This window comes from Salvia hispanica, chromosome 2 (genome assembly GCF_023119035.1).
Source record: "Salvia hispanica cultivar TCC Black 2014 chromosome 2, UniMelb_Shisp_WGS_1.0, whole genome shotgun sequence".
NCBI lineage: Eukaryota > Viridiplantae > Streptophyta > Magnoliopsida > Lamiales > Lamiaceae > Salvia > Salvia hispanica.
This window is the reverse complement of record NC_062966.1, coordinates 19,332,021-19,469,492: the sequence shown is the minus strand read 5'-3', so window position 1 is coordinate 19,469,492 and position 137,472 is coordinate 19,332,021. Positions and strand designations below refer to the sequence as shown.

The following is a 137,472-nucleotide window of genomic DNA, read 5'->3' as shown; positions in this document are numbered from 1 at the left end:
GACGGGCTAAGTATTAATTAAGATAATGGTAAATTATTTGTAGTTATATATATTCTGCAAGATGATGTTTGATCATGTCTTATTTTTTTAGGTTACTCTAGCAAGATGAATATATAGTACTAGTGTAAAAGAAGTTGTCCAAACAAAAAAAAAAGTTGTACAAAATATGCAATAAAAAATTATGCGAATGAAAAAGAAAATGCTTGATTTGAATTGTTGGAGACATTAAAATTGAAAATGGATTAGTTGGGTGTTGGGCGTGTACTAGAGATTAATGGCAGTGGGCCACTGGCGACTACGACTTGCCATGAATAAAGAATGAGCAAAAAATTCAAAAATAAACAGTCAAATTGAATCCAATCATATCAAATCTAAATTTTCGGTTTAATTTATACTAGCTATTTTTCAAGATATTTAGGTTCCATACGGCCGGACATATAAAAAGTAGAATTAAATTAAAAATTGAATTTATTTTAAATATTACTCCTATATAATTAATTTAATTTTGACTTTTAAAATGAAAAAAAAATCTATATTGGACTCATTTCTTAATTTTATTGCATTGTTCTATGTTTAAAGATACATAGAATATTTCAAGATTTCTATCATTACATAATTTCTCTGTTGGTTAAGGCGTTAAGCTGATATCGCTAATTAATACCCTAGTAGGGGTAATTACACCATACATTCAAAAAGTTTCACCTATATTTTAAATTAGTACAAAATATTTTAAGTTCACATATATCAGATTGGTATAGATACGGGAAAATTATTTATTCAACCAAGCAAGTAATCGAATTTACTATTTAAACAGTAAAATAATTATTTGTTGCTTCTAAATAATTAAATTGGTCATGACTATAAACCTAACAATAAAATAGTAGATAATTAACGCAATGACACTGGATGAATTGACTTAAGGATGTATTTTACTGTTATGGCTGATTTATCCATAGCAGTCAAATTTAAATAAAATAAATAACAAAGAAGGAAATTAGGAAAATTAGAAGAAGAAGAAGAATGAATGAACAACTAATTTAGAATAGCACAATATGGAAGCACATGGCTGCGATCATTTTTCATTAAGGCAATTTAGTTTTCGTCAACAACTATAAGTAAAAACATCAAATAATACTACTCCGTATCTATTAATGGATGTTTTCATATTGCAGGGTATAATAATGGTTTAAAATAAGAAGAGTAACGGTGTTAAGTTTTTTAAATGGAATGTATAAATTGAAACACTAATTAAACTTTTTGTATAATGTATGTAAACTTAAAATATTTTGTGCTAATTTAAAACATAGGTGAAACTTTTTGTATGCATAGTGTAATTATCCCACCCTAGTAACTGACACTCCTTGTTATTCCTAACATTTCATAGACGCTCATTATCAACATGAGTTTTAAGAAATGTAAAGAAAAGTTGGTTGAAAAAGTTAGTGGAATGTGAAACTCATTTTTTATATTGGTTTTATAATAAAATGTGAGTGAATTGAGTTAGTGGAATGTGTGACCTACTTACTATTTATGGTAAAAATGAAGTGTGACTCTTAATTGGGGACGGACCGAAATGGAAAATTGTGACTCTTAATGGGGGACGGATGGAGTATGTTCTTTCCGTTTGCATCCAGCGTCGTTCCGAACATTGAAAAATAGCCAAGTCCGCTCTAAACCAAACTCAACTGAAAACTGCCGACTTGCAGAAATGAAAGGTCCACCTTCACTATTATTTGAACGAGAGATGATTGGTTGAATGACAATTTTATGATATACAATGAAAAGTCCACCTTTCACTATTGTTTCTAATAAAAAAATATTGAAACATTTTCAAAATTTGAAAACCTGTGGAAATTAAATTATAATAAACTTTTATTTTATTTCTCCTCCTCCATTTCGGAATAGTCATGGATCCGCTATTGAAATCACATGTGCTTTTTCAACTTATGCTTCCAACTTTTATATATATATATATATATGCAGTGCCATTGATCAGAGCTGTCGGAGAAATAGATGAAATTTTCATAGAAAACTATTCAACGCATTAAATGATGTGCAACTACAAGGAAATTGTCCTACAAGTTATGCTCATTATTTCTACAAGTTGACCATATAAAGACATTGAACATTTCCTCATTGCTTCTCAATATATAGGAGTAAGAAAATTAATTTTTAATATTTTCATTTTTTGGATTTATTGTGCAATTTCAATTTTTCGAGCTCAATTTCTTTATAGTTTGGATTTTAATATTTTTGGATTTCAGGTTTGGTTTTTCGGATAATTAAGTTTGACTCAGTTTTCATTTTCACAAAATTTTGAATTTTAGTTTTGCTAAATTTTGGCAAAAAATCCAAACCGAAACAGAATGCTCACCCCTAAATATGTATATCCACGACCACCCACATCTCTCTTCCAATCATCCTCTATTTCACACACACACATCAGTGATCATGTCAGTCCAGAGCCCGCCAAGCTTGTGGAGAGTTCTCTCCGACACCACACGCATAATCAGCTCCAACTCCCTTCATTTCGCCGCCCTTTCTCTCCTCTTCATCTTCCCCGTCTCTCTTTTCAACATCATTCACGCTTTGACTCTGCCACCATCTCCATCTCCATCTCCATCTCCATCTCCATCTCTATCGCCATCTCCCTTCAATTCCCATCACCTCCTCTTCCTCTCTACCGTCGCTTCCAACTCCCAAATCCTACACCAACTCCTCCTTGGCATAGTTCCCCTCATGTTTAACATCTTCTCCATCTCCTCCGTCACCCACAGCACCTTCCATGCCTTCCACAGAAACCCCATCAAAATCTCATCATCCCTCAAATCCATCCTCTCCACCTTCCTCCCTCTCCTCGCCACCAAGCTCGCCTACTTTGTAATCATCGTCGCCATTTCCATCGCCTTCGGATTTTGCATCGGTGTCGTTTACTTTGGCATGAACACACTTCTAGGGCTGGAGATGGGCCCCACCACCAAACCTTTCATCATATTCATGGCCGTGGCAATGATCCTCTTCGTCGTGCTGTACGTCTACTTGTGGGTGGAGTGGTGCTTGATGGATGCGGTCGTCGTCGTGGAATCCAAATACGGCTTCGCGGCGTTGAAGCGGAGCTCCACTCTCGTGAAGGGGATGAGGCGCGTGGCGTTCGTGATCATCGCGCTGCCAGCAGTTATGCAGGGGATTATATCGTGGCGGTTCTCGGCTTTGGGCGGCGTGGCTCTGCAAATGGTTGATTATGCTGTCTTGTCTACGGCGCTGACGCTCTTCGGCTTGGCTGCAAACACGGTGTTGTTGATCCATTGCCAAGCGGTTAATGGAGAATTGGAGAAACTGGAACGCTTTCCAAGTGATGAGAAGAAGTTAAGCTTAAGCCAGATTTATGTTCAGTTGCCTCGTGCTGTTGTTGACCACGTCTAGGGAGGGAGTATCAGTATCACTAATAATTATCCTACTGTATCATCTTTGTTTAATTTGTTGTTGAATGGAGTACTAGTATTTGTAAGCAGAGTTATGCATGTAAGACCTTACATAAATTGGAAATGAGTAGTAGTAGTTGGTCAAAGAAAGAGACGATCAATTGCTAATTAATTAATAATTTTAAATTTGGACTAATTATTAATCATAGAATATCAATTGGTTAAAATAATGCTAAGTTAATTATATTTTAAATTTAAATAATTAGTACTCCCTCTGTTTCAGATAATTTGGGACACTTTGACCCGGCACGAGTTTTAAGAAATCTAATGGAAAGTGAGTTGAAAAAGTTGGTGGGATGTGGGTCCTACTTTTAAAGTATTAGTTTTATAATAAAATGTGAGTAGGAATGAGTTAGTGAAATATGAGGTCCCACTACAAAAAATGGTAAAAGTAAAATGAGACAAATTATATGGGACTGCCCAAAATAGAATATTGGGTCGAATTATTTGGGACGGAGGGAGTAGATAACTTAAAATGTATTAATGTCAATTTTTATGTATGGATAAGTTGATAGTTGATTATATTTTAAATTTAAATAATTACTCCTTTAAGAACTGTGGAGGGCCGGAATGAATCTATTGATATTATACTTATATAAAAAATACAAAAAAACTGAATTAATCTTATTAAATCTTAGTATTTACTTTATATTTAATATAAATTCTAATTAAAAAATCAAAATAATAGTACAAAACTAATTAAAACAGGGGAAAAACGCATGCCCGGAAACGGGATCGAGGCCCCCCCGCCGACCGCCGAAAAGTTGTAGGGCCGACCCCCCGGCCCCCGGCGGTCGGGGGCCTGTGGCGGCCCCCGGAAATTTGGCCCCGGGAGAAGATCCGCCGGGGGCCGGGCCGGGAAGACATGTGGGGTCCGCCACCGGGGGCCGGTGATCTCGGGACCCCCCGCGGGGGCCGGGCCAAGGTGCCCCCGGCCCCCCCGGGAAAGGGGAATCCGCCAGCCCTAGATTTTGCCCCAAAGATTTCCCAAAATTTTTGAAGATCTTTTTTTTATGTTTTGGGGAATAATCCCCCCCTAAAAAAGGGGGCCCAAGCCCCTAAAAAGGATTTTTTTTCACACAAAAGAACACATTCATAGAGATAAAAAGGTAGAGCTTCAATTGTGCAAGGAGTTGAAAAAGGATTTTAAGAACATCAAAACGACAAGGTTAACCTACGGGTTTTATTTGCTTTAGTTTTATGTTCGAATTTTTTTCCCCTTCAATCTATGTTTTTAGTTTATTAAAATACGTGTAACTAAACTCTGGGATTCAAAAGGGGGGTGTTAGTAGCAACTTTGGTTATACAATTGGTTTTATTTAATATGTTTTTTTTTTACTTTGTTTCTTCCCAAAAGTTAACCCTGATGTTTCCCAAATTGGGGTTGACACAATTATGTATGATTAAATACAATTTGCTTCATAAGCGGGGCGGGAAGTTCTTGAGTTAGCCCCCCTTAAAGAAAACAAACATAGGTTACTTCCTTTAAAACGCGGAATGAGAGTGAGGGACTTTTCAAGGGTCTTAGGAGTTTTTGGAGTTACGTGGGGGGGTTTTGAAAACCCTAATGTTAGAATCAACGGATCGCAGAGCATAAGCTAGGTGATTTCCGTCCTTTCAAAGAAATTCTTTTTTAAATTTATTGTAGTTTGGAATTTGTAAAACCCAAAAAACAAAAGCACTGGAACCCCTTATTTTAAACTTTTCTCCCCGTGATTTGCTTGGGTTAGTTTTTTCCGTTTTTAATATTTTTTTGTTTTCAAAAAGTTAAAAAAAATTCTTGTTTTCCAGATAGAAATTTAAATTTTAAGAAAGAAGATAGACACTTTGTGTACATTTTCCCCGTGTTAAATCCCCCGTACTAACCCTTTTTGCTATACTATACCTACTGTAAAACGGTTTTATAGTGCAAATAAAAAGGCATCAAGTTTTTGGCGCCTTTGGGGGAAGACAAAAATTTTGGAGTGATATCTTAAACGGGATAATTTTATTTGGGGGTTTTTTTTTTGTTTTAATTTTTTTTTTTTTTTTAGTTTAATTTTTTTTTGTTTTCGAGTCTTGGGTTTTGTAACGGGCCGGGGGAAATTACATCTTAAAACCGCTTGATTTAGAACTTGAAAGAACTCGTAGAATAATAAGAAGTAAAAAAGGATCAAAACAATGGGGGGCCGAATAGATATTGAAAAGGGCTGCGGGAGATGGGAAGTTCCGATGGATGAGAGAGATCCAAAAGAAGGCCAAAGCCATGGAAAAAAAAAAGTGAAACATTCCCCTTGATGAACATGTTCAATCAGGGGAAATGACCCTTTTTCCCAAACCCCCTCGTATTGATGTAAAAATTTTTATTTAAATGCCCCACCCAAAGGGGTCGAGCAAACCCCTTTTTGCAAAGTAAGGGGAAGATGAAACCCCCATTCCCCAAATTCGTAAAATCGCAAACACTCGAAATTAAATGGTGTCGGGGACGATGCCAAAAAGGGGGAAGAATTTTTTTCCATTCTCTTGATTGTTTCCCCAAAAGAGGGGTTTGAGGTATGCCCCCCGAAAAGGTCCCCAAACATGGAAGGACTTTAAGCCCCCTTTCCCCTCGACAAATCTACCCCGGGGGCACTTTTTTTAACCCTCAAAGTGAGATCTTTATTTCCCACAAAGGGCCCCATGACGAGCCCCTCTATGAGGCATTTGCTCGTTTAAAAAGCTCTTCTTCGAAAGTGCCCAAAACAGGGTTTTTTTCCATAGACCATGGGGAGAATCCTCTATAATGGTTTTAAACGAAAAAAAGGGTGTTGCTTGTTTGGGGGGGGCAAATGGAGGATTTCGGAAAAGACGGAAGGATGCCATGGCTTTGATCGAGGAGTTCGCCACCAAGGTGGGGGGTGGTCAAAGGGGAAAGGCATGCCACGAGAAGATTTCCCACCCAAAAGACCCCGAAAAAAGTTCTTTTGCTAAAGATTTTAAGAATTTTGGAGTCGGTTTGGGATCAAAGGACATCTCGAAAAGGAAGATCCACCGGGCCTTCCAAAAGGGCGGTCAAGGCACCCAAAACCGCCATATAAATGGGGAAAAGAAATCAATTACTTGGAAAAGGGGGGGCGGTCCCGAAACTACAATAACAATTATCCCCCTTTCGGTAATTTCAATAATTATAAGGGGAAACCGTCCTTCCTAAATCTTTCTTTTTCAACAATAATTACTTCAACCCCCGGGGATTTAATGTTAGCAAAGGAAAAGTGGTTAAATAAGGGAAAAAGGAAGGCAAATATGAACAAGGGGAAACACGAAGATCTTGGAAGAATTACGCAAGATGGAAGATTAATGACACCCAAGATCGAGTGGTGAAGCAAGGGGTAAACAACCTCGGAAGGAATGAAACACAATCTCCGGAACCAATATTACCAATTAAATTTTTAGAAAATTTAAGAAGTTGATGGGAAAGAAAGGCAAACAGGAAAAAAAGGGGTGGTATTAACAAGAAGTTGGGGAAAGAGAAAAAGGGGCCCCCTTTTCCCGGCCCCGGGGGCCCCCTTTGGCCCGGCTACCCTAGAAGGCAGGAAATCAACCCCCCCGGGGGGCCTTGGGGGTGCCGGGGACCATGAACCATGGCGGCCCCCTTGAAAAGGAACCCTCCACTAAGCGGGGGCTTTTCGGCACAACGGAAACCGGACCCGGCCCAAAAGGGAAATTAACTTGGGAAAAAAGGAATTCCCAAACAATTCCCAACATGTTTTTTTCAAAGTCCAACTTTTAAAATTCCACTTGAATGGGGCGGGGGATCCCGATGGGCTACTAAGGGGGGCGGGGAATGAGAAAAAAAAAGACTAAAGCCGAACCCTTTAAACTACCGCAAACTTAAAGGAGATCATCCAAAAAGGGAAAAGGGGGGAAAACAAAGAGATCCCCCGGCCGGGCCCTCATTAGGTGCCCAATTGGGGAAGGGAAAAATTGATAAGGCCCCGGGGATTTGGGAGCAAGATCCATCATCCGTTGAAGTACTATGAAAAGCTTTAACATCGGGCCACTCAAGACCTCGGATGTGACCATAAGGTTGGCCGATCCGGCCATCAAAAAGGGGGGTATGGGTTGAGGGTGTCTTGGGAAGGTAAACCCCATTTCATCTTTCCCCCCCCACCATTATTCTTGATATGAAAAGAAAAGTACCTCTAATCTTAGGGGAGATTTTCTAACCCCATGCAAAGCTCTTATTGATGTAGGTAGAGGAGAAATCCAAAAAAGTGACCATGGAGGAAAGTCGACCCCCAAAATCAAAAAAAATGCTTAAGTAAAGAAGAGGCGAAACAAGCTAAGATGGAGCAGATTTCGGGAGGTCATGGTGACCGATTTGTCTAAACCTTTTGATCCATTTGGAGGGGGAAGATCCAATTTCTATTTTCATTGTTAACACTTTACCTCAAGCTCCAAAAAAAGGGGGAGCCCAATCCCCTTTAAACCATCTTGCCCCGGGAAAAACCCGAGAAAGAAAGAAGGAAAAACTCCACCTCAAGAGACCTAAATCCCCGTGATCAAAACCTCGAATGGAAAATTCAAATGGGGAAGAAAGTTCTCAACAAGTTGGTTCCATTCCGGTGGGGGGCCAAAAATTTTAAAAGGCATCCCAAAGGAATCCCACGATGGGGGGTAACTTTATGGGGCTTCAAAAAAGTCAAGCCAAAGACGAAAATAAGCGCTTGGTTTGGGGGGCAACCCAAAAATTTTTTTTTTTTAATTTTAAGTATTTTTTTGGGTTTTTGGTTTTTAATTTTTTGCTTTTAAAAAAATTTTGGAGTTCGGCCCTGGGCAATTTCCGCAAGGGTTTTGGGGGGCCCCCCCACCCCCGGGGGAAAACATCTTTTTCCCGGGGGCGACCCCCCGAAACTGGGCGGGCCCCCACCCCGGGGTAATTTTCCCAAGCGATTTTTTAAAATTCTTCGAATTTTCGCCCGCTCAACCTCTACGCGAAATTTTTCGGGGGCCCTTTTTTTTTTTCGGTTAAAATACCCCAAATCCCTTTCCGATTTACAAACTTATTTTTCACTTTGTTGTAAATAAGTTTGGGGGGGTGAAGTGGTGGACCGGGGTTTAGGGGTTTTTTTTTTGTTGTTAGTTGTTTTTGCTTTTTAAATTTTCCCAAAAAACCCCTAGGGGATTTTTTTTTTGTTCTAAAAATGTTTTCTTGAATCCATGTCATGAACATAAATGAAGAACTTAGAAACACGCCCTGTTGGGACACATTAGACCCAGTTGCCAATGATATTATATTCCATCTATGTTTAAGTGTGGCTTAACATTTTTTTTATGATGGGGGTGAAAAGGTGCATAAATTTGTGAATTTTTTGTTGCCGAAACGTCTTTCCTTTTGAGATTTGAGCCTTAAATTCTTTTTTTTGTGATTTAATTTTTGGCCCTGTATATGTTTCTGAATTCCCTTTCCCACCGCCGTTTACATAGTGTTTAAGTTGATTTAGGGGGAGTTAAATGTCTTTTTTTAGCTACTTTTATATCCAAAAATTTTGAACCCCCTTTAATTTTTTTCCTTTGGGGCCAATTTTTAGCCTTTAAACCTTTTTTTTGGAAGCCAAAATAAAAAGGGGGACAATTCCTTTGGGGTTTGTATAGTTTTTGTTATCTTCTTTTGTAAAGGAATTGGGGAGATAAAGGGGGAAAGTATAAAAGTAAAGGGGTTTTAAAATTAAGAAAGTACAAGTTGTGAAATTGAGAAAAATTCCAAATATGTGCTTGATCTTAGAAAAAAAAAAAAGGATGTGTAAAAAAAAAAAAAAAAGTGTGAAAGGTTGTGAAAAGAAAATAAAATCAAAGGGGTTGCAAGTAAATTAAGGAGAAAAAAAAAGGAGGTTTCCTTGTTTTAAAAAATTTTAGAAAACTTAACTCCCCTTTGGGGTATTTTTATTTGGAAAACACTTTTAAAAAATATTCCCCCACCCCAAAAAAGGCCCACGTTACAACCAAAAAAAGACCTTCCCGGACTTTTGATGCTTAATCACATTGAGTAGAGGAGGGATTAGACTTTGAGCAAGCCTATGGTAAACTTGCATGATGCATGATTTGAGTGATTTACACTTTACCTTTATACACTTTGAGAGTGAGAGAAAGAACACTTCCCATCTTTGGAAGTTTGCCACATGTGAGTGTTTGAATTCAAGGTGTTCCACGAGTTTGTAATGAAAGTGCACTATTAAGCCTTGCTTGATTGCTCCAAGATTTACCAAATTTTGAAGATCTTTTCCTTCTATGATGAGGAATAATCTTCCCCTATAAATAGGACCTCAAGCTTCATCAAAGGGAGTTTTTTTCACACAACAAGAACACATTCATAGAGATCAAAAGCTAGAGTACTTCAATTGTGCAAGGAGTTGAAGAAGGATTTCAAGAACATCAAGAACGACAAGGATTCAACCTACGGGTTTTATTTGCTTTAGTTTTATGTTCAAATTGTTTTCCCTTCAATCTATGTTTTTAGTTTATTCAGTCATGTGTAACTAAACTCATAGGATTCTAGGGATGTGTTAGTAGCAACTTTGGTTATACAATTCCGTTTTCTATTTAATATCCGTTTTGTTTTTAATTTGTTTCTTCCCTAAGTTAATCATGATGCTTCATAATTGAGTGACACAATTATGTATGATTCAATACAACTTGCTTCATAACTGTGACAGAGTTCTAGCGAGTTAGATCCACTTAGTAGACACTACAGTTAGCTTCCTTTAAAACGGCACTTGTTAATTGAGAGTGAGGACTTTTCAAGGGTCTTAGGAGCTTTTTGGAGTTACGTGTTAGGATTGACAACCCTAATGTTAGTAATCAACGTTTGTATCGCATGAGCATAAGCTAGGTGACTCGTCCTTTCAAAGTATTAACTGTGCTAGGGTATTGTAGTTTGGAATTTGTATAACCATAAAAGCGAAAGCACATCCCTGGAATTCCCCTTATCTCTATACTTTTCTCTCCGTGATTTGCTTGCATTTAGTTGTTTACTGTTTTTAATATTTACTGTTTTCAAAAAGTTACAAAAAATTCTTGTTTCTCCAGATAGTAATTGAGTTCTAGTAGAAGATAGACACTTTGTGTACATCTTCCCCGTGTTCGATACCCGGTACTAACCTTTTGCTATACTATACCTACTCTGTATACTTGCAGGTATTTATAGTGCAAATAAAAAGTGCATCAAGTTTTTGAGTCTTTGTGACCTAATTGCGTATGAGAATTTAGATTGAGTTGAATAGTCAACATGTTGAAATTATGACGTGGCTATTGAATAGTCAAAGATGTGGAAAATATGACGTGACCGTTGAAAGGTCAATGCGTTGAGAAAAAGAAGAGGAAGTGAAGAAATGATTGATTTGATTGATGAATACTTGATGCGGAGAAATATAATTTGGGTGAATTATTTTCCTAAGGGATGAGTGAGGGATAAATAGGAGTATTATTGAAATATGTGGAATTTTCGAACCACCACTTTGATTTTGCCCATGAGATTTTCGAAAATCTCATATATTGGAGAAGAGGGAATTATTTATTTTATTTGATCCCTTATTTATTCTACTCCATGAATAAATATAAATATGCTAGAATATCCTACCATATCTTGCCAAATCTAAGAAGATATTGCATATCCTAATTAAATTAGGATTTGAAATTCAAATCCCTTGGAAGAGTTGAAAAAGTCACGCCACTTTTGGCTATTATTGGGGAGTATTTTATTTTATTCTTGCTCCGTGATATATTATTCTACTCCGTGAAATATTTGAATTTAAATTATATGCTAATTAAAAGCCTATAATTTTCGAAATCCCCATGTTTCTCAACCAAGTTAACGCCAATCTCCTCAAATCTCTCCATATCTTCTCAAATCTCTAATTTATTTAATTAGAGATATTATTATTTGACACTCTATAAATATGAGAAAGGGATCAAACCCTAGCACACCAAGAACCGGCGCCCCACTCCCCCATAAGTTTCGAAATTCTCTCCCCCACTCTCTCCATATTTTCTTCAACTTTTCTACAAGATTTCTTCATCAATTGAGAAGAATTCAAGTGAAATTCAAGAGATTATTGAAGAATCAAGACTAATTCCTTGTTTCTACCGTTCGTTCTTTTGGAAAAGGTACTTTAATTATTGATCTCCTCTTCTTCTACCGATTAATCGGTATTCTTGAGTCCACATGCATTTAGATTGAGTGAAGGAGAATTAAATTGATGAATTTTGGGATGCATGGATGTGTGTGTGTATATGACCGTGTGTGTGTGTGCGCACGCCTCGGCGTGCGTGCACAAGTGTGGTGTTCGTGTGCGTGTGTTGTGTGTGTGGAACACTCATGCGTGACACGATTTAATGGTGAATTTGGAGTTGTTCATTGAATAAGAATGACATGCTAATCATACTTTGATTTTGATTGATGATTTTGAAAGTAATCGATGGGAAAAAGGGAAATATGGGAAACATGCATATTTTGAAATCAATGATTGAAACTGATTTGTGATACGCCTAATTTAAAGGTGATACTTCGCGCTCTCAGCGTGATAAACAAGGAGAAGAGAATACTTTCGAGATAAGCCGACGAGGTGGGCTTTCTTTTAAAATAAGGACATTGTCCTAAACTGATATTGATGAGAATGAGATATGTGTTATCATGCCTTGATTTGTTTTGTCGTGCCTATCCCTCGTGGCTATGCCACTATTGATTTAATCGAATTCGGATCCTCGTAGAGCCGCAAACTCTACTTGGGTTAGTGTACACCAATGTTAGACCGAGTGCTGGCGTACGGGTCGGCCGGTCTAGTGACCTGGATTGCGGCCGCATTCCTTGTCATGTAGAATGAGGATATGGTAAACATCGATGAGAAAAATGGTTGCGCGACCGTGATATTTGAGAAAGAATATATTTTGGTGCCTCGGGTCTTTCTAAAGTTAAAACCCCGATGGACACTTGAAAATGGCATGATAATCACTAATGATGATAAAACTGTTTTCGGCATGAGTCCACTGAGTATGTTTATAGTACTCAGCCCTGCATGTGTTTTCCCTATGTGCAGGTTGAGCGGTGGCGAGCGGGCGGCGGTGTTGAGTAGGAAATAATAAGATGATCTGTTGGAACTCTAAGTGTCGTTGTGTCTCCATACATAGCTTCACTTCTTTCTTGGTCGCTTCCGCTATTTTATGAAAAATTGTTATCTTTTGGTTGGGATAAATACTTTTATTTCGTGGGAATATTTTGGATATGAAACAGTTGGAATTATTTTGGAAACTCTGATGAGCATTTATTGCGATAACCTTTTGTTGGATTTCTTTGCTAAGACATTATTCTTCTCCTATTTAATTGTTCATTAAATGCTTTGGTTATATCCCTTTTTAAATGGAACCCTAGCCTGTGATCTTTGATGCATTTAAGTCTGCCTAGTTAACGCTCGCCGCATTTATTATACCCTAGATGGGCGGGTCGTTACATAATCATAATCCAAAACTTAGATCGAATCTACATCCTTAGATTTTGAGATAAGTAGACCAGATTAAATCTTTTTAAGAAATTATTTGATTTTATAGTGAGTAGAAAAAGTTAGTGATGTGAGAGTCTGCTTTTAAATATTGATTCATAATAAAATATGAGTGAGATAAGTTAGTGGAATTTGAGTTTGCTTTTTTAAATGCAAGACTCACTTATTAATCGTATAATTAAGTGCGTTGAAATGGCCATACCGTAAAGACTTGGTCATTTCCTCATTGCCCATGATCAATATATATCCAAACCCAACCTGCACCCTCCTCCACTCATCTCTTTTTCTCTTTATCATCCCCTGCCATGGCAATTCTCTCCGACACCTCCAACATAATCAGCTCCATCTTCCTCCATTTCGCCACCCTATATCTCATCTTCGTCTTGGACAAATCCCAACTCCTCTATGGCATAGCTCTCCTCATATTCAACATCTCCTTCGTTTCCTCCGTCACCAACACCATCTTCTGTGGCTTCCACACAAAGCCCTTCAAACTACATCTATCCACCAAGCTCGCCTACTCCATAATCTTCGTGGCAATTCTCTCCGCCTTGGCAATTTGCTCGGCTCTCGTTTTCTACCTCATGATACTACCAGGGCTGGAGATCGAGGCCGCCGCCACCACGTGTTTCGCGGCCCTCCTTGTCATGACGTTGATCCTTTTCGCCGCGCTGTTCGCCTACTTGTGTGTGGAGTGGTGCTTCATGGATGAAGAATACGACCTCGAGTTGGTGACGGAGATGAGGAGCGTGGCGTTCGTGATGATCACGATGCTGGCGATTGTGCAGGGGATTTTATCGGCGTTGAATTCGGTTTTGGCCGGCAGAGGCAGGACAAGTGACGACGCGGTTTCGCAATTGGTTGGTTACGATGCCTTGTTTGCGGTGCTGTCGCTCGTTTGCTTTGTTCATTGCAAAGCGTTTAATGGGGAATTGGAGGATTTGGAATGGGACTACTTTCCCAGTGACGAGAACAAGTTACTTAAGGCGGATCAAGTCGTCAACAAAGTCTAGGAGTTGGTTGACTACAAGTTTGTTGACTTGTCTAATATAATGCAGAAATGAGAGCCCGCGCACGTTCTTTTATTCTACTACTCCCTATCTTGTTGGGTTTGATATTCAGATTTATTGTTGAATATAGTAATTTGTATGCAAAATTATGTATGTTAGACATTACATAAATTGATATACTGAAAAGGAAAGGACAATATATCATATGTGTATATCTCAATTTAAAGTTTTTTCATCTTCTATTCGTTTCATTTTTAATTTGTTATTTATATTAAATTCACGTGGTAACAAAAATACATTTGGAATTTAGAAAAAGAAATTACTTTAACAGTAAATACATTTGGAATTTTGAAAAAGAAATTAAACCCAAGTTAACGAACTTCTTAATAAATAAAGGGCAATAAAGGACTCCGTAGTACTCCACATATCTAATCACTTATACTCCATTTCAGTTGAAATTCCCATTGAAAAAATTGTGACACCATAAACACTTGTGATTTCCTCCTTACATATATCCAAACCCACCCTGCACTCTCCTCCATTCATCTCTCTCTCTCTCATCATGTCAAGCCTGAGGGGAGTTCTCTCCGAAACCTCGTACATAATCAGCTCTAGCCTCCTCCATTTCGCCACCCTATATCTCATCTTCGTCTTCCACAAATCCCAACTCCTCTACGGCTTAGCTCTTCTCACATTCAACATCTCCTTCGTCTCCTCCGTCACCACCACCATCTTCCGTGGCTTCCACAGAAACCCCATCAAACTGTATCCATCCCTCAAATCCTTACTAAGCTCCTTCTTCCTCCCTGTCCTCCTCCGCAAGCTCGCCTACTCTACAATCCTCGTGGCCATCCTCTCCGCCTTGGGAATTTGCGCGGGTCTCGCTTTCTATGTGACGATACTGCTGGGGGTGGAGATCGAGGCCACCTCCAGCACATGTTTCACGGCCCTCGTTTTCACCACGATGATCCTGTTCGCCGTGCTGTTCGCCTACTTGTGTGTGGAGTGGTGCTTGGTGGATTATGAAGAAGAAGAAAGTGTGGTGAGGGGGATGAGGAGCGTGGCGTTGGTGGTGATCACGATGTTGGGGATTATGCAGGGGATTTTGTCGGCGTTGTTCTCGGTTTTGGCAGGCAGAGGCAGGACGAGTGAGGCCGTGGTTCCGCAATTGCTTGGTTACGCTGCCTTGTTTGCGGTGCTGTCCCTCTTTTGCTTTGTCCATTGCAAGGCGTTTAATGGGGATTTGGAGGATTTGGAATGGGAATACTATCCCGGTGATGAGAAGAAGCTGAGGCTGATACAGTTGCCTCGTGAATCGTGATAATAATGTTGTAGACAAGGTGTAGTAGTGGCATTCATAATCGTACTATCAACTTCTGCACAAATTAGAGCCGCACGTACTTTTTTTTTTCGTTTCCTCTTTTTGGGTTTGATATTTCCATTCACCGTGAATAGTAGTAAGTACTATATCTATATGTAACCAAATGTACGTATGTAAGGCAATAAATAAATTTTTAAGTCAACTAATCTTTCACTTTCGCACATAAATAGTATCTGATCTTTATTTTATATCGTTTTTGCTATTTATAAATTACATTTTTTGTACCTAATGCAATTTTCATCACAAAATGCCCTCTGAACAATTTCATATTTCTATTTATGTCATTGAGGTTATTTTGGCCATACAAAACTAAGTGCTAAAAGTGATATTATAATTTCTTCTCTCATTCTTCTCATTCTTTACACTATTATTATTAATCAATATTAATATTATTATTGTCATGCTATATATTAATAATTAATTTATCTTTTATCATCATTCAAATATATTTAATAATAATATAATAAATTATGAATCACACAATATTATATAATAATAATAATAATTATTATTATTATTATTATTATTATTATTTTATATTAAATTAATAACTAATCAATCTAGTCTTAATAAAAAATTAAAATTGTGAATTGTATTCATAATGATATTAAGAGTTGAATATATAGTTAGGTGTTTCAATCCTAAAATGAGTATAAAATAATTCAATATAAAATATTTAATTAATTTAAGTATTTTAAATAATTTATTTAATTCGTTGTTTTGTTCTTGATTTACATTATGAATTCAATTAGATGTATGTAAGAAACACTAAAAGAAAGAAGAAAAAGAAGAGAAAAGAGAAAAGAGGAAACATAAACTAAGGAGAAAAAGAAAGAAGAAAGGAAGATAAAATACTAAAAAGAAAGAAAAAAATGAGAAAAAAAAAGAAGGAGAAACTAAAGAAGAAAAAAAGAAATAAGAAATGAAGAAAAAAATATTCACATGTTTGATATAGTACTATTTAATGGAAATTTCCAAAAATATCCTCCATAACAAAAAAATCACAAGTTTAGTACCAAGGGTTATTTTTGTCACTGGGTACCAAAAACGATATAAAATAAAGATCAGGTACCATTTGCGTGCGAAAGTGAAAGATCAGCTACCATTTGGGTTTTTAATTAAGGAATAAAAAAACAAGAATTAAAACTTAAATTTGGAAAAAATCGGATTTAAATCCGTTGACCGTTAGTTTTTAGGGCATCCACAATGGGGCGGACGATGCGCGGAGGATACCCATCGTCCGTCGCATCGTCCGCCACTGTGGACGACGCGGACGATGGGTAACGGACGATGCGACGCGTTTTCGTTTTATTTTTTAATTTTATTAAATTTTCAAAACCTATATATTCCTTTTCACTTCATTTTTCACTCGCTTCACTCTCATATTCACACTTCACACTACATTTTCTACATTTCAAGCAAAATGGATTCCGGAGATTATCCGAATAGTCCGATGTTCGGTGGTGCACGATGGCCGGGTACAGAACCCGACGAATACCGTCCATTCGACACCAACGCCGAGTACGATCCCGACTTCAGCACCGACTCGTACGGGCTGTCCGACATGGAGCCTTCTCCCCACCGCCCCTCCGCCGCCGCCGCGTCTGGGTCCGCCACCAAGAAGAAGCGGACCAAGGCACGAGCCCAGAAATTGCCTACAACGGAGGTGTGTGAAGAGTTCGCCCCGGGAAGGACGAACTACTCCGACCCCGAATCCATTGTCTTGACGAGATGTGGGATTGATGTTTCCGAAGATCCGGTGTACGCCAACAACCAGAAGGTGACTGCGTATTGGGAGCGCATCGCCGAGAAATACAACGCGGCCAAGCCGGCGTACGCGTACAAGCGCCACAGGGAGCAGCTCCGCAAGCACTGGGATCAAATAAAGAAGCAGGTAAATTTGTTCGCGGGGGAGTACGGGAAGTGCAAGAGGGAACAGGGCAGTGGCGAGAGTCTCGCGGATGTGCGGGACAAAGCGATGCAGTCGTACATTTCATTGTACGGCGATTTCAAGCACTACCAGTCCTGGGCGCTGTTGAGGGACAAGCAGAAGTTCGTTAGTGGTGTGATTCCCCAATCGACGGCGGCAAGGAGGAGGGTGTCGAAGCGCACCCTCGCTGATTATACAAGTAGCGATAGCGGCACGTCTCCAATGGACCTCAACAGTCCGGTGTTCGAGGATGAGAGTTCCGGCACACCGATGTCCTCCCGGCGTCCCCCTGGCGTCAAGGCTGCCAAGGGCAAGGGCAAGGCCACATTCTCCTCCGTCGCGCCGCCTGAGCAAGCCCCGTCGCCGACCCCGAGTTCGACGCCGTCCGCGACTTCGACCGCGGCCCATGCGTACGCGGATTTGGTGGCCTCCTCCGACTACAGGACGTTGTTGGACGCGCACACCGCCCTCATGCAGGCGACCAACCCGGCTCAAATCGAAGGCTTCCAGCGGATGATCGATGGCCTCAGCCGCAAGTTGGGACTACTCTAGACTAGCCTCCTTTTTTTGTATATAGTGCTTTTTTTTATTTCTTAATTTGTAACTTTTTTTTAATTAAGTAAATTTAGTATTTTCCTTTAATTTTATTATTTTTATATGTTTGTTTTTATTTACATTTGCAAACCTAAAAATATAGATACAAAATAGAAGTAAAATGCTTAGGGCGTCGCTTAGGGCGGTCTATAGTCCGCCCCACTGCAGGTGGAATAGGAGGGGGATAAAATGCTGACGTGGCGGTGCATAGGGCGTCGCTTAGAGCGTCCCATTGTGGATGCCCTTAACACAGATGTTAACAGAAGATCAAAATGATCAAATTTCGATACGTTTAGCACCACAAAATTTAAAAGATAATAGTTATGACCAAAAACATAAAATGGTCATTAAATGTTAATTGTTTTAAATATTTTTTTAAACGAATGGAGTATAAAGAATGGTATCCAATGCTACACTAAATTATGGTAAAAGTACAGTACATACTTTCTAATTTTTGAATTCAAAGTAATTTAAACGAATAGAGAAGAAAGACTTGCACCATTCTGCTGACCAAGTATGCGTAGACACCAGGAATTTTTCGATCATTGATTTTCTCCCCTTTCCATTTTCAACAAGCTAAGTATTTAATGGATACCCACGTTGATTTCTTCGCATTATTGTCTCTCTCCAAATATCTCTGATTTCTGACCTGATTGGGGCGATCGCAGCTCCGCCCTCTGCGATCATGTCGCCCGACCGCCCAAACCTATGGCGAATACTCTCCGACACCTCCTCCCTAATCAACGCCCACTCCCTCCATTTCACGGCGCTCTTAATCCTCTTCCTCTTCCCCTCATCCTTCGCCACCGTCGTCTATTTCCTACTCTCCCTCCCCAATAACCCACTCCAAACCCTCCAACCCATCTTCTCCGCCGCGGACTACCAAATTCCGGCCGTCGGAGCGTCTCACCTCCTCGTCTCCCTCATCTCCCTCATCTTCACCATCTGCGCCACCGCTTCCATCTCCAGCAGCACTTTCAACGCCTTCTACGGCCAACCTGTGGAGCTCGCCACCGCCCTAAAATCCGCCCTCGTCAAGTTCCTCCCGCTCCTCGCTACCACTCTCGTCGTCCAGATCGTAATCGGAGTGATCGTCTTCGTCTTCATAGGGTTTCTGGCCATCACCAGCAACGGGATCGCCGATTCGTACAATCAATACTATCTGGCGATTTGCATCGCGGTGGCGCTGCTGTTTGTGGCGCTGCTGATCTACTTGCAGATCGAGTGGAGCCTGTCGAACGCGGTGGTGGTGCTGGAGTCGGATTGGGGATTCGCGGCGCTGAAGCGGAGCTCGTACCTGGTGAAAGGGGCGTGGGGGGTCATGTTCTCGTTCATGCTCTTCTTCATGATTTTGGCGGGTGTTTTTGTGATTTGCTTTTTCAAATATGTGATGATTGAGTATGGGAGCGGCGGCGATGGCTGGAATTGTTGGTTGGTTTGGAAGATTGCTGCTTTTGCTGCTTTTTCCTCTGTATTGTCGCTCTATAGCGTGGCTGCTCTCACCGTTTTCTTCATCTACTGCAAAGCTTCCCGCCATGAGTTGCACTTTGAGATTGATGCCCCAAATGGAAAGCTTGGTGATGACTATGCTCCCTTGCCTTACGATGTTATTGTGTGAAATAATTGAAGTAAGAATCTACAGATATTGCTGGTTTTGTATGTGTAATTCTAGTATATCCTGATAATGTTTTGTCTAAATTTGAAGTGAGAATCTACAATTCTTGCTTGTTTTGTATGTTATATGTACGTTACTTGGAATAAAAGTTTGTTTTGCTCTGATTGATGAGAGAGAGAGGAGAGAAAGAGATGGTCACTGCTTAAAAAGGAGGATATAGAACAAATTTTGTCTTTCCACTATCACTAACAAATCAACTGACTTGTAACCGAAACTTAGACAATGAACAAATTTATGCCACAGACATAAATTTACATGGCAAAGTCAGTGATTCTGCTGCAAGCTTTCATCAATGGTGGGGGCAGAGCTCTCAAACTGCAATTATTCCTTTTTTTAGCTCCCTCCAAAAAAACAAAAAAAATCACCAGGCAAACATTAGTCTCTGCCTCTTCAAAGTTGCATCAGAATTTCCAACTGCGTTTTTTAAGACCTCGGCCAACAATTGAAAGAATCTCATGAATCACCCTTCTATCCTCAAAGATTCCTATGACTAGAGAAGGTCGCCGATGTCGGTGCAATGAATCTTGATGAGCTACTTCTCTCTGCTTCAGACCCAAACAGCATGTTGTTCCAGTTGTTAGGCCTATGCAGAAACCTCGTAGGCACTCTGTCGCTATCTTCACCGCCGGATGCATCATATCCATCGCTAGTCGATCTTGACAACGGGATGTCCTTCTGAGCGGCCAGGGCAGTGGAAGACAGCCCGGCTAGCCTCCTCCCCTCTTCAGCTCCGGATGAGGAGACCCGGAAAGGATGAATGTCGGGGGAATCTAGGCTACTGCTCTCAGGCGAGGAAGCCACGTTCACAGCTGGCATTCCCCGGAAATCACTCCGGGCTTCGAGCTGCAGAGGAGCCAAACTGGTTGATGTGGGATGATGATGATGATCTCTAATATTTTGGGCATCGAAACTTTGAAGCTTCGATAGAGATTGAAGAGGCACGTCTGTGGGTAGGCGGATGCGCCTGCTCCCTCGTTTCCTACCATTGTCAGGCCTAAGAGCCGTGTTCCGACCACTACTGCCGAAACTGCTGTCTGTTTCATGAGCATAGCTGTTGGACTCATGCCTCACCACAGGCCTTAAGATCTTGGACTTCTTCCTTGCCTCTGCAGCAGCCTTCGAAACATCCTCTGCATTTAAACGAGCTAGAGTCCATGGGCTGATCTTTACTGCTGCAGGGTTCTTTTTCTTGCTTTGTTCTTCCACCATTGTTCTCTTCCCGAGTGAGCTCACAGACCCGTTGTCAGGAGGTACAACATCGTACTGCATACACAACAACAGCAGAGCCCCAAGTTAATCTCTGACCAGAAATCAAAGCAACTACACATAAACACACAAGCATAGAATCTTGACAAAGTTCTTTACCTGATCCTCAACAAACAGACGTGGTGGGGTGCACCATGCCGCCCGATGGAAAGTGTTGAAGGAGCTGGCACTACTTAATCCTGTAATGGAGCTAACGGGTGACATTTGAGGGCTTTGTTGACCGCCACCTAATTGATCTTGCTCCCTTAGAGCTATAATGTAATCATAGGTGCTGATTCCCTGTCATGTCACCATTGAAATTTTGTCAGTTGAAAGCGTGTCTCTTCTCTGACAGTCAAAATTTCGTTGAAAAAAAGTGTAGACAAACACCAACCTTCTTGATCAAAAGGATGTGAAAGAAGAATAGCTGAGAAAGAGGCAGAGTTGCTATCATGGCCAATATAGTGCACACTGCCTATAACAAAAAATTTAGAGTATTATCATCGTGAAGTAAATTGTTCGATACATTCAGTAATTTCTTGAGTAGAGGGATTACTCACCACAACAATTACAAAGGGGACTATGGAAAAACTGCTTCCTAGCTTAGAGCTGATGTCGGTAGCAAATTCTTTCCTCTTGAGAAAACACAGGATGAGTACAAGGATTCCAGTTGACCATTGAATAATAAGCTGCAATATCAAGTCCAAGGTGCAGTAACCATTAATAAATCAGTCATTGTTCATCTTAATAGTACTCCTAAATGGTAGTAGTAATATACTCCGTATATTCATGTGAGAACATGATGTATATTTTAACGCGGAAAACAGAAAATGGAAGCCTGGGAGTATACCAAGAGAAGTGCCGACACCATAAGAGTAAAAAACTTCCTGTAGTTCCTTTTGCCTATGCAATTGTTTAGCCACTACAAAATTCAGGAAGGAAAGGCTCAGAAGGTCATTTTTCACAATATTGGCAAATGATCTCCAAATTCAAATCTCTGATTTTACCCGGCAATGATGATCAAAGCGATCAACACACTTGTCACAAACCCTACAATGCTTGCTGTACTTGAAAACCTGCAAGAGGGAAAGTATGTTTATCAATTCATTCATGATCTAGAGTTGTGACATAACAAAGGTTTAGCAAATGCTACGACAAATAGCTAAATATTAGGATTGCAGCAAGCCACACCTCAACTTCACACAAACTACAGTAGAACATCCCATCTTCACTCTGATGATCAGAGGACTCTTCGTGCGAGGTGCAAAAGTAGGCACAAGGCAGTAAAGCCAACAAGCCCACACTGCAAATGCTCCTATGAGGTGACGAATCGTTCTTTTCAGCTTCAGTGTTCCTATCAGCTGCTGATTCAACATCATTTCTTCCTTTTTCATTAGCTTCCCCTTCAACAGCTGCAGCATTGCCATCTACGGCAGAGGAAGTTGACTCTCCACCATGCTTACACGCGTTCTGTTTGTTATGCTCCTTGTTATCGAGGACCTTAAGATATTTTTTCGACTTGAAGACGCCGGCATCAGCAGGATCAGCACCAGCGCACCAAATGTATAGACCAAACGCGCATGCTAGCTGAGAAACGAACAAGATTAGGGACGTCCAAAATTAAAAAAAGGATCGGTAACTACTAGGAGGCAGTAACCAGCTAGAGATGATGTGTGGTCGAAATCATTCTACACTTGCTGCATTTTGAGGGTAAACCAATACTCCCTAATAAATGTCAGCAGCCACCTCCGAAAACAATGTATGAAGCTCTAATTCGATTATCAAAACAAGCAGACGAAATACAATCTGTAAAGCAAGTTTTTCGAGACAGAAACTTGTGGCTCTATTTACATACGACACGAGAAAGCTAGAAGACAGCCACCTTAATGTTCCTTGTCAACATATGAGAAGTGAATAGTCTTTTCTACAACCATCCAAGACAGCTAATTGAAGTTATAAATTACAAAAATTAGTGAATGAAAAGCAACCAAAGGGGGGAAGAATGCTGGTAAAATGTTAATTAAGGGAATAAAGCAGAGATCAATGTGATAGCAACAAGCATCTAAACCACAGATCTCGGCTCTTTGTTAGCCTACTGAAAGAGGGAACAAGAATTGCGAAAAATAGAAACAAAAAGCTTAGATTAGGGATGCAATTGGGCTTACAAGAGGAGTGTAAATCCCCATCGCAATGTATTGAAACAATTGTCTCCCAACAAAAGGGGCAAAGAACACATAGAAAGCAAACCCCAATGCCAGAAATACAGCAACAGCAACCACCTGAAATCACACACATCTCGATTCAAACAGCCGTGAAAAGCTAATGAAACAGAAAAAGGAAAGAAAAAATGAACGAAGAAGAAGATTTCATCAAATGCAAAGAAATAGATACCTGGAGTGGGTGGTAAGGAAGCTGCCAGCCGTGCTTTCTCATTGTGGTGATTGGAGTTGGAAATCGAGAAAAAAAAATCTAGGAAATTTCTGGGCTGAGTTAAAAATTGAAATGAAGTTCGTTTCAGTTGCTAAAACATCCCTCTAAAAGCCAGTTTCATTTTACCCCATTTCCATGGCAGAATTGAGATCAATGGCTCACTAAAAAAAGCAACCAAACAAAACTTGCATGCTCATTTCCAATGGAGAAGCAACCCAAAAAAAAAGAAGGTAGAAGCATCAATAAAAGCTCACAAAAAGGAGAGATAAAGCCAGAAATGAAAGTGGAGGGATGGAGATGCCGATCAATGGGCTAAGCCCCTTTTCCTTGCTCACTCATTACAACCCACCATCACACCAAGCTCACACAATGATGGTGAAGAGAGAGAAAGATAACCAAAGCCGTATGGAGATGAAATGGGGGTTTTTTCCTTTGAGCCAAGCAAAGATCCGTCCAGCAATGGAGAGAGAGAGAGAGAGAAAGGGAGAGGTCAGAGGCGATGCTGGACTGGCATTTTGCTTTGTAAGCCTATAATTACCTTGGCCAACCTAACTTTCACTTTTTCCCCTTGTTTCTTGCATTGCCTTTTTCCATAGCCCTCTCTGTTTTCGCTTCTTCTCTCTCTGTTTTTACTGCGTAATAACCATGTACTGTGGATAAATCCTAGCTTAAATAATTAATACAGATTGAAATAAAATCCAAATATTCTGAAAAAACGACCTTACATAAATATGTGGAAGCAAGTTTTGGAATTTACAATGCTATCAATTATCCATGCAGCCATTTCAATTTTCCTTTATCTTTTATTGGCCTATGCTTCATTGGCATAGAATTGGAATCATTCTATCATTAAATTTCTTTCACTTTTTTTTTTTGGTTAAATATTGAATTGAATGCATAATTGGGATTGTTGCTTGGGCGGTTGGGCCAAAACGCAAAATATACGCTTATTTATTTTATTTTAATGTAACGCATAAGTCCGAGATTATTAATGATCAATTATATGAACATTGGTAAAATTTAAAATTTAATTTTCAACACTAGAGAAATTATTCCTGATTCCCGACAATTTTTTCTTCTCTAAAATCTAGTAATTTATGTTACTCAAATTGTGATAATAGAAAATGGAGTGGTTAGTGCCTAAAAATGGCTATAAGTAGGTGAGGGATAAGAATAAGATTAAGGAATATTTTCCAAGTCAAGATAATTGGCAAGCATTCTATTTTAATTGGGTCTTTTCAACTTATTTATTTACCGTAATTGAGTAGAGTAATCTTGAAGGAAAAATGAGTGTTAGTTCTCAAATTTTCCTTTTTCTTCTTTTCTATCCTTTTTTGTGGCATCCCATTATTCATTTCTTATTGTATTCTATATTTTCTCTAGCATTGTTATCACTGTTTTCAACTGATATTTGACTTCTTCACGAGATAGGGATCAGTCTCCTAAAAAGAATGAGATCAATTTTAAACAAATAAATATTGATAATATTATTTACTTTATTTGTTCAATCAACATATTGACAAAATTTTGTCAGAAAAAAAAAAACAATATATTATGATTTGTTTTAAAAAATGCAATATATTCCAATAAAATTTTGTTTTTCCAGGTAAGGGGAAATCTGCAATTATGCATCAATAGAAACTCCTATAAGAGTATATTATTGGTCGTCACTATTTATTTTCTACCATTACGTTTCCTAGCTAGATTTGCAATTTCATTATATAGACAAGGAAAGTTACTTGAGAGTGTGGCTTGGATGTATAATATCAATCTTATTACTACATAAAACACTCGCATAATATAAGTGTTACAATGAAAACTAAATAAAATAGTATATGTATATTTAAGATTTGATAATTGCAAGTGAGGATACCAATGAGGTTTTATTGAGCCAAGATGCATTCTTTGGCACCTTCTTGTCAGATTATATCGTGCTTGATGAGTTGGACAAATAAACAATAATCTCCACCGAATTAAGTCAAAATACTATAGTGTATTTTATTTTTAAACATGCATGCCAACACCCTTTACATAACTTAGATATTAATTTACGGGGTTAAGAGGTTGCATTTATCAATGTGTTGTGTAATGTGTTTTGAATAATTGGTTCATAGGGTACTATTTTGCAGAAATTTATACGTAATTAAATACTTACCTTTTAATAAGTAAGTAGATAAGATGTGCACAATATATAGAATAAGCCAAGTAAGACTATTTAATTTGGCACATTTGTGTTAATTACTTTGTGAAAATACGAGCCAATTAAGGCCGTTTAGTGTCGGATATTTGACCAAAGCATGTCAATTTTTTTTAAACTTGTAATCTTTTGTCGATTTATACAGTACATTTTATTGAAATTTGAAGAAGCCGAAAAATTCTGCTAGTTTTGATATTCGTTTGAGATTCTAGTTTGAATAGTATAGTCCAAATATTGGGACAAATTACCTAACAAAAGCGCAGGCTCGAGAATGACATATATAACCTTTCATAATTTATTTGCTCCCCCTGCGGGTTAGGGCATTTTAGTCGAATTGAATTGCTTATTTATTGCGATATACTCCCTCCGTCCGTGAATAGAATTCCGTTTTGTCATTTTAGTTCGTCCACGACTAGGAGTCTCGGTTCACTTTTACCATAAATGTCAATAGGGTCTCACATTTCACTAACTTATTCCAGTCACATTTCATTTAAAACTAATATATACAAGTTGGACTTTATTCCACTAACTTTTTTTCCATTAACTTTTCTTAACATTTTTCAAAACTCGTGCTGCTAATATATGGGACTCAAAATGGCAGACGGAGGGAGCACTCCTGAAAAATAAAATGGAATTGTACTTGTATAGAGACTGAGCAACCATTGATTCATTAATCGTTCATTATGGTGTGTGAGATCGCATGTACAATGGTTAACATTCAACATCTAAAGATTCACTATATTAATGAGGTTTTTTTACAATAAGGGCATAGATTCGAGTAATTTCAATTCCATAACTCCAATAATTGTTAGAATGGATTGCATTTTTGGAACCCATTCTAAAAATTATTCACATTTTTGTTGCAGTTGGGACAATTGTTGCAATGACAAGCAGTAAGCTTGGTGAAGATAATGGGGATCTGAAATTTGGATAGTCTCACATAAATTTAGTCTTGAGTAATCAACATTTCCAGATTAAATTAAATTAATTTTTAACGAATTGATACATTTGACATTGGGAGCCCAAATAACACGTCACAATTTCTCCAACAAAATTTCTCTTTGTACAAAATAACTCACATTAAGCTTACAAGAATTTAACATATGTCAAAAAAATTGTAGTACTAGTACTTTTATTTTCGTCAATTGCACGCATCAATGTTGTCTCATACACGCTAATGATGCATTAACATGATAGAAAGTGTATTTTATATAAATTCAAAATCGCTAATTATGCATTAACATGATAGAAAGTGTATTTTATATAAATTCAAAATCGCTAATTATGCATTAACATGATAGAAAGTGTATTTTATATAAATTCAAAATTTAACAAAATCCAGAATGCCATTTATTAAATTATCTGAAGAAAACAACAATAATTTTATGAAATTGAGGTAGCCTCACATTGATTTCGCCCCTTTCCATTGGTATATCTTTAATTTCAAAACAAATAATACTTGTTTTATTTAATACTTTATAAGTACTAAACAAATATATCGCCATAATATTCATTGCTATTTTACAACTATGATATAGCCAAATTGGCAAGTTATGCCATAAGTCTTTAATATACAGACAATCAATCAAAAAATATACTACTTCTTTCATCCCATTTTAAGTGACATATTTTCATTTTTTTATGTCTCATTCTAAATAACACATTTCTAAACATGAAAACATCACACTATTTACTTCTTTTATCTCTATTATTTTATTTTTTTATTTTATTCATAAAATAATACTATATAAAAGATAATATTACTAAATTAGAAATGATCTACTTAAATTAGGATGGAGGTACATACTTCTTTTAGAAGGGAAGAAAAGAATTTTATTAGACTACAATGGACAGTGGGGAGTCCGTGACCGCTTTAGTAGGCCTTAGAATTTAGATATCCTATTTAATTTACATTTTTCATATTTAGAAAATTGCAAAATTAATTCGTTTCTCTTTTTTATTTTCCAGCTATGATTTGTCTTTGGTTTTAGTGGCACGTGCATGCATTCCCGTGAACCAGCTCAGCTTTACACTAATCATAGTCAAACCTTTTTGGTCTATTTTATAATCTTCCTTCTTATTCTTGTGATTTATTTTTTCATTTTTTTTGGCGCTCTATTTTTCCTTCCCTTTTTATTATCCCATTACATTTGGCGTGTTTTAACATCAATCTCATCCCATACAACATGGAAACATTTAATAATAATAATAATAATAATAATAATGATAATAATAATAATAATGATAATAATCATAGTTGAGGCACTCAAAATCTCAGTATTTTCATTTGCAGTCACAAAGGCTAAAAAGCAACCCGTTTCATTAATAAAACGGCTTCAGATAAATTACTACTACGAAAAAAGAGGTTTTGGTCATTATAAAAACAAATTGACGAATAAACACATAATTAAAATACTTAGAAAAACGTTTGTAACTATAAATTCGAATGCACGACGCATTATTTTCGACACCCAACTACCCAACTATATTAGTGCATAATATAATTGAATGAGTAGTTTTTATTAGTTTCGTTTTGTGGTCTAGTCCCTCGTCGTTTTGTATTTAATTTTTACGTTCTCGATATGCTTCAATTTAATTCGTAAAACAATGACAATTCCATTGTCAAATGATATAATAGTAAGTACATAATTAATTTTCATCTCATACAAATCATCGTTATTAATGTGACAATACATACAACAAACAATAGATAACAGTTGAAGTGAATAATCCGAATGCATAAGGTGTCGGCATTGGCATAAATTAGAAATGGAGTAGTAAAAAGAGATTTAATAGCAATATAGCATAGTGGGTTGGCTTTCCATCTTTTGGGACTAGTAATAAAAATGGGATGGTCCCCAACTCATTAATGCTCAATTTTATTGTGAAAGTAAAATGGCATGTTGCTCAAATCATTTAGTAATTTACCCAAAAGAATATAGTCCAAATTTTAGCCTCGTCAAGACAATTCTTTATCCGTGTACGAATAAATGTCTCATTTTTATTCATGACCAGACGAATATTTTAATAAATATAAAAAAATATATTATTAAAATATTAGTAGAACGTGAATTTTATTTTAATATACTAGTCTTATAATAAAATAGAAACTAGTCTTATAATAAAATAGAAACTGAATACGATAATGAGAAGTAGAGTCCATTTATAAAAGATAATAAATATATGAGACATTTTATGGAATTTATTCCTATATTAGTATACCCCCATTTGTCCGATAATATGAGGCCTCTTTTATCATTTCAGTCCATTAGTTGATAGGAGTTTCATTTTACTTTTTTATAATTAAATATTAATAATAAATATATAATATTTCACTAACTCATTCAATTACTCCTACGTAACTATTCTACAACTTGTTTAATCCCCAGTTCTTTACATTATTTAAACTCCTTGCAAAATAAAGGAATGAAGTATGCAACAATATGTGTCCTTTCCTAGTCAAAACATCTTTAACAGCATCACAATGTTTTGCATTACATGATTTAATGCTTCCTACCTGACCAACTGTACTATTCACCAACTTTCCTGACTTGGTATTAATTTGGGTCTTTATCAAGAAGTTGAACTATATATCACATTGCATGATTGCAGTTATATTCGCTTTTACCAATTTTAAAACGAACCATGATTTCATTTCATGTCATTTGATCTCAATATACATATTTTAAGCATGCTATATAGAGTTAAATCTAAGGATTACTAGACACTAGTTTGTTACTTAGTATATTGGACTAGTGGTAAAGTAGTTAATGGTAGATGTTAAAGATCTGGGCTTTGAGTCTATAAAACTTTAATATTTTGTTTATTAAAAAGGGTAATACATATAAGTAAAAATATTAAGATTTCTTGATTTGAGGTGATTAGCAACTAATCAGAAGTCTGACGAGATTATGTGGACCACTAATTAAGGGTTACATACTAAGAAAATCAGCATTAATTTTGCATTATAGTGAAAGGGGGTGAATCATTATGGTTGCTGCATCTACCTACATAATCATTGCATATGCAAGACATTTTTTCTCTTTTTATTATTCTATGCACTTATGATATTTTACTTTCTATTTTGAAATAATTGTCGCATTCTCTACATGAATCATTGAATGACTAACATCTCTCTTTATGTGGAAAAATTCATAATCGACGTGAATGTAAATGTGGATCTGCTCATCTTGGTGGTTTATATATGTCCGAATCACTTAACCTTTTTTTTTCTTAGATTATTGCCCTAAGTTTGAATAAGTTCTAAATTTATTCCCAACTCTTGATATTTCATGATTTTGAAATACAAGATGATATTTCCAGCACTGGACATTCCACGTGACCGATGACTGACCGAGATGGGGTAGGGATATCGATCAACTCCGCCATCTGTCTCTCGATGACCAAAAAACTTCATTAAATTTGACATTTAGAGTTGTCGTCAACTCATGATGCGGCATTTTTCCCCCAACCTTTATGTCCTTCGTCCGTCATAAATTGCCAGTGCACAGTCGTTGTATCGTTTTTACCTTCCGACTAGCCACGACTTTTTTTTTTTTGTGTCCGATCACACAGATTCCTTTTTTGTCTTTCATAGAATTGAACTTCTAATTCAATAATAGATGGAGCTTCAGTTTGTAAGTTAGATGGGCTCAAATAATAGTTATAAATGGGCTACTACTTATAGGAACAGCCCATTGGTCTAGTGCAGATTAGAGAACCCTTTTTTGGTTGGTAGCCCATTTAAAAAGTAAAGTACTACCAATAATGCAAAATGGGTTATTCACCAACTCCACAAACAAAATACATTATGGTTGATGGGAAAAGAACAAGGTACATGGATTTGTTCTGAATTTAGGGAAAACCCAAAAGTAGGTGTGAGTATTATTTATACACTATTGATTAGGATACTTACTGAAAAAAGAATATTTTTTGGTAAATATTGTTTTTGTCCATTTAAATTTTCAGTTATTGGTATCTGCTTTCTGCCACTATGATGATAAAGACAAATAAACAAACCTTAAACTAAGGCGCACTTGCAAACAAAATACAAAAAAATAAATCATATCTCAGGACTTTCCAAAATAAGAATGTGGTTTTATGGTGTTGTTATTTGCATCAGTTTTCGACTAAATTCAATGGATAATTTATTGATTTTATCATTCTGGTACTGACAGCAATAATTACTACTAAAAATAATTTGATATACTATTTAATTTAACTGATAAAAAAATTAAGTATCAATCCGTTTGTATCGTGGTTCTCCTCACACCAAAATTCTAACTTCTGTTATCAATAATGAAGCAAGAATAGAGAAATAACGAAGATGGAAAACTAATTTAAATTTGATATATTTGTTTGGAATTGGATTGACATATAAGTGTATATATAGTAGAAGCAGTAGTCTTTGAAGATGATTATTAAATTTGAATTTTTAGGTTTATATGCTTATTCCCTGTGACTTAATGTTTGTTTTAATGTTTAGTTCTTACCTAATTATTATTTTATTTCTCCTCGATATATAGGAACCAAATTTTAAATCAGCTGCACTAGTTAGGTAGAAATGGGAAAGCTATTTTGTTCTTTCTTTGCGGCGAAATACTTGAAAAGGTTCAAGAAAAATTAAGCAATAAATAGAAAAAAAATAGTAGTATAAAATGAAGACTTAATCAAGAATCAATTATCTCATCGGTATGCCAAATCTTTAGGTAATATAGATAAGTCGCATAGAAGAGGTATTATTTACTAATAAGACAAAACATTTTAATGTTGAATTTTAAGTTATGCAGTAAAACAATACAGTACATTTGGTGCTTGTTCATAATTCAATTCATAAAAATATGAATATTAGAGTATTCTTAGATGGAATAAATTATAAAATGAAAACCAATATATCGAGTATAATCGAGTTTTATTCTTTTTTTTTCTCTATAATACACTCTTCCCTTTATTTATATTTTATTTTAGGATTTTAATTATGTATTTTGTGTTTATTTTAATAATGTACGTAATTTTTTAAATTATGCACTTTTTTGTTTATTTCAATTCTTTTTTTTAATTTTAATTATATAATATTAGTATTTTTTGTCATTTGTAAATCAATTTAATTGGAATAATCCATATAGAGATAAAAAATAATAAAAGTAAAAAATGAGAAACGAGAATAAAATACTTTTTCAAATCAATTTGTAGTAGCACTACACCACGTCTACGTGCAGCAGCAGCAACATATGTTGTACTACTACGATCATTTGTAAACTAATATTTCATGTGAATAAAATACTTTTTCAAAAAATTAAAAACATACACATTACTTAATTCAATTAAAAAAACTTTGAAAATACAAGATCCAAAAATGTCGCAATCTCATGTTAAATAGTTAAGCAGAGAGGCACGACATGTCGAGATGGCACCTCAGTTAATGCAGTATTAAATTGAGTTCATTATTGTCCTGCGATACCATTAATTGCTCTATTATTTAATACTACTACGTTTATAAAGTATATAGATTTTTTCTTTTCTTTTAATCTATCAACAACTAATTCATTATTTTGTTATGAGTTTCCCTTGGCATCGCTGTCTCATAGTATTTTACTTAGTACGAGTATTAGACAAGAAAAAAGTTCCATAATTAATGAACTAATTAAAAATTTAATAAAATTTGCATAATGTCACCTTATTTAATGTATGGCAATCGTCTACGACAACTTTCACTCTCAATTTAGTTTTTTCAATAATAAGAAGAATATATAACCACATACCCCACCTAAGATAAAAATTTAGAACTTTTACTTGAAAAATAGTCCGTAAAGTAAATTATTGTTAGAAAAAAACAATTCTTAATTATTAATGTTATGTAAGATTGGTGTAGAAATGGCGGCAACACCGCAAAAGGTGGAAACTCTATGAAGTAGTTAAACCATCAACCTTTATGAAAAAGAATCTCTTTTGCATTCAATAAAAAAATTAAATAAACATTTATTATGCTTATTTATTAATATGGTTACTGAAAGAGATTAATCAAGAGTTAAAAGTTTAATTATCTGGGAAGATATTAAACCGAGATGAATTTGTGTCCAATTGGATATACCAGTGACAGTTATCTGAAAAAAATTAAATTTTTATCTGGACTAGTTATAAAAAATAATAAAGCACATTTATTTGCTATAATATGGCCGTTGACATGCTTAGATTAATCACATGGATCCAAAATTTCATCACAAAATTTGATATGACAAGAAATAGTTACATTACACAGCGTGTACAGTTATAAGTCACAATATTTTATTTTGTATAATCCAATAAATTGACGTTGTTACTGCGATTAATCCTTTTGGTACCACTTAATTAAAAGGTAAAAGGTAACAGCATCTTAAAAACTTAGTTACATCATTAATGATCATTGATATTTTAAAGCTAATCCAGATTCATATATTAAATAAAATCGGGAATATGTAGTGGTGGATTTTAGTGTTTTAGGTGGCTAGTTTTGAGCCATTTTTTTGTGCGTGTGCGTGTGATTTCTGGTGAAGGTTTGTTTATTTAGACTAAATTAATGAATATTTTAACATTGTTAGTTCTGTACACCACTCTAATCATTTGAAGTCATTATCATGACTTGGAAAATATTGTAGTTTGTTAGGGAGTTCTTGAAAAAAAATTGACAACCACCCTTTTGATTTAGTTTATAAATACACTTTTTATTGAGTTGGGATTTCTCCTACAACAATATTTCTGTTAATTAAGGTGGGAAGTGACCAAAATATTCACAAAAAAGTTGAAATTTTTACTTTTTGGAGAAAAATGGTTTATTTTTTAGTTCCACGTTTCATGTGATTTGGTGAGTAGCTGTTTTTCCATTGGTTTCTGGTCAAAATTAGGCTGTGAGCCTCTTAAATGACCTTATATATTTATGATACAAGACTTAGTTTTTTTTCCCAATCAGAATTCAAGATTCTATTTTTAGCTCTGAATTTTCGCTTTTGATCAAGACTGAAGACTGGTTAGTCCTTCTTCAAGGTTAGCACAGTTCAATATCAAGTTTTTATTTTTTCAGAGTTGCTTCATCGTATTGATCACGCTATGTGTAATTTCTGTTCCATTAGTAATCGATTACATGAATTCTTATGTTGAATTTTAGCTTTATTGTTTGATGCTTGAAAAGGGTCTGGCCTCTGATGATCAAATTGGCTTATATATTGATGATTTGATAAAAAATTTCTTGATTTCTTGCTGAAATTATGAACAAGATGAGTGTTTGATTTTATCTCCTTATGTTGATTAACAAATGCTCACAACTTTCTTGGTCAAGATCATTAAGTTATCAATCACTAAATATCTTGTTCAATAATTTTTCCGTAGCATGTTTGCTGCATTTGCTCAATTTTGTATGAGGAAGCTCTAGCTGTGCCTATGGGTAGCTGCGTCTCTAAGCCTAACAGAAAGCTGAAATCAAAGGCGAAACACATCTATAGGTCATGTAAAATCCGCAGAAAGACAGCACGTTCGAGTGTCATAGCGCCTATAGACCAGCCCCCTGACGAGGGTGTGTGTGCCGATGAATTCTGTTTCCATGAATACGTTATGGTCGACGTTCCAAATGGTGGGACAGCAGTCTGCAGAAGGTATGAGGTGCAGAGCCCTGAATTCCAGTTTCCTGAGGTGGAACTGAGCCACAATCAAGCCGTTACAGACAGTATGTTCCATTACTCATCTTTCCATTTATAGCAGGTTTTTGAGTTGTCAAGGTTGTATGAATTTGAGCAATGTAGATTGATCACTTCCTTTGTTATCCAGCAGGAATATCGCGAGATGAAGTATGGTTTGATACTCTAAGCATCCTTGATTCGGATGCAGATGAAGATTTTGTCAGTGTAGTTGGAGGTAAATTTCATGATCCATGGTAGTTCTATTCAATCAACAAGTGATTCACTTAGTTCGCTCGTTGCTTCGTTTCAGACAGTTTCTCATCCTCAGACAGTCACATTGGGGGCAACATCAATGGCTGTAATGAACAAAATATCGACTCTTACAACTTGACAAACGCTGTTTGTGATGGTGATGCATTAGCCACAAGTAAACTAGGCTTACACCATTCAGAAGAAACGAAGTGGGGTTCTTGCTCGGCTCAGTTTGTTCCATCAATTGACGCGGCTGACATAAAACAGACCCCATCTCACCAAGGAGGACCGATAACTAGAACAAGAAAGAAATCAGCAGTCACCGTGGTTGCTGTAAGAAGGAAATCTGATGATGGAGATGCTCCATCTGGTTTCTGTGCGTATAAAAATTTCGATCTTAGCCTTAACTAATCATATCAACTATACTCGAGCAGATGCTAACAATACGAGTATCTCCCACAGGTTCATCAGAAAAATATTTATACAACCCAAGAGGAGGGTTCCTCATACCTAAGTCAGTGGGAGATAAGCCATCCCGAGGCAGTTGGTGTAACGTCTCGCCTTCTGCTTTCAAACTACGGGGCGAAAATTATTTCAGGCATGCTTCCTGGTTACTACATGCATCATCACCTCTACTTATTTGTTCTGTTTTTTACATGGTAATCTTTCTGATGCAGAGATAAAAAGAAGTATCCTGCTGCTGACTATAGCCCTTATATACCTATTGGTGTTGATTTATTTGCCTGCCCTCGGAAAATACATCATATAGCCGAGCACATTGAACTCCCTAATGCTAAATCACACCATGAATTTCCTTCACTACTAATTGTAAACATACAGGTATTACATTTGTGTTTAAGTAGCTAAAAAAGAAGTACTATGTTATTTGATCTTGACTGCAGAATTCAAGAATCTTGGATGTTTTATCATTGCAGCTTCCTACTTATCCTGCCTCAATGTTTCTTGGAGATACTGACGGGGAAGGGATGAGCCTTGTCGTTTATTTCAAAGTGTCCGAGAATTTTTCCTCTGAGACTCCTCCAAAATTTCTCAACACATTAAAGGTGCTCAAACCTTTCCACCTATCTATATAGAGATTTTATACCTATTTCCAATTTTGTGTAGCTAATTTCACCATGTTCTTGATGATCTTCTTGCAGAGCTTCGTTGTGAATGAGATGGAAACCGTGAAGAGTTTTGCAAAGGAAACCATTGTTCCTTACAGAGAGAGGCTAAAGATCATGGTCAATCCTGTGAATCCTGAGGCCCTTGGCTTGAGCTCTGCTGAGAGGAAGCTTCTGCAAGCGTATAAGGACAAGCCTGTGCTTTCGCGTCCGCAACATGCTTTCTACAAGGTGTGTTCCTTTTCATCAAGGGGTGATTTTTGAAGTGTGATTGCTTAAACAGTTGCTATGTGTTTGTAGGGGCCGAATTACCTTGAAGTCGACCTAGATGTGCACCGTTTCAGCTATCTATCCAGGAAAGGACTTCAGGCGTTTCGTGACAGGTTGGAACACGGGGTTCTTGATCTGGGACTGGCAATTCAGGTTGTCTTTTTTTTACTACATTTCCATTTTTAGATTGTTATAGCTAGTGATGTTTTGACACCTTTTAGTGACTTTTGTTATGAACTGATGCAGGCTCAGACACCCGATGAGCTTCCTGAGAGAGTTCTCTGCTGCGTTCGACTCAACAGAGTCGATTTTGTGAGCGTTGGACAGATACCTACTCTTGTAACTCAAGACGACGAACAGTGAGCTATAGGAGGAGATTCGGCTTCCATGAAACGAAGATTTGAGCCTCAAGAATGCGTTGGAAACTGATGCCTTTTGATGGGGTTGAATCTGATGGAGAGAAAAAAATAGGAAAATTGAATCTGAATTGTGTAGTGAGGTGCTGAAGCAGCAGATATAATTGTGTATCCCATATAAGAATGATACTCACAATTAACAAATAACAAATCTTGTTTATTTTCCCTCTTCCAAATGCATGTTTTCACAAAGAATATACAAACAACTCAATTTCTGTAACTAACTTCAAACCATTTGTGTGTATCCTAGTCTCTATCTTTGTATATGTTTTGTGTCAAATCAAACTTAATCAAACAACAAAATGGATCATCATCATCTTCTTCTTCATCTTCTTCTCTTACCTGCTATGTTTCCAGTCATTTTGAGAAAAAGATATGTTGTCCTGTTCTTCCTTCATACGAGGAATCCCGTTAGCTTGCTGCTCGTTACGCCCGTATCTCTCAGCAAGCGGTCTCAACTGTGAAGCAGCAGCATTAGCACTGCTGTGGCTGCTAGCCTTAGCAGCAGGAACTTCGTGGTTGTGCTTCCCCTCGTAGGTTGTTATCACAGCTTTGGCATCGCTCGCTGCTCTCTCCACATGCTTCCTCACATTGCAACCTTGGCTCGTGCACTTGTAGTAGCTTCTGCAAATTCAAACATGAGAGAGGGAGAAAGAGATTGAGAATGCAAGAAAATGATGCTTTTACCTTGGATAAGGATTCCCTTTAACAACTTTCTGCCCATATTTTCGCCACCTATAGCCATCATCCAAGAGATCAATCTCACTTGTTGTCTGAACAATGATCCTAGGCTCTGTAACCGTACGATGAGACGACGAGGTTTCCTCAACACGTCTACAAAAAAGATTCAAACAGAGAGACCACAGAGATATAAGAAGCATTAGTTCCAAAAATACTCGTTGAGGCACAATCTCTAGCTATACCTTTTCTTAGATTCGTGTTCATCCTCGTCTCTCCCATTCACTCGCTCTGCCTCACCATCTCCGCCCACTTCCTCGCTGTCACTTGACTCCGACACACGTTCAGGAGCAGAGTCCTGCTCTGTCTTGGACTCCATCTCCGAGCTATCTCTAGCACGCTTAACAGGGCGGGCGTGGTTGTGCTGCCCTTTGTAGATGATCTCGGTGATCTGACCATCGAAAGAGCGCTCCACTTTCTTCTTGACCGGGCATTCTGCGCGCGTGCATTTGTAGTAGCTTCGGGGATACTCACTGCCCTTCACCTGCTTCTGCCCATACTTTCGCCAGTTGTAGCCGTCATCAGCAGGCTTGTCAACAACCATGTTACTAGGTTGGGATTTCGTATCAGCGCGTGGAATCTCGGATGATTCTTGCACGCGAGGAGGAGGGGCGTCTCGTTGCAGAGTGAAGGACGACGAGGATGGGAAATCGTTGGGAAAGTGATGAGCCTGTGCAGCCATCTGAGCTAGGAAATGTTGGTGAGGAAGTCCTAGCACACCCTATTTCAATCAAGAAACTCAACTCTCAATGATCTTAGAAATGGGATTCACAGAGCAAGATTGAAACTTGGACAAAAAATAGTTTATAAGATGGCTATCCTAAAAAAAGTTGTAATCTTGATGGAGTGTTTATGTCACATGTACAAATTAGGACAAGGATTCAATAACATGCCACTTAATTATCTCAGCATTATGCACAAATAAGGAAACATTTGGTAATTTCCATTCTATGATGTATCTAGAAATGAAGATCAAATTTGAACTACTACTAAAATTGCATGTCCCAAACCAATATCAATGATCCATATATTTAAGCTCAAATGAAACCTCTATCCTTATTAATCAATAATTAAAACATTTAAACATCCATCAAGAATTTACTATGAGGATTCAACGATGCACACCGAACTCATATTAATACGATACTGCCCTCACGGTTTTGTTCTTGGGACATTTTCCAAAAGGCCTCGTACTAATGTAAAACTCATACATATATTGCTTGCAACTTTATTTATTTCCCGACGTACCTGAGAAGATGGGAAAAACTGCGGCGAATCGAGTAAGCTAGCAGGGCTCAAACCGGGCGGAACCGTGAACATTGCCAGCGGCTGAGACACCGCCAGCCCCGCCGGCCTATTCTGCTGAAACATAAACTCGCCGGCCGGCTGTCCGACGGTGGGCATGGCGCCGCCGAGAAGCTGAGAAAATGAGCGGCAGTAGGCGTCTGGTTCATTCTCAGGGAAGAAGGTGGAGAGGAGAGTCATCGGGCCCGGGCTGGCGGACGGCCCGCCAGTGAAGAAGCTCCCTGATGAGCTTGCCGGCGGCAGAGTAATCGCGGGCCTCGACGGTGGCGGCGGAGATTCGTTTTCGGCCATTGACTTTTAGTTTGTCTGACTTGGGAGGGAGGTTTTTTGGTTGTTTAAGTCTTTGGTGAAAATGAAAATAAAACAAAACAAAGCATAAAATGATGATATGAATAGAGAAGTTGAAACTCTGAGCTCCCAAATTACATGTCAAAAGTCGTCGCTGTCGCTCAGTAATTACTTGAGATTTCGATTCTATGACTCTAACTTCTTTTTCTTGGCTTAATAAATTAACCAATTCTATAATTTTGACTCATTTTTTATTGTGAATCGTGGCGTAATATCCTTCTTAATTAGAACTCGTGACCACTTTATAGTCTCGTATCCGAGATGATTCGAACTTTGATATCAATACTTGTATGACCTAATTCGTGGCACGCATTTAGGCCGGATGTGTGCATTGTATTCAAATGCGATGATATATCTGATTTCTGCGTATGACATGTCGATATGGTGAAAACAGATGGATATACTGAATTCTTGTTATATTCAATGATAAAATATGTAAACTCAAGCTACGACTCAATCAATAAGATATTTATCATCAAATCAATAGATTAGAAAGTTCAAGTAGGAGTGTATAAATCTCTAAAAATTGATGTCATAATCCACATTTTAAATTTGCTTTAAATGCTCAAATTTTGATACTTATAATTATACACATAAAATATGAAAGTTGTAACTTGTGTTTGGTGGGAGTTATTGTCTATCATTGTTGGCCTCAAAACATAGGACACTAATGCAATATGGTCGTTGTTTTGTGCAAGATAGGCACGTAGAATGTGATTAGAATAGCGAGACTTTCCAAAAAATTAAGAGTTATCGTAGAAGTATTGAATCGGAATTCATATCTCCATCATATAGTCGATAAGAGAGAGAGCCTTGTTAAATAGCGCTTAGAATTTTATCTATGTTTTAGATAATAATATTAAAATTAGTAAAAATAGCAAAGAAGGGAAAGGACCTCGACCAGCTCTGCCTAATCCTAATGAAACTCTAAGGGCATGCTTGGTATGATAGAATGGAATGAGGGCGGAATGGAATGGAGGTTGGAATGGAATGAAGATAGGAATGAAATGTCAATTTCCTTGAATTTCCTTTGCATTTTCATCCATGCACTCATTCATTCCATCACATCAAGCAAATGGATAGAATGGAAGTAGGAATCACATTCCATTCCATCATTCCATTCCATCATACCAAGAAGCCCCTGATCATCCTAAGAAACAATTCAAATTAAACAGAGAATAACACTTCATCAATCATCATTTTTTTATGAAAAGAAGGAATAATGATAGAATTCTTGATCGAATCTTTTGGCAAGAGGCAAAAGACAATGGAGAGAGAGATGACTTGTTTGGAATTTAATATATGGTTGAGAGAGATATATTTTATGACTTGTTTGGATTTTAATATATGATGTTGCATTGTTGGTCCCAACTAAAATTAGTCAGTCCCACGTTATCAGTTCTGACCTATAACTAGGCCACTACTACTATCTAATGTGAAACACACACACACACACTTTATGGTAAATTTATTATTCTTGTAATTATTTATTACACAAAACCTCTATAAATCTGTACTCAATAAATTTAGACTTTATTAAGAATAATAAATTGTTTGGGGCCTCACTTGGGCCAATGTAAAACATTGATATTGCTGTTAAGTATTAACAATATAAGATAAGGATGTTTAAATAGACAATTATATTAATTAATAGTACCGTCGATATCATAAGCTAATAATCTATTACAAACAAAAAATATAATAAAAAAGGTTTTCTTTTCTCAATGTCTTCTCTTCTCCGAAATTATCTCTCTAATTTTTAATCTCACATCTACGACCTAGTTTTATTCACAAGTCTATTAATAAAGCTCCAGGTCTCTAACCATTATTAGCTTATAATATGAGTTCTTTTGCAATTAATTGGTGGTTTGGTTTGACAATAACTTACACACTGACATTAGCAGATTTCTGCATTCAATCAATCAATTGCAAATAAATATGTCAATAGTATACATGCTCCTTTTCAACTCTTTGTGCTCTAATTTAAATTAAAAAAAATCTTTCAAAAATTTCATAACTTACAATTTATCAATATCCGTTTGTTGCTTATGAAAAGTTAATATTTTTTATTAACGCAATTACCATTTTATAGTGTTAAGTAACACTCAATTTGTTATCCTCTAAATAATCTAATTTGTTAGTACTAAAATCGAACGAATAAAATGTTTGGTTGTATCCATATCGTTATATTGGTGGGGTCGACTTAAATTTTGGCCTGCATTTAATTAAATTAACGTGATGGAAGCAGGCCTTAATTAAGCCGTACCTAAGTAGGTGCTACAATACAAACACGCAATTATTTTCAAAATATATCACACCAGATAATGAAAAAAATAATTACTAGTAGTATAATGTACAAAAAAAAAGTACTATCATTTTTGTATTATGAGTATTTGTTAAATGACAATTGTAAATCGTGGAGTAGTATAAAACTTTTACATTTCACTTTCTTACACCTATAACAGTTTGTTTATGATTTTTTAAAGTGGTGTATTGGAATTTGAAATCCAGTACCAAATCATGATTTCCAAATTATTAATATACTGTTAACATATTACTTATACACTAACTTATACTCATATGAAAAATTAATACTTTAATCAGCTATGTGTTAATAAATAATACTAAGTCAGCTTTTAATATTAGTTCTATATAGTTTTAACTGAATATAGCAAGTTGAATTGGTACTACTGTATTTGATTACGTGTAAGGCACGGGGTTTTATAGCTACGAAAAAGAGTAACACGATCCTACCTAACTCATGCTTAGAGCATCTCTAATGCTAAATAGGTCAGCAATAGGCTAGCCATTCTTTCTCCCTGCCACATCAGCAGTATTAAAAATACACCTGTCACATCAGATTTAGGCCAGCATAGGCCAACCGCAAAAAAATAATTCAAAAAATACTACATTTACGGAATTAAAATTACGATTAAATTACGGAATTAAATTTACGACACATATACGGGAAAATTAATTCATTTTATTCAAAAAAAGTACAAAGATTTAAAAAAAAATACATGATTTTTTTTTTAAAAAAAGGGCTTCCACACAAGATCATAGCTTAAAAATGTGTTTGCAGAGAAAAAATTGTTAAAATTGAACTAAAAAATATAAGAAAAACTTTTATTCCTTTTAAGCCAAATAATGAAGTGGATTTAAATTTTAGAGGAAAAGTTTCGAATGTTACTAGAATAATTATTGTGAGCAATACACGGTCTCTTTCAAAAATATTAAGATTAATTTTAGGCCCAAATACTGAGATGATTCCCATTATGGAATTCAAGCAACTCAAATGGGCCGCTTTCAAGTTTATACAGTATGATTTAATTTCTAATGCAGAGTCGATTTAGAGAGATTATTCTATTAAAATACCCAAATATATAAAATAAGAAAATACAGAGATAATTGTTTCTTAAATCATGAATTTTGATCAAAATTTAACCAATCTTATAAGATTTAAAAATATAATATTAAATGATAGTAATATTTATATTTTTTCTCAATTATCAGTGTACAGAACGGCTTGTTATATTAAAATAAGAAAAGAAATAAAAAGAAAAAAAAATCTCATTTTGAATACCAAAAGTCATCGTTTTTGTATACGGATTAGACAGTTGTGAAATATTGAACTTTATAATTTTATAGTACTATTCTGAATTGTGAATTTAATAAAATTTTGTGATTTTGATTATTGTTTAAACATTAAATGGAAGATACTACTGTACTATGAGGAACTGTCTCTTGTTCTTCCTTTATTGGGTTGTTCATATTTTTGTCTTATTCTATAGTCTCACTCTTTCTTCTATTTTCAGGTCACTACTAAGGGCTAAGAGCACAAGCAAAAGGTACTATGAATTACTTGGTCAATTTTGGACCACTAATATTTTTCATACTGTGGTGAATAATTGATATAGTAGGCATACCAGTAGCATTGAATAGGATGAGAATACTGGATTGATTGTCTTCCCTTAATTTCTTTCTTTTTTAAGGCCATCCGCAACGCTGTCTCTAATCCGTCTCTTAACCGTCTTATTTTTTCATTATTTATGGGCCCCACTGTACTTTTCAGCTCATCTCTTAACTAAGAGACAACATCCGCATCCCTCCATCTCTTAACCATCTCTTAACTATTCATTCAATTTCATTTTTTATTTTTAATTCCAACAAATTCAATTAATAAAAACACACTTCATTATAAATAAAATAAAATTACAATTTAAATACATAAAAAAATAAAAAAGACATAATTAAAAAACTAGAAATTACAAATTGCACACTTAAACTCAAATAAAAAAAATGGAGGCAAAGAAGCAGAATAAGGAGTTCTCTAGTGACGATCATCTAATTCGCATGGCCAAATTTTGCCCAAATGTGCTCTATTATATCCTCCTGGAGTTGGGCGTGGGCGGTAGAATCACGTGTCCTTACCCGAATAGACAATCGCTTGCAAAGATCTGGACAGCATCTTCGCTCGAGCGCGGACTACTTTCATGGCTGGTGCCTTCCCGGGTTTCGTGGTCGGAACTTAATTTCTCTGCCTCGCATCCTTCGTCGGGCCGACAATCATGTTGTGCAAGATTATGCACGTATACGGCATGATGTCGGCACCATATTCTCCATAAACCACCTGTCGAGTCGGGGCTTTGATAATGCCACCCATCGAGCTTCTTGAGAACCCCGAGCGTCGTGTGGCTAGGACGGCCAACAACGCCGAACCCTTCTCTCGAAGAACTCTTCCCGTGCCGCCAATGTACTCGCGATATGCAAAAATAGCGGGCGTGACATACGAAAACGGCGACGGAAGTAGATATCTCCCCACACCGGGTTCGGACTGAAGTAATCACGTTCCAACCTTGCGGCGGCTTCCTCCCGGTTACGGTGGATGTATGTCCGAGCGTCGCCTAGGAGGCGCGGCGGCTTCCTCCTCCCTACGTCGATCTTCTTCTAGCGATTCTTCCATTATTCAACGCATTTGCTCAAATGGATCCATAATTGATTAAATTTGGGAGAAGAAAAAAATAAAGGAATGATTTTATAGAAGTGATTGGAGAGGAAAGAAAGAGAGATGAGAGAATAGATGTGTGTTTGTGTGTAAAATGGAGAATGGAGAAGAGTATATATAGAATATAAAAAAAAAAAATTTAAAAATATGATCGTTCAACGGTCATATTACCATTTTTTTTTAATCTTTTTATTTTTTTAAATCTGATTTTTTTTTAAAAAAAATTGAATTATGACGTCATGAATCCAACGCCCACTCGCGGGTCGGCGAGTGGGCCAGCCGCCCGCGCGCCACGTGGCGCCGGGCGCGTGTCACGTCAGCTCGAGGTTGCCTCGCCGGGACGCGTCGGGCGTCGAGACATCTCGTCTCGTCGAGACGAGACGGGAGCCGCAACGCTGTCTCGATGCCGTCTCGTCTCGTCGAGACGAGACCGAGACCGAGACCGCAACGAGACAGCGTTGCGGATGCTCTAAAGCTCCTCTCATGTTTGTACCATGAGATCACCGTACTTAATGAGTTTTAATCGCAAGTGTGCATAAATCTTTATGATTTAGAAGGCTTCATTATCTCACGCAGTACTTCCTCTGTTTTTGAAAAGTATGTGAACTCTCTAATTTTAAAAACTTTTTTCTCTCTAATGAGCCGAGACTCATTCTTCACACTAATAATATGTTAAAAACTTTTTCTTTCTACTGCTTTTCAACCAGCCATGAAAGTGGAGCACAAGAAATAGCTTTCTATAACCCCGTCAATTTATTTCCCAAAGTTGAAGTAACAATAGCAGCACAATTATTGCCAAATTGGGAAATTGATGCCTACGTTGTCAAGGAAATTTAACTACCTAGTATGTGCTCTTATTGTTCTTATTTTCAATATTAAACCAACCTTCTTGTGGCACAAAAAGGGTAAAATAACATCATACAAACTCATCGATAAGATTTTATTTTCCACTAATAAAAACACCAGCCATCTTATTTCACAATGTGATGATTACAATGTAAAATCCATCACAATTAATCTTGATTCACCACATATATATAACAACATGAGAAGAATCCAGTTTCCAACATATCAAATCTAAAATCCCACACGGTAATAAAACATGACAGCAGTTCAAGCAGAAACAAAAATGGAAAGAGGAAAAGAAACATAATAGCCATCCTAACAATAGGAAAGTGGCCTCCTTCATCGTCGAGGACACAACCATCAACAATCCAGTCTAAAACTATTCTGAATCATACGATTGAAAATGATCCTCCCATCATTTAGAAAACTATAATTATCAGATCATAGCAATCCCACACTACTTGGGACCGATATCCTTGAGAGCGCAGATCTGCTCCTCCCCCATTGCAGACATAACACTCACAACAAGGTCCTTCCCTTCAGCAAACCCATCCTTGATCTGAAAGGTAAAGCCACAGTCGAACAACACATGAGACAGGTAAATTACTAACCCAAAAAGGGAAGAACAATTATGGGAAAAGCTTCACCTGGGCAAGGAGAGCCTCATCAGTAGGAAGACGGAGATCATCCTTGGTATTACCATTGTCAGTCAGCAAGCTCACCTATGGATTTAGTTATTTCATTGTTAATAGTCTATGACCGTGCTTTCCAGTTTTGGAAGTTGAGACCTCCACAACCTGGAAGGGAATATTATGAGATCAGCAATTGAAAACTGAAATTAAAAAAAATCATGCTTTATTGCTGCTTGAACCAAAGGTCGAAGAATATTTTCCAACTCACGAAACAATGTTATTAGTTCAAATTTGCTGAATTAATCGGATGTGATGACTGATTAGCTTTATAAAGTCGGCAATAAAGCAAGCAAATTTAATAAAAAATAGTAGGGATCTATTGACAGGAGAGAGATGAGAATTCCATCACGAGCAATCATGATGAAAGCAAAAAAGTCGAAACTGGAATACGACTGTATGTTATCACAAACTAAATTTAGAAGGAATAAAAAAGTCCATGGAACCGTAGCCAAAAACCTAAATCAACGAAACGCAGACTGAGCAAAACCAAATAGGCAAAACACATAAAATCGATAATATTGCTCAGATCTAAAGGAACTAAAAATCAACAACAGAGCAGGATTGAAACCGAGATCAAATCCGACGAATTGAGGGGAAAAACAAAACGAAACAAATGAAATCAAATCCATCGAAATCAATTAAAAGGAGAAACAGAACGTGAAACAAACCTTGCAGGGGCGGCCCTTGATAACAATGTAACCGTTCTTACGGATGGTGCCGGCCTGCTGGGGGTAAGTCTTGGAGGCGCCGGCGTCGGCCTTTGATTCGAACTGATGCTCCTCGTCCGACATCCTCAACGGCGGCGGTTAGAGTGAGAGAATGGCCTGAAAGCAAAAGGATTTGTTGGGAGTGATTGCAGGAAGGCAAAGCTGAGGGCGAGAGAATTGACGATGGGTTTTTTGGATATATAGGGTTCGAGTCGTGTGGAGTTCAGATGGAGAATTTAGGGTTTTCACAATTTCAAATTGATTTATCACCGTTGATTGGCGAGTGGAGCGGTTGACGGTCAGGATTCGTTAGAGATATCTGCGTCAAAACGACGCAGTGTCTTGTGCTTATCTCTTGAGCCTTTTACTATTATTATTATTGGGAGTGGAGACATACGGTACAGCCTCACCCACGGGAATTACTGTGGACCGAATACCTCGTTACCGTTGATTTATTAAATTAAAAAAATACTCCGTATAATAATTGATGGAATAATATTCCGACCAAAAAGGAAAATTTGGTATAAATTCATTTAATTTTGAATCCCCACCAAATCCCTTCTAGTAGCCTATGCTTGTTGTCATAAGATTAACATTTTTTTTTTCTTTTTAAAATAATTTTATTTTTAATTTATAATACTAGTACTAATATACTCCTCATGTCCTATTAAATATGAAATTTTTGTTTCGGTATGAGATTTCACGTAATATTGTTCTATTAAATATGAAATCTTTGTTTCGGTATGAGATTTCACGTAATGTTGTTCTATTAAATATGAAATCTTTGTTTCGGTATGAGATTTCACGTAATGTTGTTTTGTAAGTAATGAAGAGAATAAGTTATGAGAGGAAAAAAGTAGAAATAGTGATATATTTATTTTAGAAAATATTTTAATTTTATTAGAATAATTTAAAAATATATATATTTCATTTTTAATGGGTCAAAGAAAGTATATTACTACATCACCTCACAATACAATTCAATTCTCTTAAATGCTCATAGAAAAATATACACCATAAATAATTGAAAGGAATAAGTTAGTAGGAGTACTCTTTTCATTCACTGTTTATATAGTCTAATTTTCACTCTATAAGAGTTTAAAGAAATTGTTTAACTTTATAAAAAAAAATAGTGAAGAAATTGTTTAACTTTGTAAAAAAATAGTGAATTGAATCAGTAGAATTTAAACCTCATATAATGATTTAGCTAAAATAACACTTTATGTCATAGACACCAAAAGGTGAAAATGAGAGTTTTTCACTGACAGAGAGTGTATGCTAAAACCTCTATTTCATACAGTATGAGGCAGTATTAAATTTTATTTCATTTTATTTTATAAGTACTGATAAAGCTTAAAAGACATGGAAAATTTTGAAACGCTATATACAATGATACAATGAATATGGACAATTCCAGTATTCCACTGTTGGAAAAATAATGGAAATTCCTAATATCTGATGCTCAAAAAACGTGATGAAATAGCATAATGTGAAGTGGAAAACTTGCGCAATCAATTCAGTGTGTCACAAATGGATCGAACAAGACTTCCTCTAATTTAATAGTATATTCTACTGTTACTGCTGCATTTCAGCTCTTCACATGTATTACAAAGAAAGTAAACATTACTTGCTGCATACAGTTGCAAAATAAGTTAAATCAAAATCAAGTAGCAACATACTAGTATACAACTAAAAGTTAAGTTGCATTTCTAGAAATGAAGGTGAAAAATGACCTCGACAACGACTTGTCCTCAATTATGTCTTCCTCGAACTACTGGCTGAGTTTGATTCAATCTGTTGAGCATCGAGATGATGCATGAATATCTGAGGATGCTCTTCTCTGTTACATAAGAAGTGTATGCTTTGTTAAGCATTCATTATGCTACAAATCATGAACTACCAGATTTAAAATTTACTCAAATCTTCCTCTATAAGAGTGAGTTCTGAAATGCAAATATCAGGTGGTTAAAGAAATAAACCGCCCAAATTAGCCTGCAGATAAGGGAAGTATGTGCTGGTTTGGAAAGATTTCATGGCTCAGCTGTTGATGCATATAAAGACATGGGACTCACCTTTTTCTTAATAGTCAAGCTTCTCTTGTAATGGAAGTGATGATAATGATGCATAAAGTGTTGTGTAGTTGAAAATTGGTTCATACGTAGCAACTTGAGGAGATGGATACGCAAGACAGAGAATAGGACAGGGAAGTTGAGTGACCATGGGTACCTTTCATTGGCCTCCTGGTAAGTGTAACTTGATGCGACCGCCAAGAGCTGCCCCCGGTGATTACATGCCACAGATGCAACACTGTTTGGAAATCTGGGAAACTGGAATCAAGAGGGATGTTTATGAGAACATGGTAGAGTTAAGGGGCGCCAACATAGAATGGATTTACAGAAGAAAATGGAAATGGTCAAGCATCCTGCATATTACAGGCACTAGCCATCACAGTAGTTAAGATTAGCATACCTCCAGCAACCGTCTCCTCTTTATGACATCCCATATCGTAGCATAACCCTCATTATCACCAGTAACAACGACTCCACGTAAGCTGAAATAGGTAATGATATAGTCAAGTGTCTTTAAATGTGTGTAGTGGAAAGCTAAAAATGAGCGAGACACATACGATGGATTAAATGCAATGTCATTTACTGCCACCAGATGTTGTTTTCCATTCTTATCTTTTGGATGGCATTTGAAAGCATATCTGCAGAAGTTCAAACTTAGTTGCAAAGCAAGGTGAAACTTAATAATTCCAAGTGCATGAGTTGCCAATAAAGGTCCATTATAATAAATAGTCCTCCATGTTTCAAAGAAAACAATCTCAAACTCTAAAGAGAACATTACAGTGCAGGATTGAAAAATAGTAAAAAAATCTGAATAAGAATGTCCACAAGCCATGAACTTCAATATTAAATGTTTGTATTATTTATGAAGTGTTTCCAGTAGCATTAATCTGAGAAAAAAACTTAATTAATTGCAGTGTTCCCCTGGTAAGACTAAGATGAGAAAATATCTGAGTGCCTATTTCAGCCTTGAGAACCATTCCAGCTCCTGTGATTCTTTTAAGAACTCAAGGACCATTTCACTCTAGATCTAGAGTTCTTGATTATTAAAGTGAAAAGGAGAGCTAAAAGAAGAAAGTAATGTCAGTAGGCATTACTATACACAAAATTATACTGACCCTTCATCTGTTTTGGATTGACCAACATGTTTTAATGCAACGCGTCCATCAACTGATCCAGCTATAAACCCTGCACGAATGAGCATCACCATGTAGATCAACTCAGTTATTAGAACCAAAAGAAACAATGGCCCTAACATGCATAGTGATGCCATTGTAGAAATGAAAAAACTAGCCCAACCAGGATAAAGAGGTACAGATACACTGTAAATTTGGGCAGCCAACTCAATTATGAAAAGCTCAGGTCGCAAGAAAATTTTGACATGTCTGTATTTCTACCAAGGACTGAAACATAACTACTGTTGGAATACCTTCCAGTTCTGAATTTGTACGGACACATTTTATATGGATGTCCATGAAGTACTCTTTGGCTTCAAGTGATTTATCTAAGCGACGCAAGTCATAAAGATGCACTGATGACCTGTGAGCAATCATCAGACTTAATCCTGAGAGAGACATGGATTCTACCTCCATGCCTAAACTACTCAAACATCCGAGAGAGCTAGTTGAGCGCGGATCCCAAAATTTTACTTTTTTATCCCATCCGGCGCTGATGAGTTGACCTGCATATATAGAAAAATTTGAGTCTGCATATGCTATTTTCAGGTGTACAGAAATCGTAACAGGCCAGCACTTTGAACGCCATACTGATTTCATAGATATTGCTATTTGCGTAGTTTGAAGGAAATAACCTTCTCGACTTGGACGATATCAAAATATTTTTAAAACAAATCCTCTGTAGTCTGTATTACATTCATTATCATCCCAGAGGTATAAGATTAGTAACCCCTGATTCGTGCACATCCTTTAAAAATGGAAGTAGCGAGCAGATGACTAAAGGATTATATTCTACCAATATCTTACATTTTTCCTCAGAATATTCAATACAGGTTGCCAAATCTTCATGTTTCCCTATTGCTTTGCTGTTCCCCACACCCATGTCATACCTAGGAGATTTTAAAATCAAATCTAACACCATGTAAAGCATTATCAGTTCAAGATGGAAATAACTGAAGTTGCTGAATGAGTTGTAAAAGATGTTCTATTAGAAATAGAATCAGGCCTGATACAGAGATACTAAACTGTTTACAGCAGAACTTTGCCCAATTTTAGTAAATTTAAAATTTAACAAATTTCATGGCATAACAATGATTCAATTTACTGGTATCTTTCCACTGAATGTCAGTTTCCACAGAAAATTTGGTGACTTGCAAACATAACAAGAATGGTGCAGTAATTTAGCTAAGAACAATGTGTTCCCCAATTATTGGCTATATTCTAATCAGAGATTAAAAAAATCCCCAATTTTAGGAATATCAAATACACTCATAACGCAAACGGCAAACCTGATAACGGAACCATCAGAATTTGCTGTGAGAGCAACTGATTCACTCTCGAAACAGCAATCTAGAAGCCCCGAGCCTCCATTAGGAGCTTCGAACCTGAGCTCGCATTTATCCACATCGAAAAGTCGGAGTGTCTGCTCGAAAACACAAGATGTTAATTGCATTACACTGAGATCGGAGAAGTAAAGGTGATTGGGGGAATAGGTTTTACCGAATCCCAAGAGGAAATTAAAAGATTGTTGGAACCCGGAGCAAAACGGATCCTGGAAATGGCGTCGCGAATGGGGCTGTCGAAATTCAAGCAAGAACCATTCATTCTACTGAAGAATGTGCCAAGGCCGAGAAACTCGAACGATTTTGAAATACAATGCAAAACGATTTAAACCTGAAACTCCCGCCTCCCTGAGACTGAAGATTCACCAAGATTGAATTATTTCGATTGACCCCTTTTTTATTAATAATATTTTAATTAAATCTTTTTCTATTTTTATTTTATTTTATTAATTGTGCATTCAACCCAACTCATATCAAAAGGTAAGAAATAGTAGTATTTTTTTATGCTAGTATTATTTTTAAAATTGTGGTCGGGGCATCAATAGGCTCATAGGAAAAAGGGGCTAATTTTTAAGAAAGATTATTGAGATTAATTTTATCAAGACTCATCATTTTTATATTATTATATTTATATTTGATCCATTAATACGTTAAAATATATTACCTTCGTCCACCAAAATTTGTCACACTTTGACCCAACACAGGTTTTAAGAAATAGTATAATGAAAAGTGAGTGAAAAAATTAGTGCATTGTAGGTCCTACTTTTATATATTAGTATTATAACAAAATGTGAGTAAAAATGAGTTTGTGGAATATGGGCCCACTGCCAAAAATGATAAAAGTGAAATATAACAAATTTTGAAGGACCGCCGAAAACGAAAAAATGGGACAAATTTTGGCGGACGGAGATATAATATCATATAACCAATAAAGTTTCACAGCAAAACATCTTTGCTCAAGAAAAAAATATCAAGAAAAGTGACGACTTTCTAAAATTTGCAAACATAAAATTAGAAGCATTCATTCAATTAGCAAATTCCAAATATATACAGAAAATATTATGCTCCAGTGGTTACAAAACCCATATACGAGTAGCAGTACCCCTAGTGCTTAAGAAGATGATGAAGAAAAAAAAGAAACAAATTTTCAGCAACATATAATCTCACCGTGTCTCAAGAAACAATTTTTCACACGCTAAAATCCTCGCTGGGAATGTAGAAATCAAACTTGACGTCAACAGAGCCTGAGCTCTCTCCGGTGTCTTTGTATTCCACATTCGTAATGGATCCGGATTCGTCGTCAATTTGATACTCTGTTCTCACTCGCCGCACAGGCACCGTGACGGAATAGATGGTGCCGAGATCTGGGTCTGTCGAGACGCTCAACTGAACTTTGTCCTGCGATTCAATCTCAACAAAATCGGACAGTGCACTGACAACGTTGCTTACTATCTTCTGCTTCGCCTCTTCGCTGACTGCACAACGATCTGAGAAAAGAATCATCTTCAGGCGCTGCTTGGCAATGTTTGCATTGGACTTCCTTTGGGACATGGGTGATGGAAATATGATCTTCCAAGCCAAGTTTAGACGTTCGAAGAAGTTCAAGTTGATCGCGTTGAGGAGGAATTCTTCAACCTCCTGGCCGAAAGGATTTTGTGAAAGCTTATAGTCTCCAAGAACTTGAAGAGGCCGTCTAGAGTGACAACGATTGTTGTGGACATCAAGAACAGCACGTGAAGAACGTGGCATTGACTCGATAACACTAGATGCACCATTGACGAAGACATTACAATCAACCTGTAGAGGGACGAAATATTTTTGTTTCAGATCAAAATGCAAGGCAATGGTTCTAACCTCATCAATGATATTAGTTTATTTTATTTTTCCTCATGGTACAGACCATAAACTATTTATTCCCTTGGGGGGGAGGGGTGCCTATATTTTTATTGATAGGATGGATTGATAAAAATATTCAAGCTATTCCACCATTTACTTTGCTGACTTTTGAGCTTGTCTGATCTTCTACCCTTCAAATACTTAATCCTATGTTTTATCAGTCTATCATAGGAAACACCCCCTGAGGGGCAACATAAGGGTTAGCAATATGCACCAGCCTAATAATGCAGCTTATAATTCATGCTCTTTCTAAAATGTTTGTAGCAGACTCGAAATGTATGAATCTCGGTGGACCCTGCTTTCTACAGTGTACAGAAAAGCCATTGTGTTTAAGAATGAACAATACTGAAATCTTCAGTTTTCCAACTACAACCTAACTATGCCAATTTCCATATTCATGTTAGAGTTCAATCTGCCCCCAAAAATAATTAATTAGAAGCAAATGTAAAGCACAACATATGGAAATGAGAAACTTAAGAGGTACTATGAAATACAGTATCAGACTATATATCCAAAAAGAGAGTGGCACAAACACAATACATAAACGTGAATTCGTGAACTGAACAAGATGTGAACACACATTGAGCACCAGATCAATTAGGAAAATTATCAATCTAATTAAAGTTCTACTATCCATAAAAATGAAAATAAATGCAGAACCATCACCAAGAACACAATAAACCTTCAAAAGATCCATTCATAGTTATAAAAGCCAATGTATCTTCACTAAAAGAACAAGATAATCTCTAAACATACTATGCTTAAAAAAGAAAATCACGAACCTTCACCGGAATAACGCAATAACATCTCAAACAATGTATTCTCACCAGAAAGAGCAGAATAATTAGTAATTCTCTGGGCAACTCATCTAACAATCAATAACTCAAAATGCCCTACACAGTTTACCCAAAATGCTGAAAAAAAAAACTCTAACAGTGTACCTTAACCAGAAAAAAAAAATACTAACAATTAGTCAATTTAAATTCTATGAGCAACTTTTCCAACATTCAACAACATAATGATAGCCCCGTTTCTGAATTCTATAAAAATAACCCAAAAATGCTGAAAGCAACCCTCAATCAGTTTCATATTATCCCATGTTAAACTCAAACATATTAAAAAAAGGAAAAGCTAGACGAAATTAGAGGAAATCCTAAATGAATTAGAAAATTTGAGAAATTGGCGGCGAGACAAAACCTTAGAAGGGGGGAAATGCGACGTCGTGCGAAGTGGATTGAATCTGTATGAACTCAGAGCTGCTGAAACCCTAAGATCTCCTGAAATTGCCATTTTCTTATCAAACTTCCAGCTCCGTTTGATCTGAGAAATGGTTTATATTGGATTTTGCTCTCGATTTCAGTAGGGCTTTCTCAGTCACTCTTTTCTATACAAATTGCGTCTTGTGAGAGTAGACACTCGTAACGACGTCGTCCGAGGGTGAACAAGGAGTACTAATTTAAAGAATAATTTAAGATTTACTCGAAGTGATAATACTAACAAGGGTATGCAGATGACAAATATTACGAAGTTAATTGTATCTGAAACTACATTGGAGATTCAATTGATTTTTGGTGTAAATATTAATTGTGCAGAGATAATAAAATTAGTGTTGACAATATCAAAGTGGTGACAATATAAAAATAAAATAATCAATTATACAGCGAAAAAATAAATAAATCAAGCATTAACAAAAGTTAACTCAATAACAATTTAATAATAATTTACAAATTCTAAAAAACTTCTTTGTAAACAACATTAACAGTAAAATCACAAGTACCATCACCATCTTCGATACAAACTAAAATATTCAATCCTTCACGACTTGTAACTCTTGACACGACAACGTACAATTGTCTATGGCTAAAAACAGGTCCTTTTAAAAATAAGCCAACATGAGTAAGAGCAACTCCAAGGGTAGAAGGTAAATGAAAAGGGTATATCATGTTTATACCTTCTCAAAAAGTGCAATATACCTTTCTAAAAATCAATCAACTCCAAGGATAAAAGGTATATAGAAAGATGTATCATTTAAATAAAATAAAATAATAGTACAAACATTAAAAAAAATATAAAGTGTAATACCTTCTCAAATACCTTCCCCTTTGGAGAATGATTTTTTATGAAAAGAAGGTAAATATGGTGGTTATATGATTTTACCTCTTCATCAATGGAGAGGTAAAGATACCTCTTCAAAATGAAAAAAGGGTATAATACCTTCTCAAATACCTCTCCTCTTGGAGAATGTTTTTTCATAAAGAAAAGGTAAATATGGTAGTTATATTAGTTTACCTCTCCATTTACCTCTCCCCTTGGAGATGCTCTAAGTGATTGACCTTGGCTTTTGTTAATTGTCATAGCAGAAGACACAACCAAGTGGAATTGGCGTCGTTGAAATTTGAATGGCAACCTTGGATCAGACGGCGTTAATGACATCCTAGGAATCAACACCTTATGGCCAATATTATGACCCTCAATATTTTTCCCTCTTAACACATGATCATGGATCACCTAAACGTGTAATGATCAACCGCGTACCATTACATAATCCATTAGCATGTCTATGTTTCTAAGGAACATTACGGGAGTCAACCTTCAATAATAACTCATGATTAGGTGCACCAGAACACTTTAAATTATTCAAAAATTCAACTGAATGAATCTAGCAAAAACATTTGAAGTTGTACTTTGATATGCTATTTGAGCTCAAATAAACACGGCCCTCTGAATCATCCAATGAAATCCTGAATTCATTAACCATGTCAACAACATCTAAAGTCGGTGCAAGTATAGCATCCCCACTATCTCTCAATACATTATCAACAAGAAGATCAATTTCATGTGACCATCATTAGGACCCTCCAGAACCCCATATCCAATGGATGCAATCCACTTAGGGTTTGTTCGGTACACAGAATTGGAATTGAATTGAAATTGGAATTCTATGGAATTGAATTGGAAGGAATTGAATTAATTCAATTCCAAATCCTTTGTTTGGTACTCCCTCTGTCCCACAAAAGATGTCATACTTTCCTTTTTAGTTTGTCCCACAAAAGATGTCACATTTCCTCTTTTGGAAAAAGTTTCTTCTCACATCAATTATAAAATTATATTTTCTCTCACCACTTAACACACAAAATCACATCTCATAAAATCCCGTGTCATTTCCCAAGTGTGACATCTTCTCTGAGACGGAGGGAGTATAATTAAAGAATTGATATGGAATTGCATTACAATTCCAAATCTTTTGTTTGGTACTCAAAATAAAGGATTTGGAATTGAATTGGAATTCAAATTAAAATTCAATATTTTTAAAATAATTATTTTTTAATAAGTTTTACCTTTTTACATTTTAGATTTCTCTAAAATAAAAAAAAAATCATTTAACTTTAAGTATATCATAAAATGAAACAAACATTATATACGATATAATAATGAAGTAATGATAACTACTTTCTTATTTTCGATATTAAAAACAGTTTTATATGAAATATATACCTATATAATAGACCCCTATCTATATAAATATATGGTGCATGTGCCTTTATAATTTAAATATTTCTTCCGCTCCACCATTAATGATCAACTTTTCAATTTTTTCTCTTTTAGCAAAAAACAAATCAATTTTCTCTATTACTTTATTCCATCTCTCCTACTATATTCCATCTTTCTTACTTTATTATCACTTTATATCTCTTACTTTTTTCTCTTTCATACTTTATTCACTCCACTTTAACTCAATAAATATTATTTCCTTAAATCCATGCCCAAAAGAAATTCTTCGCTTGTGATGAGACGAAAGAGCACAAGATAATTATACATGAATTAGTTATATTCAAATCATATCATCTCAATAATATACTCCTGAAACAATATCAAACTAATACAATCATTTTCCAAATCATTAAGACAATATTGTACAGTTGTTAGTAAATAAGTAAATAGTACGATCACAGACAAAAATAAGACAAGTGATTATAAAAGAAGAAACATAGTTTCATAAGCTGAAAATCTAGTTCATGCATCAACAAATGATTACAATATTTAGTTTCATAATCTACGCCTATCTTGATAATGAAGAAACATAGCTTCAACTAGATTATCCCTAAATCTAGTCCACTCATTTGTAACTTGAACAATTTTAATTCGATGAGTGTTGAGCATCCCTCTTCCATCTCATTATAAACATGTGGTTGCGCCTCTTCCTTGTTATAAACATCACCTTCTTGAGCAACTCTAGTTTGAATCTCGGCATCAACTTCATCCAATAACGGATCATTAGGTGCTTCAACTCAAATAAGATTATGAAGAATAACACAAGCATTGATGATGTTCACCTGTGTTTTGATATTAATAAAAAGACACTACACGAAGAATTTTCCATCGCTTTTTGAATAGTCCAAAAGCTCATTCAATCACATTCCTAGCGGTTGCATGTCTGAGGTTGTATAACTCCTTTGGATTTTGTAGATAATTGTCTTTATTGGACCACTCGTTGAGATGATATCGAACACCTCTATAAGGAGCAAGAAAGGCAGGTCCATTGGTGTATCCCGCATCTACCAGAAAATACTTATCTACAAAATAAGTGAAACTTGATTATTACTTTAGGCAAAAAAAAAGATATCAAAGGAAAATAAATAAAATTTACCAACCAAAACATACCCTTGGGTACTATGAGTGGATCTTTTCTAAAAAGAGCATCTCGTAATACTCTACTATCTGCTGCAGATCCTTCCCACCCCAGTAAAATGTAAGTAAACCTCAAGTCACGGGAGCACACGGCCAAAACATTTGTTGTCATCCTACCCTTTCTATTTATATACCTCCCTTGATCTTTCAATGGAACACTTACTTCAATATGTGTTCCATCTAGTGATCCGAGACAATTCTACATCACCAAAATACTAATTAATTAATATGACTATAAGATTGATTCATGCAAAAATAAACGAATAGAAATAATACTTACTTCAAATCAATTCCATTTTTCATTCTCGAAGCCTTCCATTACTGTTTCTTGTTGGACAATATATTGTCTTCCTAATTTTAATATAGTGTTTAAAACTACATGGAAGTATCAACTAACAGTGTCTCCGGATCTAATGAAATCAAAACCGACTTTGCGGTTTTTTAAATTAAAAGATATGACATATAAAAACATGACAACTACTTCTTCAACCGTGATATTTTTTGAGTTTTTCAATCCCAATTCTTTTAACTTGGAACACAACACAGAGAAACAGTGCCTAGACAACCAGAGTTGATCCTTACAAGTCGTGTCACTTCCATAATAAAGTCGTCTTATATATATCTCTCGTGTTAAGGTAAAGTCAAGACTTGGTTCTTTCACCATGTGTTGTTCATGTCATTGACCGACTAAGACAACATAATTCATAGCATGACGAATAATGAATATCTTATGAGAAGAACTCTCATCTTCACTTCCATCACTTCCATAATTAGAGTCAGACGTATGGATATCCATGTACTAAATTTAACAAATAGTAAAAGTTTTAAGTAAACCATCATATCAAATTGAACATGCAAAGTAAACAAGACTTTCAATTCAATTTGCATCAATCCATAATAAAATGTAACACCAAGAAGGCGAACAACAGCAAAACTATAGCCATACAAAGAAAGCAAAAACACCACCACTGCTTCATCCACAACTGGAAATTAAAGGGAAAAACAACCGGCATTACCTGATTACCCATTGATCATAGAGATTAATTAGCTAGGGCAGAGTCACATGCATTGATCGTAGGCTTGGGCACCGTCGCAGAGAGCCGCTAGGGCACGAGTAGAGAGAGGGAGAGGGGGAGAGAAGAAATGCGACAGAATTTTTTTTACCCTTTGAGGTTTTGACCCGGAAATAGATTCACGTATTTTTTTTTAAATTCTGACCCGTTTTTTATATTGAATTGATTTATAATTCTTATGGTATTATATGAAATTAGAATTGTGGAATTGGAATTCGAAGCTCTAATTCCAATTCTACGGTTTGAATTCTGAGGTACCGAACGCACCCTTAGAAAATTCGTCCAATTTGGATGCTTCTTCATCAGATTCAATACCCAAAAGTCGCATATTTTTGGTCAACTTTAAAACTTCACAGTCCTTCCATAGATATGAAGAATTAATAGTAGCATTCACAACATCTTGTCGACTGCCCTTAGGAACAACTGGTAATATCTGCCTAAATTCACCGACAAACACTACAATTATCCCACCAAATGGCATTTCCATACTCATGTCATTACACACCCGCATGATGTCACGTAAACTCCTATCAACAACTTCAATATAGTATTTGTGAACCATAGGTGCTTCATCTCAGTAAACTGTTGGAACAGATATACTAAAAAGCATTTTTCGAGTTTATTTTGAATATGATAAATTGCTTGTATATTGTAAACACTCTTCATTTAATGAGAATAATAAATGTTTTCTTCATACTGTGTATTTTACTTTAATGGGTCTTGACCGTATTTAATTATATATTAAATTATATAATTAAAGCGCCGGAAAGTAAAATCAGTCTAAGTCTTCTACATTGAAGGTTGGGTCGTGGAACAGGTCATCACAGTAGGTGGCCCAACCGGTACCTTGTAGAAGTAAAACTTTTTCACAACCTAGATAGGCTTTGGCTACCTGTTGGAAGAAAAGATCCTACACAATCAAGGGAGATCCTACACAATCAAAGAATGAGAGAATAATTAATAATTGATTGATATCTTTTGTATACCTTGTTTAGAATTAGGTATAGCATTAGTAACTTACCATATGTGGCAGAAATTGGAGCCTATATGAGGCGTGTAAATCATTGTAATTCTCAACAAATAATGAAATCAATTCCCTCAAAACCTAGTTGTATCATGGTATCAGAGCCAGGTTTTAAACTAAGGCTTAGAATCCCTTTCATCATCACCCATACCAATCTCGGCCAAACAGAAAAAACCAAGTGAGAAAACCAATTCAAATCAGATCTAAAATGTCAGACGACGAGAAGAAACCAACGACAGAATCATCAAACAACAAGACACGATCGAGCAAGAATGTAACTGTTGCATTCAAACTCAACGGAAGGAATTACCCACTGTGGTCGCGTCTAATGAAAGTCGCGATCGGGAGTAGGGGAGGCTACTCCCACATAACTGGAAAACCAGCCTCGCCACTGCCAGGAAGCGAGGAGTATGAGGATTGGGAGGAGACGGATCTTATCGTCTTCTCCTGGATCGTGGACAACATCGAGACAGACATAATCGCGGATTTCGCCCATCATCAGACATCCCAGGCACTCTGGGAGAACCTTGCTGTCACATATGAGAGTGAGGCGGACCTCTATCTCGCGTACGACCTGGAGGACAAGGTAAACACAATTAGACAGAGAGATATGGATCTGGAGACGTATTATGGGAAGATCCATGGAATGTGGATCAACATCGATCGGTGCCAGAAGCAGCCGATCGACTGCTGTGACAAAGGGGTAAGCCAATTCCGAGTGTACTCAAATACCAAACGAGTACTCCGGTTCCTCGCGGGACTGAACGGAGAGTATGAAGGAGTCCGTCGAGACATTCTCAAGGAGGTGTCACCACCCCCAATAGAGACCTCCTACAGCTGGGTGAAGAAGGAGGCAGCCCGACGCAGAATCGGACCGCCAAGTTCCTCCAACACCACCACCGAAGGCGGCCACAGCGGCGCTGATTCCGGCTCTGGAGGAATCGGTCATGGGCTCGCAGCACAAGGACAGAGGCAACCCCATCGGAGCGGAAACTCACGGCCGACAACCACCGCCCACCGCCCGGGAAGCAAACCGGCGGATAAGTCGAAACTATGGTGCTCCCATTGCGGGATGCAAAAGCACACACGGGAGACCTGCTTCCAACTGGTAGGGTATCCCGATTGGTGGGAGGAGAGGCAGACGGCGAGGGCCAAGATGGCGGTCGGTTTAACCGTCGGGAATGAGACGGGAAAACCATATCCCGGTGATCGGGAGGTACTGAACGGACGAGGGAAGCAGAAGGAAGCAGGGCCGGAAGCCTCCGGCGGAGGCGGAGGCGGCGGCATCGTCGGAGCCGGCAATTTCGCAGAGAAGACTCACTGGAATGAGAAATGGGGAGACGACGGCGTGAATGGAGGTAAAGGGTTGGGGATTCACAACCCTAAACCTAGCTTTTTTAATAGTTTTCAAAATGTCCCCCCTTATTTCCGAAAATTAGATAAAATACCCCATGCTTTGCTGAAAGACCCCTCAATTTATGATAACTTACATGCTACACCCCAAGTTATGGATTACTGTGAAAAACCCCCTGATATCTCTAGAACTGTCCAAATTAGTCCTATTGAACTTCGAAATCAGTTTGAGCCCTTAAACCGAATTTCCGCTGCATATCTTGTGAAAAATGGAATTGAGGGGGAGAAAAAGGGATGGATCTTTGATTGTGGGGCCACCGACACCATGTCCCCAAATAAGGATGATTTTATTAGTTTTAGTGATATTACTAAGACATATATACAGACTGCTAGTGGGGAATTAATCACTGTAGCCGGGGCGGGAACCATTGAAATATCCCCAACTTTGAGACTTTCAAATTGTCTTTATGTTCCTACCTTGTCCCAACGATTGATGTCTATAAGTCATGTGACGAAGGAATTGAATTGTACCTTACTGATGCATCCCGACTTTTGTATTTTGCAGGATATTCGGACGAGGAGGATACTTGGGCGTGGCACTGAGAACAAAGGACTCTACTACGTGGACGAGATAGCTCAACAAGGAAGTGTGATGCTGGCTCACGGGTCCACGAAAAGGGAGATTTGGCTTTGGCACCAACGACTGGGACACCCCTCCCCTGGTTATTTTAGTTTACTTTTTCCTAAACTTTCTATTCCAAAAGATTTTGCTTGTGAGACTTGTGTTTTGGCCAAGAGCCACAGACAATCGTTTAAACCTACGAATACTCGTATGAATTCCATTTTTTCCCTTGTTCATGCTGATGTTTGGGGTCCTGCACCCGTTATTGGTGGGAATGGTTTTAGATACTTTGTGATATTTGTAGACGATTGCACTAGGATGACATGGATATATTTTCTAAAGCACAAATCTGAGGTGTTTGATAAATTCATTCTCTTCTTTAAACTTGTTCAAACCCAATTCCAGACCACTATAAAAACCCTTCGATCTGACAATGGGAGGGAATTTGTGAACCAAAAAATGACTGACTTTTTTACCGAAAAAGGGCTGATCCACCGAACTTCCTGCCCATATACACCTGAACAAAATGGGGTAGCTGAGAGAAAAAACCGAACCATCCTTGAGATCACCCGAGCCTTAATGATTGAATCCAGTCCCCAAATCTTTTTGGCCCGAAGCTGTAGCCACCTCGATTTTCCTTATGAACAGACTCCCCACAAAAATTCTAAACAAAAAAACACCTCTTGATATTTTGACCAAGCTTACCAAAATTCCCGAACATTTGAACCTCCAGCCCAGAGTTTTTGGATGTACAGTGTATGTCCATATCCCAAAACACCACGAAAGAACCAAATTATCACCTTGTGCCACCAAATGTGTTTTTTTTAGGTTATGGGATTAATCAAAAGGGGTATAGATGCTATGACCCAATCACACGAAAAGTCGTAACCACAATGAACTGTAATTTTTTGGAAACAGAATTCTTTTACCACACCAACTTTAGTAGTCAGGGGGAGAGTGAGTCAGAAAAAACATTTGACTACCTAAGTTGGTTTGTGCCTCGGTCAAATCTCTCCAACGAGGACTCAACAGAAAAGGTTAGCACGGCCACCGAGCATGTCTCAACCACGGAGCCCTCTCAACCACCACCGCCTGATGATCCTCCTCAACCGGTATCCGAGGCACCTGAGGTAATTCTCGATCCTCCTCATGAAATTACTCTTCCTAACCCCGTTGATTCAGAAACTGCTCTAGATGAGACCACCGGGAGGTACATACTTCCCTATCGCATCACTCGGGGGTCCCCCCAAAAAGATATTCTCCGGAAAAGATAGGAAGAAGGAGTTAGTATGCAATTGCAAATTTTGCACAAGCGAACCTAACCAAGATGGCGAGAGCCTTTGAGGCGGCTTTCTACGAGGAGGAAGAAATTCCTTATACTGCAGAAGAGGCTTGGCAGAAAAAGCATTGGAAGGATGCAATGCTTGTGGAGATGGATGCACTGTTGAAAAATAAAACTTGGGAGGTCAGCAAACTACCCAAAGGAGCCGCAACTGTGGGATGTAGATGGGTGTTTACTATCAAAAGAAGACCAGATGGGTCTATCGATCGATACAAGGCTAGGTTGGTAGCGAAAGGATACACCCAAACTTACGGCGTGGATTATGCTGAAACCTTCTCACCGGTAGCTAAAATCAACACAGTGAGGGTGCTATTTTCAATTGCAGCTAACCGAGAATGGCCTCTTCATCAATTTGATGTAACAAATGCATTCCTACATGGCGAGTTGACCGAGCCTGTCTACATGGAACCTCCACCAGGCTTTGAAGGAGATTTTTTAAATGGGGATGTTTGCAAACTAAAGAAGACCTTGTATGGTTTGAAGCAATCTCCGAGAGCTTGGTTTGGAAGATTTACTGAAGTGATGAAGAAGTATGAATACAAACAAAGCAACTCGGACCACACCTTATTCCTCAAGAAGAGAAATGGTAAGATTACATGTCTTATTATTTATGTTGATGATATGATTATTACTGGTGATGATAAAGAGGAGATAAGTCAGCTAAAGAAGAATTTGTTTAAAGAATTCGAGATGAAAGACCTTGGTGCCTTAAAATACTTCTTAGGCATTGAGGTAAAGAGATCAAAACAGGGTATCTTCATCAATCAACGGAAGTATGTGCTTGACATCCTCGCAGAAACAGGAATGATAGATTGTAAACCAGCGGACACTCCAATGGTTCAGAATCACGGATTACAGATCCGAGAAGGAGCTAAGCGGGCTGATCGGGAAAAGTATCAAAGACTAATGGGAAAGCTCATTTATCTATCTCACACCAGGCCGGATTTGGCCTATGCTGTAGGAGTGGTAAGCCAGTTCATGCATGCACCTCAGGAAGAACATTGGGAGGCTGTATTGAGAATAGTACGGTACTTGAAGGGCACACCAGGACATGGAGTGTTGTTCAAGAAGCATGGCCACTTAGAGATACATGGATATACAGATGCAGATTGGGCAGGGAATCCGAATGATCGCAAGTCAACAGCTGGGTACTTCACCTTTGTAGGGGGAAATCTTGTTACATGGAGAAGCAAGAAACAGAAGGTAGTAGCTCTGTCCAGTGCTGAGGCAGAATTTCGGGGGATCAAGAGTGGGTTAACCGAAGTACTATGGCTTAGGAGACTCATGACTGAGTTGGAGCTCAAATCGACCCAGCCATGTCGATTACTGTGTGATAACAAGGCAGCCATTAGTATCTCTGAGAATCCGGTTCAACATGATCGAACCAAACATGTAGAAGTGGATAGACACTTTATAAAGGATACAATTGATGCCAAGATCGTGGAGCTACCGTATGTTAAGTCAGAAGATCAGCTGGCAGACATCTTGACGAAGGCTGTGAACTCCCAATCTTTTCATGGAGTATTAGACAAGTTAAGCATCGGTAACCCTGTCACTTAACTTGAGGGGGAGTGTTGGAAGAAAAGATCCTACACAATCAAGGGAGATCCTACACAATCAAAGAATGGGAGAATAATTAGTAATTGATTGATATCTTTTGTATACCTTGTTTAGAATTAGGTATAGCATTAGTAACTTATCATATGTGGGAGAAATTGGAGCCTATATAAGGCGTGTAAATCATTGTAATTCTCAACAAATAATAAAATCAATTCCCTCAAAACCTAGTTGTATCACTACCTATCGTGAAAGGTTGCAGTGTCCATCCGGAAGTCGTCTTTACCTTGAGAATGACTAGTGACACTGGTGTGGTATAGCATTGAATGGATCTAAAGTATAGACACGTCTTTGTTGCTATCTACTGTAAGACGATGTCTTGGAGATTTAATATTTCCTAATCTTTGTAATAATATAGGACACACGTTATTTAATCATACGCTGCTTTGACTTATCAATAGGTGCGGGTTTTTCGTAACCCAATATTCCTGATATCTTGGGTAGTAGTAATTAATAACTAGTATGGTGTCAGTTTTATTATTACATTGAATCGTGTGCCTGCGTGGTTTGACTATATCCCCAAGAGGTGTTCGAGAGAAGTTCTATTATTCGGAAACCCGGCCGGTTTGGATTTAATCCAAGAATAAATAGAAAAGGAAAAGTATATTTTGATATACATCTCGTACTAAACAAACTCTTGGAAATAAAAAGATATTAATTAATTTAAAGTCTATAGCAGACTACAAATTAATTAATGGATATAGAAAGTCTTAGACACGGGAAATAATATATTAAAGAGGTTAACCCGGATTGCTTGTAATCACGGATTGGATGGGCGGTCAGTATTTCTTCGATAGTGGCACAAGAAATATTCCATTGGCCTTATATTGAATTATGGGTTATAATTTAATTAGTAAAGAAAGTCCAATTGGGGAGGCCCAATCCAAGCCCCATAGATCCCTAACCTAGCCCATCATAAACTCTATAAATAAGGATGTAAGGAGAGGAGACAAAAACAATACAAAACCCTAGCCTCCACACTTGGAATTTTCGGCCCTCTCTCTCTAATAGAGGAACTCGAAATTCCTCTTTGTGTGTTCTTGGTTTTTCTTGTCTTCTCCTTCAAGATCCTTATAATTTCTAAAAGATTCCTCCCACAAGGAATTTAGATCTATAGAGTTAAGGGTCATAGGTTAGAAGATCTTTGGTCTTGCATTCACAATCAAGCTTCAAGATCCACACGTGGAGAAGTAGCAAGCCACTTCGATTCTTTGGAGAATCATTATTGTAAGTATTCAACATCATAATTTAATTTAAATTATGTGATTAATTGCGCAATTATATGTCTCTACATGTTCAAGCATGAAATTGAATCGATCTACATAATCTCCTAAATAGATTCTTTTGTGGATTTATTTAATTTGCAATTTCCGCTGCGATTATTCCCAACATAAACAACCTCGGAATATGGAAGGAAGGACACATTACAAAACCAACACTATCCAATATCAACACAATAATATACAAAAGGCGCCCTTGAAAGTTAGACATATATAATAATGCAAGGGAAACATAGTCTCAATCTCACCATCCAAAAAAGATATAGTAGTAGTGCAGGGGAAACGTAGTCTCAATCTCAACAATAACATAATAAACATATTCCAAAGATGAACAGATCATACTATTACTTCAGCAGCCACCTCCACGACCCACTCTAAGATGAGGAATAGACCAACTGACCAAACCAACATAGCCACTGCTATCTGCAAACACAAACAAAAAAGTTGTATCAAATCAGATATTCTTTAAATAAACACAAGACTTTTAACAATATGAATTCTTGGTACTTGGATGAAACTATACAGTACCACACAAGAAGGAAATGCATATTAGTAGAACGGGTAGCCAATCTGGACAATATGATGCATCTATGTGCGATTATGAACTCCAATATGCAAGTGAAAACAACTACATTGTAGTTATGTCCAAAAGACTCTCCGGTCAAGAAGAAAGCAGTTACATGACTAAAGCCATACGTCATTCCGAGAAGGAAGCCACAAAAAATGAACAACAACAAAGAAATTCCCTGTGATTGAGAAAAAATCCGAAAAACAGAGAAGGATTAATCAGAAAAATTAAAGAAAGTAGAGAATCAAAATCATCACAAATCAATTCTGAAAAACAGATGTAAATTGAATCGGAGAACAGACAAATCAAAACAAAAACAGAGAATAAAAATCATCACAAATCAATTTTGAAAACATACATAAATTAAATCCGAGAACAGACAAGTCAAAATAGAAAATAAAGAATCAAAATCATCACAAAACAGTTCTGAAAATAGATAAGTAAAAAAGATGCGATATACTAACTATGTTTATCTAACCTTATATTTAATCATTAATCTGCCACTATACTTTAATCGTTTACGCAAATATTCCAAAAAATAAAATAAAAAAAAATAAAGAAAAGAAGTATCATCCGAAACATAGTAGATCTACAAAATTGGACTATAATGATAGGAACTTGTTCTATGACCTTTTCCATTTACTCGAGATATGAGTCAACAATATCACCCCTAGAGTGTACAACAAATGGTGTTATGTTTATAAGCAACATAATATAAAATGAATTTCAACATAAAATAAAAACAAATCGATATTTCAGCCCTCATTGCGAATCAACAATTACAATCTCGATGAGTCGAGAATTAGGTTGATAACCACACCAATTATGTCTACAAAAATAAAAGTAGTGACAATGTTAATACAAATAATAATAACAATAATAACAATATAATTGCAAAAGTATTACTCAAAAAATACCAAAGAGAGGCTCTTCATCCATTTTTGTGATTTGTTTGATTAGATTAAATGTCTTAAACGAATACATAAATCTTGAAAATTTGGATCGTCAACTTCAGATATCCGTGTTTTGGAGCACATAGCTATTACAAATGCATGATCCGTAATAGGAGTACGTACTCAATTTCTTCGTGCAAAAAATGGCAGATATTAACAATTGAACCTTCCTTAATGTTGTCTTGAAACTTATTTTGTAAATAGTGTGGAAGCGTGCCTTGAATTCTAGTGCCCTGCGTGGAAAAATAAACAGTTAGTGGTTTTAGATAATACCTAAAAAATCGTAATAAGGTAAGAAGCGACACTCATACCATCCTGTCATGGAAAATACATTCCAAGGAAATTACATTTGATTTGTCTCCACGTCTAATGAATTCATAAACACGCACACACCATACTCGAATGATCGTATTGCAAGGTTTAAGACCATTAGGGAAGGTGAATTCCATGATTTCAACAAATAAAATAAGACAATGAAGAAGTAATTATAATCTTGCACATGTTACATATTTATAGTGTAGATGAACAAATATCAAAGAATGATAGTGCCTTTTCTGCAATTAATTATAATATTGTAATTTATTGGTGGTTAAATTTTTTAATTCAAAATTCACGGTCACATTTATATTGGATGACTAATAGTGTAATCATATAATAATATTGTAATTGATTAGGTCGTCATTTGAACGCAGCGGTAATGTTGCGGTTTCTCATTGGAATGCAAAGATCCAACTTCACACCTTATATATATAAATTCAAATCTATATTCAGAATTCATAAAATTCAAAATAAGATCCAAGTCGCCCTTTTTATACGTATGTATAGATAGATAGATATAGATCAAAACTCCCATTTTTTATATGTATGCATGCATAGATAGATAGATTTCTTAAATAAGTTTTATACATATATTATCAATCCACATTCCATTTCATATGAAGTACTGACTGTACTCTATTAGAAATTAATATTAGTAGTAACTATAGTATGTATATAAAGTACACGATTCATTGATTGTACGCATGCATTGTCGATAACAAATAGCCAAAGGGTATGTATACTCTTTTTATTAAAAAAAGAAGAGTAGATTCATTATCTTTAGCTAAATAAAGAAGAGTAGGCTTATTATTTTTAGATAAAATAAGAATAGATTTAACTGGGCGTTGATTGGATGCAATAACATTAATTCTGGGTGTAAAAATGTGAAAATGAAGCAGGTGTCAGTGTCAGTGAATATGCTAGGGTTTATGACCCAAGTCTCAATTAAAATCAGGTGTCTTGAAAATCATTCAACAGCAACAACAAATATCGACCACACCAACGGATTCCGCCCTACTCTTAGAGAAAATGGTGTGAATTCGATATAATTTAAGGGTCAAGAACTTAAACAGCTCGCAAAGAATTTTGCCACTGTTCACCCCAGTGAATGGGGAGATGGGGATGGAGAGTTTATGTCGCAGTTTCCCGCATCGCATCCGCTTCCAAATCCATTAATAACCCAAATTTGAGCAGGCACCCACTTATTAGATCCCAAAATTCACCATTAATTTCAAGGCCAAGGAATTATTTCTCGAGTTTCAGGCACTTCTCTGCCCTCCCCGCATCTCCACCCTACGTCGAAGAATTTGATTCCCGTAATAATGATTTTGATGCAAATAAGATTTTGGAGGAGTTGTTTGAAGATGACGAGGCTGGGAATATCTCAGTGAGGGCTTTTTTTCTCTGTACCAGGTTGGTTCCACTGTTTTATTTATTTATGATGGAATGTAACGATCGTGTCAATTTGCAGTTCCAATTTTTATTTTTGAAGGAAAAATTAGTTGCAGAGCTTATGTGATTGAATTTGTGTTTACTCTGATACTCGTTATGCTTGTTGAAAGTTATGATTTTGTGTGCTGTTAGATCCACTCACTTGCACTGTTACACTTCCGATTTCCTTTTTGTTTCTTTTGTCGATGTTGCATCTCGATTTGCAGCTCTCTCAGATTCATGATTTTGGCAGTGTTGATTTGAAGAGTATGCAAGCTGAGAATTCAAAACATGTCATTCCTCCGACTTCACGTTCTTCAAATAGTATTATTCTCAGATTTTGTGGTCCTCCTTGGGAAACTGTAAGTTAATGTTTGCTTACTAATTGATCCTTGCAATTCATCACAATCTTGAGAATTTAAACTCTGCTTCTGGAATAAGTGGTTAAGATTAGTTACTCCAGTCCAGTGCAATGGGATCAAACCTTGCAGTTCTTATGCTGGGTTTGATGGGAAATGAACAGGAGTTAGGGGATGGGTTGTGAATATACAGACTAAAGAACAAAATTTTGCGATAGATGCATTAAAAAGCCTTGAAACTGCTATGGAAGACAAAAATGTCTTCATTTTCTGCAGACATAAAAAGAGAATTTATATACATCCGATGTAGATTTCATAGGCTTCCACCAACCATTGCTATAGTGTCTTCATGTCTATATTCTTCACCATAGAACTTATATACATCTGATATGGACGTCGGTGCTCATAGATCAAATAGCCAAGTTAAATAAAATGTCAGTTGGTTGTAATTAAACTTTAAAGTGACGCTCTTGATCGAATATCCTCATTCAAGTGTTTTTGTCAGCGAGGTGCAGCTGGAAATGACATGAGATGCTATCGTTACATGGTTGTCTACCAGTATGGTTCAACAATCCTCTTCAATGTTGAAGATCATGAAGTTGATTTTTACCTGCAAACTGTTAGACAACATGCCTCTGGATTGCTTACAGAAATGAGAAAAGATGGTTAGGCTGTTTTCACTATCTGCATTTTTTTTCTTTAGATAAGATGGTTCCACTTGCTTTGGGCGAGTGTTTTGCAGCAGGGAAAGGCGAGTGTTTTGTAGCAGGGAAAGAGAACACTACTCTTATCATGTAACACAAATTAAGTTTTTTGACCATCAGAGAAACTAAATCAGCCGAGAAGTAAATATGAGTGTTAGTTGTTCGGTATTAGATATTCCTACAGCGTCCACATATTTGTTTCCCATATATATTATTTTTAAATTGACCATGGAAATTGCATACATCTTGATTATTTGTTGAATTTCCAAGGCATTGTCATTTTTTTTATCTTAAAATTTTGCTTTTTGCATCAGATTATGCTATAAAAGAGAAGCCTTTGTTGGTTGAGGATATGCAGGGAGGTCTGAATCACATCGTTTTGAAAAACCTAGACATGGATAGCATCCGCATAATTGGCAGTGTTCTCGGACAAAGCATTGCTCTGGACTACTTTGTATCACAGGTTAACAGATAGATACTACTCTTTACTTTAAGATATGTATAAACTACTGTAGATTGTAGAATTTCATAGTTTATTGCTGCAATAGAATGTGACAAGGAGTTAAAATTTAATATTCTGCAAGCTGCCTTATCGATCAACCTTGCATAATCAGAGAACAGTGAGTGCAAATTCAGAAAAATGTACTCAAAACGTATATTTGTGTGTATCAGGTCGATGGTATGGTTGAGGAATTTGCACAGATAAATCGTGCAATGCAGAAAACTGGCACTTTCACCATGGACCGCAAAAAGTTGTTTCAACTTGTTGGGAAGGCTAACTCAAATTTAGCTGACGTGATTCTAAAAGTTGGTATTTTTGATAGGTAATTTACAGGTTAATGTTGGTGTAATCATGATGTATGTAACCTATTTAGTAGTTATTTAGATCAAATAATTATCTGTTTGTAATAAATTATTTATTGTGTCCCAAGGTTATTTCCTCACAAGTTTTTAGTTTCCATGTCTATTAGTGTCAATTGAAGAAAAAACTTGACTACATGTCAGCATTCCCATTTAACTAGTTACTTCGTCTCTTGCATTGATTGTTGACTGTTTAATGTTTATATTATGCACATTTCAGATCAGAAATCGCTTGGAGGGATGCAAAATATGCCCAAATTCTTGACTACCTTCGCGAGGAATACGAGGTTGCACAGCGATTCGGAAATCTTGATTTTAAATTAAAATTTGTTGAGGTATGCACATTTCAACTCTGATGCTTTATTTGGGATTCTGGGCTATAAATACAGAGAACAGAGAGCTCCCCTTTTGGATTCTGAAAAATATTTGACTTCTTAAATTTTCTCGAGCTTGAAGGTCTCACTGATTACTTATTCCAAAGGGAACGTTTACTTTGAGTGATAACTTGGATATATAAAGATGACATAGGCTAATCAACCATATGCTTTGATAAATCACTCAAAATACTCTATTCTATGCTTTTTCAATCTATCCATCGCCCAAAATATATGGTATGTTGAAGGAGATATCACAGAGTAGATTGCTTGATCTATACACCCACTATGTTTCTGGCGCGAAACAATGGCTAGAGATATTATGACTGAGAACTACTTTTCTTCTAATGTTTTCCTGCAGCATAACATCCATTTTCTTCAAGAAGTGCTCCAAAATCGGAAGTCAGATTTACTGGAGTGGTGCATCATTATATTGTTGGCAATAGAAAACATAATCTCAATTTGTGAGATTGTTAGGGATTCTATAGGAAGTTAAATAGGGAAAAAGATACAATATACGCCATTCTTTTGCTGCAGCCAAATTTTTGACAATATTGCTGCAAGAACATATTCATTGTGTTACTATTATTGAAACACACTGTTATAATAATTGCTGCAGTTCCTTTTGCCTTTTCGCATTGTTAAGTAACAAACTCATCAAAACAGATTGAAAATAAGATGTTTTCACACGTGAACCAACTTCAAAATATGGGGCTGACAAAACAGAGATATAGTAGAATGTATCATCCTCTCAAAATTCTTCGATTCTAACAGCTTCACGTGGCACGACGTATGCATCCTTAGGCCTCGACTTCTTAACGCCCGCAGTGAAAGAGAGCTTCTCTGACTTGCTACCCTCAACAGCCGCGCTCGTGACCTTGACCCACACGAGGACCTTGGTCTTCATTCCTTCTATGCCGATGAGCTTACCCTTGAGGAGAATGCATTTGACCCGAGGGGCATACCTTAGCACAGATGAGTCCTTGAAGCTCACCTCACAAGCGAAGGGCAAGTGAACAGTCAGCCTCGACTTGATCTCATCATACTCGTATGCTGTAATGTTGGTCGGGAAAAGGCCCGGTGGGAGATTGTACTCCCGTAGAAGATCAGGCAAGCTTCTTAGTGGTTTTCCTATGGAGGAAGGAGAAATGTCAAGAAAGTTTGTTCAAATGCAAAGTTCCATAAGACTATCTTCTTCTCATTCATCACATATTTGTATCTAACTTGAAGGAGAGTGAATTTTGCATTTGGAATCAGCAATTTAAATGAAACAGACCTTTTAGCTTATCGAAGATCCATTTTGCCTTCTCCTCAACAACATTTGAGACAGTCTGCAAAATAGGCAAGTATACTCCGATCAAAACTGAAAGAAATTTATGCTATTCTTCAATTGGTAGTAGCAAGAGCAACATCTAGAGAAAGATAAACAAATGAAAAGTTCATTTAACACAAAATTATAAACTTAAGTTCCAAAACAAGGGATAAGCCTAAAAAAGTCAGTGAATACCATAAACCCCGACTCATTGACTATTTCTTGAAATCTTACAGATTGCAACACTAAAAATAAAAACAAAATAAACACAAGTTCCATTAATTAGAAGAAGAATGGAAAAATAGATACAGTGAGATCTTGAGTGATGTTATTGAACTCTTCCTTAGCTTTCTTGGACAGCCAAAAGCTTCCAGATTTTATGCTCCCCATTTTCACCATTGCTTTCTCCATTCTTCTCCTAAGCTGCGGGCCGGATTTTGCAGCAGAGTGTGTCGTTTCAATTTCAGCCCGCCAGCCAGGAAAAGAAGTAAACTGAGTTTTTTGTTTGAGTGCGCTAGTAAATGAATTATGCAGAAAAGTTAGCTCAGCCCGCATGAATATCGGGCCCGATAGCGGGCTTTGAGAGGAAAAGTGGAAGCTGGAACCCGATTCTGAATAAAAGTTGCTTTTGCGGATTGAAAAACCGTAACTATCACTTTCTTGCTATTCTTTTTAGGGACATTTTTTCGGATTTTCTAATGTATTGATTGTGCGATTAGGATTTGTTTATATTTTTTAATTTTACTACTTTATTCGGAGTACAATTTAATTTAACTATTAAAACAAAATTGGTCCCATTCATGAAAAAATCGAAACATTATTGTTTAAGAAAGTTGATTGGCTAGCACACATGTATTTTTTTCCCACTACTTAACTTGAATTTTATCTGATTTATATCTACATTGTAAATCACACAATAGTCAAATCTTGTTTTAATACTGTATCAAATTTTCAAAATGGTATTGTATTGATGTTTTTATTTTAAAAAGGCTGTTGCCATATGAATTCAACCCATTTTGATGCTGGGCTTGGGCTTGGGCTTCAATTATTCGGATGTTTCTACTATGTTTAAATCTTCTCATAGTGATATGTGATTTGTGATTGAAATAAACTTTATTTTTCTCATGAGGGAGGCCCTATAAGGCTATAATATTTATCATAGCAAACTTGGTCGGCAATGAAGAAGGAGAGAAGAGATGGTAGATGCAACAAGTAAAATTATAGAGATAAAATAAAGTTAATAGTTTTATACAGTTATACTTATTATTTAGGAGTAATGTCTAAATAGTAATATTATACTTACCTATAACACAGTACTCAATTAGTCTCATAAACTAACACAATCAAGGAGATTGCATGTACAATAGTGCAATTGGCACCAAAACTATTAATTTTGTATCGATTCATCATTGAACAGAAAATTTTATATGCATATTCTTACCATTTCAAATCTTCAAATTAAGTGAGCACACTATAAACAACTTTTTTCTCCCCTTTTAGTTCATTGGACTATTCCCGTGACTTATTTTGGATAAGATCAAAAGGAGAAGTGTATAACTAATTTTCAATAAGGAGTATAATCCTCTTTTGGTCCTTTACATACGACCGATTTATGATTTTGGTCCATAACATTCACTTTTCAAAAAGTAAGTCCGAAACAAATGAAAAACGATATCGTTTGCATCCTTTTCTGACGGCACCGTCAAACAAAATAACCCTTTTTAAAAACCTGATAATGTCATAAGGTAATGTCATAAGCCATTTACCCCTTTAATACATGCTAAAAAAAACCCGGGTTACTTGTTACATAAAAAAAAAATATTGTCATAAGGCAATGAAATAACCTTAACACTATAAAAACCCCAAAAAAGCATCAAATCCAAAAAAACCATCAACACCAAATATTCAGTATTTGTTACACAACACGACACGATTTTTAAAGTAAAACGCCAACATCAAACACCCTTCTTGCCGGGGTGATTTTTTTCTTTTGCGGAACAGAGGCGAAGGTAGCTTTTGGAGGGGGCCGTTTTTTTCAAACATATCCGAAAAGTTTTTTCAACTTCCCCCATTGGGGCCCGGGGTTTTGACAATGTACAAGTCTGGGGCTGCTCGGGATCACGAAAGCCCCCCCCAACCCGGGCCGACCCTACAAATAGTTTAGAAAAGAAGTTTTTATTGATTAGGGTTTACATTTAATGAAAATAGTTCAAAAAAAGTTATCCCTTTTCGATTTCCCCAAATTTAAGTTTTTGGGGACATCCCCCTTTTTTGTGGCCCTTTTTTCACCACAAAGCCGACACTTGTACTTCCGGCACGCCCCTTCCTCGCCATTTTCCTCGGCGTCCATCCTCTCCATCTTGGACTGTGACAACCCTTTACGGGGTATCCCTTTCCGCTTTGCTTTGTCTTTGCTTCGCCCCCTAGCCCCTTCACCGCCTTTTCCTTGCTCCCCTTTGCCCCGGCACCGGGGAAGGTCTCAAAAGGATATCGAGAGGGTTCCCGTCACATTCGGTCCATGTACCGGTAGATGATGGGCGCATAACCCAAATTTTAACGTCTCCGTGGGGACATTTAGCCACAAAGGGGTCCACATCCTCCCCCATCCGAATAAATAGGGGGTTGCGTGTTTGGCCCAGAACCCCCCAACATCCAACGCCCGGACTGCAAAATCCGATCCCGTATACGACCACGAACCCCCACGAATTTGGGGTTCACCCCAAAACCCATTCACCAGCCCCTCTCACCATACAACCCCCCAACCTTTTCCTTTTTTCTTTCTCAATCTTTTTCCCCATCTTTGGGGCCCCCATTTTCCCCCAACTTTGCAAGGGGGAAATCCGTCCATCAAAAACATTCCGATGCATTCCCAAAGAGCCATAAAATGTTTTTCCCTGAAACAATAGGACTTTGTTGAACATTCTGAAATGTTGTTAACTAAATGTCACACCGGGCCCTCAAACTTTAAAAAAAGCTCGATCCAAACCGGAAGCAGACTGCCCCGGGGTTTCCCCCGGTTTAAAAAACCCAAATTCCCCCCTCCCCCATCACCTTCCCGGGGTATTCATTTGTTAACGGGGGGCCCCAAGTCTTGTCTTTTTTGCGTTGGGGATGGGGAAAACCTTCGGGGTTGTTGTGCATATGCCCAAGCCGTTTTAATTTTTTTTCTTGTTTAGAGAAGCGTTTCCGAAAGGAAAAAAAGCCTCCTAGGTCCGGAGTCCACTAGATCACAGGGGCTAGGGAAATCACGGGCGTTTGGGAAAATCTTGGGCCCTCGGGCACACAATATTGTTCCCAAAAAAACCCCCAAAACCCCGATACTAAAATTTCAAGAAAGGGTGTAGGGGTCGATCCCACAGGAAAGAAGCGTAATTAGACGGCTCAAGGAAATTTGGGGCTTTTTGGGGGGCCCGGGCCCCCAAATTTTTGGGGAGGAAATTAAACTAACTTGGGGTGAAATCGCTATTTTAAAAACTGATCTAGGGTAAGTAAATCATAATTTTTAACCGGGGAAAAAGAGACAAACTGGGGTCTAAGAAACTATTTCCTAAATTACCGACCCGGGGGAAAAGAACCGACGGTGGGGGCAATTTGCCGAAAAAGGAAAAAAGGGTGAAAAAATCGAAAAAAAACTAACTAAAACCCAAATAACAACACATCATCTTCTCCATCAATTTGCATAAAAATTTCAAAAAACAGATGGGAAAGTGAATCAAAAGAAGCGACCGAATTTAAAGCAAGTTAAAGAAAAAGCTTTTTTAAAAATAAGACCCTAATTTCTAGACCCAAAAATGAAAAGAGAAAAAGTTCAAATAGCACAACTTGATTCCCCGTTTGATCCAACTTCGGATGCTAAACCACTCCAAACCCAAACACGACACAAACCCGACCAAAAGTATATCCATACAGATTCCCAAACAACCACCGATCCCAAAAAACACATCCACAACCCTTCCCGGGTCAAGCACATAATTATCCAAAACAGAGAATAACATTCAACTTTCCGAAATTAAACCTCAAAAAAACAAAAATCAACGTAAATCAACACAAGATAAACACCAACATGACATAAACCCAATGCATATATAACGGTAAAAACAAAAAAACCAAATCGATTTCCCAAAACGATGAAGTTCGAGGGAAAAAAAGGGCAAAAAAGTTTGAATGAAAACAGTTGTTTTTCGCCCTCCGTGAGACGGTGTTACCCGACTTTTCCCAAAAAGATAAACCCCCTAGAAACCTTCCACCCCAAAATTTCCCAAAATTTAATGTGTGTGTGAGTGTGGTGAGCAAAATCATGTCTTCGGGCTTTGCAGCCCTTTATTTATATTAAAGGGGTCAAATTTGAATAGTTTTTGTTGCCCTCGCTATTGACTTCCCCCGTCAGTCATTTTTTTTCAACTTTTTTTTCTTTCCTCCTTTTTCCCTATAGTCCTTTGCCTCCCCTTTTTCCGGATCTAGCGTCTCCTTCCACACGGCTTAAACTGCTTAGACCCAACAAATAAAGTTTTTTTCACCACTAACCGTGCATGAAATTAGCCTTATCAATGCCAAAAAAAAAAACGGTGCGGTTTGGGGCGGCTTGAGGTTGATAACCCCCTACCCATGACGAAAAACAAGATTATAATATTTAAACCCAACAAATTTAAAAAAACTTTACAAATTTACAATGTAAGTGTACCTTTTTCTTTTGGAGATGAATGTCCACTTTCGAATCTTTGATGTCCGGATGTTAACAACAAACTTAAAAACCCTAAGTACCCGTATTCTAAATGGCTCAACACCTGGGCGCGAAAGACGATCTTTTGGGATCTAATCCAAGGCTGAGGAGTATCCCTTTTCCCCTTGTCCTTTTAGATGACAACCATCCCCTCTTTTCGCGTAAGCCTTTTTGAAGGAAGTCACAAGCCTAAGTTTGTAGATTCCATTGAACTTGTCATTCCCACCCGTGGGCGCCTATTGCAGGACAACTACCCCCCGGTTTGCTTCAAGATCTCCCCCCTATAATCATGCCCCGCCGGTTGTTCCCTCGATCGGTTTCCTCGCCGTGCCATTCAGGGTCGCCTTTCCCAAAATTGTTATCTTCAACTCCATATGCACCCTCCACAAATTCGAATTGCATCCCGAAAAATAACCTCATATCTTCCTTGAATAGTCATGTCAAATATTGGGCATTACCCCCGTGGTTGTAAACCCCCACACTTGTTTATAGCGAGTCAATCGCCAACATCCAAGTTCACTCCTATAATATAATGCGCCCAAGGACAACCAACTTTAACCTTTTTATTTGAAACCCCCTTGGAGGCAATACAACAAACATTGTTGTTCTTTGATCTCACTTCCCCCCTTTGGATACCTTGATGCGTAAAAGGTTGAAATCGGCCTTGGTATTAAACCGAAACCCCCACTTAACCTTGGATCATTTCTCCCCTAAACATATCTTCGGCTTTTTGCACGACATCAGAATAGCCCCCAAATCCCTCATCGGTGTGACTAGGTGAATCACCCCCAAGAGTTTACTTTCCCCACCATCATCTAAATCACCAAGGACTCTCATGGAATTAACAACATTCTTCCACCCCCTCCTTGAGAAGTATTATTTGCCTCTTCCATCACTCGGGTCATAGTCGTTGTCCACAAAAGTAATTTCCCCCTGTTGTCGTCATCGGAATCCCTTCTCTTTTTCCCCTTTTTCCTTTTCATTGCGGCTTTGGTCGGAAACGGGCTTCTTGGTCGGAATGAAGAACTAGGGTTCTTCTTAGAGAGTGATGAGAGAGATGAAAGAAAAGAAAGAGAGTGTCGTTTTGAATTTCCAGTTCGGGTACTTAGTGAAAAATGTGTTTGATTATTCATATTCAAAAATATTTAAAAAATTGAATTATTAGCAAAATAATTAACATAAAATTAACCAACTAATAATCTCAGATTAAGTCTAATCCGGTCAAATTTTCGCTAACTGACGGTTGGCCGTCGAGAATTAACGGTGCCGTCAAAAATAGGATGCAAACGATATCGTTTTTCATTTATTTCGAACTTACTTTTTAAAAAGTGAATGTTTCGAACCAAAATCATAAATCGGCCATATATAAAGGACCAAAATAGTACTATACTCTTCAATAAGCTATATCCTTAGCCACTTCAAGTTTAATCTATTTTCTTTTGACCTCTACAACAACTCAACAAGACGTTCAAAATTTTTTCATCATAATCACTATTTTAAGATCGTTTATCTTTATAGTATAGTTCTCCAGTATTTAATGGAATTATTCAAACCGACATAACAAATATTTTTACAGTATAAAATGAATTCCATTTTGGTTCTCAAATTGCCAGCTAATCGTTTCTATACAGATGAAAACTTCAATCTTAATATAAATGTTTATAAAAAATTCATCTTCATGTAAATAGGATCAATTTATAAAGCATGCAGCCAATTTGTAGTTTCAGCAGTTTTAAGCGTTTCCACAACGTTTTCTCATAGTTTAATTTCGTTTTCAGAGTTGAGTTCTAAGGAAATTCCAATTTATGCGTACAGATCAATTTTATTTTTAACAATTTGTGGTTTTCAGATCTTTGATTGATTGCCAACAATATACAGTTTTGATCGTTAAGAAATTGAAGTGCGAAAGAGATGAGCGGAAGTGGCGGATCAGCGGAGGATATGGAGAAGAAGAAGGAGAAGGCGCGGGTGAGCAGGACGTCTCTGATTCTGTGGCACGCGCATCAAAACGACGTCGCGGCCGTCAGAAGGCTTTTGGAGGAGGATTCCTCTTTGGTGAACGCCAGAGACTACGATAATCGGACTCCTCTCCACGTCGCTGCCATCCACGGCTGGGTCGACATTGCCAAGTGTCTTCTCGACTACAAAGCTGACATTAACGCCCAGGATCGATGGAGGAACACGGTGAGGCTATATCATCATTAGGCCGTGTGTGTCCATGCAGCTTTTGATTGCTCGATTTCGATGACCTGCTTGGCTGATTGTTGTTGTTGAGTGACTCGTGGAGATGCTGAGAGGGAGACTTTGGTGTTTATGAGTTTTTTTATTCATAATTCTTCTTCTCTTGTTTGGTTCGTGATTTGCTGAAAATATACTGTTGTTTTCTATTAACTGTTTTTATACCTGAATTTGGTAACAGCCTTTAGCTGATGCTGAAGGAGCTAAAAGATCTCGGATTATTGTATTATTGAAGTCGTATGGAGGACTGTCTTATGTAAGTTCTTCCCTTTGTTGCTATCTTACAGCCTTGAATATTTTTGATTTAAGGGTTTTCTGCAAAGACTTGTTTCTGGTTGCTCAGAGATTCTGTGGGGTATCATTATTTGGTTTATGTATTTGCTGATATCCTCTGTTTCCCCTTTTACTTTCTGTCTTGTTGTTAGATGGCTGAATTATTATGAACCCATTCTATAGTTACTTAGCTTGATAATTGAGTGGGGCATATTGCAGGGCCAGAGTGGAAGCCATTTTGAGCCAAGGCCTGTTGCACCCCCTCTACCTAACAAGTGTGACTGGGAGATCGAGCCTTCTGAGCTAGACTTTGCAACCTCGACTCTGATAGGGAAGGTCTGAATTCATTTGTAGAACACTAATGAATGTTCCTGCTTGAAGCAGCAAGCCTAACTTCCATTTAAGTCGTAATTTGTAAAACATTGCTCTTGTTTTTGATATGTTACTTGAAAGCTCTTTGCTGATGACAACTTATATTGTTAGGGGTCTTTCGGGGAGATACTAAAAGCTGGTTGGCGAGGAACACCTGTCGCTGTCAAACGCATCCTGCCCAACCTTTCAGATGACAAATTGGTGATGTATGTCTTTCAAACTTCCTCAGTAATGATATACTATCATTCTTGCAGTGAAACTTCCCATTTCTGCCTTTCCTTTTCAATTCTAAATACAGTGGCTAGTGTCCTTTTTTCATGCATTGATTCCTGAATGGAGCTTATGGTCATACAACATTGGCATATCTTACTTCTGGGTCCGAAATTGTTCTAGAGGATGTGCCATTTCTTTTTTGCCATTCAATGCATTATTAATTTGAAGTTTTTGAGTTGACACCACACTATGTGTTATTTCTGGCATTTTCTTCCTAACATTAAGGTAGTTCTCTTGCTCCGAATTCAGCCAGGACTTCAGGCATGAGGTCAATTTGCTTGTGAAGCTTCGTCATCCAAATATTGTCCAGTTTCTAGGAGCTGTCACTGAAAGGAAGCCCTTAATGTTGGTGACAGAATACTTGAGAGGGGTAAATGAATGTTCTTTCTGTCCTCATTAGAAATTTATCCTTTGAAATATGGAAAGTTCATATGACCTGAGCCCTGTTTTATAATCATGTACAGGGTGATTTGCATCAGCATCTAAAGGGAAAAGGGTCGCTCACCCCATCAACTGCAGTCAATTTTGCACTGGATATAGCCAGGTACTCAATTTAGTTAATAATCTTCCACTCTATTTTCGTAAAGAAAATCAGTTTGAAGCATCATCGGGATATCAACAGCTGAATCTACTATACTTTGGAAGACTACTCCAATTTTGTTGCATGAGAGAGAAATACCTGTTAAATACATAGAATTTGGATAATTATAGATGATTTCTGCATTATTTTTCTTTTGCGCAGAGGCATGGCTTATCTCCATAGTGAGCCAAATGTTATAATACACAGAGATTTGAAGCCAAGGTTAGTTACTTTTATGGTGGTAAAAGGGTAAATGAGTTGCTTAATACATCTACATTCTGCCACCTCTCACTGTATCTCACAAAATACATGTCGACAATTGGTGTGAAATTTTTGTATATCTATGATTATCCTTGGAGAATTCCTGCTTCCCTTCTAAGGTTCCAAGGCAATATCTGTGTATGCTTTGTTTGCAGGAATGTTCTTCTCGTCAACTCAAATGCCGACCATCTAAAGGTAGGAGATTTTGGGCTAAGCAAGCTCATAAAGGTGCAACATTCTCACGATGTATACAAATTGACAGGCGAGACTGGAAGCTGTGAGTAACTATTTAGAAATTTGTTTCATTCAAAGCTGGAAGTTATGGCTTTTCCTTAACACTTCACCTTTCTCTGTGATTTCAATAGATCGTTATATGGCGCCTGAAGTCTTCAAGCACAGGAAGTATGATAAGAAAGTTGATGTCTACTCTTTCGCAATGATATTATATGAGGTATTTTTTTTATTTAATCCAACAAAAAGATATATGAGGAATTTGTGTATCATCAAATCCAACATTAAGAAACTCTATACTATTGCAGATGCTTGAAGGTGAGCCACCAATGGCAGCTTATGAACCATATGAAGCTGCTAGATATGTGTCTGAAGGACACAGACCGTTGTTCAAGGCCAAAGGCTACACATCAGAATTGAGAGAGTAAGTATGAAAATAGTGAAGTAGCATGATATGAAGTGAAGCTCATATATTAAGTATAAATGGCTGAACTATTTTTTTGTAAAAATCTGATGAGATTGTTTCAAGTTGACGTGAACATAGGTAATAAATTATTTACTGAGATCAGAACAGTGCTAGAAATGTTCCTTGAACTGTAGGATATTGATATGCATACTTTGATAATCATAAGAATGTTGGTCACAAAAGATCACACCTCAGCAAAAATGTCTGTAATGTTGGTTTTTGAGGAATGCATTGTTGTTTTCTGTAGCTGTTTTGTCATTAAATGTCTGTGAACCACCATCCTTATAATCTGAGGCAGAACACATGAGTACTCATTTTGTCGATCGATATTTTCTTTTAGGCTGACTGAGCAGTGCTGGGCACCAGACATGAATCACAGACCTCCCTTCTTGGAGATTTTGAAGAGACTTGAAAAGATTAAGGAAACACTGACATCTGATCATCACTGGCACCTCTTTTCGTCTAGCTGAGCTGCTCAGTTAAACATACGCTGTCTAGTTTCTCCATTTTATTTGCAGCATAACATGTTGGGGTTTGTGAATAGATTACAGCAAAGGTTAGCTACATCCTACATGTGTATGAAGTTTATTTAGACAGTGGGGAATCTCATTTTGCAAGAGTTTTATGTTGTCAGGTTCCCCAAGTTCTTTACTCCCATTACTAATACCATTAGTCATGTTGTTCATCCTTCTTTCTTTATTTGATTTTTACACTGGTTGTGGCTGAGATATTCAAAACAGTTTGATAGAGGGAATTCTAAAATTTATTCAAATTGTAAAGGTCATCTTCTGATTTCTCTATTGGGTTTCAGTTTGATAGTTTTACACTGGTTGTGGCTGAGATATTCAACACTCAACAGCTAGTCTTGATTTTCAACTTAGCCCATAACAAAGACAAAGTTAAAAAATAAAATTAAGTATACTGTCTAAAAATAAAAACGCCTATAACAACACAAAATGAAATTTATTACTATTCTGTTGCCAAATCGAATCAAAACTGTAATTCATTTCTTCTCTAAGTAATTTTACAGTACGCAGAAATGCTAATAAATTACTCAAAAAGTACATTAGATCAGATGAGCTTCTTCTTCTCGAAGAAAGATTTCAAATGCCATAGCTGGATTCCAGATACAGATAGGCAAACAAGAATCGATAGAAAACTAAACCAGAACATCTTGCTGTTAGTAGATTTATTCAGCAGCTGCATCTCTTCTTCCCTGCAATAAGATAGCATTAACTACTAACTCAAACACAGTAAATCGACATACTTCAATAAGAGAATCTTGATCTGACTCACCTTTCACGTAGATAGAACATCTCGTCGTGGATGGTTTGGACTGTGTCTAACATTTTCTTTAGTTCAATTTCCATCAACTGATCACAAGGAAAGAAAACCCAAGAAAGTTAACAATAAAAGTAGATAGAAGGGAATAATTTCAAGAACGCTAAATTTTATCAGTATCACAACCAAAATTCAAAACATACCGAAATGCCTTCTTATCGTCAACAGTTATGGGATATTTGAAACATTCAGGGAAACCAAATAAAAGAAAATAGTTCAAATCACAATGGGACATTTGATTTACAAAAGGGCATATGAAACACAAGAGAACATATAAAGCCAATTTGAAGTACACTGGGACTTGGAAACGTGCCATCGGAGAAGAAATATTCTTAACACATTAGGCAAGAGCAGACTGCAGTACCAAGAGAAGCGAAAGCATTATGGTATTGGTATCAACACAACTCATATTTTGCTGCACCATTCTTGAGCGAAAAGCAAAAACCACATTTTTTTGCACCATATGATGGAAGAAATCTTTTCAAAGGCAGTCTTCTTTTTCTTTTCATTAAATAGATGATTGCAGGGAATACAACTAAGGTTTAGGTTTAAAGTGACAAGTAAATAACCCAGCAACTAAACCCTATTCAACAACCCGAAGAAGTGAAAACCATGATGCCAGCAATGAAAGATATACCAAATCAACAGCTTATATAAAACATGCTGACGCAAAACAGAAGAGTATCGTGCATACTGTATACAATCACTTACTTCAACGGAACCTTTCTTGGCAACACTGCTCCACTCCTTGGCAGCAATGCCGGACTTCCAGTCAAAGTCAACAGTCACGGTAGTAGAAGGCTTGTTATCATCGGCAAAAAAGCAAGCCATGTAATCACCTGCCTCGACTGCTTGAAATGCGAAATGCCCCTCAGTGACATGTTCCGATGAGTGATAACTGTTTCCGTATGCTGATGTAACCTGTAAACGTGCATTCGGTGTATGCAATTGAAACAATCAAATAAAAGAGTTTCAAACTAATAAAAAACCAGTCCAAAATCTCCATTCAGCAAAACTTATGAAAGAAGATGATCCAAGAAACGATTTTTAAACTAATCAACCTGCCCAAAACATTATTAAGCAAAATATTTTCTAATGATCATTTCCCGAGATGAAACCATTCCTATTCATCAACTCAATTAAAACTAATCTGATGCCAAACAAAGCAAAACCTAGAAAATTATGGCTCAAAACTGTCAACGTCATGAGTTGCTCTCGAGATATAAAAATGGCAAAATCATATAGAAATTGACAAAAAACCGAAACAGCACAAAAAAGAACATACAAATTGAGGAGAAAATTACCCGAACGGTGACTTTGTGAGAGTCAGGCAGAGGGTGTCCTTCGTTGGGATTTACAATATGATATTTTCCAACAGTCATAGAATTGCTCTTGATGTCCTCCGATATGCATTTGGTGTGACCGGATTCCAGATCGAACCGAATCGATTCCGCCGGGCTCCATAACAAGAAAACTGAAATCAAAAGGAACAAAAAACCCTTTCTTTGGATTTGGATTTTCATGTCAACGATGACAAGAAAACAATCGATAATTTCGAGAGAAAGAAGGGATTTTCCCCCTTATTTAGGAAAATTATTGATGTCTGAATTCAGACCAAGTAATTGAGTTCTCGCCCAAAATTCACAGATTGATCAGAAATTGCAATGAGTCAAAGTTGAATATGCTAATTGCAATATTTTATTGCGCTGCTCTTTTATCGCGTCACAAGTTATTCGATATCCAATGAGATTATTACACGTAGGATTTTAGTACTTGCCACGTTGAATCTATTTGACAACCAAAACTCTATCAGTAGTGATAAAGATCGGTATTGTATTCATTCAACTCGTTCATTTTAGATACAATATCCATGCCTTTAAATAGGCTAGGAATCTCTATACATGGCAAGATTTGTCCTAAACATGGAATAAGTAAATATACACAAAATCATGGAATATGTCAATTTCCTAATTTACGTTATTTCCTTCAATCTTGTGATTTCCTTCCAACACTCCCCCTCAAGTTAAGTAATGTGATCACCCATTCTTAACTTGCCCAATATTTCACGGAAGTTCCTTGTATCGACGGCTTTTGTGAGTATATCTGCCAATTGATCCTCTGATCTCACAAAAGGAAGTTCTACTGTTTTTGCCTCTATATTGTCCTTGATGAAATGTCGATCCACCTCGACATGTTTCGTGCGGTCATGCTGTATTGGATTCTCGGATATACTGATTGCCGCCTTATTGTCACAGAACAATTTGCATAAATTTTCGGAGTTCAAATCCAACTCAGCCATTAATTTCTTCAACCACAGGATCTCCGTCAATCCACTTTTAATGCCTCGAAACTCAGCCTCAGCACTCGACAAAGCTACTACCTTTTGTTTCTTGCTTCGCCATGTGACAAGGTTCCCTCCCACAAAGGTGAAGTAACCAGCAGTTGATTTTCTATCATTTGGGTTTCCTGCCCAATCAGCATCTGTAAACCCATGAATTTCCAGATGTCCATGATTCTGAAACAGAATTCCATGACCTACTGTCCCCTTTAAGTACCGAACGATCCTCAAAGATGCTTCCCAGTGAGCTACTTGAGGTGCATGCATAAACTGACTGACCACTCCAACTGCATAGGCTATATCGGGTCTAGTATGGGACAAGTACATCAGTTTCCCAACTAGACGTTGGTATCTGGTGCGGTGAGTAGCTTCAGCTCCTTCAACTATCTGTAAACCGTGATTCTGAACCATAGGAGTGCCTGCCGGCTTACAATCCAATAATCCTGTTTCAGTTAGAAGATCTAAAACATACTTCTTCTGACTGATGAAGATCCCCCTTTTTGATCTTAGAACTTCTATACCCAAGAAGTATTTTAGAAGTCCCAAGTCCTTCATCTCAAACTCTGCGAACAAATTCTTCCTTAGCTGGGCTATCTCTTCTTCGTCATCGCCAGTGATAATCATATCATCTACATAGATAATCAGACATGTGATCTTTCCTTCTCTTTTCTTCAGGAACAAGGTATGATCAGAGTTGCTTTGCTTGTACCCATATTTTTTCATCACCTCTGTAAATCTCTCAAACCATGCTCTAGGTGATTGCTTTAGCCCGTACAGTGTCCGTTTTAATTTGCAGACCTTCCCTCCTTCGAATTCCCTAGTAAATCCGGGAGGTGCTTCCATATAGATGGGCTTTTGTAATTCGCCATGTAAAAAGGCGTTCGTCACATCGAACTGATGTAATGGCCACTCCTTGGTTGCTGCTATCGAAAAAAGTACTCGAATAGTGCTCATTTTTGCCACTGGTGAGAATGTCTCAGCATAATCAACCCCATAGGTCTGAGTGTACCCTTTGGCCACCAGTCTCGCCTTATACCTTTCAATCGACCCATCCGGCCTCCATTTGATGGTAAAGACCCATCTACATCCCACAGTTCGAGCTCCATCTGGTTTCAGACATATCTCCCATGTATTATTCTTCATTAGAGCCTGCATCTCTACCAACATTGCTTTTCTCCAGTGGGAAATTTTCATGGCCTCCTCGGCTGTATACGGAATCTCCTCCTCCTCATAAAGGGCTGCTTCAAATGCCCTGGCCATTTCTGTCAGATTTGCTTTGGCCAGGTTTGCCATAGAGTATCTGCTCTTGCTAGTCCTCTCAGGGCTGTATCTCTTAGCCGGGATTCCTCGAGTACTCCTTAAAGGAAGTATGTATCGGCCAGTGTCACCATCAACTGCTGCATTCTCATTCTCACCTATTCCAGGCCCGTTAGAGGAAATAACTGTATCAACTGAGCTAGGTTCAGGAATTACCTCAGATCTCACTGGAGGAGGACTAGATTGAGGTGTAGGCGGTTGAGGAGGCTCAATAGCAGATGGGACCGGCTCGGCGGTGACACTAGCTTGCTCTGTTAGTTCCACGATCGAGTTACTTAGATGTGGCACAGGAGAACTGAGGGGTCGGATTATTTCACTCTCCCCCTGACCCCGATGTTCGGTGTGATAAAAAAATTCGCTTTCCAAAAAATTACAATTCATGGTTGTTATAATTTTTCTGGACACTGGGTCGTAACATCTATATCCTTTCTGATTTATCCCATACCCCAAAAAAACACATTTTATTGCACATGCAGAAAATTTGTTTCTTTCATGTTTAGGCACATGCACATACACAGAGCAACCAAAAATTTTGAGCGGAAGAGTGAGAGGGGGTGGAATATCAGTTAGGGAAGAAAGAATTTGTAGCTTCGGGCCAAAGAAATTTGGGAACATTAGAGTCGAAAAAAAGGGCTCTTGTTACTTCTAGGACTATCCTATTTTTTCGCTCTGCTACCCCATTTTGTTCCGGAGTGTAAGGACAAGTGGTTTGGTGAACTAATCCTTTCCCTTTAAAAAATTCTGTCATCTCTTTGTTGACAAATTCTCTACCATTATCGGATCGAAGGATTTGAACAGTGGTTTGGAATTGTGTCTGGACCATTGTAAAAAATTGAGTAAATTTTTCAAAAACTTCTGACTTATTTTTTAATAAATATATCCAAGTCAATCTAGTGCAATCATCCACAAATATCAGAAAATACTTAAAGCCATGACCACTAATAATAGGAGCAGGACCCCAAACATCAGCATGCACTAGAGAAAAAATAGTTTTGACACTTGATCTAAACGATTGTCTGTGGTTTTTTGCCAAAACACACGACTCACAAGTAATATCTGAGAAATGAGAAAATTTTGGAAAAAGTAATTTTTAATAACCCGAGGATGGATGCCCCAATCTGCGATGCCACAACCAAGCTTCCCGATTTGCAGATCCGTGAGCAAGCATCGCGGTGCCACCTTGTTGAGCAATCTCATCCACGTAATAGAGGCCTTGACGCTCAGTGCCACGCCCAATTATCCTCCTCGTCCTGATATCCTGCAGTACACAGAAGTTTGGATGCATCAGTAAGGTACAATTTAATTCCTTTGTCACATGACTAATCGACATGAGTTTATGAGACAATTTTGGCACATAAAGACAGTTTGAGAGTTTCAAAGTTGGTGAAATTTCAATTGTTCCACTACCTCCCACAGCAGTCAATTCCCCACCAGCAGTTTGTATATGACTCTTAATGGCCCCATTAAATTCAGAAAAATCATCCTTATCATAAGACATGGTATCGGTTGCCCCACAATCGAAAATCCATCCACTCTCCTTAGGGTCAGTTTTACTTTGGGCTATGCATGCAATAGGTATATTTTCCAAGGGTGCAAAACGATTTGGGATAAAAATGGATTTTTCTAACAAATTAGGGGTCAAATGTCGAATTTTGTCTTTCTGGGGTCCTAAATGCAATTTACTAGGGTCATATTGCACATACTTAGAATTACATGGACTAGAATTTAAATTATAGGGGCTGTGGGGTTCCTTTTTAATTTCACAAACAATTGAGGGGCTTTTTTAATAAATTAAATTGGGGATTGAGGTTGAATAACCCCAATCCGTTACCTCCATATGATCCGCCGCTCTTCTTCTCCGCGAAGGATGCCTCTCCGATTATGGCTGCCTCGCCAGACCTGCCGCCTCCACCCTGCTGAGGGCCGGCATCTCCTGCTTTACCACGGGTGTTAGCGGTCTCTCGATCCCCTGTTCCTTGCGGGAATAATCCGCCTCCGTCCTCAATTCCAATCGCCAAACGTGCTTTTGCCTTTTGATTTTCATCCCACCACTCCGGGAATCCAACAAGGAGGAAACAGGTATCCCGAGTATGCTTTTGTTTTCCGCAATGGGAGCACCATAATTTCGATTTATCGGGTTTGAAGCCTCCTCGGCGATTAGGTGGTTGCGCGCCGGTTCGCGGTGGTGGCTGGTTTGTCCGTTTTTGTGGTTGGTTTCTGACGGCGAACCCAAGTCCAATTTGGCCCGATGATGATCCATCGTTGGTTGCGCCGGTCTGGGAGTCTGTTGCCGGCATGATCTTCAACCGTGTAGCCTCTCGCTTTACCAGACCGTATGCGGCCTCGGCTGAGGGCAACGAGGTTTCCTTGAGAATATCCCTTCGGATCCCGTCATACCTTGAATTTAATCCAGTTAGGAACTTGAATAATCGCCTAGTTCCAACATACATTCGGAGCTGTGAAATTCCCTTGTCGCAACAGTCTACTGGTTGGTATTGACAACGGTCGATTTCGACCCAGATTCCGTGGAGCTGTCTCCAGTACGTCTCAAGTCCCTGTTCTCCTTGCATGATCTGTCCTGCCTTCTCCTCGAGATCGTATAGCAGATACGGATCTGCAGTGCTTTCATAGGTTGTTTGCAGGCTCTCCCATAGAGCCTGTGCAGTTTGATGGTGTGCGAAATCGACAACGATCTCTGTTTTGACGTTGTCGATTATCCAGGAGAACACAATCATATCGGCTTCCTCCCATTCTGCGTAGCCTCGCGTTCCTGGTTCTGGTGGCAGCGGCGTATCGGTGATATACCGGTTTGCCCGTCTTCCTATAATAGCTACTCTCATAAGCCGTTTCCAGAGGGGGTAATTCATCCCGTTGAGTTTAACGGCTAGAGTAACATTCTTACTCATCTTTAATCTTGAATCGTCTATATTTGGTTTATCTTCTCCGTCTGACATGTTTGTGTATAGGTTGGGGATCGCCTTCTTGGTCGGGAAAGGTATTTTCAGGCTATGATGATATTTTTCTGAGCCTTTGCTCTGGTACCATGTTGAAAGATCGGTATTGTATTCATTCAACTCGTTGATTTTAGATACAATATGCATGCCTTTAAATAGGTTAGGAATCCCTATACATGGCAAGATTTGTCCTAAACATGGAATAAGTAAATATACACAAAATCATGGAATATGTCAATTTCCTAATTTACGTTATTTCCTTCAATCTTGTGATTTCCTTCCAACAAGTAGCATGCGTTAGAGCATCCGCAATGGTGCTTAGGCCAGTAATAGGCCATAGACCATTCTCTCCCCTGCCACGTCAGCAACATTAAAAAATCCACCTGCCACATCAGATTTAGGCCACCATAGGCCACCAAGCAATAAAAATAATTCAAAATATACTACATTTACGGAATTAAAATTACGATTAAAATACGGAATTAAATTTACGACACATATAAGGGAAAATTAATCCATTCCATTAAAAAAAAAGTACAAAGATTTTTAAAAAAAAGTACATGATTTTTTTTTTAAAAAAAAGGGCTTCAACACACGAGCCCCGCCACTCTGTACTCCTCATCGCCGTCGCCGTCGCCGCCGCCGCCCGTGGTATCTCGAGCCCACGTCGGAACTCGCTAGCCGTGCCCTCGCGATTTCCAAATCAACCCGCATGCTCTCGAGCATCTCGTGAAGAAACATCTTCTCCGTGGGGTCAGTGGCGGTCTTCCACTCTTGGAAGACCTTGTACATCTGATCCCGCGTATGGTTACGCGAATGGAGAGTGTACTCGAGTGGGGCGGGTGGGAGGGCGGAGGATTGGACCTCGCGGGGCGATATGGGGGATCCGCCCCTCGCAGCCCGTTGCGCCCGCTTCGTCCAACCGGGCGGGGGCGACCAGCAAATGAAGGAGGGGATGGAAACTCCTCGCATCCGGGGAGGTCGTGGGATCCGCCGCCGCTGCCGCCGTAGTCGCCGCTAGTTTAGTTCGCCGCTTCTTCGGCCACCCAGCGTCGCACCTCGCCCGAAACTTCTCGGAGTCCTTCAGCAACAAGAAGCACTCCCAGAAGGTGAACTCCTTATACTTCCCCTCCAAGGGAACCGACTTCGCGGCCATCCTCCGGCGTCGTCCTCATTCTCCGCCCACTAGTGAGCCGACGGAGGCGCGTTGGCGTACAAATTCGCAAAACGGCCCACCGCGGCCCTGGTGCGCTCCCCACCCCTTCCTCGACCTCCTCGTTGCTTTGAAGTCCTTCCCGTGCGGCGTGCCTCCTATAGGCAGCCTCCTCGATCTTCGACCACATGTTGACGACCCACTGGTTGTTCGCAACCAGCCGGATCGTCGCACACCTCCAACCACCCCCTGGCCACCCCCGGCGTACTCATCCTCCGTCCACTTCCTCCGGCCAGGGGTGTCGTCAACAGCGGGCTGCGATGACTCGCCGACCGCCTTGGCCTTCCCCCTCGTCTTCTTCTTCGGCGCGGCCCGCCTCGCTGGAACGGGAGTATCCGGATCCTCGAGATCGATCCCATATCATGCAATGACAGACGGTCATCGCCAGTGAACTGCGTCTCCACCTGGGTCGACGTGTGAGACGAAGCCGTCAAAAAATCAAGCGAGGACCGATATACCGTGTCCCCTCCCGGTGACCCCTCGAACCCCCCCGCATCCCGGGAAGCATACCGTGCGCTGCATCCCCCTTGACACCCCGCCCCTACCACATCATCCCCATCATCTCGCTGCCGCATCCGGGGCATACCCCCACCCGGGCGCTGACTGCCCCGCCACTCCCCTGCCCGCCGCCCGTCATCCCCCACGGCATACCCCCCTCGCCCCCCGGCGCACCGCGGCCATCATCCCCATCATCTGATTCCAAGGGATGTTAAACCCCGGGCCCATCTCGCCCCCATCCGCATCCCACATGTACCGTGGGAGTCGAGATCCACTCGTCACCGGATCGGACTCGTTGTTGTGATCCATCGCTCGATGATGCTCTTGTACGTAAAGTTAGAGAGAGAGAAACTCGTTAAAACAAGTGGTGCAAATGAAAATGAAACGAAAATCGCGTTTATATAGATTTTTTTTTATAAAAAAAAAAACAAAAAATGGGCGTTGCTGGCGATCGGGCCGCCACAATGGCGGCTAGCCGATCGGCCAGCCCACGCCGAAGCGCTAGCCGATTTCGCTCTTGCCGACTCGCAATGGTTCGGCTAGCCGATCGGCCAGCGCGACGAATCGGCTAGCCGGTCGCTAGCCGACCATTGCGGAGGCTCTTACAAGAGATTTCTCTTCACTTCAATAATCATGAATACATAATTAAACAATAATAATTGTATTAATCCAAGAATACGTTTATGTGAATATATCCAAATCAAATTTATGAAACGGAAAATAGAATCTGTAGAAATTATAGTATCTAAATTAAATGATTACTTTTTGTAATTTTATAATACGCCAAGTCCCATTAAACTCCTATAAAAAATGTTGTCCAATAAATTTAAAATCTCATAAATATTACTCCTACAGCCCATTATAATAGCACACTGATAGACCTAATTGCTTGACGCCTTATCAATTAAAAAATTTATCTTCAATTCATTTTGATACAATCATTGATAGCATAGTTTGATCAAACTAATTGCAGTCTTGTTATGTTATGAAATTGAAGCATGACAATGACTCATTACCATGTTTTCAAATTAATCAATCACATTCAGCTATTGAACACATTGCATGTATTTTGTCATATCATACTTTCAAATGTATAATTTTCATCAGTTACAGGAACAAAATTCCAAAACAGAAAGTGAAAGTACACCTGAGAATATATGTTCTTCCTAACTTATAGACAAGAAAGTTAGATGTTAGAACGTAGTAATAAGTAATGTTAATTCAATAGGTCTTCGCGATACTTCTCTGTCGTTTACAGACAATACCATGTAAGTGTTATTGCATCGCAACAACAGAGATTTATTGCTGTGGTAACCTTTGCAACTGAACCTCCTAAACATCTTTATATAGCAACTGAAACTTTGGTATTCTCTCAGGAGGAAGCGGGCAGTTTACAATCAGCTTGCCCTTCATTGCCGCTCTGAATATCGCCTGCAATTACAAATGCTAGATTTACGTCCTTGTACCATACATTCCTTCAATGTGAATATACACAACAGAAACGAGAACAAACTTTATATATACAACATGGCCAAGCACATGAAAACGAAAAAGAAGAACATAGTATACGAGCAAGAGCAAGAGCAAGAGGTATCAAGTCTTCTGATTAATTCATTTGCAGATATTGCCTCCTTTGCTGTGAGCCTTCAGCTACTTACTGAAGCTAAGCCAAATACAACGACACCTTCATTTTCTAGAAGTCCTATAAAGATTTTTCTCAACCACTATAGATGACCATCAATCTCTACATCTGTTTAGATATTTCACAAAGAAGACTTAACTAAAAGATTCTCAGTTGTTCAAAGGGTTCCATGTGTTGCCTCAAGGGATATCATATTTCTGACATGTGAAACTAGCCATGGTTAGAACTCTTCAAAGGGGCTCATAACATGAAAGGGTGAGATCCTATGCAAAGTTATGATCTAAGTTAGTCCTTAATTCTCAAACATGCATGGACTGGCAAAGATGCCATACTATGAAAAAGAAATCAGAAGTTAGCCGGCTAGCTGGTTTATGATGAAATGTTAAAAGGAAGGATGAGATTGCTCAATTTGGAAGCAAAAGTGATGAAGCATTCACTCAAGAATCCAGTGACAAGGAGAGAGAGAGAGAGAGAGAGAGAGAGATGAGATGCCTCCACAACATCCACAAAGTCTTGCTTTTTCTGAAATGTACCAACCCATTTAGTGTGATCCGCACTTCTGCAATAGGAAAGAAACAGAGATGAGTTATGCAACTGCACATTGCTTAATTGAATCCATTAAGCAATGCGTATGCTTATGTCTATGGTGGACAAAGAGAAATGATTCCACCAACATCAAATCATCTTTCAACTATCAAATAAATGGACAATTCACATTCCACTTGACTAAAGCTGCATTTTAGGGAAACATGAGGATTCGATATTATCTCTCTCACCCTTCCATCACAAATTCACAATTGAAGATCCTTGACGGTGCAATTGATTATACAAAATCAAATTAAGGCGAAAATTGAATTGAATGAGGAGTACCCGGAATCCATTTTCATGTGGTGAGCATTGAAGAAGAAGACGATGGAGGGGACATGTGTAATATCGAAATACTTGAGATAAACTTGAATCTCCTCCTCCGCCGCATCCACTAGCCCCACCGTCGCGAATTTTGACACGTCTTTCGCCGATTTATACAGCTTCCGACCAATAAACATATGGTAACATCAAATCAACTGTGATTCTGACTAATTTGGGGGAAATAGGAAGATTTAAGGGAAAAGGGGAGCGCGTACGACGTCGTCGAGCTGGAGGCAGACGGCATCAGAAGAGAGACCGAAGCGAAGGACGAGGACTTTGTCTATGGTGTCTCTGATGAGAGAATCGACCTCTTGCTTCTTCCTCAGAGTCGGCAGCAAATACTCCATTGCTGAGGTTCTGGATTGTGAAAATACGCAGTATTTGGTTTTATTATTATTTAATTATGAATTTTGAAAATGTCAAAAAAATACACATATTTAATTGTTATCACCATTATTTACTCATCACAGTCACACGCATTAATTAACGCCTCATAATTTGGAAATCCACTATAACTCTCATATCCATATTCCCAATTAGTTAATCAAATCAAGAAATTAACTAAATTAATGGATTATCTTGGCAGGTAAGCGCAATTAATAATTTTAGTCAGAGACTAATCAGTGATTTTGGAACAGAAATTCCTCATTTTTTTATACAATTGCAGAAAATACTATTAGATTGAATTCCCACATTCTCTAAAAGTTGTGTATCAAATTTAGGCCACCAAACAAAGAACTTCAAATCTGCAAAAGCCCATCGAGTAATGAAAGTGAAGAAGAAATAGAGCGAGATGGATTAAATACAACCGTGCGTTTCTCCCACTCTCTAGATCTTGCTGAAAACAAGATAGCAGTTTTGCAGTTCGTTTCACACTTTCCTCAAACTAATAAACCATTTCCCGTCTGATTTACTCCTCATTTAATTTACTCGATTTTCCCTCGTCAAATCAACCGCTCTCTCGCTCTACAATCTAGATCCCCCATTTCTGATCCCGATCCCATTTCTTTAACCTATTCATAAAAATTCATTTTTTCAAGTGTTAATGTTCTAGGCCTTAATTCAAACCAAGGGCGCTTGAATCTTTATCAGCGCCCACCTCCGAATCTCACGCAAATCACATAAAGATCAATTCTTTTTGCACGAATTTAGGTTACGCTGACTGTTACCGAGATGAAGATTTGGCTATGGTAATGAGGCTTCAATGGAGGCGGCTAGATTAGAGAAAAGTGTGGAGAAATCGCCTGCAATGCAGGGGCTGCCGGGGATACAGAGGACGAGGTTGCAGGTGTGGTTTATTAGGGTTTGTTCTAGTATACTAATTTGGACGTGCTTGGTTCAACTCGTGGCGGTTGGGGAGCTCTGGCACCCTCGTTTGCTTACCGGAAATCCGGGCTCCGGGAAAATGTCGGCCCATCAGGAGGGATCGTTGCCTACTCCGCCTCCGCTGGCAGCCAGTGAGTAGCATTTCTTAGAATTCGTGGTGGATTTTGATGTGGTATTTTGTTGATAGGATGTTGTGTTTATGAATTATGAGTTGCATTGCTATGCTGTGAAGAGAAATATGCCAATGTAGAATGATGTAGGGGTGGTTATTGCAATTAGAAAAACGGAACGAATGAGTAATGTTCGAGTAGGATGCACTACTTTTGTGAAGAATTGATTGATTTGAGTTGCACTGGTTTAGGAAGAAGGTGGTTTGTTGCTTAGTTTATGAATATACATTGTTTTCATATAAGGATCTTTCATTCTTTGTTTCTTCCTAAGGATTGAGTGGAAGTAGAAGCAATGTTTTGTTTTGTTTAGCATTGAAGTACTTTTCAGGGAATTACACAAGTAATGGCTTTCTTAAAGTATCCTGCAACGGTGGCTTGAATCAAATGCGCTCTGCGGTATGAATTTGTGTCTGCTTTCTCCTTTTCTCACTGGCCGTGTTTCGTTTGTCTAATATTGCACATATGGAGTTTCAGATATGTGACATGGTGACAATTGCTCGACTTTTAAATCTTACACTGGTTGTTCCGAAGCTTGACAAGACATCATTCTGGGCCGACCCTAGGTATTTGTTGTTATATGGATTATTAATATCTTTCATTCATAGGCATTTTCAAATGGTTGGCTAAACATGCAGCAATTTCGAGGATATTTTTGATGTGGAACATTTCATCAATTCATTAAGAGATGAAGTCCGAATAGTCAAGAGGTTACCAAAGAGGTTTGGCCGACGATATGGATATCAACCACTTGTGAAGGCTCCTGTTAGCTGGTCAAATGAGCAATACTACTTACAACAGGTCCGTAAGTTTATTTCTGATGATTTTTTAAGAATCATTGCAGGACCTCGATTCCCCCCTTCTATAACTAGTGTTCATGATTTCTACATAGAAACTGAGAACACTTTGGAACCTTGAAAAGAATGAATGTATTGTAGTTTTTGCAATGTTAAATCAAAATAAATGTATTCTTATTACCATTTCTTAATCAGAGGTTTGCTGGACAAATTTTAAAATCTACCTTTGCAGATTCTTCCACTATTTGCTAAGCACAAAGTGTTACACTTCAACCGAACAGATTCAAGGCTGGCCAACAATGGGATTTCCCTGGAGCTTCAGAAGCTTAGGTGCCGTGTCAATTTTCAGGCACTAAAGTTTACCCCTCAGATTGAGTCACTGGGAAACAAGTTGGTCAGTATTATTCAACAGAAAGGACCCTATTTAGCCTTGCATTTGAGATATGAGATGGACATGTTGGCTTTCTCGGGATGCACACATGGATGCACCGAAGAGGAAGCAGAAGAGCTCAAACGAATGAGGTAGTTGCTTCAACAAATCTGTCACTTCTTTGGTGGAATGATGATGTCTATTTCCTGAGATAAAGTGAGAATAGAACTTAATTTGTAAACTCGAGAGGATGGTTCGTCTATGTTTTCGGTGTTTTAGGTGCATGATGTATACTCATCCTTGCCATTTATTTACTGCTGCTTAGGTTTTCTAACTTTCTTTGTTTCGTTCTTGACTTCTATGCATCAGATATGCATTCCCTTGGTGGAGAGAAAAAGAGATAGTATCTGAAGAGAAGAGATCACGTGGCTTATGCCCTCTTACTCCGGAAGAGATGGCTCTGATTTTGCAAGCATTGGACTTTAGCAGAGATACGCAGATCTATATTGCATCTGGTGAGATCTATGGCAGTGAACGGAGACTTGCAGCACTAAGAGATGCTTTTCCAAGGATTGTAAGTCAGTTTCTTTGTGCCCATCTCTATTTATATGTGCCTGCGTGTGCTCAAATTTGTTACCAGAAAATGAGTATTTACCAGCAATATTTGGGGTTTGGATACTATGGCTGGTGGACCGTGGACAGGAGTTTCAAACAAACACAAGTTCATGAAATTAACTGTGTTAAATGTGGATCTCTTTAGTTTATTTGGCGCGTCGCTCTTGATGTTTTAGTTTGCTACTTCACTAAGATTCCACCATCTTACAAATTCAGGTGAAAAAGGAAATGCTGCTAGACCCTGAAGATTTGCGGCAGTTCCAGAACCATTCATCTCAAATGGCAGCGCTTGATTTTATGGTTTCTGTTGCCAGTAATATCTTTATTCCCACGTATGACGGCAATATGGCAAGGGTTGTAGAAGGCCATCGTAGGTACGGGGATGAACTCTTCTAAGTGGTGGATGTTATATCTTAATCAAATCTAGTAACACTAAATAAGATCCCCATTTTCTGATCTTTTGCAGATATCTTGGGTTTAAGAAAACATTCCAACTGGATCGTAGAAGACTTGTGGAATTGTTGGATTTACATCATAACCGAACTCTCTCATGGGACGAGTTTTCAGCTGCTGTGCGGCTAGCTCATGAGACAAAAATGGGACAGCCCTCTCTCCGTAGAGTTATAGCAGACAAGCCCAAAGAAGAAGAATATTTCTATGCGAATCCTCAGGAGTGCCTGTGTGAAGCCACGAGCTGTGCTAACTTGTCTCCAGTTGGAAATGCTACCATGTCTTTGTGAGATTCACCTCCCGACGAGGAGCTACTGAGATAGAATATGCGGATTGAGCATGGAGTGGTCTCGAGTGAGAGCATTGATGCCATTTGAGAAAGCAAAGGCTTCAACTTGGCAGAATGCTTCGACGAATCTAGAGTTAAATAGCAAGAGACCTAACTTATTGATAGGTATGTGATTTTGGTCATCACACGGTATGATATATGAGTTGCATGAAGAAATGCATGAATACTAGAATTGCCTTCATTCATTTTGTTCATAAGCATTTCTTTTCTTCTTCTGCTGCTGGTGGCTGCAGTTTGTATCACATGATTCCCTGCTATGCTATTTATATAAAAGTTGCCCCAGTTTGTTAATAGTATCTTATTTTCTTAATAGATAAGAATTTATTAATGATCTTCAGTGAATTAGTGTTATAGAAACTCGAACCCTAATTATAAATACAAATTCCTAGCTCAAAACTTGAAAGAGACATCCCTTCCAAACAAGCATCAACTGATAAAAGTGTTTTGGCTTTTGAGAGTGTTCTATTTAGGCTCCCAGAAGATGATATCACCTTGCTCACCAACTAGACCAAGATCCTTGAGCCTTCTCTCTTGGTAATACTCAAGAAAATCTAACTCTGACTCTCTCTCTCTAAAGATATCATCTATCTGCTGCAACACCTTCTTCTCTCCTATTCTTACCCCAACTGCCACTGCTAGCCTTGAGCTGAGATTCCCTTCTTCAATCAGCTTCTCATCCTGCAAAATTCCATTCTAAAGTAAGCTCAAAACGATCCTGCTAAAACAGTGAATAAAAAACTCATTAGTTGTTACCTCTTCAATGGAGGTGTGGTAGCCAGCTAGTGCAGATTTGCATGCACTACGAACTACTTGGCATATGAGTTCCTCATTGGCACGACTGACTGGCAGTTCGAGAAATCCCCATAGTTTGTTTCTGAATATCGACTCTAGGAGGAAGGCATCAGTCCCACCAAGCGCCAGAAGCCGGAGATATTGAAGCATTTCTGTTTGGAGAGCTTGTTGGCCATCCTTGATATCAAAGTAGGCAGATTCACCCAAACCATTCATCTCAGCTACGTCTAACTTGTCCTCGAAAAATTCATCAGATTCGGATATTTCAAGTGTCAAAGTGAACCCATTACGACTGGTGTTTTCCAGTTCAATAAAACCATAGTCCAGAGCCATATCTGCACTACTTTTGTTGAGACTATATTGGATGAAAACCTGCCCAAAAACAGATTATGAAACACGAAAGCTCTGAAACTTATGCTAGAACTGCAGAAATGTTGATGGAAAATGCACCTGCTCACCAGCCTTGAGAGATAAAGGGCTCCTTATTTGAAACAGATAATCCCATGAGAACAGCCCTGCTGCCCCTCTGACCTCGTGCAGATGATCTTCAGTCGTAACCTTCATGCTGTGGTTGATCTGCAGACAACGATCCAAGAAAGTATCCTAACCACATTTTCTTGTATCTTATACATATGAGTGAAACTAGTATAAGTCACAGAAACTCAAGAGGTTACCAGGTCAGCAAAGGGGACGATAACAAGATTTTGGCTGCGAAGCGAAAATGCCCTTGATCTGAGCATTCCAAATGCCCAGAAGAAATCATCCAATGTTATGGGAAGAGGGAATAGCTGCTTGTTTGGGAGTATGATCTCCTTTTCTACATTCAGAAATTCATTTTTCACATACTCTTTAACACTCAATGTAGTGCTCAACAGTTGGGTCCCTGCAAAAAAAAAAAGTATTTATCAATCACAACACCTATATCATCTCATTCATCAAGCGAAAAACATTATTTGAATCAAATCAAAGTAGTAGTAGCATAAAGATCAATTTTTTATGATGAAAACAAATCAAGAAACCGACCTTGAATCTCAAGAAGCTCCTCTTCTGACCTGCACTGGAGTGGAACAACACTTATCAATATTTTAACAGAAGAGGAAAAAACAATGAAATTCAACCAAACCCCACCAATATATAGTAGAATCAGTTCCCTGTGGAAGAACATCAAGATAGTATTTCCAGTTAGAGTCGGCCCCCTTGAGCCTCTCCCGCAGCAACAGCAGAGCAACGGAAATCCACGGCTTCAATCCGGAGCAAAGGGCTCCGATATCAGAGGCCGCGGCAGCGTCTGGATTAAGCCAAAACTTTCTCGGGACCTCCAGAACGACGCCGTTTCGCGGGATATCGCGCGTCGCGACGAGGCCGAGCCCCTCGGGCACGATCCCCGGCTTCACGGGGGTCTTGGACGACACAATCCCTTCGTCTTTGAGCCATTGCCAGAATCTATCGACAGTTTGCGGGATTTTGGGCTCGGTTTCTGTGGAGGAGGAGACAACGGAATTCAAGGAGAGTGATCGGTTGTTGGAATGATGAAAAGTTGGTCTGGTTTTGGAGGGAGAGAAGCGGTAATCTTGGCGGGGTTTGAGTAAAGATGAAGGATTTAAATGGTGGATGGTGGAGAGAGACGCCATGAATGGTTTCTCCGATTTGATTCTTACCAGTTTTGTGTGGATTGACAGTTGGGAGATGAGGTGGTTGTTGATCAAGATTTTTGGTTTCGGATAAACCTCTCTCCATTTTTCCTCTCTTTTTTTTTTCTTTTTTTTTATATGACAAAAAACAAACAAACTTATGCAAGGGACGAGGATCCCATTCAACTAGTAAAAGTAAAATCTCAATTAAAATTATTAAACTCGAATTGATTGGTTTATGAGACTTTTCTTCCAATCACAACCATTCAACCAAAATTATTAAATTTTCTCATTAATCATTATTATTAAATTTTCTCATTAATCATTAGTTAAACTTACTTATATTTATATTATCATAAATTTTCACATCATTTTCGCAATCATTACGGACGCAATAAGTATAAGTTAAATAGATAGGAAAAGATCCCTGAAAAAAGTCCATTTGCAATTATAAGCAAACAGTCAAACACTCATCACACAAGTTTTACCCATAAATACCTAGATTTATGTGTGAATGCATCTGTCTTTTTTCGAGATATAGTATGTGCAATCTATATGAATATGATCAGTGTTCAATGCAGTGTTAATATTGCTGCCGATGCATCATGCATACCCTTAAGTTGGTAGATAATTACTCCATCAATCCCTTAAATTTTGTTACATTTTTCTATTTCCAACCATCCTATAAAATTTATCACAATTCACTTTTTACCATTTTTATCGTAGTGGACCTCATATTCCACTAACTCATTTCAAGTTTCAACTCACATTTAATTATAAAACTAATATATAAAAGTAAGACTCACTCTCAACTAATTTTTTCAATCCATTTTTTTTTATCATATTAAAATTCGTGTTCAATTAAAGTGTAACAAAATTTAGAGGAGAGAGAATATTTTGATTAGATGTCATCGTCACTCATCGATTTGTCAAACCCTCTCTGCATATATTTACATACTTAGTCCATAAACTAATTATGAAATATTACACGTGAATTAGTATTCATGTTTATGCCCTTCGGTTACTGGAAAACAATTATTATTATACTCTTATCTCTTATCCTAAAAATTGTTGTACTATTAATTTTAAAATTTATGGTGTTTTATGTGTAGAATTTTTTTATCCTTTAAGCTATTTATTTGAATTATGTATAGAATTTTTTTATTATTGAAGTTTAAAACAAATCTAATTTTTTATGCAATTAATTCCACTAATCATTCTATACCATTAAAATATTACTATTATCTATATTTACTGGTAATAATGATATGACCGGTAAGCTTTGACAAAAGGCCTATTAGCTCAGTTGGTTAGAGCGTCGTGCTAATAACGCGAAGGTCGCAGGTTCGAAACCTGCATGGGCCATTTTTACATTGCGATGCGCAATTTTTAATGTATTGATTAATAATTATGTGCTGTTTTCTAGTTCGCTATATTATAATCGAGTGATTTACGCTTAAATCTTTTATTTCTCAGACCCGATTAAAAAAAAACTTTCTATTGCGAATTATCTTAGTATTATTTTTTCCATTTATAATTTTGTTTTGTTTCTATTTAACATATATAAAAATTAGATTTCTAGGATTCCATGCCTTCTACTTTTATGGATGAATGTTGATTGATTTATCTCTATCAAAACCAGTTAAGAGTACATTATTCAAGACTCGAGACGCAAACTACATTTATTGGGAAAAAAAATCGAAAATCATAGACTCCCATAAAAACTGATTTGAAAAAGTGCTGGATGGATTTTATAGATTAGATAACAATGTCATTTTGGCCGGAACTATATTTTACATTTTTAGTGGCGGTTCGAGATTTTGGCATAATGTTCTGATTGTTGCCCATTGGAGAGCAACCAATTGTAATCGATACAATTATATATAGATTGGTAGTTTTATACGTAAGAATTTATTGGCAATAGAGTTATTCAGTGACTGACTGCATAAGATTATTTTAATAAGATGAATTAATAAAAATTGATTATTAATTCACTTTAGGTGCACTAATTTTACTGAATCAGAATTAAATATATCAAAATTACATTTGTAAACAATAGTTTTACATCGTAAAATCATGAATTGCGGATGTCCATCAATATAAACATACCCCTCTTGGTGAGCTAATAATACCTTTTTTTAAAAAAAATTTTTTGAAGTGCTCGAATATATTCAAGTCAAAAATTAGACTAACCCTTCGATTATGCTAAAGAACAAAAAAAATAAAAATAAAATAGCATAAATAAAAGAAAAAAAGAAAAAGTAAGAAATGAAATCTTTGAACGACTTTCTTAGATTCTCAATTGCATTTGTAGGTCTAATTTAAGCAACTAATAATACACCTTATAAAACAAAAGAAATTAAATAGTAAAAAGTTTACGAACACTATACATGTCGTTGCCGAGAAGCTTCTCTACTTTAATCCTTGCACATTAAGTTTACGTATAAATTGACGTTTGCCACGTACCAACTTATTCCAATTATTTAACATTATAAAGTAGTATACCTTATTACTATTGATTTGAATTGAATGATAAATTAATAATTTTGCGTGTGTTCCAAAAAAAAAAAAACAGGAAATGCTTTTGAGGCCCTTCCCCTACTTTTTATTCTTAAATCACGCGTTACATGGAACTTTCTTCAAGTCACGTCGCGTTTCATTTCACCGCAATTTTACCAACTTTTTTTGCCTAGTTTAAAATATGTGAAACCAACAACATTATATTACACTATTGTTCTCTGTATCACATGTTTTAATGTTACAAAAGCTACACGTTGAATTAAATTATTTGTATCGTGGGGATGCAAAAGCCAAAAGCTAGGAAATGAGATATGACTCACGATTGCATTTAGCTTTTCTTCATTAATTCTCTATTTTATGGGCGTACTCTATGTAATTTTAATACAAGAATTTTCGGTTATATACTTTCTGTTGCTAATGGTTGTATGGTTAGTTATTCTATAATTAGACTTGTTATATATTAAGTCTAAAAAGATTTGACAAGTTTTTACTTTCTTTCACGGGGTAGGACGGGGAAGAACCCTAGACCTCGTTCGCCCTTTGGATATCCCTGAAGAAATCCGAAGGGATCTCCGCCCACACGCCGTGCACAAGATAAGCAACTTGGTCAATTTTACATGTGCATGGATTGAAATTCATACACTTATTGCATATAATTCATGATTTATACATCAATTAGCCACTACTAATTCATTCGTACGTCGTTTTACCTTATAGCAGATTGTTTCAATGATTTGAAAATTATTTCATTTGTGGACTAATTTCGAACATCTTGTCATCTCCCTTTTCAAGTTTTTAATTAATTTAATTAGTTATACGTAGAATATATACGTAAAATCAATGCATGCATTTGAATGATTAAAAACAGTTTGACGAGTTTGGGTTTGACACTAATGCCAACTAATAGTTGAATTAGGCAAAAGATGAAACGTTGAAATCTTGCTTTTTTCAAAACCGTGGTTAGTGAACTTAAATCACAAATTTATATGCATATATATGAAATAATAGGCTTTACAAATCCAACAAAAAACCAGCAATATTGACCACTGTCAAAATACTGGTTTGGTGTTGAAAATTCTTTAAACAAGTGGATCTGAAAAGCGACAAATGCTTAACAATTTTGTCACTTTCAATATTCCGACAAAGTTAAAGTATATATCAAATGTGTTGTGCTTAGACAATGGATATGATAAATATTATTAATAATTGGTGCAAGGGTCAAACTATTTCTGCACTGTGATCATTCTGTTAATTTTTGTCTGCGTATATAAATTTAATCATGGACTATATATAATACCTTGCAACGTTGAATGTTCACAAACATCACCTGATTTTGAAAAAACTATTTATCTAACATATACACTGCATTCCACATTTGCATTCTCATCCAATAGCTAGTGAGTAAATCTATCACCAAAAAAAAAAAGAAAAAAAAATGAAGTTTGGCAAAGAATTTGCTTCACAAATGGTGCCAGAGTGGCAAGAAGCATACACAGATTATGAGTTCTTGAAAACTCTAGTAAAAGAAATCGAAATTTACAAGCAAAGAACCAGACTGGCCAGGCCGGCTGGTCCGGTGCGAAGCCGCACTCTCTACAGAGCCTTCAGTGGGCTAACACAGAGGGTGAGCTCCCCGGGAGCTCATCAAGCTGCAGGTGATGTTGAAAACCAAGCCATTCTGGTGCAGAATGTGAGGCGGGAAGGGGAGGATCGTTCGGAGACGATGTTCTTGGGGGCTGCGGACGAAGGAGGGGAGTATGAGATGGTGTATTTCAGAAGGCTGGATGATGAGTTCAATAAGGTGCTGAGGTTTTATAGGTTGAAAGTTGATGAGGTGTTGAAGGAGGCTGCTGTGTTGAACAAGCAGATGGTGGCGTTGATTGCGTTTCGTGTGAAGGTGGAGCATCCACAAGGATGGATTAATAGTGTGGAGGAGACTACTCAGCTTGCCTCAGATGCTGCTGCTTCTTCAGCTGCATTGTTTGCCAACACACCTTCTGCTGTCAAAGCAAGCAGTGAGTTTTACTTCTTCTAAATCTTGTTTTCTTTTGTTTGTGCTGTGTTTCATGTTAGGGAGTTTTGATGGTGCAGGAAGGGCTCCGATGGCTGTAATAGACGAAGAAGGTTCGGTAGCGCATAGTGAAGGGCAGTGTGATGAATCACATGAGGATGTGAAAGATGGGAATGGTATTGAGGTGGTGAGTGAAAGAGTTCAAGAAGTGAAGCAGAAGAATGAGATCAAGGCGAAGAAGAGGCCGGCGCCTTTGGAGATTCTTGATCGTGTGAAGTTCAACACGAGTCAAGAAACACCTCGTTCGACAATCAAAGGATTCCTCAATCTTCCTAACCAGGCTGATTTGAAGTTCACTGAGGATAATTTGAGGAAAGCAGAAGATCAGCTTAAGAGGGCTTTTGTTGGATTTTATCAGAAGCTAAGGCTTCTAAAAAGCTACAGGTATGTATAACTTCTAGCCATTTTTTTAAGGCAGTTGATATTATTAGTATTATTTTGTGATTTTGTAATTTACATGTTTGTGTGATTGCAACAGTTTTCTGAACATTATGGCCTTCTCAAAGATTATGAAGAAATATGATAAGGTTGCTTCAAGACATGCATCAAAATATTACATGAGAATGGTTGATAATTCCTATCTGGGAAGCTCTGATGAGGTGAAAATCATTCACAAATTCCTTGGTTATGTAAAAAAGTGCAATTGGAAAATAAGGTGATTATGTTGGTGGTATAGGTAAGCAAGCTGATGGAAAGGGTAGAAGCCATCTTCATCAAGCATTTCTCAAACTCGAACCGTAGCAAAGGAATGAACATCTTGAGGCCTAAAAAAAAAAGGGAATCACATGGAACCACATTCACCATGGGTAAGAAGTTGGGCATTTTCTGTCAGGAAGGTCCATTTTCCATGGAATGTTTGTTCCTAACATGCAAGAAAACCTGCAGGATTTCTGTTTGGCTGCACCATTGCTCTTATCATAGCACTAGCTCTGATTGTTCGTGCACGTAATATACTCGACAAAGAAGGCAGAGTACTCTACATGGAAACCATGTTTCCCCTCTATAGGTAAGAGAAACCAAACCTCTTCGCTATACTCCCCATCTCTCCATTTTCTTTTAATTTATATCAAATTTTCACTAAGATGAATGAATTTGTGTGACAGTTTGTTCGGGTTCATCGTTCTCCACATAATAATGTACGCTGCAAACATATACTTCTGGAGGCGGTATCGAGTGAATTACTCCTTCATATTTGGATTTAAGGAAGGAACGGAACTAGGATACAGAGAGGTTCTACTTCTTGGAGCCAATTTAAGTGTGTTGGCTCTAGCAAGTGTTCTTGCTAATCTAGACATGGAAATGGATCCAATCACAGCTGACTACAAACCCATTACGGAACTCCTTCCTCTTGGATTAGTATTGGTAATAATCTTAACCATGATTTATTTAATGAAATATATACATATGCATATGTTGAAGAATAAACATTTTTCATATTTTTGTGCAGCTTGTGATTGTGACTTTGCTGTGCCCTCTCAACATCTTGTACCGCTCGAGCCGCTATTTTCTACTCGTCTCCGTCTTCCACTGCCTCTTAGCTCCTCTGTATAAGGTTTCATTGCCAGATTTCTTCCTAGCAGACCAGCTAACAAGCCAAGTGCAAGCTCTAAGAAGCCTAGAGTTCTACATTTGCTACTACGGTTGGGGAGACTACAAACGCAGGCAAAACCACTGCAAATCGAACGATGTTTTCAACACCTTCTCCTTCATCATCGCTGCAGTCCCATACATGTGGCGCCTCCTTCAGGTGCATACATAACATAAACAATCATGTTAATTAAGCTGCAAAAAAAATACTGAGAGTTAATTTCTTGATCATGTGCAGTGTCTGCGTCGTGTCTACGACGAGAGAGACATCCACCAAGGCTACAACGGGGTGAAATATCTGGCAACAATCATAGCCGTGTGTGCAAGAACAGCCTACACCCTCAACAAAGGGCCAGAATGGAAGATCATAGCCTGGATCACCTCGATCATTGCCACCATCATCAGCACTTATTGGGACATCGTCATGGATTGGGGGCTCTTCCAAAGCAAATCCAAGAACAGATGGCTGAGAGACAAGCTGCTTATCCCACACAAGAGTGTCTACTTTGCAGCCATTGTAAGTTCATCGCAAATATTTTTCAAATAAGAGCAAGACTTTTACACTAATACACACGTTTTCGCTGCAGATATTGAATGTGTTATTGAGACTAGCATGGATGCAGACTGTGATGAACATCACCGTTTTCTCACTGCATAGGCAGACCATGGTTGCGCTCGTGGCTTCTCTAGAGATCCTTCGTCGCGGTCTATGGAACTTCTTCAGGTTAGTGTTATTACAGCCACAACATGATGAATTTGGATGATGGATTTTGTGTAATGGAATTAGTTTATTATAATGTACACGCAGGCTGGAGAACGAACATCTCAACAACGTTGGCAAATTCCGAGCTTTCAAGTCAGTGCCATTACCATTCAACTACGATGAAGATGAAGATAAAGATTATATTTGCATTGTCCATCATTAGCTAACTCACTAAATCTCTCACACACTCACAAAAAAGAAACATGAAGTTTGGTAATGAATTTGCTTCACAAATGGTGCCAGAATGGCAAGAAGCTTACACAGATTATAATTTCTTGAAAAGCCTTATAAAAGAGATCCAAGTTTTCAAAAGTAACAGACCGGCCAAACCGTTTGGTCCGAGGCGATCCCAAACTCTTTACAGAGCCTTCAGTGGCCTAACACAGAGGGTGAACACCCCAAGCTCTCATCAGGCTGCAGCTGACATTGAGAGTCAAGCCATTCTCGTGCAAAACGTGAGGCGAGAAGGCGAGGAGCGTTCAGAGACGATGTTTCTGATGGCTGCAGACGAAGGAGGGGAGTACGAGATGGTGTATTTCAGAAGGCTGGATGATGAGTTCAATAAGGTGCTGAGGTTTTATAGGCTGAAAGTTGATGAGGTGATGAAGGAGGCTGCTGTGTTGAACAAGCAGATGGAGGCATTGATCGCGTTTCGTGTGAAGGTGGAGCATCCACAGGGATGGACTAATAGTGTGGAGGACACCACTCAGCTTGCCTCAGATACTGCAGCTTCTTCAGCTGCATTGTTTGCCAACAGCCCCTCTGCTATCAAAGCAAGCAGTGAGTTTTCATACAAGATTGTTTTGTGTGTGTGTGAGTACTAATTCATGGAATTTTAGACAAGATGTGTGTGAGTGTGTTTCATGTAGAATACTAATAAGTCGCGTTGAGAGTGCAAATGATGGGTGTTGTGATGATGCAGGAAGAGTTCTGATGGCTGGTATAGATGAAGAGGATTGGATACCAGGCCCCGGGCCGTCTGCTAAATCAGAGGCTAGTAGGAGAGAAGGAATTGTTGAGATGGAGGCAGTAAATGCAAGGATTCAAGAAGAGAAGAAGAATGATACAAGGCGAAAAGGCCTGCGCCACTGGAGGTTCTTAAACAGGTTAAGTTTAACACGACTCAAGAAACACCTCGCTCGACAATCAAAGGATTCCTCAATCTTCCCAACCAGGCAGATTTGAAGTTCACTAAGGATAACTTGAAGAAAGCAGAAGATCAGCTTAAGAGGGCTTTTGTTGGATTTTATCAGAAACTGAGGCTTCTGAAAAATTACAGGTACATATATAACTTCTAGCCAGCTTTTTATTAATGTTGTTGGTGTTATATTCACATACTGTTTGTGTAATTGCAACAGTTTTCTGAATATTATGGCATTCTCAAAGATCATGAAGAAATATGATAAGGTTGCTGAAAGAAGTGCATCAAAATCTTACATGAGAATGGTTGACAATTCCTATTTGGGCAGTTCTGATGAGGTACAAAAAAACATTCACAATTCCCATTCTTAATGTAGAAATTGCATATGAAATAAGGAGGTTATTGTGTTATAATAGGTGAGCAAGCTGTTGGAGAGGGTAGAAGCCACCTTCATCAAGCATTTCTCAAACTCGAACCGCAGCAAAGGAATGAACATCTTGAGGCCTAAAAGAAAAAGGGAAACACACAGAATTACATTCTCCACGGGTAAGATATTCGGCGTTGTCTCAAGCTCAAATTTTCTTCTCAGAACTGAAAAATACTAACATGCATGAAATCTTTGTCCTGCAGGATTTCTATTTGGTTGCACAGTTGCTCTTATCGTAGCACTGATTCTGATCGTTCGTGCACGTAAAATACTCGACAAACAAGGGAGAGCAATCTACATGGAAACCATGTTTCCCCTCTATAGGTCAGATAAATCATACCTCTTCACCATCTCTCCATTTTCTTTTAATTTATATCAAATTTTCACTAAGATGAATGAATTTGTGTGACAGTTTGTTCGGGTTCATCGTTCTCCACATAATAATGTACGCTGCAAACATATACTTCTGGAGGCGGTATCGAGTGAATTACTCCTTCATATTTGGATTCAAGGAAGGAACAGACCTAGGATACAGAGAGGTTCTGCTTCTTGGATTCAGTTTGAGTGTGTTGGCTCTAGCTAGTGTTCTTGCGAATCTCGACATGGAAATGGATCCAATCACAGCTGACTACAAACCCATTACTGAACTACTTCCTCTTGGATTAGTAGTGGTAATAATCCTAACCATAGTTTTGTTTAATGAAATATGCATATCTTGAAGATTAAACATTTGTCATATTTTTGTGCAGCTTGTGGTTGTGATTATGCTGTGCCCTCTCAACATCTTGTACCGTTCGAGCCGCTATTTTCTACTCGTCTGCGCCTTCCACTCCCTCTTAGCTCCTCTCTATAAGGTAAGAAGAAACATAAAATCTTGTAATTGATTGATTGATTAAAACCAATGAAGTGCTGCACACTATTCTTATTTCTTATAAACATATTTGTGTCTGTTTCTTGAAGGTTACATTGCCAGATTTCTTCCTAGCTGACCAGATAACAAGTCAAGTTCAAGCTCTAAGAAGTCTAGAGTTCTACATTTGCTACTATGGTTGGGGAGACTACAAGCACAGGCAAAGCAACTGCAAATCCAACGATGTTTTCAACACCTTCTCCTTCATCATCGCTGGAGTCCCATACGTATGGCGCCTTCTGCAGTGTCTGCGTCGCCTATATGACGAAAGAGATCCTCATCAAGGCTACAACGGGGTGAAATATCTGGCGACAATCCTAGCAGTGTGTGCAAGAACAGCATACACCCTCAACGGAGGGGCTACCTGGAAGATCATAGCATGGACCACCTCAATCATAGCAACGATCCTCAGCACATATTGGGACATTGTCGTAGATTGGGGGCTGCTACAAAGCAAATCTAAGAACAGATGGTTGAGAGACAAGCTGCTTGTCCCACACAAGAGTGTCTACTTTGTTGCCATTGTAAGAACATCAGTAATTTTGTAGAAGCAGATTTTTGGTGCATAGTAACTGTGGTAACTGACAGTTAATATTGTTCGTTTCCCTGCAGATTTTGAATGTATTGCTGAGATTAGCATGGATGCAGACTGTGATGAGGATCACCGTTTTCTCACTGCATAGGCAGACAATGGTTACCCTCGTGGCTTCTCTAGAGATCCTTCGTCGCGGTCTCTGGAACTTCTTCAGGTCATTACAATCTTCAAATTTGGATGGAAGAATTTTGTTCTGGTAATAAATATGTCACGTGTAATGGAATTAGTTTCTTAAATGTGCAGGCTGGAGAACGAACATCTCAACAACGTTGGAAAATTCCGAGCTTTCAAATCAGTGCCATTACCGTTCAATTACGATGAAGATGGACACAAACATGATTAGAAATGCAGCTGCAAGATTTGTAGTACATGGGTTAAGAACGTGGCCTATTCTTTGTATCTTTACACATTTCAAATTGTAATCGGAAAAATTCACATATTCTGAAGTCTTTTTGCATAATATTAAATGTTTTTATAAACAAATTTCAGATTCAAAGCACAGACCCATGCTTGATGACTAACTTCTAATCTGCCAAACCTAAACACAGCATGAAAAATGACAGCAAAGAACACACAGATAAAGATAGTACAATACTACTGCATTTCTTAGTTACCTAGATTTCCTGCAAGGAAGAAATACAGATAAGTGGACAATATATTCTTTGCAAAGAGAGTAGGTTGAAGGATTCACTGGAAAGGCTGGAGTACTACTATCTTCATTAGCAGTACAAGGAAGAAAAATAAGTAATCCAAGGAACAAAACATGTTAACAAAGAATCTCCTTTTCGCATTCTAAAATGCATAAAACCCTTATGGATATCCGTCTAAAGGGAATGATAGCTAAAGTACACATCAAAATTTCCCTCTATTCATTTCTAACATAGGAGGTCCCAGTTTATGAACAATCACATTTAGTTGATGAAGTTGAAGATATGTCGGAAACTCAGAGAGTAAGAACACTACCTCATACTTTATCCAATTTATTAGCAGAAGCTTAACAGAAGGAAATACCATAATCAGGATGACAGGGGATGGGGTAGAATTAATGGCCAATAGTGGATTCGAATGAAGAACCTCCAAATGTCTGCTCAGATGGTAAAATTAGTGCACCTTGAGCTGAACTCTTAGTGAGATGTCAGCGAAGGAGGCTATTTTTCACCTGCATCATAAATTAGGTAATATCCTTGATTTTTTAACACATGCTTAATTGTAACTGTAAAACGTCTAATCCATATATTGAAAAGTATCTTTGCATAATATTCAACGGTGTTCAGCATTATCAACATTTATTCTGCTTCAAAGAACAGATCCATTCCTAATGACCAACTCCACATCTGCCAAACTTCATTACAGCATGAACAATTACTGTAAAGACCATAAAGACAACGATAAAGATTGTCAATCAAAGTTTCACAGTTCACTTGTATTCCTTGCATCATTCAAGACCTAAGTATCAAGTAGCCATTGTCAAAATGGCGTGCATTGACATGATATAAATCTGCCCCTCAAGAGACGTGAGATGTGTAGAAGAAAGCTCAATAGTGCGTGATATGAGGAAGAAAAGTAGACCCTGATATTTCTTATAAGCAGAAAAGTAAGTAATTAGAGATGCTAAATATCTTGAAGGCACACAGTAACTCCTTTATACATGAGGATAGAATGACAGCCTTCCAGAAGTCGCCTTTGGATATCTGTCGAAAGTGATTAGAATTTGTAAATCTCCAAGTATCCAAGAACTCTTTACTACTCCTACTATATAGAAGCTCATACAAAGTGTACAAGGAGAACTCAAAAGTATTAAAGTATAAAGAGTGCAAGGAGAACTCCAGAAGTCTCCTATATTCTTTAGGTTTGAACATATGATGCATTTATAATGATCATTTCAAGCTCATGGATACAAAGTATAAAAGTATTCCACATTCATCTCCAACCAAACAACTCTCAAACATACATATCTATTCGTTTTAGCTTCCAAGCTTCTTCCCTATTCAGAGAGAGTCACATTTACAAATCATATCCAGAAATGAACATGCATATCAAGGCAGCACATAACAAACTATATAAACAGACTGCAAATATCCTCAAAATAAATCGATCCAACGAGTTAACACAGTGATATGCAGTATACAATGATAAATTTTCCTTTCTATGCCCAATGTAATTAATTGATGATTGCAGGGGTCAGCTCAATATCCTATCTAATTATTGAAAACAAAAAATATCTTCTTCGAATCTTGACAATGAGCAACCATGAAAAAACGAAGATCAGTCCCACCAAATCAAGATAGCTTCTTTGAAACATTACCCCCTAAAAAACTTGCTCCTTTTCCTTCTTCTCCGAATCTTCTTCCCCGCTCAATTTTTCCTTCTCCTTCTCCTCCTCCAACTGCTTCACCGCCTCCTCCTCGAGAGACTTCTCCGCCTGCAGAATCGGTGCATAATAATCTGAATGCGCCTCCATACACTTCTTAAGAGCTGTAGTCACCTGGAAACACTTCTGCACTACATCCTCTTCCTTCTTCTCTGCTTCCTCGATACACTTCTCCCACTCCACAAATGTCTCTTTACATCCACCCCCTTTCATAAACAAGCAGAACCCACATTCACCCTCCTCTTCTTCTTCCCCTTCCGCATCTCCATCTTCCAAAGGGGTCTCTTCTGCTTTCGGATTTTCTTGAATTCCGGCAGTCTTTGTATCTGCTGGTGGATCGAGGGTTTCATGGATTAGGGTTCTTGATTCGGGGATCTGCGGTTGCTGGTCGGAATCGGATTGGTGGGGTTTAGTGGAGTTAGAGGAAGCCATGGTAAGCGACTGGCGGCGGCCGGAGAGGAGGTCGGATTCGGTTGCGTGTGCTAAAACCTCTTGTTAAACCCCCGCTGCAATATTCAGTACTGTTTTTATTTTTATATCTGACGAAAATATTTTAAAATTAAACGAAAAACATAAATTTGCCGGAAAACTTGTTGCCAGGATATCTTGTTGTACTCCCTCTAAAAACATAAATTTGCCGGAAAACTTGTTGCCAAGGAAATCTTGTTGTACTCCCTCTGTTCCATTATAAGTGAAACATACCACCTCCGTCTCACATTAAGTGTCACATTTAGTGTAGGCGTAAACTTTAAGAAATGTAAATAAAAGTTCGTCCCACATTTAGTATAGGCATAAACTTTAAAAAACGTAAATAAAAGTAGTTGAATAAGTTAGTGGACTACATAAGGTACACTTATATATATATTAATTTTATAATAAAATGTGAGTAGAAGTGGAATATCAGATCTACTTACCATTTGGCTGGTCAATTTATGTGTAATTTTAAATTTACAATTATGACGGACGAAATCTAAGGTTGTTTAAATACACATAGCCCTCTTAATGGGAAAATTATTGTAACAATAAACGACCTCGTTCCAGTAAGCGGGGACAATAGTGCAATGGCACGAGAAACACATCATTTTATTGAGGTCGGAATGAGTTTGTTTAACATACCAACATGCAAGCAATTTCTAGCCTCCACATCATTTTAAAGTTGGGAGATTTTAATTTCATGGTAAAATCAAAACAAATTGAAAATTCATGTATTATCATACTACTAACTTAAACCAGTATTTTTGAATTTATTCGCAATTTATGAACTGAGTAAAAGTTTTTATAATTGGAAGTTAATATACCCTTTAATTTTGTAGTATTTCAATATTAGAACCTTTTCTAGTTGGAACATACCTGAATTATGAATTCATATCATATTTTGGTATCTCATATGAAGTAGTAGTAGATACATGTATGATTGATTACAACACATTGAAGAGATGCATTAATTAATTCATCAAGTACATTTTATTATAAAACTATTCCCCAAGAGAAACTCATAATTTAGGCTATAGCCGCAGCAAAATCATAAAAACAAAAACGTGCTCAAAATTCATAGAATTTCAAAGTAAGCATCAACATCTACTCGTCCTTTTCATCTTTTTCATTATCATTATCATCCTCATCTTCATAGTAAGTAAAAGGGAGTGGCACTGACTTGAAAGCTCGGAATTTTCCTACATTATTCAAGTGCTCATTCTCCAACCTGATCAATACAAACTCATCTTAGTTCCCTTTCCATTCAGCATATCCAAAAGCTACAAGAGTGGCTACATTTACCTAAAGAAGTTCCATAACCCACGCCGCAGAATTTCTAGGCATGAAAATATTGTTGACACCGTCTTCCCATGCAGCGAATGCACGTCTAGCATCAAGACAAGCTGCAGCCAAGCGAATCTGAGAAAAATATCCAAAACCTGTGACAGAGTGGATCAAGAAAGATGTGAATCAAAAGGTATGAGGGAGGCAGAGAAAAAAAGTGTGAGTTTGTGTAATGTTTACTATAGCAACAAAGTAGACGTTTTTATGAGGGATGATGAGTTTATCTCTGAGAAACGGGTTCTTGGACTGCCTCTGCAGAAGCCCCCAGTCGACAACGATATCCCAGTATGTGTTGGCTATAGCAGCAACTGCTGAGCTCAGCAATGCCAACACTTTCCATACTGTTTTCTTTCTGAATTCAAACGCTGTCCTGATTACGACAGCAACAATCGTCGTGAAATACCTCAGACCGTTGTATACGTGAACCCATTCTTTCTCTTCAAACAACCTACGCACACACTGCAATGATGGATGAATGAAGATACCGTTGTTTAATCCGTCATTCAGAGTGAGGATTATGGAAAAGAGAGATGGATATAGAGAAAGGAAAGCTCTGAACCTGAAGAAAGCGAAACCAGTATGGTACAACTGCAATGACAAAATAGAAAGCATTATAGACTTCATCACTGCTGCATCTTGTCAACCTTCGAGCTAATTGTCTACCACCACCGTAGAAACATACGTAATACTCAAAGTTCCTTATAGCCTGTACCTGTAGTCAAATAGATCACAAGAACTGCTCACAGAGATACCTACAGAATAGAGAATAGAAATCACAACCATCGAATATCACCAAAACATGTGAAACCTGGCTAGTGAGTTGGTCAGCCAAGAAAAAGTCTGGGAGTGTAACCTACAAGATAAAATTGGATTACCAAATCAGAGACTAACTGAAAACTGTGATGATATTTACATTGACAGAACCTGTCTGTGTTGAGCTCACCTTATAAAGAGGAGCACAAACACAACGAAACACACACTTTATCAGGTAGAAACGACTTGAACGATACATGAAATTGAAGGGGCAAAACATTATTGCTAGAACAACCTATAAATAAGCATATAATTAGAACACACATGGCGTAGCACAACAAACTTTCAGTATATAATATAAAATTTTTCATATTCTCACAATGATTAAGCCTAAAGGGAGAAGTTCAATATATGTTTCGAAATGTTGAGTATCTGAGTCCATCTTTACGTGCAGGTGTGCTAGGAAAGTAACAAGAGCCATCACGCCAAGACCACTGCTAAGTAGAAACACTTCTCGGTAGCCTAATTCAGTCCCCTTCCTAAACCCAAATATGAATGGATAGTTGATTTTGTAACGCCTCCAAAAATAAATGTTTGCAGCGTATACAAGCATGTGTAGCACTGTAAACGCAAAGAAGCTGCAAAGAGTTTAAATCGGAAATCAGTAGCATAGTAAGAAAGCACGTAGAAAAAGGTAATTTATGCTTGCAGTATATTAATACCCATAGAGAGGGAAGATAATTTCTATGTATAAGGTTGCACTCTTTATGTGCATCAGTTTTCTATCTTCCATAAGTAGAATAACAGCAACAACTAGCGCGACTGAACAACCAGAAAAGAAACCTGGAACCACCAAAAATTAGAAGACAAATACAGCAATTAACTTCATAGATACGCATTCATAATAATACTTGTAGCTTTCAGCTACATAATATCAAAGTGCAATGTTGGTCGGCTAACTTACCCGAACAGAATGTTATTCGATGCCTCTCAATCTTCTGTTTGGGTCTAAGTAGTTTCATTCCTTCCTGACGGTTGGAATTCAAAAAGTTCTTAATGAATACTGCCTCAACTCTTTCCATCAGATTTATAACCTGGGATTATAGGAGCAAAACTGTACAAATTCATCACTGGTTTCACAAGAAGCAGCATAGATCTACTATATTTTAAATATGTAAATTAAATTATTAGACTTTCTGTATAAGAACGAAGAATCAGACACACCTCATCAGAGCTTCCAAGATAAGAGTCATCCACGATTTTCATGTACGATCTTGCAACGAGCCTTGACGTTATCTGCAAGCAATAAGTAACTAGAACGCTTACATATACTCAGGGATCCGGACAACCATGGACTGCTACTCTTTTGTGTAAAATATAAGATTGCCACCATAACATAGAAAAAAGATAAGACCACCAGTTATAGAACCTTATCATATTTCTTGAGGATCTTCGAAAAGGCGGAGATATTCATGAAACTGCTTGTTCATTCAACAAATACATCATAAGAGAAACAAAAACTTTTAGAAGGAAAAAAACAATGCTGTCTTTGATCATCAAAGTGTACCTTTAATGCTTTAGAAGACAAAGCTTTTGATAGAACTCAATAAACGCAGTCTTTAATCTTTCTTCAACCTCCTTCAGTTCTTCCTTGTTGTAACTTAGACCTTTTTCCCTGGTGTCAGTGAAGACTCCTTTAATAGTTGCCATTGGACTATCATATGTATTTTGAATCTTTATTCGATCAAGGATATCTAAATTAGTTGTTTCATGTTCATCTGTGATTTCCCTATCTGCCGAATTATTTGTGTGAAGGACATCAACCACAGGATGACTATCAGATTGCTGCTCTTGAAAGCTCAAGTCCGCTCCTGTAATAGTACTTCAGTTTTTAAAAAGAAAAGAAAACTATCTTCAATCGAAAAATGAGCAAATTATGTGTGATTGTGAAGTGTAAAGATCAGAACTGCATCACCACCAGAAGAGCCATGCTGCTGCTGATTTCTACAACTCATTTCACCTCCAGGTTTCCTATCCACTTTCCCTGCATATATAAACTGAAACGCATCATTATAGAAAAATATTGGTACTATAGCAGAATAAAAGCGAACAAATCAAATCACATGACATAAATAATCAATTTGATTCCCCAGAAATGTCAAATTGTCGACCCATATCAGGTCAATATTATTCAATATTTCACATCAGAGGGCATAGAAGATATCTTCATGAAGTGGCACATGCTTTTTGGTTTATAAATGCTAAAACTTCATGAAGATGTCCTCTATGCATAGTTATTTAGATCAGCCTAATCACCTGTCTATCTTTATCCATCGATTTCATTTTGTTTACACAACTAAAGCAGTTGAAGCATAAAGCGGTGTATAACTAAGATCAAGCAAGCAGTTGAAGCATAATGTGGTGTACAACTATGATCAAGTAAGCAGTTGAAGTATATAATTAAGATCAACTAACCCCAAAGAAATAGGGATTTAAATACTGAAAGTGGTTATCTATTTTGCTAGCCATATCACCTACCAATACTTTCAGCTTTGCCTGGAGGTATAATCTTCGATGGATCCAAATTGCTGATCTCCGAACAGACGGACTTCAGTGGAATCGATCCATGAGAGCTAGGATTAATTATTTTGATCCTTAGTGCAACCAATGTCTCCATCTGCTTCTTTAGTGAAGCAGCTTCTCTGATCATTTCTTCCACCTTATCCTTAAAAAAGTTGTTCGTCTTGTTGAGCTCATCATCAAGTTTTCTGAAAAAATTTCTCTCATTACCTTCTCCTTCTGTTGGGGCCACAATCAATCTGGTGTTATATAACTTTCTGGAATTCTCTTGTAGAACAGTATGAACAGCTATAACTTGGTTCTCAATATCATCATGACTGTCGATATTGGCTTCACGTAGACTCGAACTGTTGAGGTTCTTGAGTGAGAATCTCTTCGAAGAAGCTCTTGCTAGATTCGGATTGCTTTGCCTAAAACTGCGTATTCCGTGTAATATGTGTTTGAGTTCATTGTAGTCGACGTATGCCTCTGTCCACTCCGGCACCTTATGTTTCTTGAAATCTTTCCCAAATTTCATAGATGCATGTGTCTTCTTCAAAACACAGAAACATTTCATCAGCTACACCAATCCAAACTTATCAATGTCGAAAACAAGAAAGTTGATTTTGCACAAGCATACTTGCTCATACATTATGCATATACTAGTAAAAGCTTTAGATCAATCTACCTAAAATAATGATTTAGTCATAGTCAGTGCAAAAGGAGAAGTTTTGCAACTAATCACAAAATAAACTCAGTAACACAAACTGATCAGTTGAGTTAGTAATTTTAGAACGATGAAGATAATACATCTAGCATAACAATCTCATGCTCCTACCATACCTGCATGCCTTAAACCAACGCCCATATTTGGCCAAAACATTAGTTACAGATTCTCCAAGAAAAAGGAAAACAATAATATGCATACACTGGTAGATATTCGATTTAATGATCCACATTACACACAGACTCACAGTATATGCATTTCCTGTAACAGATGCAACACTCAGAGCCAAAAAAACACTTGCTATATCAATAATCCAAAAAACCTAAGCAACAATCAGAATTCAGCATTGCCACCAAATAGATTAACATCGAAACAGAGAAATAAAAAATACCTTAAAATTGGTTGTTCATTCGAGAATTGGGCGTGTTTTCGGTGAATGATGCATGCCAAAGGAGGAGGCGTATGAATTGGTTTAAGGTGGATGGGAATGGTGATTTGATTGTTATACAATTATTATTATTACCGCCGATCTTCCCACCGTTTGCTAACACGTATACCATCGATTTAGTCGACAGCGGCGGGACCGCTACTTGAAGCTAACAGACAAACTGCATTCTTTTCTTGGAGACCCTAACTTTATCTTCAGAGCTTCGAAACTTGTACAATGGCGGTCTCCAATCTAATCTTCCTCACTTTCATTTTTCAATTCTAATTAAATCTTTAAATGGTTTTTTATCCTCCATCACAGATTGGGATTTTAAATACATGTATTTAAATAAATCAATGCAATATTTAATTTATTATTTTGTAAAGTATATAGTTTAAACTTTCATCGTCAATACCATTTTGAAACTTTTAACAGAGTTTATTGCAATTGGAGTTTGTGGAGTACCTTTGTAGAACTTGTAATTATGATACTTTCGATTAGTGCTAAGTCGATACGATATATCGTATCAAAAACGTTGTATCATGTATCGTATCGAAAATATTGATATCGTATCGAAAGTTTCAATATACTGTTCATAACGATATATCAAAGATCGATATGATATACCGAAATATCGTACCGTTCAAATACCTGTATATCGAAATATATAATTTCAATATGTATTGAATTTCAATATATATGGTATATATCGATAATTCGATATGTATTGATTTTCAATATAATTCAGTACATCAAAAATATCGATATATATCGTATATTCGATATAAAATGATATATCGCGATATAAGAAAATTCATATCGTTATCGTATCGAAAACTTACAATACGGTATCCTATCAAAAAGTACGATATACCAAAAATTCGATAATTTTTCAATATTCTTCAATACGTTAAGAGAGATATATCATTTTTTTGATATTTTCTCCCAGCCCTACTTTCGATCTATCAGTTTTGCCGTTGTAGAACTTGTAATTAATCTCACTATCATTTGGTAAAATAGTTTATAGCACACACGCCATTATGATAATTAAAACCAAAATAAATGAAATACAATCATTTTCCAAAATCTATACCTCTATAAATCATAATGCAGCGCCAAAATTCAACATAAGCATTATTTAGAACGGAGACGAGAACCTCATCCTGCTCAACAACTGCAAAAGGGGAGTACATAATCTGGTAAAAATGATCACATCTAAATCTAAGCGACAATGTGCTCAGTAGATCAAATTTCATTTCACGGTAACTTCAATTCGTGCAGCAGATCAAGAACACAAAAGGCAGTTCTAATTGTTGTTTTCTTCAGGAGAAGTGAGGTAGCTTGATCCCGCTGCAACAGAAGAAGTGAGGTAGCTTGACACGGCCGCATACCCTGCCAACATTTTAACATTCAATCACTACGGAGAAGCAATACAGAGGAAAATCAAATCTCAAATGACATGTTATTGGTCTGAAGATTTAGTCATTCTCTAGTCTCTACACAACAATGGGAAACCCATTGCCGCTATTCTTAACTGAACTTAGGGATACTCAAGTTCAGTTCCACAAAAACAAACTTCTACAAAAGTGCAGGCAGCCACAATGATGGAAAGAAACAACTTACTTGCACTTGATTATTACTGGGACAGGTTTCAAAGCCTTTGGTCCATTTCTAATACCTCTCCTGTGTGGAGAAACCTGGAGAAAGAATTTCATGTTCGATTACTTAGCATGCAAGGCGAATCATTGTCGAGGGTTGTACATGGAATAACATGCAATCATAGAGGCCAAAGGGAAAAAAGACTAGAAATTTACAATCTCTGCTAAAACCAGATCAATGAGGCACAAGGGTACCAAAGATGAAGCCGTGTGTTGCCATTCAGCCGAATGGCTAGCAAAAGAAAATGAGAGGAAATGGATAGAGAGATATTTAAATTAAGTACTCAATTCCCCAGTACGGGACCAGAACCAGGGCATAAGAATGTGAACTGTAAATGGCTGCAACGATAGCCCCCAAGACTCACGACATACGGAGAGATTTAGGGAAAATACATAGCACTAGTTTTTAATGCCACATCCAATACAAACTACCTATTAAATGCTTAAGAACTCATTCTTCAAAAGTTCCAACCACAAACTTTTAGTACAATAGTTAAAGCCTGAAATTGATGAACATATAGAGAGTATTTCAGATTCACATTAGAGACATGCACGGCCAGAAATCAAATTTTTACATAGATGCTACAGCTGATGCCCCACAATCAGGATAAAAGCACAACAACTCAAATTGATAATGCACCTAAGAACACTTTGCATTTTCCTGATCCAAATCAGGCGATGAACAAGATTGGGAATGAAAACAAACGAAAGCTAACATAACTTAACAGGTCCAAATCCGAACACGAACTGATAGTAACATTGATTATGCAAATTTCAATAAATTCATTTCTATACTTCTCTAAAACGCTAAACCTTGAGCCAAAAAAAATCAAGGCAGACTGAAAAGAGAGAAACTAAAACTGTGTAGGTTATTTGAAAAATAAAAAATTGAGCAATAAATTACAAATACGAAAGTAAAATTGACCTTCCTCTTGGGGACCGCCATCAGCTCCATAGCTCCACCGAAAAAGGGCGAATCGATAAAATGAGATCCCTTATTATTTTCGTCATGATTTTCCGGTAAAACAAGCGGCGGCAATGTGATACTGAAATGGTGGTTGATTGCGGTCGCTAACGGCGCAGGTTGAGCCAATGAGTGGGCCAGACGGCGGAAGCCTGTGTCCGCTTTTCTGCCGGCGTATCTTAGCATCGAAATGGACTGAACTGAACGACTGAATGAGAGTTTTTGTTTTTGTTTATGGGGGTTTATGAGAGACTTGGAAACGACGTCGAATTAATCTTCTATGCATCCAAAGAATGCAATAAATAATATTTGATATCTCCAATTAAATTAATAAACTCTGACTTTAGTTATTTTTTCAAGTTATTGAATTTGTGCCTGATTAAAACTTATGTGATAAATTAAAGATTAAGGGGGATGTGAGTATTAAAAAAAGAAAAAAGAGAATTACTATTCAACTCGATCATTTCCAGTTTTCCCTCTATCAAACTCACCTTTTCTCTCTCGTTTATGTGATACTACCAAGTTTCAAGATAAGCTGGCTGCAGTTCACGATCATTGAATATATACCAACATGTTTCATTGTGTTATGTCATAAAGTGATAAAACACAAAATTTTATGACTATATATATGATGATCTCTTGCTTGCATACTCATAATTTCTATTCATTCTTTCTTGGATGCTTTCTCCACATTTCTGATAAACAACTTTGTTTCTTTTTCTTCAGTTGAAGATTTTGTGGCATCTTCCTTTGCTTTATCTTTATGAAGTATACTACTTCCTCCGTTTCATAGTAATAGAGTCGTTTCGTTTTGAACTCTCGTTTTGAAAAAATGATAGTAATAAATAGTTAAAGTGGAAAGAGAGTAAAGTAAGAGAGAAAATAATGTAGTGAAGAGTCTTATCTATAATATTCTCTTTCTTACTTTACTATTTCTCCACTTTAACTATTTATTATTATTTTTTCAAAATGAGTGCTCAAAATGAAACGGCTCTATTACTGTGGAACGGAGGGAGTACTACAATTGTATGCTTCTTTATCTACTAAAAGGGGGACTGCACTATTCTTTATCCGTTTTCACTGCCACAAATTAAGCAAACCATGTGTATATATGTATAGCTTTACAATCATACTAGTACTACTATTAAATTGACATTTTTCCTTCAAGAAACTATGATATAGTCATATAGACATAGTAGTACTCATATCTAAATTTTTATTTTTGATTTTCATACCAACAAAAGTTCAAAGGCGTTACACGTGTCAGTCTTCCATTGGTTTTTAGAATCTAGAAGAAGTGAACTTCCCATCGTGCATTTCCCTAATCTCGCCTGCTGCAGCCATGGAAACCACAGCAGCATCTCGTCACATACCAACTAACTTAACCGCATTAACCGCAAAGTTGCCGCCCAAAAAAACCCAATTCCTCAATTTTACATCTTGCAATTCCACGGCCAAAAAGATTACCCTCTACTGCTCCACAAAACCAAACACCAACAATCAAGAAGCCACAGACGAAACCCACCCCACTTCCGGTTCACTCCCAAATTCAACAATCCAATCAAAATCCGCTCCCATTTCAAGCCCGCAACTTTCATCCTTTTCGAGGGGCTTAATCTTCGATTTGGGCGCCAATAATTCGTGGGATAATCTCGAAATCGGCTCTCCCGTCGTGAAGAGATACCTCGGCGACGAAGAGGAGCGCTGGTACATGTGGTACCACGGCCGCTGCAGCGAGAATCCCGGGTTCGATTCAATCGGATTAGCGGTCTCCGGCAACGGCATTCACTGGGAGAGAGGCACAGAAGGTGTTCGATCAAATGCCGATGTGGGGCTGGTCATGAGCAACAGCAAAGATTGGTGGGCGTTTGACACGCACGGCGTTAGGCCTTCTGAAGTCGTGGTGATGTCCAGCGCCAAAGTCAGAACTAACAGCGCCGTTTACTGGCTTTACTACACCGGATTCTGCTCCGAGGATTCCCCAAGGTCGTTGCCCGGATTAGCCATGAGCCAGGACGGGAGGCATTGGGCTCGGATCGAGGGGGAGCATCACAGTGGTGCTTTGATCGACGTGGGGGCGGATGGCGAGTGGGATTCGACCTTCATCGCCTCCCCACAAGTGGTCTTCCATGGGAGTGGGGATCTTCGAATGTACTACCACTCCTTTGATGCGGAGACAGGGGCGTACGGAGTAGGCATTGCACGATCAAGGGATGGGATGAGGTGGATGAAGTTGGGGAGGATACTGGGTGCAGGGGCTAATGGGGCGTTTGATGAGGGCGGGGTGGTGAATCCGCGTGTGCTGAGGGACAGGAGAGACGGGAAGTACGTGATGGTGTATGAAGGGGTTGGCGGGGGGGATGGGGAGAGGCGGAGCATTGGGGTGGCGGAGTCTTTGGATGGATTGAAGCAGTGGAGGAAGGTAGGAGACGGACCTGTTTTCGAGGAGTCGGGTGTCGGTGGTGGGTGGGATAGTGAGGGTGTTGGATCACCATGCTTGGTTCAAATGGATGAACAATGGAGATTGTATTACAGAGGGGTTGGGAGAGGTGGGAGGAGTGGGATTGGATTGGCTATTTCTCAAGGGAGTGAAGTGGACAAGTTTGAGAGATGGACTGGATTCATTTTGTGATATGTTTGTTTTTTTGTGTAATCAATCCTATATTACTTTTCCATTATTATTTGTTTCAAATTGTGATATGAATCCCATGTTTTAATGTTGTGATTGGTTGATGTTAGAAGTGTATGCGTCAATGTTATCTTTATTTCGTAGTCTTTAAATTGATGAATGAAGTTCTTGAAAAGGGATGCCTCGAGCGTCGGATTTTTGTTTAAGGACAGTAATTTATGGTATGGTCTTGTTAGAGGATTGGCCTCGTCGGAGGATTGTTTAGCAATCATCTATTTCGGTATGTTCTGTTCCTCCTCCTATTCTCGCCTTCAACTCTACATAAACGATGGAGTGCTTAAAGGGCTGCCATGACAAACTCTAAACTAGTATAAAAAAATACTCCACAATTATGTTTGAGCTCAAACGATGCTCTCAGGCCCACCAAAAGTTGGGCTGTATAGCTGTACAGTTATTTATATGATTGCAAGATTTTGTTACACTCGAAATTTATGTGCAAGTGGATCCATTTATTCGAATTACTGGACTTTAGTTTTGGGCTCTGGAGGGTAGTAAATGAATCATCACCCCACATCTCAATATTTTATATGCACACGTTTTTATAGTGGAAACATTACCTGTTGAAACATCACATTATTTAGATTAATTCTTTATTTGCAAACTCTGCTTCATAGCATCTAAAATTATGGAGTAGTACCTAGTAAGACATTACAAAATCCATGTGGTCCAACCTTCAATAATGTTGTGAATCACCTAATAATATCCGTGCTATTATTATTTTCACAAATTACTACCATGAAAAAGACCAAATTATATATTTATGCATTTATGTTATCACCAGACTTTTTCTAGCTAGCTTTCCACGTAAGATCTCAGGCAATGGAACCATCAATCAAAAGATGATTGTGAAATATCAGAAGCATGGTCGATTGAGTTATGTAGTGAGTTATGGGACATTTAGAACTATAGCAAATCAATTATGACCTGAGGGAACACTTCAAATACAGTTGATTTCCGACGAGACGAAGAGAAATACTACTGCGATACACTATATGGGACCCTATATTTGTTACATGTCACCAAATTTTCCCTTTGTTAATTTATTACATGTACTTTTTGCTAAGCGTAACATCTTCATTTAGTCAATATTTAGAGAGTGAACTTAAAATAAGCAAATTTCTGCGAAAATCAGTTGAAGTACAACAACAAGACATTTCTTATTTAGACAGAGGTGTTTAGTTCAATTCTATGTGCATTTGGTATAATATATTACTATATAATTATATTATCAATTATCATGATAAAATGTCTTTAATTAGTGTATGAGTGGAGTAAGAATCCACCAACGTGTGATAGATATTGTGAGCTGTGTGGACCACTCAAAAGGAAAGTCAAATTTCTTATAACTAAAATTTCGTGTGATAGTTATATATATTATGGCAGGTAATGTGTATGTATTATGCTCTAATTAAACAGTTGCTAAGTGTTATAAATCATCATTACTCAATCATATTAATCCGTACGTGAGTTTGGAGATGTCCATAACTATATAGTTAAAGAGTACACCCACAACTTACAAGACATTAATTTAGTCTACATCATATTATTAAATGTATGAAAAGATGGATACTATAGGCCAGCTGCTACATCACATGTAGCCATATTGTACTTCTCCTTAAATTGGTTATAATTAAAAACCTCCAAATTATATTTGCTACTTTTTTCAACATCAAATTTTACGAAATTTTTTTCCAAGAAATATTACTAAAAATTAGCAAATGAGAATTGTTATTATGGAAATATTTACAATAAATAGTGCCCACTACACTATAATGTAAGTTGACAGCTTTTGAAAATTCTCTTGATATACAATCAAATTAAAGTATATTGATTGGTAAGTTATACTCCATCCAAAAACATTTGTAAGTTGGTAGGAGTATTTATTTATTCAGATTAATAATTCAAAGCAACCACTATTCCACTAACAATGGTGGTGGTATCTTATAGTAGTATTATTTGGTACTTAATATTTTGTCAGAAATATGATAGCCACACCACACGCAACATAGTTATATTAACTTTTAGAATCGACTCCAATAAATTTGCTTGTCAAGAATTACTTTAGTTACTACTCCTTTTTACCGGTACCAGTAAATATTTGGAAGGACACATTTAAGACTTGATGATCTGACTAGTTTGATGGAGTATTAATTATATTTTGGAAAAAATATCAAAGCAATGTTTGTTTTGTACATTATCATGAATCTTGAAGAAGTATATATGTGGTTGTAAATTGTAGTAATAGGTAGGATTAATGCCATGATTTATGAAGGTGAGCCCTAGCGTCAATCAAAGTCAACAATGTGATTATTTTGTATCTTTGGTGGGTCATCAATATTTATCTCATTATATTACTACTAAACATGTTACTGCATTGTAGTAGTTGGTATAGCTAAATACATATAAATGGCTGAGAAAAGGGGGAAATAAGCCTTGTTCACAAATTCACAACCGCATACAAAGAAAGTGAGAGAGGGGGGTGTTTCTCCGAACTAAGCGGGAGACTCTACTAAAGAAAATAGACAGTACAATAAGAGTTATTCCAAAGAAGAAAATCCATTTAACTGTATTAATTAGGTTTTTGGTATTTTTTGTACTCCAAAGTTCAATTGCCATCCCATTTGTAACCTTCTATGAGAGAGAAGTAGAGGAGAATTTTATGTGCCCTTTTTTCTTTGGATCTCCTTCATTTTTCTTTGGGCTTTAAGTAAACAATACATAGCTCATTATTTTATTTTGTGAAAGAAGTAGCAATTAGAGAGCCGTAGAGCCAACAATTTGAGAGACAAATGAAAATAAAAGATACCTTTCCATCCATGAATATGAATATCACTTGGGTTCAGTACAAACTTCAAAAAATTATGGAAAACCTTTTATATAATAATAAAATATGAGGTGTATTTATCAAAATCAATAAAAATGAAATAAAACATTTAATAGTTGATATTCTAAAATGATACTAATTACTAATATAGAACATTTAATGGCGAGTATTTGGAAGTTGGAGATCAATGAGGGAAAGAAAAACTTGGCCACTGCTGTTTCCTCCTCGAGTTCTTTACACCCCCAAACATGAACAATTTTGCTTGCCAACTTTCACCCTCAACTGCTCTTTTCATTTTTCTTCTTTACAAAAAGTACCACAAACTTTTTATTTATTAGTATTACTCACGATTCAGAACGGCAGAACCTGTTTTTCAGAAACAAACTAATTAAGAAACATGTAGGAAGAGTACTTACTAATTTACTCCATTTTCCTGGCATATTCAATTTTTTTTGTCCATGAAACCCTTTGAAAATAAACATAAAATAAAAAAAGGTACTCCCTACTTGTCTCCATGGAACAACTACATCTAATAACTACTTATTTTGATAATGGTAATATAAAATATAAAAAATTGTGTCACGGTGAATTGGAACATGACATTTTTGGTATTAGAAGTTAAGAAATCTACCGACGCACAGAAAGAAACACTAGATGTAATAAATATTTTTGTCGAATATGTTTATGACTGCATGTTTGTAATAATTGGTATAAGCTGACACGGACGTTAACATTATTACAAAATCTAATAATATAATTCACATATCCTCAGATTTATTAACAACTTTTTTACTCAACGGTTCAATTACAATATAGAACTGTTTGGAACCTACATTAATAATTTGGAATGCATTTTTCAACTTTCATATCATGAGAGGGTATTGAAGATTTTCAGTACTTCACTGTTTGACTTACTGCATGCATGCTCCGATTTTTTTAAAGAACTAGTATATAATAATAGCGTATGAGAAAATAAAGTACTACTACTACCTCTATATATACTGTATGAATTAATTCTGACAAGTCTGGCTGCTGAAAAATTAATATCCTTTTATAAATATATAATCATGAGTGGAGATACTGTTGCTGATGGGGTGCATTTATTGTTGTAATTTTAGCGGATCTCATGTATTCACCGTTTATTATAGTACTACTAGATTCTTGCTTTACACATTACTTTTTCATTGAGATTTGAGACCCAATAAACTCAAACTTATAAATAATCTAACCAAATTAGTTGCACATAAAATAGTAGTACATCAAATCACATGCAATAGTACGTAGTTTTATCGAAAAAACGCATGCAACTAGGGGAGCTTGGTCCCCTACTCGGGCAAAATGTATAGCAAGGGATGTTGTTCACATCATCCACATATTTATGTATAATTAAAAGGAAATAATCTAATTTTATAAAAAAAATTAGAAGATTGTGATGTGCACAGCTCCTCTGTTATGCATTTTGCCACAACGGGGGCTTGCAACCAAGGAAGGAGCTATGCTGTGGCCTGGTAGGGTAGGGTAGGGCCGACCACTCGGATACTTTTAATTTAAAAGGGTCGTTATAATAATTTCAAATTTTATGTTATTGTAGACTAATAATATGAATATATTTTTTTCGAATTGAGAAAAAAATCATGCTAAAACTGAGTGAAAAAATGAAGCAAAAGCTGTCATTTTTAACAAGTAGCCAACAAGAGCAACACTTACACGCATCAAGATAAACAACTAATTATATACCTAAATTAAGAAAGCAGAGAACAGCCAAGATCAAACAAAGACGTAAAAATAAGGCACTGCAACGCAAGCAACACATACTCTAAAGATGAAGGTCAATCACGCACCACCATCAATTTCCTCGATTGATCGGTCCAAACTGCAAACAATTTATAGAATATTGAGCTAGATTGTGAGTACTTCTATTAGATCATCCACTATAGTCTATATATCCAACCCCTTTAAAAAGAAAAAGCAAAAAAATAATTTACAGTATTTTAAAAAAATAGAGAAAACACAATTAAACACACCACCAACCAAATCCTACTAGTATTTTGGATGTAATCAGTCAAAGTATATATGATGTTGATTACACGATCTTCTATATATATTGTCAGCCTCCATACTATACATGATATATATATATATCTCTTATGATTTCATGAAGGAATACAGAATCCTGAAATCGATACTTCAATTCTACTTGCATTAATTAAAAGTCTATTTCCAGAGTGGTAAGTGATCAGTCTGACTTTATGCTTCGCTTGAATAGAATCGAATCTTGAAAAACGCAGAAAAAGAGCATCCGTTTCTGGAGAAATAAGTAAGTGTTTAACACATTTTAAAAGGAAAGTATGTTTACAAAAACATCTTTGATATAATATTTTATATACTCCTGTTTCTTTTTGGTTAGCAAAGTTCACCGGATTAATTATTTATCATAGGATGCTTCTGTCCATTCCACTGAATATAATGAAATGCTGCAAATCTGGAATGAAAATGAAGGCCGTTTACAACGTTTGGTTTTCATATTTAATTATAAGTAAATAGATTCTGACATCATTTAATTTGATCAATCTAGATCAATGGACCACGATTCTGGCATATATTAATAAGGATATAAGCATTTAATTAAAATGTCAATGTGTCTACTGCATATTACATGCATTGTGAAATTGATAACAAAGTTTTTTCAACTTTTATTCTTATATTAATTATATGATCCACACTGATAAACAAAACAAACATACTCAATCTTAACCAAAAAAAAAAAACTCACTACAACATTGTTAACCCGTCTTCGACGACATCCATGAATTTCAGATTACCTAAACCTCAACACACACACACACACACACATATAATTATATTAATTAAAAAAACGCTAAAACCCTAGAACTTGGAATATTATTTTGTATAGTAGTGAAGCTAGAAAACGGGCGAACCCATTGGCGAATTGACGACGTTGAGAATATTGCTCCAGTAGTTGTTGCCCTTATTATCTTCGAACACAATGTTGCCATCGTGTCCGAAGCCATCCAAGAAGCTCGGAAACCTCATCGAATCAGCCACGGTGTAATTAGGGTCTATGATATGATCATGCAGCTCAACCGAATTCCCCATTATGCCCTTGTTTTGATCCGCCGTGCATGGGCCGCCGTAGCTGATCAATCCGACGGCGTTGTCGCCGAAGTTGAATATCGACGTGGGGGACTCGAGGTTGGCGTTGGCGGCAAAGAGGTCCTTCCTCGAACTCCTCATCCACGTGCCTTGCCAGACTTTGAGTATGTCGAGGCAAGGCGGCCGCGACGACACAAGGCCAGAGGCGGAGGCAGCGTTCATCAGTTGAGAGGCCAAGGAGTTGGACGCGAGCTGTTTTGACTCGCGAACGATCCGTGCCTCGGCTTCAAGGCGGGCGCTCTCCCACTGAGCCATGTGGCTCAGGTTGGCTATCTGCTTCGGCTGGCTGCACCCGAGGGCGTGGTTCTTGGGCTTATGCGTGGTCGGGTCGAGCCCCATTTTCACTAGCCTTTTCTTCAGATGAGTGTTCCAGTAGTTCTTGATTTCGTTGTCAGTCCTTTTAGGCAAGTGGCTCGCTATCGCGGACCACCTATAAATCGCAGTCCAATTAAGATTAGGAAATGACTTTACAAGATATTGAAAGATGCATAGAGAGAGATAATGCCATTTTTGTAGCATGATTGATATAGTAAAAGTGTTTGGATGGTGATGGTGCACTTCAAATCTTCAACAATATTTATGTACCTTAGCAATTACTCCTCACACATGGATACACATTTATTTTGCTCCTCACAGATAAACTATCTAGGTCCTACAAATTGACTAGGGATTAATCAGTCTGCTCAAATCAAATTAATTCCCTACATTTCTCTATCTCTCCTAATTACCAAGCCATCATATTCAACTAAATCATCGATGTTATAAAAAATTCTAACTAATTAATCACCTGTTTCCTAGGAGGGCGTGAAGCTGAATGATGGTCTGCTCTTCTTGTAAACTGAACTTGCCCCTCTTAATATCTGGCCTCAAATAGTTCGTCCACCGCAATCTGCAGCTCTTCCCACACCTCTGCAGCCCTATTTAATTAGAGAAGAAAAACAGTATCATCATCATTTCATTATACATGCATATTGTAATTATAAGGGTTTGGTCTGTTTGGTAGGGTAGATAATTCATCTATCTTGCAGTTAAACAGGTGAATATAGACATACATACCGGCTTTAGGAGGGAGAGCGCGCCAGCTGCCATGGCCGTGTTGTTGGACATATGCGAGAAGCTTCTGATCTTCTTCGGGAGTCCATGGCCCTTTCTTCAAGCCTTCCTTATCGCAGCATGGGGACCGGCCCATGTTTTTTGTTTTCCTTTTCAAGTAATCTAGAGTAGAGATGGAGAGGTGCGTATGCTGTTTGATGGAGGGCTAAGCTAGATAGATGGATGTGAGTTTGTAGCTCTCTGCGTTTGTACAATTTATACAACGATAATACAATTTAATGCTTTTGAATACTGTGTTTATGGGATTTGGTATGAACGTGTTTATTGCAACTATTTTTATTTACTTCTCAAGGGATATCAAGCTGGATTTTCGAGTCATTCAAATTTATTATTTTATATTAATTTTTTTTTTTTTTGCTTTCCTTTAATTTGTGTGAGTTTAAAAGAGTATACGAGTAAAAGTGGGTGGATTTAACAATATGTTTTGTTGATATTTTCAGTTCATGTCATGACTCATGTCAGGGTCGAATAAAAGAAAAAAAAAACTAAAACATGTCAAATGTTGGATATTGCAATGTCACTCATGATGGTATTGGTTTGGTTACGATATTCTTGTTACAAGAGTTTTTTGGTATATAAAAGGTAAAAAAAAAGTTGTTGTATTATTCTTTTCACTTTCTAGCTTCCAATTTCGAAATAGGAATTTTGTGTGATTTAAGCAATTTGTGTACTTGTAAGTTTGACCGTTTTTTAGAGTTCACACTCAACATTTCCATATTGGGTGGTCCATAAAATTTTTATTTAGGTATAATTTTTTATATAAAAATTTTGATACAAAAGGACGTTGATGTGAACTGGCATAAGACAATCCATTTGTTATTTAAGGTTGAAATCATATAGTTTAGAGTTGGGACCTCCATGTTGGTTTCGGGTGCTAAAAACGAACATTGGAACATAATTGTTAAAATTAAGAGTAATTAATATAGTAAGGATTATCAATTTTTAAAATGTTAAAAGTTCGGACTTTTATTTCATTAAAAGGCCCAAAGTTAGGTGCACATAGATATTTTTTTTCCTAGATACACAATACTTAATCAACCTAATATGTTGCAATAGCATTTAGGGGTTGACCCTACGGGAACTAATTAATGACTATATATTTAATCTACAGAATTTTAAATAGTGCATATCTGTATCTGAATAAACTAAAAATGAAACTAATTATTGCCCCAAGCCTCCAAACATTCTTCAGAGTTCGCATCAATTCTTAGCTCAATTTCATGACAATGAGAACAATGTATATATAAAATTGAAAATTTACCCAAAACAATGATATGGTTATTAATCCCAAGTAATTGTCATTTATCATAACACTTTATGAAATGGTTAAATTGATTTAATGAATAAAAGTATTGAAAGAGTATATTTCTTTTGTATTTACTTACTCCCACCAGTATTTAAAAGGATTTTATTTCTGATATTAATACTTTAAAATATATAGGTTCGATTATATACTTATTATATTATGGTTAAAGGAATAACAGAATATACACCAATTTTGTTGTACTACGGAGTATGATTTTTACCATGCAATATGTTATTTATCTGGAATGTGTAAATGTATCAAATTTTTAGTCTAAATTGAAAAGGTGCAAAAATACATGAAATGTGCAAAGTTCAGTTCATACTTCATAGACCATTTATCAATTTTACTCTATAGGATTTGATCTAACGTGTTTATTGCTACTATTTTTATCTACTACTCTATAGGATTTGGTATGGTGTTTATTGCTATTTACTGCTCAAGTGAAATGAAAAGTTGGATTTTCGAGTAGTTCAATTATATACTACTACTATTATAATACATATGCAAATTGTTCTTTTTTTGCTTTCGTTTTGTATGACTTTAAAAGAGTATGTGATAAAATAATTGAGAATTTAACGATATATTGTGCTGATATTTTTAGCTAAAAATTAAAACATGCATGTATAGTATTGGAAAGTGCAATGTGATTCTGTTGATCGTACTACTTGAAAATTTTCCTGTACAAGAGTTTTTTTTTATATAAATGGAAAATAAAGTTGTTATATTGTTTTGAAGATGTGAAAGAGGAGCTAGCTGATCACATGGTCCATGCAAATTTTATTTAGATATACTTTTAATTTACAAAATTTGGTTTGAATTGTTTTGAAGTAAGAATACATGTATAGTTGGCTCCTCCATGTTGGTTTCGAGTGCTAAAACGAAGTTTCGAACATAAGTATTAAAATTAATTTTGTTTTGGCACTGTATCACTTTTTAGAATATTAGTAACAGGTTGGGACTTTTAAGAGGAATTTAGAAGATATTTAATTAAAATAAATTGAAAGATTAGGTACTTCTAAAAAAACTGATTTTTTAAAGACACAAAAATCGAGATGTAATTACTTGGTTGAATTTTTTTTTAAATAACAACAATTTAGGACGAAAAATAAAACGTTCTTAAATTAATGATAAATTAACCTAATCTGATTTTCAGGACTCTTTTATTTGTGTCCTGTAATTTTAGTTGGGGCACCAATAATAATAACGTTTGTTGTAGCATTTCAAAACACATTGTTTAATATTAGGAGGCGAAGTTTGGAAATTTGCCATTTAGATTCAGATTAATTGGAACCATTGAAATTTTGATTTGTTTTGCGACGTTACCATACCGTAGCCACATCAAATCACAACGTAAAATTAAATTGATTCATCTACTTTGCTAATTAGTAGGCCAAACTAGTTTTTGTTGTTTGCACCAATACAAATACTCTTGTGATTTGATGCCAAATTAATTTCATTATTGTCGTCCCTAGCATAAAATTTGTAATTTTGACATGATTACGTAGCGACTAGCGAATAACTAACACTACAACAAAAAACACACGGTAAGGACGTTTTAATGCATTTATGCCAAATCCTAAAATAGTCATCTAAGAATAATTAATTTTAAGGAGTTGATAAGATTAATAATGTTACTATAAATATCGATGATTATTATTATTATTATTATTATTATTATTATTATTATTTTAAGAATTTGATTTTATCTGTCAAGCTGGTCATGGGAATCAGGTAAAGAAAAGGAAAAAATAATCAAAGTAGTAAGTTTAAAGACGTTGCCTTGTCATTAGATTCCATTAGTAGGCTTGCACAATTCTAGTTGTATTTCTTTTCTGATAGTATATGTAGGAGTAGCACCTTACATTTAAGGAACTGTACCATAGCTATACTATCTATATTAATTTGCTCCCTTTAAATAAAATCACTGTATATATGTAATTGTATTTATCATGTATCTAAAAAATTTAATAGGAATAATTATATTTATCGTACTTTCTGGAGCCATGATTATTAATTCCAGAACATTAAAAATCATGAATGTATAGAATATGTATTGCAATTATAATGGAGTAATCTAGTTTCTGTAACTGCAGTAGCTAAATATTTATAGCACTTTTTTCAATTATGGCACATGCATATGGGGTTTATAGCACTTTTTCCTCCCTTAAATACGAATATGAAACATTTCCTTTTCGGCACGAGATTTTATGTAAATGAAGAAGGAATAAAATAAGAGAGAGAGAAAAGTAGAGATGATGGTATTTCTATTTTAGTAAATATTTCATTTTTAATGAGATAATCCAAAAAAAATGTTTCATATTTAATGAGACAAAGGAAGTAAGTACTACGGAAATTATTTTGTGACTTAATCGGAATAGATGATGATCTCTCTATGATAAATATATTTTGGTTACGCAATTTTCAGCGGTAATGCAAATAAGTAATGATTTAATATAGGATATGTTTTCAATAGAAATCCCATATCGCATCACCCATAATTTGAGTAATTAATCACGATGCTTGCCTCGTTAACTAGCAATAGTCACTGTTTATAAATTATAAACATAGTAGTACTAATAAAGTAAAAGTGATAATGATCCAATAAATCATTATAGATACCTCACTGGCTCACTGATTTTTGTATGCTCAAATGAATTTTATAGTAACGTTTTTATGGTATCATTATTCCTATTTTTCTGGCCACTTTTTAAGTTCATTGGATATATTTAAAATTTGGTTATAAGGTGTGATTTTAGCAATCGATCAGCCAAATTTCAAATCAAAAGTAACAAGCTATATAAGTATCGAGATTTATTTGGAAATTAGTAATCCTAATATAAAAAGTTGAAATTAAAGGATATTATTCACCGGAAGCTCTGAAATTTCTGACTAGTACCTGAATTTCATAAATACTAGTACTACTAAACACGTCTACATGTTTAATCAGAGCAACTGATTTCATTTTCAGTCACGCACTATTAAAGTAAATTAAAACTTAGATGCTTTTCTATGCATGTGAGAATAGTAATTTAATACTACTATTATTCATGTATTTTGTCAGTGATATTGTTGTTGTGTTATATTTATATCAACGAAATTAGGTTGCAAGCTAGAGTTTTGTTGGTACAATACCAATTAATTTCCTCTTCATATTTAAGTGAGATTTATTTTGTGGTACAGGACTAGTAAATTTGGTTAGGTGGTGATTTGTTTATGAGAGAATGGGCCCACGTAATTAACATTTGATGGACAGATTAAATTCAAAGGGTCCTAGCTAAGTTTTGTTGCTTTTATGTTACTACTACATCTGTGCCCCAAATTTTGACACACTTTGACTCGGCACGAGTTTTAAGAAATGTAATGATAAGTGAGTTGAAAAAGTTGGTGGGATGTGAGTCCTACTTTTAGGGGCCGTTTGGTAGCTATGTTTCACCTAGATAAGAGATTAATCTGGGTTTATTTGTGTGTTTGGTAGTTATGTTACCAAACATAGTAGCCCGTGTTTTATTTCCGGCCCGCACAAAGCCCACTGAAAATCTTATGTTTTAGTCATATTTGTAACTACCAAAAATCCTATGTTATTTATCATGGAAGCCTAGTTAAGTTAGCAAAATACAATTTTACCTATCAAAATTTCTAACCCATCAATTTTACTTAGTTGTTGTATTGAAGGACGTCATTTTCCTATTAAATCATATTAAGAATTTTGTTGATGTCAATTTGTTGTTCTAATTATATTACTTTGTTATTTTATTTACATTATATTATATTATAATATTCTCATTATATTACTTTATGTTCTCGTTATATTACTTTACATTAAATCATATTATATTCTCATTATATTACTTTATTTACATTATATTATATTATACTTATAATTACGTAATACTTGAAGGCAATTACTTTTGTTTTAAACATAACGCTTTAAACTTCAAAAAATTGAACATATAAAATTTGGTACTTGATAAAATATTTTCATATAGAATTTGCCCAAAATAATAATTGATTATTCATAAAATTTGTCCAAAATTATTAATGCTCACAAAAATAGAATACCAAAATAAATATAAGTTTTTTGATATAAAGATGCTAATTTTTGTAAGGAGTTTAGCTTGAAAAGATATTAATTTTAAACAAAACGATTTTATAGGAATTATTAGGGCAAAAATGATGATAGTTTAGTAATTAACTTAAACTAATGAGGATAATTTTGACAATCATAATTTTAATCCTTACTTGTGACTAATCGAAACGATTGTACCAAACACTACGATAAGATAACTCACAATTATCTTAATCTACCAAACACCCAATATATGTAAATTAACTAATCGAAACTATGATTACTATCATAATGGTATCATGTCTAGTCGAAACATGACATAGCTACCAAACAAGCCCTTAAAGTATTAATTTTATAATAAAATGTGAATATGAATGAGTTAGAGCAACTTCAAGGGGAGAAGGTAAATAAAAAGGATATATCATGTTTATACCTTCCCAAAAAGTGCAACATAACTTTCTAAAAATCACTCAACTCGAAGGATAAATGGTATATAGAAAGGTATATCATTTAAAAATAAATAAAATAGTAGTACAAATGCATTAAAAAAAGGGTTTTTGGTTTTTTAAACCAAAACCTTTTCCCGAATTCCGGTTTTTCCCATAAACTATGAGATTTGTTTTTAAAACCACGAACTTTCATTTCGTTAGGATTTTCCCAACCCGACCCAAATAGCACATTTCCGACCCGAATAGCATAATTCAAAATGTTAAAGTTGTGTT

The 137,472-nt window shown here is 37.2% G+C and overlaps 22 protein-coding genes and 1 non-coding gene across 35 annotated transcripts in view; 10 read left to right on the top strand and 13 right to left on the bottom strand.

Annotated features, from left to right (window-relative positions):
- LOC125207731 overlaps positions 1-3,511 on the top strand; it is a 14,728-nt gene extending 11,217 nt beyond the window's left edge. The window contains exon 2 of the mRNA XM_048107197.1: positions 2,812-3,511. Within this exon, the coding sequence (XP_047963154.1) occupies positions 2,812-3,423 (612 nt within the window). The 3' untranslated portion in view covers positions 3,424-3,511. The remainder of the gene's footprint in view (positions 1-2,811) is intronic.
- A 14,909-nt stretch (positions 3,512-18,420) lies between these two features.
- On the top strand, positions 18,421-19,683 carry LOC125205065. Its single transcript, XM_048103869.1, has one exon. It carries the CDS (start codon positions 18,592-18,594, stop codon positions 19,522-19,524), a length of 933 nt encoding a protein of 310 aa, XP_047959826.1. The 5' UTR covers positions 18,421-18,591; the 3' UTR covers positions 19,525-19,683.
- Positions 19,684-19,720: 37 nt separating this feature from the next.
- On the bottom strand, positions 19,721-23,781 carry LOC125205064 (probable protein S-acyltransferase 22). The gene is made up of 9 exons (XM_048103867.1): positions 23,218-23,781; positions 22,992-23,105; positions 22,018-22,413; positions 21,834-21,902; positions 21,677-21,748; positions 21,387-21,515; positions 21,221-21,301; positions 20,947-21,126; positions 19,721-20,844 (listed from the first exon to the last, which is right to left on the bottom strand). Exons 1-9 carry the CDS (start codon positions 23,257-23,259, stop codon positions 20,056-20,058), a joined length of 1,872 nt encoding a protein of 623 aa, XP_047959824.1. The 5' UTR covers positions 23,260-23,781; the 3' UTR covers positions 19,721-20,055.
- A 9,377-nt stretch (positions 23,782-33,158) lies between these two features.
- On the top strand, positions 33,159-36,339 carry LOC125207884. 3 transcript variants are annotated; one of them, XM_048107388.1, is made up of 11 exons: positions 33,159-33,293; positions 33,399-33,455; positions 33,815-34,148; positions 34,250-34,336; positions 34,412-34,729; positions 34,816-34,951; positions 35,031-35,193; positions 35,289-35,417; positions 35,514-35,708; positions 35,778-35,900; positions 35,994-36,339. In XM_048107388.1, the coding sequence occupies exons 3-11, from the start codon at positions 33,866-33,868 to the stop codon at positions 36,108-36,110; spliced, it is 1,551 nt and encodes a 516-aa protein (XP_047963345.1). In that variant the 5' UTR covers positions 33,159-33,293; positions 33,399-33,455; positions 33,815-33,865; the 3' UTR covers positions 36,111-36,339. The 3 variants fall into 3 exon arrangements, with proteins under 3 accessions (XP_047963345.1, XP_047963346.1, XP_047963344.1); XM_048107389.1 differs by having other exon boundaries at positions 33,399-33,472; positions 34,253-34,336; XM_048107387.1 differs by having other exon boundaries at positions 33,399-33,472.
- On the bottom strand, positions 36,300-38,546 carry LOC125207885 (probable WRKY transcription factor 4). Its single transcript, XM_048107390.1, has 4 exons — positions 38,150-38,546; positions 37,087-37,622; positions 36,851-36,997; positions 36,300-36,787 (listed from the first exon to the last, which is right to left on the bottom strand). The coding sequence occupies exons 1-4, from the start codon at positions 38,495-38,497 to the stop codon at positions 36,502-36,504; spliced, it is 1,317 nt and encodes a 438-aa protein (XP_047963347.1). The 5' UTR covers positions 38,498-38,546; the 3' UTR covers positions 36,300-36,501.
- Positions 38,547-44,510: 5,964 nt separating this feature from the next.
- Positions 44,511-46,026, bottom strand: LOC125205820 (eukaryotic translation initiation factor 5A-2). Its single transcript, XM_048104968.1, is given in 3 exon segments — positions 44,511-44,964; positions 45,053-45,202; positions 45,766-46,026. Coding segments are annotated over 3 exon segments (375 nt in total). The 5' UTR covers positions 45,889-46,026; the 3' UTR covers positions 44,511-44,862.
- A 1,234-nt stretch (positions 46,027-47,260) lies between these two features.
- Positions 47,261-50,710, bottom strand: LOC125205819 (mitotic checkpoint protein BUB3.3). Of its 2 annotated transcripts, XM_048104966.1 has the most exons (9): positions 50,546-50,704; positions 50,335-50,468; positions 49,853-49,935; positions 49,300-49,551; positions 48,989-49,058; positions 48,431-48,511; positions 48,274-48,355; positions 48,031-48,131; positions 47,261-47,644 (listed from the first exon to the last, which is right to left on the bottom strand). In XM_048104966.1, exons 1-9 carry the CDS (start codon positions 50,648-50,650, stop codon positions 47,560-47,562), a joined length of 993 nt encoding a protein of 330 aa, XP_047960923.1. In that variant the 5' UTR covers positions 50,651-50,704; the 3' UTR covers positions 47,261-47,559. The 2 variants fall into 2 exon arrangements, with proteins under 2 accessions (XP_047960923.1, XP_047960924.1); XM_048104967.1 differs by lacking the exon at positions 48,431-48,511 and having other exon boundaries at positions 50,546-50,710.
- Positions 50,711-51,384: 674 nt separating this feature from the next.
- LOC125203603 (cell division topological specificity factor homolog, chloroplastic) lies at positions 51,385-53,708 on the bottom strand. The gene is made up of 2 exons (XM_048101991.1): positions 53,482-53,708; positions 51,385-52,185 (listed from the first exon to the last, which is right to left on the bottom strand). The coding sequence occupies exons 1-2, from the start codon at positions 53,572-53,574 to the stop codon at positions 51,577-51,579; spliced, it is 702 nt and encodes a 233-aa protein (XP_047957948.1). The 5' UTR covers positions 53,575-53,708; the 3' UTR covers positions 51,385-51,576.
- Positions 53,709-68,065: 14,357 nt separating this feature from the next.
- LOC125207459 (protein RETARDED ROOT GROWTH, mitochondrial) lies at positions 68,066-71,478 on the top strand. 2 transcript variants are annotated; one of them, XM_048106811.1, is made up of 7 exons: positions 68,066-68,536; positions 68,808-68,916; positions 69,407-69,578; positions 69,932-70,080; positions 70,290-70,441; positions 70,699-70,813; positions 71,214-71,478. In XM_048106811.1, the coding sequence occupies exons 1-7, from the start codon at positions 68,232-68,234 to the stop codon at positions 71,346-71,348; spliced, it is 1,137 nt and encodes a 378-aa protein (XP_047962768.1). In that variant the 5' UTR covers positions 68,066-68,231; the 3' UTR covers positions 71,349-71,478. The 2 variants fall into 2 exon arrangements, with proteins under 2 accessions (XP_047962768.1, XP_047962770.1); XM_048106813.1 differs by having other exon boundaries at positions 68,069-68,536; positions 69,419-69,578.
- A 12-nt stretch (positions 71,479-71,490) lies between these two features.
- On the bottom strand, positions 71,491-72,790 carry LOC125207460 (uncharacterized protein At5g01610-like). Its single transcript, XM_048106814.1, has 3 exons — positions 72,474-72,790; positions 72,129-72,183; positions 71,491-71,983 (listed from the first exon to the last, which is right to left on the bottom strand). Exons 1-3 carry the CDS (start codon positions 72,717-72,719, stop codon positions 71,604-71,606), a joined length of 681 nt encoding a protein of 226 aa, XP_047962771.1. The 5' UTR covers positions 72,720-72,790; the 3' UTR covers positions 71,491-71,603.
- A 5,710-nt stretch (positions 72,791-78,500) lies between these two features.
- On the top strand, positions 78,501-82,263 carry LOC125204265 (integrin-linked protein kinase 1-like). Of its 3 annotated transcripts, XM_048102864.1 has the most exons (12): positions 78,501-78,663; positions 78,763-79,068; positions 79,304-79,378; positions 79,615-79,731; positions 79,879-79,973; positions 80,290-80,410; positions 80,505-80,584; positions 80,783-80,842; positions 81,037-81,158; positions 81,247-81,332; positions 81,421-81,536; positions 81,919-82,263. In XM_048102864.1, exons 2-12 carry the CDS (start codon positions 78,796-78,798, stop codon positions 82,046-82,048), a joined length of 1,275 nt encoding a protein of 424 aa, XP_047958821.1. In that variant the 5' UTR covers positions 78,501-78,663; positions 78,763-78,795; the 3' UTR covers positions 82,049-82,263. The 3 variants fall into 3 exon arrangements, with proteins under 3 accessions (XP_047958821.1, XP_047958820.1, XP_047958822.1); XM_048102863.1 differs by having other exon boundaries at positions 78,501-79,068; XM_048102865.1 differs by lacking the exons at positions 78,501-78,663; positions 78,763-79,068 and adding an exon at positions 79,175-79,191.
- Positions 82,264-82,522: 259 nt separating this feature from the next.
- On the bottom strand, positions 82,523-84,594 carry LOC125203528 (transmembrane emp24 domain-containing protein p24delta9-like). The gene is made up of 4 exons (XM_048101894.1): positions 84,224-84,594; positions 83,631-83,840; positions 82,875-82,951; positions 82,523-82,794 (listed from the first exon to the last, which is right to left on the bottom strand). The coding sequence occupies exons 1-4, from the start codon at positions 84,440-84,442 to the stop codon at positions 82,650-82,652; spliced, it is 651 nt and encodes a 216-aa protein (XP_047957851.1). The 5' UTR covers positions 84,443-84,594; the 3' UTR covers positions 82,523-82,649.
- A 7,692-nt stretch (positions 84,595-92,286) lies between these two features.
- On the bottom strand, positions 92,287-94,166 carry LOC125204123 (thioredoxin-like protein 4B). The gene is made up of 4 exons (XM_048102683.1): positions 94,006-94,166; positions 93,752-93,909; positions 93,374-93,440; positions 92,287-92,670 (listed from the first exon to the last, which is right to left on the bottom strand). Exons 1-4 carry the CDS (start codon positions 94,135-94,137, stop codon positions 92,572-92,574), a joined length of 456 nt encoding a protein of 151 aa, XP_047958640.1. The 5' UTR covers positions 94,138-94,166; the 3' UTR covers positions 92,287-92,571.
- A 191-nt stretch (positions 94,167-94,357) lies between these two features.
- Positions 94,358-98,155, top strand: LOC125205213 (rhamnogalacturonan I rhamnosyltransferase 1). Its single transcript, XM_048104035.1, has 8 exons — positions 94,358-95,247; positions 95,615-95,682; positions 95,761-95,849; positions 95,922-96,084; positions 96,313-96,602; positions 96,820-97,024; positions 97,282-97,439; positions 97,532-98,155. The coding sequence occupies exons 1-8, from the start codon at positions 94,995-94,997 to the stop codon at positions 97,803-97,805; spliced, it is 1,500 nt and encodes a 499-aa protein (XP_047959992.1). The 5' UTR covers positions 94,358-94,994; the 3' UTR covers positions 97,806-98,155.
- Positions 98,156-98,250: 95 nt separating this feature from the next.
- Positions 98,251-100,411, bottom strand: LOC125205214 (ribulose-1,5 bisphosphate carboxylase/oxygenase large subunit N-methyltransferase, chloroplastic). The gene is made up of 6 exons (XM_048104037.1): positions 99,785-100,411; positions 99,680-99,708; positions 99,331-99,539; positions 99,107-99,232; positions 98,618-99,028; positions 98,251-98,542 (listed from the first exon to the last, which is right to left on the bottom strand). The coding sequence occupies exons 1-6, from the start codon at positions 100,285-100,287 to the stop codon at positions 98,327-98,329; spliced, it is 1,494 nt and encodes a 497-aa protein (XP_047959994.1). The 5' UTR covers positions 100,288-100,411; the 3' UTR covers positions 98,251-98,326.
- Positions 100,412-101,578: 1,167 nt separating this feature from the next.
- On the top strand, positions 101,579-101,652 carry TRNAI-AAU. Its single transcript has one exon. It is a non-coding gene; the product is annotated as a tRNA-Ile (tRNA).
- Positions 101,653-103,949: 2,297 nt separating this feature from the next.
- LOC125206419 (phosphate transporter PHO1 homolog 3-like) lies at positions 103,950-107,391 on the top strand. The gene is made up of 10 exons (XM_048105672.1): positions 103,950-104,822; positions 104,899-105,262; positions 105,357-105,477; positions 105,555-105,684; positions 105,764-105,884; positions 105,982-106,240; positions 106,326-106,625; positions 106,704-106,982; positions 107,053-107,189; positions 107,274-107,391. The coding sequence occupies exons 1-10, from the start codon at positions 104,243-104,245 to the stop codon at positions 107,389-107,391; spliced, it is 2,409 nt and encodes an 802-aa protein (XP_047961629.1). The 5' UTR covers positions 103,950-104,242.
- Positions 107,392-107,410: 19 nt separating this feature from the next.
- Positions 107,411-110,797, top strand: LOC125205640 (phosphate transporter PHO1 homolog 3-like). Its single transcript, XM_048104698.1, is given in 11 exon segments — positions 107,411-108,008; positions 108,151-108,291; positions 108,294-108,507; positions 108,587-108,707; positions 108,786-108,915; positions 109,000-109,120; positions 109,209-109,467; positions 109,546-109,650; positions 109,757-110,230; positions 110,319-110,455; positions 110,545-110,797. Coding segments are annotated over 11 exon segments (2,379 nt in total). The 5' UTR covers positions 107,411-107,431; the 3' UTR covers positions 110,645-110,797.
- Positions 110,409-113,445, bottom strand: LOC125205641. 7 transcript variants are annotated; one of them, XR_007173803.1, is made up of 4 exons: positions 112,607-113,444; positions 111,950-111,992; positions 111,313-111,460; positions 110,409-110,494 (listed from the first exon to the last, which is right to left on the bottom strand). XR_007173803.1 is itself a non-coding variant. In XM_048104699.1 (2 exons), exon 1 carries the CDS (start codon positions 113,102-113,104, stop codon positions 112,610-112,612), a length of 495 nt encoding a protein of 164 aa, XP_047960656.1. In that variant the 5' UTR covers positions 113,105-113,443; the 3' UTR covers positions 111,706-111,992; positions 112,607-112,609. The 7 variants fall into 7 exon arrangements, 1 of the variants encoding a protein (XP_047960656.1); XR_007173805.1 differs by having other exon boundaries at positions 110,427-110,494; positions 111,376-111,460; XR_007173801.1 differs by lacking the exon at positions 110,409-110,494 and adding an exon at positions 110,607-110,652 and having other exon boundaries at positions 111,265-111,460.
- Positions 113,446-114,086: 641 nt separating this feature from the next.
- Positions 114,087-119,168, bottom strand: LOC125207182 (phosphate transporter PHO1 homolog 10-like). The gene is given in 15 exon segments (XM_048106418.1): positions 114,087-114,374; positions 114,449-114,585; positions 114,671-114,949; positions 115,050-115,202; positions 115,299-115,343; positions 115,434-115,538; positions 115,623-115,881; positions 115,966-116,086; positions 116,208-116,337; positions 116,468-116,539; positions 116,673-116,721; positions 116,811-117,114; positions 117,219-117,287; positions 117,782-118,352; positions 118,921-119,168. Coding segments are annotated over 14 exon segments (2,406 nt in total). The 5' UTR covers positions 118,341-118,352; positions 118,921-119,168; the 3' UTR covers positions 114,087-114,250.
- Positions 119,169-120,056: 888 nt separating this feature from the next.
- Positions 120,057-121,820, bottom strand: LOC125205523. Its single transcript, XM_048104524.1, has 3 exons — positions 121,540-121,820; positions 120,580-120,653; positions 120,057-120,348 (listed from the first exon to the last, which is right to left on the bottom strand). The coding sequence occupies exons 1-3, from the start codon at positions 121,762-121,764 to the stop codon at positions 120,279-120,281; spliced, it is 369 nt and encodes a 122-aa protein (XP_047960481.1). The 5' UTR covers positions 121,765-121,820; the 3' UTR covers positions 120,057-120,278.
- Positions 121,821-122,881: 1,061 nt separating this feature from the next.
- Positions 122,882-124,311, top strand: LOC125205521. The gene has a single exon (XM_048104521.1). The coding sequence runs from the start codon at positions 122,921-122,923 to the stop codon at positions 124,208-124,210; it is 1,290 nt and encodes a 429-aa protein (XP_047960478.1). The 5' UTR covers positions 122,882-122,920; the 3' UTR covers positions 124,211-124,311.
- Positions 124,312-129,817: 5,506 nt separating this feature from the next.
- Positions 129,818-131,559, bottom strand: LOC125205522 (transcription factor MYB106-like). The gene is made up of 3 exons (XM_048104522.1): positions 131,322-131,559; positions 131,053-131,182; positions 129,818-130,695 (listed from the first exon to the last, which is right to left on the bottom strand). Exons 1-3 carry the CDS (start codon positions 131,452-131,454, stop codon positions 130,014-130,016), a joined length of 945 nt encoding a protein of 314 aa, XP_047960479.1. The 5' UTR covers positions 131,455-131,559; the 3' UTR covers positions 129,818-130,013.
- Positions 131,560-137,472: the final 5,913 nt, after the last annotated feature.

Excerpts from the sequence above, each read along its gene's own strand:
- LOC125207459 (XM_048106811.1), top strand. The coding sequence starts at position 68,232 with ATGGGGAGATGGGGATGGAGAGTTTATGTCGCAGTTTCCCGCATCGCA. Across the intron at positions 70,442-70,698 it reads AAAGTTGGTATTTTTGATAG|ATCAGAAATCGCTTGGAGGG; the intron begins GTAATTTACAGG and ends TGCACATTTCAG. Across the intron at positions 70,814-71,213 it reads TTAAATTAAAATTTGTTGAG|CATAACATCCATTTTCTTCA; the intron begins GTATGCACATTT and ends GTTTTCCTGCAG.
- LOC125207460 (XM_048106814.1), bottom strand. The coding sequence starts at position 72,719 with ATGCGGGCTGAGCTAACTTTTCTGCATAATTCATTTACTAGCGCACTC. Across the intron at positions 72,184-72,473 it reads ACATCACTCAAGATCTCACT|ACTGTCTCAAATGTTGTTGA; the intron begins GTATCTATTTTT and ends CCTATTTTGCAG. Across the intron at positions 71,984-72,128 it reads GATCTTCGATAAGCTAAAAG|GAAAACCACTAAGAAGCTTG; the intron begins GTCTGTTTCATT and ends CTTCCTCCATAG.
- LOC125205522 (XM_048104522.1), bottom strand. The coding sequence starts at position 131,454 with ATGGGCCGGTCCCCATGCTGCGATAAGGAAGGCTTGAAGAAAGGGCCA. Across the intron at positions 131,183-131,321 it reads CGCTCTCCCTCCTAAAGCCG|GGCTGCAGAGGTGTGGGAAG; the intron begins GTATGTATGTCT and ends CTAATTAAATAG. Across the intron at positions 130,696-131,052 it reads CACGCCCTCCTAGGAAACAG|GTGGTCCGCGATAGCGAGCC; the intron begins GTGATTAATTAG and ends TGCGATTTATAG.
- LOC125205641 (XM_048104699.1), bottom strand. The coding sequence starts at position 113,104 with ATGGCTTCCTCTAACTCCACTAAACCCCACCAATCCGATTCCGACCAG.
- LOC125205521 (XM_048104521.1), top strand. The coding sequence starts at position 122,921 with ATGGAAACCACAGCAGCATCTCGTCACATACCAACTAACTTAACCGCA.
- LOC125204123 (XM_048102683.1), bottom strand. The coding sequence starts at position 94,137 with ATGGAGTATTTGCTGCCGACTCTGAGGAAGAAGCAAGAGGTCGATTCT. Across the intron at positions 93,441-93,751 it reads CACATGAAAATGGATTCCGG|AAGTGCGGATCACACTAAAT; the intron begins GTACTCCTCATT and ends TTCCTATTGCAG. Across the intron at positions 92,671-93,373 it reads ACTTTGTGGATGTTGTGGAG|GCGATATTCAGAGCGGCAAT; the intron begins GCATCTCATCTC and ends TTGTAATTGCAG.
- LOC125205064 (XM_048103867.1), bottom strand. The coding sequence starts at position 23,259 with ATGAGAAAGCACGGCTGGCAGCTTCCTTACCACCCACTCCAG. Across the intron at positions 21,302-21,386 it reads TCCCCTTTGTAATTGTTGTG|GCAGTGTGCACTATATTGGC; the intron begins GTGAGTAATCCC and ends TTTTTGTTATAG. Across the intron at positions 20,845-20,946 it reads GTCTGTTTGTTGAGGATCAG|TACGATGTTGTACCTCCTGA; the intron begins GTAAAGAACTTT and ends TTGTGTATGCAG.
- LOC125204265 (XM_048102864.1), top strand. The coding sequence starts at position 78,796 with ATGAGCGGAAGTGGCGGATCAGCGGAGGATATGGAGAAGAAGAAGGAG. Across the intron at positions 80,411-80,504 it reads TGACAGAATACTTGAGAGGG|GGTGATTTGCATCAGCATCT; the intron begins GTAAATGAATGT and ends AATCATGTACAG. Across the intron at positions 81,159-81,246 it reads GACAGGCGAGACTGGAAGCT|ATCGTTATATGGCGCCTGAA; the intron begins GTGAGTAACTAT and ends TGATTTCAATAG.
- LOC125205214 (XM_048104037.1), bottom strand. The coding sequence starts at position 100,287 with ATGGCGTCTCTCTCCACCATCCACCATTTAAATCCTTCATCTTTACTC. Across the intron at positions 99,540-99,679 it reads GGAGCTTCTTGAGATTCAAG|GGACCCAACTGTTGAGCACT; the intron begins GTCGGTTTCTTG and ends TTTTTTTTGCAG. Across the intron at positions 99,029-99,106 it reads CTCTCAAGGCTGGTGAGCAG|GTTTTCATCCAATATAGTCT; the intron begins GTGCATTTTCCA and ends GTTTTTGGGCAG.
- LOC125203528 (XM_048101894.1), bottom strand. The coding sequence starts at position 84,442 with ATGAAAATCCAAATCCAAAGAAAGGGTTTTTTGTTCCTTTTGATTTCA. Across the intron at positions 83,841-84,223 it reads CTCACAAAGTCACCGTTCGG|GTTACATCAGCATACGGAAA; the intron begins GTAATTTTCTCC and ends GCACGTTTACAG. Across the intron at positions 82,952-83,630 it reads CCAAGAAAGGTTCCGTTGAA|TTGATGGAAATTGAACTAAA; the intron begins GTAAGTGATTGT and ends CCTTGTGATCAG.
- LOC125203603 (XM_048101991.1), bottom strand. The coding sequence starts at position 53,574 with ATGGCAATTTCAGGAGATCTTAGGGTTTCAGCAGCTCTGAGTTCATAC. Across the intron at positions 52,186-53,481 it reads CGCATTTCCCCCCTTCTAAG|GTTGATTGTAATGTCTTCGT; the intron begins GTTTTGTCTCGC and ends GTCCCTCTACAG.
- LOC125205213 (XM_048104035.1), top strand. The coding sequence starts at position 94,995 with ATGGAGGCGGCTAGATTAGAGAAAAGTGTGGAGAAATCGCCTGCAATG. Across the intron at positions 95,683-95,760 it reads TGAATCAAATGCGCTCTGCG|ATATGTGACATGGTGACAAT; the intron begins GTATGAATTTGT and ends ATGGAGTTTCAG. Across the intron at positions 96,603-96,819 it reads GAAGAGCTCAAACGAATGAG|ATATGCATTCCCTTGGTGGA; the intron begins GTAGTTGCTTCA and ends TCTATGCATCAG.
- LOC125206419 (XM_048105672.1), top strand. The coding sequence starts at position 104,243 with ATGAAGTTTGGCAAAGAATTTGCTTCACAAATGGTGCCAGAGTGGCAA. Across the intron at positions 106,241-106,325 it reads TTCCTCTTGGATTAGTATTG|CTTGTGATTGTGACTTTGCT; the intron begins GTAATAATCTTA and ends ATTTTTGTGCAG. Across the intron at positions 106,983-107,052 it reads GTGTCTACTTTGCAGCCATT|ATATTGAATGTGTTATTGAG; the intron begins GTAAGTTCATCG and ends TTTTCGCTGCAG.
- LOC125205523 (XM_048104524.1), bottom strand. The coding sequence starts at position 121,764 with ATGCTAAGATACGCCGGCAGAAAAGCGGACACAGGCTTCCGCCGTCTG. Across the intron at positions 120,654-121,539 it reads TGGCGGTCCCCAAGAGGAAG|GTTTCTCCACACAGGAGAGG; the intron begins GTCAATTTTACT and ends TTCTTTCTCCAG. Across the intron at positions 120,349-120,579 it reads CCAGTAATAATCAAGTGCAA|GGTATGCGGCCGTGTCAAGC; the intron begins GTAAGTTGTTTC and ends AAATGTTGGCAG.
- LOC125205065 (XM_048103869.1), top strand. The coding sequence starts at position 18,592 with ATGTCGCCCGACCGCCCAAACCTATGGCGAATACTCTCCGACACCTCC.
- LOC125205819 (XM_048104966.1), bottom strand. The coding sequence starts at position 50,650 with ATGAATGGTTCTTGCTTGAATTTCGACAGCCCCATTCGCGACGCCATT. Across the intron at positions 49,059-49,299 it reads TACAAATTCAGAACTGGAAG|GGTTTATAGCTGGATCAGTT; the intron begins GTATTCCAACAG and ends TCATTCGTGCAG. Across the intron at positions 47,645-48,030 it reads TACCAGGAGGCCAATGAAAG|AGAAGAGCATCCTCAGATAT; the intron begins GTACCCATGGTC and ends CTTATGTAACAG.
- LOC125207885 (XM_048107390.1), bottom strand. The coding sequence starts at position 38,497 with ATGGCCGAAAACGAATCTCCGCCGCCACCGTCGAGGCCCGCGATTACT. Across the intron at positions 37,623-38,149 it reads AGTTTTTCCCATCTTCTCAG|GGTGTGCTAGGACTTCCTCA; the intron begins GTACGTCGGGAA and ends TGATTGAAATAG. Across the intron at positions 36,788-36,850 it reads AAAGGGAATCCTTATCCAAG|AAGCTACTACAAGTGCACGA; the intron begins GTAAAAGCATCA and ends TTGAATTTGCAG.
- LOC125207884 (XM_048107388.1), top strand. The coding sequence starts at position 33,866 with ATGGGTAGCTGCGTCTCTAAGCCTAACAGAAAGCTGAAATCAAAGGCG. Across the intron at positions 34,952-35,030 it reads CGGGGCGAAAATTATTTCAG|AGATAAAAAGAAGTATCCTG; the intron begins GCATGCTTCCTG and ends TTTCTGATGCAG. Across the intron at positions 35,418-35,513 it reads AATTTCTCAACACATTAAAG|AGCTTCGTTGTGAATGAGAT; the intron begins GTGCTCAAACCT and ends ATCTTCTTGCAG.